General features: G+C 45.6%; 3 protein-coding genes across 3 annotated transcripts in view; 2 read left to right on the forward strand and 1 right to left on the reverse strand.

The window, feature by feature from the left end:
* The window catches only part of CCDC166 (coiled-coil domain containing 166), an 8,981-nt gene extending 8,497 nt beyond the window's left edge, over positions 1-484 (forward strand). Inside the window, exon 2 of the mRNA XM_077808789.1 lies at positions 1-484. This exon is cut by the window's left edge and continues 687 nt beyond it. Within this exon, the coding sequence (XP_077664915.1) occupies positions 1-208 (208 nt within the window). The 3' untranslated portion in view covers positions 209-484.
* Positions 485-33,457: 32,973 nt separating this feature from the next.
* Positions 33,458-95,571, forward strand: MAPK15 (mitogen-activated protein kinase 15). The gene is made up of 15 exons (XM_077810313.1): positions 33,458-33,820; positions 42,781-42,879; positions 44,362-44,391; positions 48,457-48,547; positions 49,165-49,295; positions 49,593-49,756; positions 53,064-53,203; positions 55,151-55,208; positions 76,572-76,709; positions 77,023-77,128; positions 86,065-86,359; positions 92,168-92,233; positions 92,991-93,145; positions 94,144-94,305; positions 94,662-95,571. Exons 1-15 carry the CDS (start codon positions 33,458-33,460, stop codon positions 94,884-94,886), a joined length of 2,223 nt encoding a protein of 740 aa, XP_077666439.1. The 3' UTR covers positions 94,887-95,571.
* Positions 95,572-110,912: 15,341 nt separating this feature from the next.
* Positions 110,913-121,142, reverse strand: FAM83H (family with sequence similarity 83 member H). The gene is made up of 4 exons (XM_077808790.1): positions 120,693-121,142; positions 115,190-115,354; positions 114,736-114,860; positions 110,913-113,553 (listed from the first exon to the last, which is right to left on the reverse strand). Exons 1-4 carry the CDS (start codon positions 121,140-121,142, stop codon positions 110,913-110,915), a joined length of 3,381 nt encoding a protein of 1,126 aa, XP_077664916.1.
* Positions 121,143-144,179: the final 23,037 nt, after the last annotated feature.

Consider the following 144,179-nt stretch of genomic DNA (forward strand, 5'->3'; position numbering starts at 1 on the left):
AGCTGTACGCAGTCTAATCCAGCACACCAAGCAGGTGAAAGCAGAGAATTGGCGACTGCGCCATGAACTGCTCAGCCTCATCCGACGCTCACACATCCTCAAAACCTTCAAGCTTCAACTAAGAGAGCAGCAACAGCAACTCCTCCGGGAGTACCATTATAGCCAAGACCTCACACGCATGCGCCATTGGTTAAATAAAGCAGCATAGGGCTCAAACAATGAGGTCAACAGCTTTGGCAGCTCCCTCAAAAGCATCACATCAGCCAAGATCAGACACATCCCTACTTCCCTCACTAGTGCCAAATCATAAAGTGAAGGTTAAATTCAACTTTCATAGTTAAGTGACATTTGAAAGTGCAATCCCTTTTCTCCACAATATAAGTAACTAAAATTTCCCTCTCTGGAGACAGACTATGATGATCAATAAATTGATGCTTTCCTACCAGCAGATAATATTCTTGATTAAAAAAAGACAGGGGAGGGAATGGAGAGAAGAACAATAAAAAATAAGTAAAAAAAGTAAGAAGTTCTTGAGTGCAGATACTAGTTTCTGAGGGTATGATTGATCTCATGATCAGCTAATATTATGGTCAGGTCTTCAGCCCCACTCTAATTCCTCTGCATTACTTTGGCGGTATAAAGAAGTTGTAAAGATGGACTCTCTGGCCAGATGAGGAATCCTTACATAGCACAGAACAGACATATCTGAAAGAATATTTTGTGGCTACTGCTGGAACATGTAGTCATTCCATGCTGTGTTTGTACACACTGCAGACTTGAACTGTTGAAAGTCTGCTATCCCCATCTACACCAGTTTTCCAAACCCAAGTCACTGAGGTAGAAATCCAGACAGAAACCTTAAATTATGTAATCCCAAAACCAGTGTTCAAAAGAGGGAACACAAAGAAATAAACACATGAGCAGCATGTAGGTGCACTTACGGCAGACAAATCCCTTTCACGTCACACAATGTAAGCAAAAATCAGGCTATTCAGCCTTTGGCCATAAGCTACAAATAACAATAAAAGACAATATTCATTGATTTCCCCATTTGACTGTTCCTGTTAATTGTTATCATCCCTGATCATCTCATCTCCAAAATTGCTGGCAATCAGTCTATTTCTGATAGCTTAAAGTCACCTCCTCATCCAGGTACATCAATACTTACTGATCCTGAGCTTCCTCAGCAGCCCCATTAGCAGGGGCTATGACTGCCATTACTTCTGCATTCTCACAACAAGGGTAGCCTATATCTTACGGCCATTTTGTGGTGCATACAACACATCAGGAGTATCCTGCTAACGTTTTCCATTACGGATAGTAACGTGTCACTAGAGCGAATCATAGAATATCAGGGTTGGAAGGGACCTTAGGAGGTCATCTAGTCCAACTCCCTGCTCAAAGCAGGACCAATCCCCAACTAAATCATCCATGCTGTGGATATAAAAAGAAAAAGCAAGAATTGGCTGGGCTCGGCTGATCCACAACGTCTGATCTATTCGCTAGCCCAGGGGTCTCCAAACTTTATGAGACGAGGGCCATATTAGATTTTTGAAGGAGCTTCGCAGGCCGAAGCAACTGTGAAAGAAATTAAGTATATGCAAAATCATTAAAAAACAACACTATTCTACTCTGTGTCAACATTGCGTTAAATTCTAAATCAGGTATAAAAGTTAATCGATGCAAGTTCTGTGAAATCACACAAAATATTTGTCAATACGTTAAAAATTATTTCACTTTTTTTTAAATTTTATTTCTAAAGACCTCACACATCTGTATCATACAAATACTGCCTGTTTCCTTCTCCCTGTACCTGCTCAGCTGCAGCAACGACTCTCCCCCAAGTTGGCTCCCCTTTTGTGGGGACCCCAGCTCCCAAGGGCACTCACCCCATCGCACAGCTCAGCTGTACTGCCGCCCCTCATAAGCTGCTGCTGGCAGCCCCTCCCCAGCCTGCTTGGCATGCCTACTCAGCTGTTTGCCACTTCTCCCCTGTTGGTTGGGGGGCCGGGCAAATGGAAGCCCCGGGCTGGATCTGGCCCGTGGGCCGTAGTTTGGAGACCCCTGCTCTAGACTGTAAGCAGTCCCTTGGGAGTGACCCCTTTATTGTGCTTGGCCCCAAAGACCCATATAGGTCTGTAGCAAAGTGATGACTCACCGGCACAGTGCCTCCTGCTGGTCATCCAGGAATTAGCTCTTTTCCAGCATATGGAGTATCCTGTGCAGGCCAGTGTCTCGCCTGCCACTGGCCCCGTGTCCCTCCCAGACCCCAGTGCCTTTTACCTCAGTGTTCTGCCCTAGCCATGGGTCCATGCTCTGGGTCTCCCCTCCCAGGGGAACCCCCAACCCTCTAAACCCACCTTGCCTCAGTGGCTACTGCTGGTCATCATCTAGCCCCCCACTCACTGGGGTGAACCGCAGTCTGTCATGTCTACTCATCACTGGCAAGGAGGTTAGGACTGCTGCCTTTGCCTATTCCCAGGCTGTATCTCTGCAGCCCCAGTATCTCTGTAAGCCTTCATCAAGGCCTGCAGCCTGTGGTTTTACCAGGCTGGAGCTCCCCAGCCCCGCTGCAGTTTAGGTACCTTCCTCTCAGGCAGCTAGCCCTTCTCCCTCCAGGGCTGGAGAGAGACTCCCTTGTCACCTAGCCCCACAGCCCTTTTATCAGGGCCAGCTGGGCCCTGATTGGCATGGCCCCAGCTGTGGTTGCATCCCCAATCAGCCTAGCTTGACTGCTTTTAATCCCTGCCTACTGAAGTGATGTTGAAATGCCAATAGTGATCCTGGGAGATCCAGCCTATCCCTTACTCCCATGGTTCTTGAATCTGTTGTGACACTCTATACTTTGGGGGAGCACCCTGTAAATCCCATATTCATAATTTATATATAATTGTGATTGTCATAAATATAAAGGGAAGGGTAAGCCTCTTTGAAATCCCTCCTGGCCAGAGGAAAACTCGTCTCACCTGTAAAGGGTTAAGAAGCTAAAGGTAACCTCGCTGGCACCTGACCAAAATGACCAATGAGGAGACAAGATACTTTCAAAAGCTGGGAGGAGGGAGAGAAACAAAGGGTCTCTGTCTGTCTGTATGCTGCCTTTGCCAGGGATAAACCAGGAATGGAGTCTTAGAACTTTTAGTAAGTAATCTAGCTAGGTACGTGTTAGATTATGATTTCTTTAAATGGCTGAGAAAAGAATTGTGCTGAATAGAATAACTATTTCTGTCTGTGTATCTTTTTTGTAACTTAAGTTTTTGCCTAGAGGGATTCTCTATGTTTTGAATCTAATTATCCTGTAAGGTATCTACTATCCTGATTTTACAGAGGGGATTTCTTTACTTCTATTTACTCCTATTTCTATTAAAAGTCTTCTTGTAAGAAAACTGAATGCTTTTTCATTGTTCTCAGATCCAAGGGTTTGGGTTTGTGGTTACCTATGCAAATTGGTGAGGCTTTTTATCCAACATTTCCCAGGAAAGGGGAGGGGTGCAAGTGTTGGGAGGATTGTTCATTGCCCTTAAGATCCAAGGGTCTGGGTCTGTAGTCACCTAGGCAAATTGGTGAGGCTTTTTACCAAACCTTGTCCAGGAAGTGGGGTGCAAGGTTTTGGGAAGTATTTGGGGGGAAAGACGTTTCCAAACATCTCTTCCCCAGTAACCAGTATTTGTTTGGTGGTGGTAGCGGCCAATCCAAGGACAAAGGGTGGAATATTTTGTACCTTGGGGAACTTTTTGACCTAAACTGGTAAAGATAAGCTTAGGATGTTTTCATGCAGGTCCCCACATCTGTACCCTAGCGTTCAGAGTGGGGGAGGAACCTTGACAGTGATATTTAATATAAAGCATGCCATGTGAGGTATCATGGGAAAGGATCTGCTGAAAGTCATTGTTCTAGCTAAATATGTGTATCATTGGTGCATATGAAGTTATGAGACTGTGTTGTATGGTTGTCACTAAAATATGCTGTGAGTTGGGGAATTGCCCAGATATTAGATCCCCAGAGACAAGTAGAAGAGAGCTAACCAACACCTGGGTGGGTGTTGAACAACCATCAACAGCCATTATCCAGCAAGAGAATTACAATTCAATGACTCACTTGCACAAGGTCACACCAGGGGAATTGCTCAACCTTGCATGGTGACTCAGCAATGCCCACCAGACATGCCTGGACTTATGTTTTCCAAGCACATGGAATTAAGGTATAAAACAGAACACAGTGGTTCCACTCTTCGTCCTTCCTCTTCTCCTCCACCTCTGCTGAAGGCAATGAGAATGCTGGAGCTGAAGATACTGGTCCTGAGGCTAAAAGGGAAAGCCCTGGAAAGACACTGACCAACCTTCAATATCCAATGGAGTGAGAAAAATTGCTTAATCTAGATGTTGCCCAGTCTATAGGTTGAGAGTTTAGACTGCATGCTTATATTTTATTTTATTTTGGTAACCACTCTGATTTTTGGCCTATTCTTTAAATCTATCTTTTTGTAATCAATAAACTTATTTTAATGTGTATCCATACCAATGAGTTTGAAGTGCTTGGTAAATCTGCTCAGGTTACAAAGGGTGGTGTATGTCCACTTTCCATTGATGAAGTGGCAAACCAATTAATGAACTTGCATTGCTCAAGAAAGCATCTTGATCATTGCAAAATGGTATATTCCTACCATACAAGGCTGTGAGCTGGGGACAGATTATTCTGGTGCCTTTCTCTGTGTGATTCATGAGTGGCTGTGGGAGCATTCATGCAATCTAGCTGGGTGTGGGGCTCCACATGCAGTTGAACTGAGTGGTAACAGAACCTGGAGGGGTTTGCTGCTTGCCACCAGTAAGCCATTGTGAGAGACAACCCAGAATAGTGAGTAAAGGGGTCACAGCAGTCCCACAGTTCCAAGTTGCACTCCAGGGATCCTGTCACAGCTGGACACCTGGACAGCAACAAGGACCAGTTCAACAATAGGCTCAGCAAGTGCAGAATGGTGGTTGAATGTGCCTTTGGCCATTTGGATGATCGCTGGTGCAGTTTTCTCACTAGGTAAGACCTCTGTGAAAAAAATATCCCCATCATTATAGCTTCCTATTGTGTGCTTCATAATATCTGTGAAGCAAAGGGAAAGAAGTTTCCACAGGGGTGGGGCATGAAGGTGGATATGCTTTCTGCTAATTTTGAGCAGCCTGATACCAGGGCTATAAGAAGAGCTCAATGTGGAGCAGCGTGTCACAGGGAAGCTTTGAAAATCCATTTTATTAATGACACACAGTAAAGTGTGCTGCTTTTCTGCATTGTGCCTACACGTAGTCTGAACCTTGCTGCGCTTGCTGTCTGTGTAGTAATGTTATTTTGGAAACACACCTCTTGCTTTGCTCTGAATATAACTCTCAGCCCCCACCATCGACCTCCACTAGAGCCGCCTCCCAGCCTAGTGCCAGAGAGACGACCCAATACGCCATTCAACCCTTTGCCTCTCCTAAGGCACAGCCATTGAGGGGACGTGTATTTGGTGCCTGGGGAATGGGCAGCAACCCAGCAACTCATCCCTCTTGGGGGCCAAAACAGTGGCTGCCATGAGTGAAGGGAGTGTGGGCTACTGGTTAGAGCAGTGGTTCCCAACCAGAGCTATGTGTACCCCAGGAGGTCTTCCAGGGATACATCAACTCAGCTAGATATCTAGCCTGTTGTAAAACTAGGCAAATAAAAAGCACTAGCGAAGTCAATACAAACTAAAATTTCACAGACAATGATTTGTTTATACTGCTCTGTATACTATATACTGAAATTTAAGGACAAGATTTATATTCCAAATGATTTATTTTATAATTATAAAAATGAGAAAGTAAGCAATTTTTCAGTAATAGTGTGCTGTGACACTTTTGTATTTTTACGTCTGATTTTGTTAGTTTTTAAGTGAGGTGAAACTTGCGGGTACACAAGACAAATGAGACTATTGAAAGGGGTACAGTAGTCTGGAAAGGTTGAGAGCCACTGGGTTAGAGTATGGAGGGGATGGGAACCAGGACTTCTGAGGTCTATCCACAGCCCCGGCTCTGTGTGAAGTTTTTAAGGTCAGGCTTGACAAAGCCCTGGCTGGGATGATTTAACTGGGAATTGGTCCTGCTTTGAGCAGGGGGTTGGACTAGATGACCTTCAGGGGTCCCTTCCAACCCTGATATTCTATGATTCTATGTGCACATCCCTCAACCCCAGAGCCTCAGTTTCCCTGTAAGACAATTTCATTTTCAAGACATGGACTTTTATTACACACAGAAATAGACACTGAAAGATTTGACAAAGAATTAAACCATGGAAATACAGGGGAATAAAACTGGGCGGGGGGAAACATCTCTTTAAAAACAAAGCGATCTCGCCTGTCATACATCAGTGTACGTGCGGCTGTTATTCTTGGCACCTTACCTTGGGGTTGAGCGGAAGGGACATTGCTTTGGCCCCCATCGACTAGTGGAATGTGTACGAGGGGGGCAGGGAGAATACGGTGATGTAGAATGCCATTCTGTGGGGGCTGAAGAGGGAGTCAAGCCTCAAGGTGTTTCTCCTGAAGGTCAACAAAATGTCTCAACATGTCTGTTTGTCCCTTCTGAATCCCACGCATGACCTGCTGCATGCCACACTCATTCTACTGGGCTGCTTTCCTGCTCATAATGTCCATGTCCAGTTTTTCAGAGAGAGCAATCCTGCACACCCTCTGCTCAGTGTCCACTGTCCCAGAGGTGTTCATTATCTCATTAAACAAGTCTTCACATGTTCTCTTTAGCCTTTGTCTTACCTGGGAGAGCATCTCCGCTGGTGTGGAGGAAGAGCTGAAGGACACACTTTCATGTGTAAAACCTGCAAAACGCAAAGGAACTATTGTCAGTGCAGACCCAAGGTCTAGTGCAGAATTGCTATATAAAAATCACCCCCCTGAATCCACACAAGTGTAAAACAGAACATTTTCATTTCTACAAGGTATTCATTAAACCAATTTGATGTCCCAGCTCTGGTGAGTATGGCTTGGGAACAGGGGCGCCGGACCATCTGCAGGGGCGGGGAGCAACCCATGGCCGAACTGGAGGTGGCCAGGGGGCAATGCCACCTCCCTTTTGTAACATGGATATTGTCTGGAGGTTGGGGACCAGTGTTCTCCTTCCCAAACTGCAAGCCTTGGCAGAGGCAGCACTGGGGGGAGGGAGGGGGTGCTTGCGGTGGCTTATGGCTACCACAACATTTTCCTTACCCTCCTGTCCTGTTGCCACTGCTGCTCTCCAGCATCCAAGGCACGCCCCTCCCTCCCGCACCGCCCCCAGCCCAGTTCAGAAGCTGGGCCCAGGCAGTGTTAAGAGCCTCCGAGAGAGACCCGGATAGTGTGTGGAGGCCCAGACGCTCCACCTGCCCTAGGTGGGGGCAAGGGATGGGGTGCTAGAGAGCAGCCCCGGGCCCATGTCCCCACATCCCACCTGCCCAAGGCTTGCACTTTCTGTGGTCAGCACTGACACCTGCCACTCAAACTATGGCCATGTATTGTAAAGCATGGGGAAAGGAGCGGAAAATCACAAGTGGGGGGCACAGACACTATTGTTTGTGGTTTGAGCAATTTAAATGGAAACTACCTCCGTCTCCCATAAGTGACTCTAGTTGATATCATTCTCCTGAGAGTAACAGAGGCGGCAAGAGAACAGCTGCTGTATGAGTCTGGTTCAGACCAGGTCCTTATGCTGCTATGCTGTGTACTGTGATGATACTAGCTGAATTAATACTGGAGTGGCATGGCAAAGTGTCCTACCATGGTGGAAGAAATAAGGCAATCCTTCCCAGAAACCTTCTACAATAGATTGCAGACTACCTCCAGGAAAGCTATGGAAGATTCCTGGGACATCCCTGTGTATATACACAATCTTTTTCATAGGGCACCCTCTGCCTAGCTGGTGCAGCCACTGGGAAGCAGATAGCCACTCTATCTCAACCTGGTTTTTTTAAATAAAAAATAGCATATAAGAACATATGACCCCAAAATGTTAATTGGAGTTGCATACTCACCAGAGGTTCCTTCCCCAGCATCATGCTTGGCCATGCTGCTGTACTGTCACTGGCTGGACTCCTCATAAGAACATAAAAATGGCCATAGAGGGTCAGACCAAAGGTCCATCTAGCCCAGTATCCTGTCTTCCAACAGTGGCCAATGCCATGTGCCTCAGAGGGAATGAACAGAACAGGTAATCATCAGGTGATTCATTCCCTGTCACCCATTCCCAGCTTTGGGGTTACAAACAGCTCCTGGCTCTCCGGCACAATGGATCTCTCACTCGCCTGTCTCCCATTCTCCTTCGCCTCTGCCTCATCCCAGACCTCCTGCTCAGGATTGCCTGCAGTGGCCCAGGACCTGACTCCTCGGAGGTATCCACGCTGCTCTTGGGGGTTGAGATGGGGTCGTCACTGAGAATCACATGCAGCTCCTTGTTGTTGGGATGGTGCCAAATTGGTGTGGCCATACTGAATTAATGGTGAAAGCATAACTTGACATGACGTAGGGTATGTGTACACTACAAAATTAGGTCGAATTTGTAGAAGTCGGTTTTTTAGAAATCGGTTTTATATATTCGAGTGTGTGTGTCCCCACAGAAAATGCTCTAAGTGCATTAAGTGCATTAACTCGGCGGAGCGCTTCCACAGTACCGAGGCAAGCATCGACTTCCGAAGTGTTGCACTGTGGGTAGCTATCCCACAGTTCCCGCAGTCTCCACTGCCCATTGGAATTCTGGGTTGAAATCCCAATGCCTGATGGGGCTAAAACATTGTCGCGGGTGGTTCTGGGTACATATCGTCAGGCCCCCGTTCCCTCCCTCCCTCCGTGAAAGCAGCAGCAGACAATTGTTTCGCACCTTTTTTCTTGAGTTACCTGTGCAGACACCATACCACAGCAAGCACGGAGCCCACTCAGGTAACCGTCACCGTATGTCTCCTGGGTGCTGGCAGACGTGGTACTGCATTGCTACACAGCAGCAGCAACCCATTGCCTTGTGGCAGCAGACGGTGCAATAGGACTAGTAGCCGTCATCATCATGTCCAAGGTGCTCCTGGCCATGTTGACCAGGAGCACCTGGGCAGACATAGGTGTAGGGACTACATTAGAAGTGACTTGACCAGGTCATTCTCTTTAGTCCTGCAGTCAGTCCTATTGAACCATCTTATGGTGAGCAGGCAGGCGATACAGATTGCTAGCAGTCCTACTGTACCATCTTCTGTCAGGCAGGCAAGAGATGAGAATGGCTAGCACCATCTTCTGCCGAGCAGCCATGAGATGTGGGTGGCTTGTAGTCCTTCTGCACGGTCTGCTGCCAGCCAAAGATGTAAAAGATAGATGGAGTGGATCAAAACAAGAAATAGACCAGATTTGTTTTGTACTCATTTGCTTCCTCCCCACCCCGTCTAGGGGACTCATTCCTCTAGGTCACACTGCAGTCACTCACAGAGAAGGTGCAGCGAGGTAAATCTAGCCATGTATCAATCAGAGGCCAGACCAACCTGCTTGTTCCAATAAGAACAATTACTTAGGTGCACCATTTCTTATTAGAACCCTCCGTGAAGTCCTGCCTGAAATACTTATTGATGTAAAGCCACCCCCTTTGTTGATTTTAATTCCCTGTAAGCCAACCCTGTAAGCCATGTCATCAGTCGCCCCTCCCTCCGTCAGAGCAATGGCAGACAATCGTTCCGCGCCTTTTTTCTGTGCGGATGCCATACCAAGGCAAGCATGGAGGCCGCTCAGTTCACTTTGGCAATTAGGAGCACATTAAACACCACACGCATTATCCAGTAGTATATGCAACACCAGAACCTGGCAGAGCGATACCGGGCGAGGAGGCGACGTCAGCACGGTCACGTGAGTGATCAGGACACGGACACAGATTTCTCTCAAAGCATGGGCCCTGCCAATGCATGCATCATGGTGCTAATGGGGCAGGTTCATGCTGTGGAACGCCAATTCTGGGCTCGGAAAACAAGCACAGACTGGTGGGACCGCTTAGTGTTGCAGGTCTGGGACGATTCCCAGTAGCTGCAAAATTTTCGCATGCGTAAGGGCACTTTCTTGGAACTTTGTGACTTGCTTTCCCCTGCCCTGAAGTGCATGAATACCAAGATGAGAGCAGCCCTCACAGCTGAGAAGCGAGTGGCGATAATCCTGTGGAAGCTTGCAACACCAGACAGCTACCGGTCAGTTGGGAATCAATTTGGAGTGGGCAAATCTACTGTGGGGGCTGCTGTGATCCAAGTAGCCCACGCAATCAAAGATCTGCTGATATCAAGGGTAGTGACCCTGGGAAATGTGCAAGTCATAGTGGATGGCTTTGCTGCAATGGGATTCCCTAACTGTGGTGGGGCCACAGACGGAACCCATATCCCTATCTTGGCACCGGAGCACCAAGCCGGCGAGTACATAAACCGCAAGGGGTACTTTTCAATAGTGCTGCAAGCTCTGGTGGATCACAAGGTGGATCACAACATCAACGTAGGATGGCCGGGAAAGGTCCATGACGCTCGCATCTTCAGGAACTCTGATCTGTTTCAAAAGCTGCAGGAAGGGACTTTATTCCCAGACCAGAAAATAGCTGTTGGGGATGTTGAAATGCCTATAGTTATCCTTGGGGACCCAGCCTACCCCTTAATGCCATGGCTCATGAAACCGTACACAGGCAGCCTGGACAGTAGTCAGGAGCTGTTCAACTACAGGCTGAGCAAGTGCAGAATGGTGGTAGAATGTGCATTTGGACGTTTAAAGGCGCGCTGGTGCAGTTTACTGACTCGCTTAGACCTCAGCAAAACCAATATTCCCACTGTTATTACTGCTTGCTGTGCGCTCCACAATATCTGTGAGAGTAAGGGGGAGACGTTTATGGTGGGGTTGGAGGTTGAGGCAAATCGCCTGGCTGCTGGTTACACGCAGCCCGACACCAGGGCAGTTACAAGAGCACAGGAGGGCGCGGTACGCATCAGAGAAGCTTTGAAAACCAGTTTCATGACTGGACAGGCTACGGTGTGAAAGTTCTGTTTGTTTCTCCTTGATGAAACCCCCCCGCCCCTTGGTTCACTCTACTTCCCTGTAAGCTAACCACCCTCCCCTCCTCCCTTCGATCACTGCTTGCAGAGGCAATAAAGTCATTGTTGCTTCACATTCATGCATTCTTTATTCATTCATCACACAAATAGGGGGATGACTACCAAGGTAGCCCAGGAGGGGTGGTGGAGGAGGGAAGGAAAATGCCACACAGCACTTTAAAAGTTTACAACTTAAAATTTATTGAATGCGAGCCTTCTGTTTTTTGGGCAATCCTCTGTGGTGGAGTGGCTGGTTGGCCGGAGGCCCCCCCACCGCATTCTTGGGCGTCTGGGTGTGGAGGCTATGGAACTTGGGGAGGAGGGCGGTTGGTTACACAGGGGCTGTAGAATCATAGAATATCAGGGTTGGAAGGGACCCCTGAAGGTCATCTAGTCCAACCCCCTGCTCAAAGCAGGACCAATTCCCAGTTAAATCATCTCAGCCAGGGCTTTGTCAAGCCTGACCTTAAAAACCTCCAAGGAAGGAGATTCTACCACCTCCCTAGGTAACGCATTCCAGTGTTTCACCACCTTCTTAGTGAAAAAGTTTTTCCTAATATCCAATCTAAACCTCCCCCACTGCAACTTGAGACCATTACTCCTCGTTCTGTCATCTGCTACCATTGAGAACAGTCTAGAGCCATCCTCTTTGGAACCCCCTTTCAGGTACTTGAAAGCAGCTATCAAATCCCCCCTCATTCTTCTCTTCTGCAGGCTAAACAATCCCAGCTCCCTCAGCCTCTCCTCATAAGTCATGTGTTCTAGACCCCTAATCATTTTTGTTGCCCTTCGTTGGACTCTCTCCAATTTATCCACATCCTTCTTGTAGTGTGGGGCCCAAAACTGGACACACTACTCCAGATGAGGCCTCAACAATGTTGAATAGAGGGGAACAATCACGTCCCTCGATCTGCTCGCTATGCCCCTACTTATACATCCCAAAATGCCGTTGGCCTTCTTGGCAACAAGGACACACTGCTGACTCATATCCAGCTTCTCGTCCACTGTCACCCCTAGGTCCTTTTCCGCAGAACTGCTGCCTAGCCATTCGGTCCCTAGTCTGTAGCGGTGCATTGGATTCTTCCATCCTAAGTGCAGGACCCTGCACTTATCCTTATTGAACCTCATCAGATTTCTTTTGGGCCAATCCTCCAATTTGTCTAGGTCCTTCTGTATCCTATCCCTCCCCTCCAGCATATCTACCACTCCTCCCAGTTTAGTATCATCCGCAAATTTGCTGAGAGTGCAATCCACACCATCCTCCAGATCATTTATGAAGATATTGAACAAAACCGGCCCCAGGACCGACCCTTGGGGCACTCCACTTGATACCGGCTGCCAACTAGACATGGAGCCATTGATCACTACCCGTTGAGCCCGACAATCTAGCCAGCTTTCTACCCACCTTATAGTGCATTCATCCAGCCCATACTTCCTTAACTTGCTGACAAGAATACTGTGGGAGACCGTGTCAAAAGCTTTGCTAAAGTCAAGAAACAATACATCCACTGCTTTCCCTTCATCCACAGAATCAGTAATCTCATCATAAAAGGCGATTAGATTAGTCAGGCATGACCTTCCCTTGGTGAATCCATGCTGGCTGTTCCTGATCCCTTTCCTCTCATGCAAGTGCATCAGGATTGATTCTTTGAGGACCTGCTCCATGATTTTTCCAGGGACTGAGGTGAGGCTGACTGGCCTGTAGTTCCCAGGATCCTCCTTCTTCCCTTTTTTAAAGATTGGCACTACATTAGCCTTTTTCCAGTCATCCGGGACTTCCCCGGTTCGCCACGAGTTTTCAAAGATAATGGCCAATGGCTCTGCAATCACAGCCGCCAATTCCTTCAGCACTCTCGGCTGCAACTCGTCCGGCCCCATGGACTTGTGCACGTCCAGCTTTTCTAAATAGTCCCTAACCACCTCTATCTCCACAGGGGGCTGGCCATCTCTTCCCCATTTTGTGATGCCCAGCGCAGCAGTCTGGGAGCTGACCTTGTTAGTGAAGACAGAGGCAAAAAAAGCATTGAGTACATTAGCTTTTTCCACATCCTCTGTCACTAGGTTGCCTCCCTCATTCAGTAAGGGGCCCACACTTTCCTTGGCTTTCTTCTTGTTGCCAACATACCTGAAGAAACCCTTCTTGTTACTCTTGACATCTCTTGCTAGCTGCAGCTCCAGGTGCGATTTGGCCCTCCTGATATCATTCCTACATGCCCGAGCAATATTTTTATACTCTTCCCTGGTCATATGTCCAACCTTCCACTTCTTGTAAGCTTCTTTTTTATGTTTAAGATCTGCTAGGATTTCACCATTAAGCCAAGCTGGTCGCCTGCCATATTTACTATTCTTTCGACTCATCGGGATGGTTTGTCCCTGTAACCTCAACAGGGATTCCTTGAAATACAGCCAGCTCTCCTGGACTCCTTTCCCCTTCATGTTAGTCCGCCAGGGGATCCTGGCCATCCGTTCCCTGAGGGAGTCGAAGTCTGCTTTCCTGAAGTCCAGGGTCCGTATCCTGCTGCTTACCTTTCTTCCCTGCGTCAGGATCCTGAACTCAACCAACTCATGGTCACTGCCTCCCAGATTCCCATCCACTTTTGCTTCCCCCACTAATTCTACCCGGTTTGTGAGCAGCAGGTCAAGAAAAGCGCCCCATATTGGTTAAGAGGGGAAGCCCATATTGGTTAAGAGGGGAAGTGACAGCAGCAATTAGAAATATAAAAAAATACATCAAATGGAAAAATGGAGAAGTAGTTAGCAATTGATATAAACTGGAACTTATTAAGTGTAGAAAATTGATAAGGGAAGCTAAAGACATCACATGAACATCCATGGCTGGCAGGGCTAAGGACAATAAGGAGGAGTTTTTAAAGTATATTGGGAGCAAAAGAAATCCTAGCAATGGGATAATCCCATTATTAGATGAAGACTGTAAAATTGTTAATAATGTTTCAGGAAAGGCAGAAGTGTTCAATAAATAGTTCTGTTCTGTATTCGGAAAGAAGCAGAATGATGTAATCATATTATATGAGAATGATGAAGTACTTTCCAGTCCATTTGTAATTAAGGAGGATGTTAAACAGCATCTACTGGGGATAAACATTTTCAAATATGGACATTGGGATAATTCGCACACAAGAGTCCTAAAAGAGTTACCTAAACATAAACATTGGTCAGACCAATGTTCCATCTAGCCAAGTGTCCTGTCTTCCTACATGGGCCAATGCCAGGTGCTTCAGAGGGAATGAACAGAACTTGCAATCATTGAGTGTCATTGAGCAATCCACTGTCATCCAAGCCCAGCTTCTAGCAATCAGAGGCTAGGGACAATCAGAGCATGCGGTGGCATCCCTGCTATCTTGGCTAATAGCCATTGATGGACCTCTCTTCCATGAACTTATCTAATTCTTTTTTGAACCCAGTTATACTTTTGGCCTTCACAGCATCTCCTGTCAAAGAGTTCTACAGGTTGACTGTGGATTGTGTGAAGTACTTCTTTTTGTGTGTTTTAAACCTGCTGCCTATTAATTTCATTTGGTGACCCCTGGGTTCTTGTACTTGTGCCACAAGTACTCCTTTTCTTTTTGCGAATACAGACTAACACAGTTGCTACTCTGAAACCTGGGTTCTTGTGTTATGGGAAGGAGCAAATAACACTTCATTATTCACTTTCTCCAAACCATTCACGATTTTATAGACCTCTACCATGTCCCCTCTTAGTTGTCTCTTTTCCAAGCTGAAAAGCCCCAGTCTTTTTCATCTTTCCTAATATGGAAACTGTTCCACACCCTTAATCATTTTTGTTGCCCTTCTCTGTACCTTTTCCAATTCTAATATATCTTCTTTCAGATAGTGTGACCAAAACCGCATGCAACATTCAAGGTGTGGGCATAACATAGATTTATATAGTGGCATTATGATATTTTCTGTCTTATTATCTATTCCTTTCCTAACATTCTTTTCACTCTTTTGACTGCTGCTGTACATTGAGTGGATGCTTTCAGAAAACTATCCACAATGACTCCAAGAGCTCTTTCTTGAGTGGTAGCAGCTAATTTAGATCCCATCAATTTGTATACATAGTTGGGATTGTAAAAAGAAAAGGATTACTTGTGGCACCTTATAGACTAACCAATTTATTTGAGCATAAGCTTTCGTGAGCTACAGCTCACTTCATCGGATGCATACTGTGGAAAGTGTAGAAGATCTTTTTATACACACAAAGCATGAAAAAATACCTCCCCCCACCCCACTCTCCTGCTGGTAATAGCTTATCTAAAGTGATCACTCTCCTTACAACGTGTATGATAATCAAGTTGGGCCATTTCCAGCATAAATCCAGGTTTTCTCACCCCCCCCCCACACAAACCCACTCTCCTGCTGGTAATAGCTTATCTAAAGTGACCGCTCTCCTTACAATGTGTATGATAATCAAGTTGGGCCATTTCCAGCACAAATCCAAGGTTTAACAAGAACTTTTTGGGGTGGGGTGGGGTGGGGTGGGGTGGGGGGGTAGGAAAAAACAAGGGAAAATAGGCTTGAATAGAGACTGGGAGGGGCTAAGTCATTATGCAAGGTAACCTAAGTTAATTGTATCCAATTTGCAAATGAATTCCAATTCAACAGTTTCTCGCTGGAGTCTGGATTTGAAGTTTTTTTGTTGTAATATCACAACTTTCATGTCTGTAATCGCGTGACCAGAGAGATTGAAGTGTTCTCCGACTGGTTTATGAATGTTATAATTCTTGACATCTGATTTGTGTCCATTTATTCTTTTACGTAGAGACTGTCCAGTTTGACCAATGTACATGGCAGAGGGGCATTGCTGGCACATGATGACATATATCACATTGGTGGATGGGCAGGTGAACAAGCCTCTGATAGTGTGGCTGATGTTATTAGGCCCTGTGATGGTGTCCCCTGAATAGATATGTGGGCACAGTTGGCAACGGGCTTTGTTGCAAGGATAGGTTCCTCGGTTAGTGGTTCTGTTGTGTGGTGTGTGGTTGCTGGTGAGTATTTGCTCCAGGTTGGGGGGCTGTCTGTAGGCAAGGACTGGCCTGTCTTCCAAGATTTGTGAGAGTGTTGGGTCATCCTTCAGGATAGGTTGTAGATCCTTAATAATGCGTTGGACGGGTTTTAGTTGGGGACTGAAGGTGATGGCTTGTGGCGTTCTGTTATTTTCTTTGTTATGCCTGTCCTGTAGTAGGTGACTTCTGGGAACTCTTCTGGCTCTATCAATCTGTTTCTTCACTTCCACAGGTGGGTATTGTAGTTCAACAAAGCCCGTTGCCAACTGTGCCCACATATCTATTCAGGGGACACCATCACAGGGCCTAATAACATCAGCCACACTATCAGAGGCTTGTTCACCTGCCCATCCACCAATGTGATATATGCCATCATGTGCCAGCAATGCCCCTCTGCCATGTACATTGGTCAAACTGGACAGTCTCTACGTAAAAGAATAAATGGACACAAATCAGATGTCAAGAATTATAACATTCATAAACCAGTCGGAGAACACTTCAATCTCTCTGGTCACGCGATTACAGACATGAAAGTTGTGATATTACAACAAAAAAACTTCAAATCCAGACTCCAGCGAGAAACTGTTGAATTGGAATTCATTTGCAAATTGGATACAATTAACTTAGGTTACCTTGCATAATGACTTAGCCCCTCCCAGTCTCTATTCAAGCCTATTTCCCCTTGTTTTTTCCTACCCCCCCACCCCACCCCAAAACGTTCTTGTTAAACCCTGGATTTGTGCTGGAAATGGCCCACCTTGATTATCATACACATTGTAAGGAGAGTGATCACTTTAGATAAGCTATTACCAGCAGGAGAGTGGGGTGGGAGGAGGTATTTTTTCATGCTTTGTGTGTATAAAAAGATCTTCTACACTTTCCACAGTATGCATCTGTCATAAATATAAAGGGAAGGGTAAACCCCTTTGAAATCCCTCCTGGCCAGGGGAAAGCTCCTCTCACCTGTAAAGGGTTAAGAAGCTAAAGGTAACCTCGCTGGCACCTGACCAAAATGACCAATGAGGAGACAAGATACTTTCAAAAGCTGGGAGGAGGGAGAGAAAGAAAAGGGTCTGTGTCTGTCTGTATGCTGGTCTTTGCCAGGGATAGACCAGGAATGGAGTCTTAGAACTTTTAGTAAGTAATCTAGCTAGGTATGTGTTAGATTATGATTTCTTTAAATGGCTGAGAAAAGAATTGTGCTGAATAGAATAACTATTTCTGTCTGTATCTCTTTTGTAACTTAAGGTTTTGCCTAGAGGGGTTCTCTATGTTTTTTTATCTAATTACCCTGTAAGATATCTACTATCCTGATTTTACAGGGGGGATTTCTTTATTTCTATTTACTTCTATTTTCTATTAACAGTCTTCTTGTAAAAAACTGAATGCTTTTTCATTGTTCTCAGATCCAAGGGTTTGGGTCTGTGGTCACCTATGCAAATTGGTGAGGCTTTTTATCCAACATTTCCCAGGAAAGGGGGGGTGCAAGTGTTGGGAGGATTGTTCATTGTTCTTAAGATCCAAGGGTCTGGGTCTGTAGTCACCTAGGCAAATTGGTGAGGCTTTTTACCAAACCTTGTCCAGGAAGTGGAGTGCAGGGTTTTGGGAAGTATTTTGGGGGGAAAGACGCGTCCAAACAGCTCTTCCCCAGTAACCAGTATTAGTTTGGTGGTGGTAGCGGCCAGTCCAAGGACAATGGGGGGGAATATTTTGTACCTTGGGGAAGTTTTTGACCTAAGCTGGTAAAGATAAGCTTAGGAGGTTTTTCATGCAGGTCCCCACATCTATACCCTAGAGTTCAGAGTGGGGGAGGAACCTTGACACATCCGATGAAGTGAGCTGTAGCTCACGAAAGCTTATGCTCAAATAAATTGGTTAGTCTCTAAGGTGCCACAAGTACTCCTTTTCTTTTTGCGAATACAGACTAACACGGCTGTTACTCTGAAACCTGTCATTAAGTTGGGATTGTGTTTTCCAATGTGCATTATGTTTTCCAATGTGCATCTCCTTAGCTGGCTGAGGCGATCTCTGTTCTGCTGATATTAATTTTTTAATAAACCTTGGAAAACTGGGGAAATTCCAGAAGAGTGGAGGAGTGCTAATTTTGTGCCTTTATTAAAAAAAGACATTGGTAATTATATCTACCAATCTCTGAAAAAATCATGGAAAATCTGATACAGCATTCAATCAATAAAGTATTAAAAGATGAAAATACAATTAATCCCAATCAACGAGGTTTTATGGAAAATAGGTCTTGCCAAACAAACATTTTTCTGAGTGTCACAGAGGGACACCGGCATGTTAAAAGGAAATAGGCCAGTACACATGACTCATCATCTTACACCTAATTGGATTTAAAAGAGGACATCTGCGCCCTAAAGAGGAGAGAGACCTGATGAGTCAGAGCTGATATAGAAAGCACCCTGAGTGAGAGTCTATGACCAAGGTGCCGGGGCGGCCACGCTGAGCATTGCGGTTACTCAAATTGAGGTTACTCCATTAAGGCAAACTGCAAAGAAAGGGGCAGACAATCCCTAAAACTGGTGGTTATTCAATACTTATATCCACCCAGCTAGCAAAAGAATAGCTTCTACAATACCTTACTGGTTGCACAGAAGTCAAAATACAGTTCCCTTAAAGTAACCCAGGCTTGGGCTTCTTGCCAGACAGTCAAGTCAAATATGAACGTTCTGCAAATCCCAAATGATCTGACACACATTATCACCCAAGTTAATGGATATTTCAGATCTTACCCAAATACATGCTTTTCAGACAATTCTTATTAACTAAACTAAAATTTATTTAAAAAGAAAAGAGAAAGTATTGGTTAAAAGATAATTATACAAGAAAACATGAGTACAGTTCTGATATCAGTTTCATAGTAGAGATGGTGAACTTTGGTGTTGCAAAGAGTTTTTTAGAATTAGTCCATAGCTTCAGTCCCATGTTCCATACCAGGATGATCCAAATAAATGTGGAGACCTCAATCTTGCAGCTCAGTGTCTTCCCTGATAAAGCATAAGCAGATCTGAGATGAAAGGATCAGGTCCCAAGAGTTCTTTAAACAGTTCCTGGGCAGCACAGAGTTCTTGGATGAACAATAGGCCTTTGATGTAACCTTCTGTTTCCCAAACATCATCAGTAATTAACGATATGGATTAACATAAGGTAATTTTTCCATTAAGCAGTTTATCATAAACTTTAAAGAGACATATAGACAAGGGGTCTCAAAGTCCCTTGAGCCATTTGTGCCATGAACCTCCCCACTGTGGCACACAGAGGAGAGACCCATGCAGCCATGCTGCCACCTCCATCTGCTGCAGGCGCCATCCCCCGCAGCTCCCAGTGGCCGGAGGAGAGGGACAGAGATATCATCACTAGTCGCCGGGCAGAGTCAGCCATGGAGACAGCATCATTGGTTGCCAGGCAGAGTCAGCCATGGAGGCAGTGTCACTTTTTTCCACAATGAATATAAACAAGTCAAAATAGCGAACACAACTATCTGATGCCCACCTCGATACAATCCTGAAGGTTTCAGCTGCTCAGTCACTGAGGCCAAATGTCAACGAACTGATAGAACTGAAGCGTTGCCAGGTGTCTGGCAAACACTAAAAACTCTCTGGCAGGCGAAGAATTGTATAAAGTTGTATGACAGTTTTATTATTTCTAAGAAATTCTAAATAAAAAATACAATATAAATGTTTTCTTTTCTGAACACCATCTTCAGTGACATTATTGGCCCGCTGGCAGGATTTGAGGACTGGCACTGGCCCTAAGGTAAATTGAATTTGAGACCCCTGATCTAGACTGACATTATTTCACCGAAGTTTAATCTAAATGTTAATATTTCTTTTTGATCACTGAATTAACAGAATCCCGCGCTGGGCAGGAACCATTTGGTTACATTGTTAACCTCTAACAAGCTATAGTTAAGCATAGACTACTACAATCACTATTTTCTTCCAATTCTTTAACAATACAAGTTTACATTTCAAAGTTCTAGCCTATTAAATATGGAATGGTCCTAATTACCATTTACATTCTTTTTTAACATGTATCTAAATGTAGAATTTGGGTCATTTACCCTGCTAGTTGCTTAACCCTTTCTGGCCCAACGTCAGAGTCATTCAGGAAAAGAGGGCAGGTGAGAGTTGCCTGGATTAGCCAGGAAAATGGGCAGGTGAGAGCTGTCTGGGATCAGGAGACTGAAAGAAGTTCTTGAAGGAAGCTGTAGGAGGTTCCTGGGGGAAGGCTGAAGGCAGAAGAGCAGCAAGAGGGGTTTGCTAGCTGATCTTTCCAAGCCAGTGAGTCATGGCTGAAGACAAGACAGAATAGAGCAGGTGTGGTCAACCTGAGCCTGAGAAGGAGCCAGAATTTACCCATGTACATTGCCAAAGAGCCACAGTAATGTGTCAGCAGCCCCTCATCAGCTTCCCCCGGCCCCACTCCCAGCACCTCCCACCCACCAGCAGACCTGCCAATCAGCACCTCCCTCCCCGCACCTCCCGACCAGCTGTTTCGTGGTGTGCAGGAGGCTGGGGGGGGGGAGGGAAGGAGCAAGGCTCAGGGGAGGGGACGGGAAGAGGTGGAGTAGAGGCAGGGCCTGTGGCAGAGCCAGGGTTGTGCACCCCCTGGCACAGTGGCACAGAGCAGTGAGCACCCCCTGGCACATTGGAAAGTTGGCACCTGTAGCTCCAGCCCCGGAGTCGGTGCCTATACAAGGAGCCCATATTAACTTCTGAAGAGCCGCATGTGGCTCCAGAGCCACAGGTTGGCCACCCTTGCAATAGAGGGACGGAGAGCTTACTTTTAAACCAGAGAGTTGAAATTGAGGGCTGGAGACGGCCGAGCAGGATGGTCTGCTGGTGAAGATAGCCTCCCAGCAGAGAAGCTGTGGCAGTTTCTGCTGGGAAGAGCAGTGTTCCACTCTAGCTGGCAGGGTTGGGGTGGCTGTCCTGGAAGTGGGACAGAAGATGAGTGACAAGGACCCTAGGTGTTACAGAAGATGTTGAAGTGTGGTATAGAATGGGGTAGCCAAAGTTACTGACCCTCTGAGTTGCATATGGTAATCTTCAGAAGTTTGCCAGGGCTTCTACCCTGTGGCATGGTGGGGTAGGGCTTGGGGCCTCTGCCCTGTGGCAGGATAGTGGGGCTAAGAGCTTCTGCCTTGCGGGGAGGTGGGACTAGGGGTTTCAGACCTGCGGGAGGCACCTGCCTGGGCTTCTGTCCTGTGGGAAGCAGGGTCTTGGGTCTTCAGTCCCGTGGGAGATGCCTGCTGGGGATTTAGCCCCCTGGGGCATACCTACTGGGGTTCAGGGCTTTGGTTCTGTCAAAACATCTGTCCATTACCCTGTAATCCTCACCTTATCTTTAGTAGGGGTCACTGTGTCCCTGTATCAGCTTTGGGGAGTGTGTTTACACCATAACTTAGTATCGGGGTGTTCTGGTACCACTTTTCTGGAATGTGTTTACATGAATAACCAATGCCTTGTATTTCTTAGGAGTGCTAGTGTTTTTGCAGCCTCAGCCCTGTTCTTGCCAAGTTCGTGTATTGGATAGTGAACCTGCGAGCAGGCATCTGCTTTGTAACAGGTCCTGACTTTTGCTCATAGTCTGACTCTTACTAATTTTGCCTTATATCAGCAGGGCCTGACTTTTGTTTGGACCTTAGGCCTTACACCAAGGCCCTAATACCAGGCCTCATGTCTCAGGCTCTGTTTCTGCTACATTAAGAACTATATACAGGAGATGATAAATTTTGGGAATTTTGTTAAGGACTGTTTTGCACTATGTTTTTCTAACAAAGGGGCCCCAAGGAGGGATATGACTTAGGCAAGAGAATTACTTGGAGTAGAATTACTGGGGACTCAGAAGGGGACATTGAGGCAGGTGCACCCACTATGCTGTTGGCTGCTACAGGAGGGCACTCAGACAGGGTCCCCCTATGACAATGAGATTATAAATTTTGTTGCAAAAGGTAAGGGCTGTAGCCCACGAAAGCTTATGCTCTAATAAATTTGATAGTCTCTAAGGTGCCACAAGTACTCCTGTTCTTTTTGCGGATATAGACTAACACAGCTGCTACTCTGAAACCTGTGAAGATGTAATAGACTTTTGTAAGGCATTTCACCTAGTACCACGTGACATTCTGATTAAAAAATTAGCACTATACAATATCAATTCACAGACGACAAACTTTTTTAACACAGTTACAGTTGACTGGTGATAAATTGTGCACTTCCAGAATGTTGAGTTCAACAGCACTCAGACATCTGAATACCAGAAAGTGAAGAGTTAAGTTATACATGTTCACTGTCATGATAACTGGGCCTACAAATTTACCCTAATTGTGAGCTCAACTGTAAGAAGTGAATGAATGTTCATAAAATGTCACAATAACCTAAACAACATATAGTGATGGGACAAGGTGCAAAAAGAAGGAAAGACTGAATTAGTCCAAACAAAAAGGCCTAATGACATAACTCAAGGATTGTGTTAAGATCATGCCTGAAAAACAAGGAAAGTATGGAGTTGGAAATTAATGAACCAAACTTGGTGTGTTGGAAATTAGGCCTAATTAATGAAAGGATAGGCTGATTCACCCATAACTTCTTTCTGGGGTTCTGTACAAATTATTATTAATATTAATATAGGGTACCACACCAAACACTAACTTAACCATAAATTCCTTTATTAAATCCAAAGTCCGGATGATATTTATATCAATGCTCTAAACATGTCTGAAAGCCTAACTAATAACCAATTAATACATTCATTTAGTAACACAACATTTATAAGGCTGCAACGTGGTCAGGCAGGTATTAGCAATGAACCCTCTAAAAGTTCACCCTTTTATACCCTTTAACAAACAAAGGATGCTGCTGCTGCCTGTTGCTAACTTAATTAAAAACAAGGTTTTGGCTGGATTGGTGGTCATTGCTGTTTCAATGCTCTATCTTATCAATTACCTTTTAGGTCCAGTTTTTTCAGTTAAGTCCCATTCTTTCAAGGCCTTCCCACAACTGCTAACAGACCTGCACTTTACATGCCCTACAGAAATAAGGTCTCTGAGTTGCTGACAAGACTGCGTGCTGCGCCTGTGTTTTTCCAGAAGTGGGTACAAGTGAGTCTCAACATCAGAGACAGGAGCTGCATATTCTGTCTTTTCTTTTCTTCTCCCTTTTGTGTGTGTGTCTTGTTTTGCCATCTAGGAAATGGGATTGTCAGAAGCTGAGACTGGATGACAGGGGATGGATCACTTGATAAACTGCCCTGTTCTGTTCATTCCCTTTAAAGCATTTGGCACCAGCCACTGTTGGAAGACTTGGTACTGGGCAGATTCTTACATTCTTATGGACTGCACTTTCACAGTAGCAGCAACAACAGATCCAGCCCATCTCAACTAACTTCTCTTTTCCCCAAAAAGCCAATTATTACCATCTTTTAAGACCATCTAAGAGTCTGTCAAATGGGGGTTTCTTTCTAAAAACTCTCTCCAGCTTAAGGGAAACTGAACAAAGGATGTTGTAAAAATTAAAGCCTTACTTAATACTTTACATCTCAAATGTTTTAACTCTTTTCTCTTTTTTCTGTATCTTTAATAAAAGGCTAAAAGGATTTTTAATGGTATGTTTGTCATGGTACTAAGCATGCTGAGGTCTATTACAACTGTTTAATGGCAAACAGTTTCAGGGCCATGTTAACATCTTTGACTCTTTGGGTCCATATATTCCACCTACATTAATACACCACTGTGGAACCTTAAGTTAAACTCCACGCTGGAGTGGGTAATAGCCACTGGGAGCTATCTGCGTGAATTCCAGTTGCATTCACTGTGTGTATTAAATGTTGAAGTAATCTGATGGAACAGCTTGGAAAAGTTGTGACTGAGATATAAGGTGATGTGGAGGGTGTAGTGAGGTCTTATTGGAATCCTGGGAGGTGGGCAGGCCTAAGCCCACCCACATCTAAAGACCCCTCCCCCAGCCTTGCGGGAGGGACCACTGGACCTGGGCACCAACTGAATACGGGGGGTGACTAATGAATAACAGGGTCAGGAGTGAAGGTCACAAGTTCAAAACTAGGGATCCAGACGAGGACTCCAAGCAGAGAAGCCCAGTCAGTGCCCACTGCTCCTCAAAGCTGTCTAGGGAGCCAGCAGATGCTGCCCAGAGGAACTCTGCCCGGATGCGTGAGACCAGGGAGGAGCGGAAATAGGTCCCACAGTCACAGAGCATCCCTTGTCTAGCATCCTCCTCCTGGTGTTGAAGATGACCACTTTGCCAGGGCCAGGAGGAGCTTGATGAGGAGGTGTCACGACTTCGTGATGCCATGGACAGAGTGTGCAAATATGAACAGGTGTGGGGAAAAGTGCAGCCAGAACCTTAACAGGAAGTTCTGGAGGAGCCGGAATAGGGGCTTCAACCTGGCACATTCGAGATAAGTGTGCACCAAGTTCTCCCTCACACCACAAAAGGGGCAGGCGTTGGGAATGGGGGTGAACCATGCCAGGTACACTCCAGTGCTCATGGCTCCATGGAGGAGCTGCCAACCGATATCCCTGGTGGGCCGTGGGACCAGGCCGTGGAACCAGGCTGTGGGACTGGGGTTCCTTACCCTCCACAGATGGTAGATAGTCCCAGCATTTGTTATCAGGGTGGGACACAAGGGCGAGGAAGTGAAACGTGTGTAGCATGAGTGTGTATAGTTATTTCCTTGGTGCGCTTTGGAAGCAAACTGGCTGTAGGGCACGCAGCCAGCTCGTATTGTGGAAGGGAGGGGGCCGGGAGGGCTCACAGGACAGGGGCCCAATTAAAAGGTCCGGAGGTCCTGGGGTGAGTGGGGAGTGCCCTCTTGCAGTACCTGCTGAAGGAAAACCCAAGAGGTGGGCGACAAGACTGCCCCCATCTCCTGCAGCACACGCAGGGGGGTCATGAGGGTGGAAAGCCCCATGCGTTGACTAACCGCTCAGGGATCCACGCAGTCCCCCCTGTCATAGTCCAGGAGGTCTCCGATTATGGTGGTTTCTGCCAGGACCAGCCTCTAGTGCACCGAGGGGGACTCTGCCACCTGCGCACGAAGGTAGGGGTTGTGTAGCAGGGGCTCCAAGAGGAGGTCTGCCCTCTAGGTGGCCACAATGGACCTGGTCTCCAAGAATAGCTTCCAGGTCTGGAGGAGGTCCTAGGGGAAGACCAACAGCTCAGAGAGGTCTTGCAAAAGACCCCTCGAGTAGAGAAAAAAGAGCTTTCAGTCATATCGGAGCCCTCGGAGGCGGCAGAGGAGGGCGTGTGCCAAGGTGCTCCACACCGGACTACCTGCACCATAAAGGAGTCTCTGCAGGGCCTGGAGGCAGAAGACATGGACCTGCCTGTGGAGGCAGACCAGGCCCTGTCCGCCCTCCTCCAGGGAAAAACTCAGGACCCCTGCAGAGACCCAGTGCAGTCCTGGCCAGAAGAACTCCAGAGCTACCCTCTGGAGCCGGGCCAGTATCCCCGGGGCTGGACTCAGGGTGTTGAGCCGGTGCCAGAGCATGGACAGGACTAGTTGATTCAGTATCAGTGCCCTCCCCTGCAAGAAGAGGCATCGGAGGAGGTCTGTCCATTTCCGCAGCCGCTCACCCACCCTGGCCTCCAAATTCTGCCAGTTCTCCAGCGGAGAAGGATGCGTGGCAGAAAGGAAAATGCTGAGATAGAGCAGTGGACCCACACTCCACAGAATGGCTTGAAGTGAGGGTGGGAGGGAGCTCGTCTGCCACCCTTCCCCAACCATCAGGCCAGAGCTCTTGACCCAGTTGACCTGGGCGGAGGAGGCCGCCAAGTAGATCACCTGGCAGGCCTCCACCCACACCAGGTCACCTGGGTCCTGGACCATGAGGAGCATGTAATCGTTGTATGCCAATAGGACCAGCCGCAACTCCAGCTCACGGAGCACGCACTCCGTCAGCCTCCGATGGAGGAGACAGAGGAAGGGCTCGATCACCAGAGTATACAGCTGGCCTGTCAGCAGACACCTCTGATGCACCGCCCATCCAAAGCTGACCGGCTCAGCGAGGGTCCAGTTGAGCCTGACCAAACACTCCACGGAGGCGTATAGCACCTGGAGAAAATTCACAAAGTGGAGCCTGAAGCCAAATGCCTGCAGAGTGCCCAGGAGATACCTGTGGTCAATCCTGTTGAATGCCTTCTCCTGGTCCAGGGACAGGAGGGTGAACGACAGACCATCCCTACACCCGAATTCCAGGAGATACCAGACCAAATATAAGTTATCAAAGATGGTGCAGCCTGGGACAGTGTAGGTCTGGTCGGGATGGACCACATCCGCCAGCACGGACCCCAGCCTCAGCGAGATGGCCTTCTCTATGACTTTGTAGTCCACACTGAGGAGCGAGATGGGATGCCAGTTCTGAAGGTCGCGGAGGTCCCCCTTCTTGGGTAGCAAGGCGAGCGCAGCTTGCCTGCATGACAGAGGAGGACCCTGCTCTCCAAGGACTCGGCCCAGACGGTGACAAGGTCCAGACTGAGGATGTCCCAGAACATGTGGTAGAACTCCATGGTCAGCCCATCTATACCTGGAGATTAATTGGTGGGCATGAGATGGAGAGCTTCTGAGAACTAGGCCAGAGTGAGAGGCAGCTCCAGTCGGTCCCAGGTGCCCACGCTGACCATCGGGAGTTCATTCCAGAGCACCATGCAAGCATCAGAGTCGGTCAGATCCAAGGAGAAGAGGCCGACATAAGATGCCCTGGCCCTTCCATGCATCTCCTCCGAATCCGTGAGGGGGGCGCCATCCTCTGCCTCTCAGTCCCCCTCCCCTCCTTCAAAACGGCCCTCATGGCCTGGAGGACAAGATGGAAGTCCCCCCAGCGCTGAAGAGTGAGCTGCACCTTTCCCTTGAAACCACTGGTTTCCAACAGGAAGCAGTGGAGCTCATCCCGCAGCGCAACAGGGGATGGGGTCACGGACCGGCTGGGCCCCTGCAACAGTCCCGCAGCTCATGGAGATGGGCAAACAGAAGGCGGACCCCTGTGGCGCCGCACAACCCATCTCCATCTCTGGTGGGGGATGGGACAGTGGAGGGAAGAGAGCAGCCCCTAGAGCAGTGGTCTCCAAACCCTTTTTAATCGCGCACCCCTATCAGTAAAAGATTTTTGAGCACGCACCCCCAATATGTATATTTATTTATGATAAATTACATACATATACTACTGTACTAATATATTATGTACATTATAAAACATACACAAAAATAGAAATTAAAAAAGGATGAGATAAAGATGAAATAAACAATATTTTTAAAATATTTTTTATTTATTTATTTATTTATTAACGGTACAAAAAACCTTTTTGATCTCACTAAAATATTATTATTTTTTAGTGCTTTTTTTAGTGGCTCCAACTTCTTTGCTGCAATAGCTTGCCTATGAACGATGCAGTAAATGAATTTCACATGTGGTGCTACCTCTGTAACCTTACCCCGGAATCCTTTCTTTATTCCAGTCAAAGCAGCCACTCCATCAGTGGTTACACTTACACAGTTTTTCCATAAAACATTGTTTTTATTAAATAAGTCATTTACTGTTGAGAATATATATTCTCTGGTACATCTTTCCTTTAGTGGCTCACAAAAAACGTAGTTCTTCGTGTATTTCATTATTGAAACAGAATCTAGCAAACACCATAAGCTGAGACATGTTAAAAACATCCGTATTTTCATCCAACTGTATAGCAAACCTCCCACACTGCGTAATTTGTTCTAATACTTGTTTCTTTAAATCTTCAGCAATGTTTTCTATGCGTCTTCCAACAGTATTTGCTGACAAAGGAATGCATTTTAGTTTGTCGCCATACTGTTTTCCGTGTATTATTTCATTCATTTTTACTGCGGCAGGAAGAACAAGTGTTTCCTCAATGGTATGTGGCTTTTTGTCTTTCGCTATAAAGTAAGAAACCTCAAAAGAGGCTTCTAAACATTTATCACTGAGTTTAGTGAAATTTTGTAAAGCACTGGATTGAGTATTGCATGACTTTAAACATCGCTGAAAAAATAGTAGAGGTTTGTCTTCATGTTCTGGATGCTTAGTTTTTAAATGTCTTGCTAATCGTGATGGCTTCATACTATCATATGAATATCATGAATTGAGCTAATATCTCAAGGCACAATATACACTTAGGGCGAGGTTCATTGTTAACGATAGTGGATGTAAATCCATATTTCAAATAGTCTTCTTGATAATTCAGAATTTTTTTGGCCAACTTCTTGTCAGATCTGATAATATGGCTGACGAAGAGTTCGTACTAGGAGTAGGAGAACTGTCAGCTCTGCCATTTTCTTGTTCGCTTGTGCTTGCATCATTAGTATTATCTTCAATCCGCGGTTTCTTTGCAAGAATCTTTTTAAGCCACTTGTCCATTTTGTGAGGGTTAGTTTAGTTAAAACTAGATAATATAATCTGTAAATCCACTTAACCGGGCACACGTAAACTGCAATACGTCGCAATACACTGAAAGTGAATGAATGAGTGAGGATGCCATTGTCAACCCCTCCGTGTTGTGGAACTCCCACTCTTCCTTCAGGATACCTCGCAGGGCCGGCTCCAGGCACCAGCGTAGGAAGCATGTGCCTGGGGCGTCACACTGTAAGGGGTGGCATTCTGGCCAATCTTAGGGCAGTGCTCCTCTGGCTGCCCCCCCCCTTTTTTTTCATCCGGCGGCACTCCTCCTGCCACGCCACCCTTTTGTTCCGGCGGTGCTCCTCCTGCCGTGCCCCTCAATGGATAGTCTTGGGCACCCCACTTTGGAGACCACTGCCCTAGAGGGTCAGGGATGGGAGACATGAAAACCACCCCCGAGGGTTGTTCAAGGACTAGGGAAACTAAAAAACCTCGGGGGCGGCAGTGATATGGGGGACGGAGGGGAAGGAGGCGGGCAATGCGTCGCCAGGGGCAGGAGCGGGGCTGGTGTCAGGACCAGGAACAGAGGCAGGGGTAGGGGAAAAGGTGGGAGCGGAATCCCCGGCAGCTATGTCACTGGGGTGCAGCACCTCTTGACCAGATTCAGGGGCCGAGGGGGCGGGGATGGGAAGGGGGCCCTCACCAACGCCAGGCCTGGGCGCTTCAATGAGCTCAGTGCCCTCAACCACAGCGTCGGGCATGGTGGCATCAGCGGCAGGGCCCCCAACCGGGTGGGGAAGCAGCTGCCTCGCCTCAAAAAGGGGCGCACCCAAGAGCTCGGGGCCTGGCTGCTTGGCACCGGCCATCGCCACCAGGGTCTCAGCAGCCAAGAGCAAGGTCCAGTCTGTGGCCAGACAGATGGACGAACCCAGGGGTGCCCCAAGGTCGAGAGCAGGGGCAGCTGCCTGGGGCAAGGGGGAAAGAGGAGGAGGGGGTGGCGTGACTAAGCCGCCACCTGGATTGAGGCCCATTGGCAAAGGGTCATCCACCGCCTCAGTGATTGGGATCAGACCCAGGGCCGCGATCTCCTCAAAGATGGAGGTGAAGTTTCCCCACACCACCCCAGAGTCCTCCCTGCCATCAACCAAGACAGCAATTGCCTCATCGCAGACGGGGGGCTCGGGTGACAAAAGGGTTGGGGGGCTCCATCTGAGGTTCCCTTGGGGAGAGATTCTGAGAGGGGGGTAATTCCACCCCCCTCCGCTACCATGGCATTCCCGACTGACTCCACCTGCTGGGCTCTATCAGGGGGTGTGGCGGAAGACTCAGCAGCGGCAACCCCCCTCATGGTCTTGTGGGGGGCCTCCCCCCCTCCACATTGAGGGGGTGGTTCTGAGCCCAAGACTTCCTTTTGCTGCGCTTTCCCTGTACGAATACCCAGCCCTTCGAGGTGGAGGGCCAGCCAGCAGGCGTTGGGCCAGGGCGATAAACTTGGGGGTTTGGGAAGCAAGGATGGGACAACGAGGGGAAGGGAAACCTCCCCCTGGGGAGCGCCCTCTCCTGTGCCCAGCAATGGCCCTGCTGCCCTCTCCTCCATGGGCCCCGCTGGATCATACACGATGGAGGCGGGGCCCACCCCCTCATCTGGGCACACTGGGGGGGGGCTACCCCTGGGGCCCGAGCCAGAGCAATGGAAGAAGGAGGAGGGGCGAGTATGGGAGCTGGGCCACCAAGGTCACTGGCAATGGCAGGGCTGGTGCCCTCCTGGATCTCGGGGATCCGGGAGCCCCTCCATCCTGGGCCAGGGGGCAGTGCCTCCCAAAGCCTGGCCTCCCCTGTGGAGTAGTGCACCTGGTAGCGGGCCCCCTGGTAGGGCACCAGAAAGGATCCCTCGAGCGCCACCCCGCCACGCACCGCTGGCGGCAGTTGGTTGGACCTGCTGGTGGAAGGACAGGACATGATGGAGGGCGGGGTCCTTGCAACCAAGTGGGAGAGGACTGATAATGGAAATGGGCTTCCCCAGCTTGGAGAGGAAAGGTAAAAGGGCAGTGTTAGACAGGGCAGCGCATGGAGCCCCTGTGGCCACCTCTGCACCTAGGAGCCAGAGGGAGATGCCGGATGCTTTCCAGGAGCCGTGCAGAGTCAGGCAGGCAGCCTTCCTGCCCCACTGCGGGTGGCCAAAAGGACTTTTAACGGCCTAATCAGTGGTGCTGGCGGGAGCCCCCAGGGTCCCTTTTTGACTGGATGTTCTGATTGAAAACCGGATGCCTGGCAACCCTAGTGAAGACTTTCTAAACAATTACTCTAGCTCAAACATGTGTTTGGTGCTTAATACTAGGCAATATTCTATAGCCTGTGTTATGCACCAGATCAGACTAGCTTATCCTAATACTCCTTTCTGGCCCTCCAATATTAGGGTTGCCAACCCTCCTGGATTGGCCGGGAGTCTCGCGGAATTGGCCTTGATCTCCTAGTGGCTATTGAAAGCCATTTGGGAGATTTTAATAGGCCAAAAGTCCAGCGGGTGGCACAGCAGGGCTAAGGCAGACTCCCTACCTGCCTTAGCTCCGCATGGCTCCCAGAAGTTACCGGCATATCCCTCTGGCTCCTAGGCACTGGGGCAGCCAGGGGGCTCTCTGTGTGCGGGAACTGCAGCCAATGGATTGCACTGCAGAGCCGCCTGGCCACCCGAGTCTAGGAGCCAGACATGCCAGTTGCTTCTGGGAGCCACCTGAGGTAAGCGCCACTGTTACGAATTATACCTGATAGGACACGCACACAAGGGGACCCCGAATACAGATTATACAAAGGTTATATACTTTTTAGCAAAGCATGTTGCCCTCGTGCATCAGAAACCTTAGCCAATAAACAAACCCTTTTCTTATCTACCACCTATCCCTGCTTGGTGCATTCCTCGTGCTAAACTAGTATGTTAATGACACAGCATGGTCCTAAAGCCATGCATCAGTAACTTTTATTATCAGGATGGGAGGCCTCACGTCAAAGGCCAGGAGATAGGGAGTTAGAGACTGACAAAAAACAGATACTGGGAGTCAAGGCAGGCTGGAGACAAGGAGGAGGATTTTCACAGGGATGCAGTGTCTAAGGAACACTCCTCCTGGTGCATGATGTGCTTGCTTTTAGACAATGGTGGGCCCCAAACCAAAATGGAGTCACATGTGCTAACTTTTCCTTACCACCACCCAGCTGGAGCCTGCATCCCAAACCCCCTCCCACACTCCAACCCACTACCCCAGTTCTGAGCCCCCTCCTGCACCCAAATTCCCTCCCAAAGCCTGCACCCCACACCCCCTCCTGCACCTCAACCCCCTGTCCCAGCCCTGAGCCCCCTCCCATATTCCAGAACCCTCGGCCCCAGTCTGGAGCCCCTTCCTACACCCAAACTCCCTCCCAGAACCCACACCTAGGGCTGCCAACTTTCCATTGGCACAAACCTAACACCCTAGCCCTGACCCTTCCCCGAGGCCCCGCCCCTTCCCTGAGGGCCCACCCACTACACTCCCCCTCCCTCACTGGCTTGCTCTCCCCCACCCTCGCTCACTTTCACTGGGCTTGGGCAGGGGGTTGGGATGTGGGAGAAGGTGAGGGCTCTAAATGGGGGTGTGGCCAGAAATGAGGGGTTCAGGGTGTGGGAGAGGGCTGTGGGTTGAGGCAGGGGGTTGGGGTGGCGGAAGGGTGAGGGCTCTGGGCTGGGGGTGCTGGTTCTGGGGTGGAGCCATGGATGAGGGGTTTGGGGTGTACGAGGGGGTTCCAGGCTGGGGGGCGGGGCTGAGGGATTTGGAATGTGGGAGGGGGCTGCAGGTTGAGGCAGGGGGTTGGGATGTGGGAGGGGTGAGGGCTCTGGGCAGGGGGCGCAGGCTCTGGGGTGGGGCCAGGGATGAGAGGTTTGAGGTGAAGGAGGGGGCTCTGAGTTGGGGTTGAGGGTTGGGGCATGGGCTTACCTTGGGCAGCTCCCCGTCAGTGTTGCAGCAGGAGTGCTAAGGCAGGCTTCCTGCCTGTCCTGGGGCACTGCGCTTGCACCCCAGAAGTGGCCAGCAGGTCTGGCTCCTAGGCAGGGGGTGGGGTAGAAGGCTCCATGGCGTGTACTGCTCACTCCCGGAGGTACTGCCCCCCCCAGCTTGGCCAATGGGAGGGAGAAGCTGGTGCTCGGGGCAGGGGCAGCATGCACCATGAGCCTCCTGCCTTCCCCCCACCCCCCGACTAGGGGCCGGACCTGCTGGCTGCTTCTGATGCCCCAGGACAGGTAGGGACTAGCTTGACTTGGCATCGCAGCACCGGCGACCGGACTTTTAACAGCCTGGTCGCTGGTGCTGACCGGGGCCACCAGGGTCCCTTTTTGAGTGGGTGTTCCCGTCGAAACCCAGACAGCTGGTCACCCTACCACACCCCCTCCCGCACCCCAACCCTCAGCCCCACCCCGATGAGAGGGAGGGGGTGGAGTGAGGTTATGCCCGTTAGACAGCTGGAAATGGCGCGATGGAGTCCCAGGCGAGAGACGCCTGCAGGCAAGGGGGCGCCCGCACGGCGATGTGTGTGGACGCTGCCCCGCGGCAGGGGCTGGGGAGCCGAAGAGCGGCTCGCGGAGCCGCGCGAGGGCGCCCCTGGAGTCGGTCCGCTGACCCAAGAGCCCGCGGTACTGCCCACACTGGGGGCGAGTGAGACGCTCTGCGCGTGCGCGCACGGCACCCCGCCCACTGTTTCTATGGCAACAGAAATCAACAGGCCCGCTTGCGGTTTGGGCCCCGGCCTGCACCTCGGCGGCGGGTCTCGCGCCCATTCCCCACGTTCAGCGTATCCTCCGCGGGCACCGTGAGGGCAGCTGGGCGGCGCGCGCCGCCGGGAGAGTGAGGGCGCCTCGGGCGTCAGCGCCCCGGACCCTCGGCTGTGGGCGACCCCGGGGCCTGGGAGGGCCCCCGCTGGCCAGGGCCGAGGCACCATGAGCGTGGCGGAGGTGGAGGAGCTCGTCTCCCAGAAATACGAGATCAAGAAGCGCCTGGGCAAGGGGGTGAGCGCGGCCGCTGCCCCGCGGGGTAGGACCCCCGGCGCCTTCCGAGCGCCAGCGGCTGGCCCCCGCCCGGAGCCGGAGGGAGGGATGGCACCCAGGCCGCCCGCTGCGGTGCGGCGTTCGCCGGCCGCCCCTCGCCGCGGTAACCGGGGGCCCTGTGGGCAGAAGCGCCCCTTCCCCCGCTGGTGCCTGGGCTCCCGCTGCTCGGGAGACGGGCTGCGGCGTTGCTCACGGGCTGCGCGCCGCGGCCAAAGCCCCACCGCGCTGGAAAATGCCGGACAAGCTAACCCTGAGGCGGGCAGAAAGGGAAACACTAGCCAGTGGAGTGGGAAGCTTGGAATGGCTCTGCCTTCAAATTTGTCAGTGATGTTTCATGTTAGAGCAGCCCAGTCACTCGGAAACAATGACCATGTCAGTCCCTTCGCTGTCAGCCCTGCTCAGACCATTCGTTAACTCACTTATGTTCCCACTGTGCTTTCTAAATGCTAACTCTTAACATTAGGCAAGCAAACTACAGGAAAAAGCAGGTTTCAGAGTAACAGCCGTGTTAGTCTGTATTCACAAAAAGAAAAGGAGGACTTGTGGCACCTTAGAGACTAACCAATTTATTTGAGCATAAGCTTTCCTGAGCTACAGCTCACTTCATCGGATGCATACCCTGGAAACTGCAGCACACATTATATACACACAGAGATCATGAAACAATACCTCCTCCCACCCCACTGTCCTGCTGGTAATAGCTTATCTAAAGTGATCATCAAGTTGGGCCATTTCCAGCACAAATCCAGGTTTTCTCACCCTCCACCCCCCCACACACAAACTCACTCTCCTGCTGGTAATAGCCCATCCAAAATGACAACTCTCTTCACAATGTGCATGATAATCAAGGTGGGCCATTTCCTGCACAAATCCAGGTTCTCTCACCCCCTCACCCCCCCTCCAAAAACCACACACACAAACTCACTCTCCTGCTGATAATAGCTCATCCAAAGTGACCGCTCTCCCTACAATGTACATGGTAAACAAGGTGGGCCATGTCCAGCACAAATCCAGGCTTTCTCACCGCCCCCCTTTTTCCCGGGGACACACACACATACACAAACTCACTCTCCTGCTGGCAATAGCTCATCCAAACTGACCACTCTCCAAGTTTAAATCCAAGTTTAACCAGAACGTCGGGGGGGGGGGGGGGTAGGAAAAAAGAAGGGGAAATAGGCTACCTTGCATAATGACTTAGCCACTCCCAGTCTCTATTTAAGCCTAAATTAATAGTATCCAATTTGCAAATGAATTCCAATTCAGCAGTTTCTCGCTGGAGTCTGGATTTGAAGTTTTTTTGTTTTAAGATAGCGACCTTCATGTCTGTGATTGCGTGACCAGAGAGATTGAGGTGTTCTCCGACTGGTTTATGAATGTTATAATTCTTGACATCTGATTTGTGTCCATTTATTCTTTTACGTAGAGACTGTCCAGTTTGACCAATGTAAATGGCAGAGGGGCATTGCTGGCACATGATGGCATATATCACATTGGTGGATGTGCAGGTGAACGAGCCTCTGATAGTGTGGCTGATGTTATTAGGCCCTGTGATGGTGTCCCCTGAATAGATATGTGGGCACAGTTGGCAACGGGCTTTGTTGCAAGGATAAGTTCCTGGGTTAGTGGTTCTGTTGTGTGGTATGTGGTTGTTGGTGAGTATTTGCTTCAGGTTGGGGGGCTGTCTGTAGGCAAGGACTGGCCTGTCTCCCAAGATTTGTAACAGTGTAGGGTCATCCTTTAGGATAGGTTGTAGATCCTTAATAATGCGTTGGAGGGTTTTAGTTGGGGGCTGAAGGTGACGGCACAAATCCAGGTTTTCTCACCCTCCGCCCGGATTTGTGCTGGAAATGGCCCAACTTGATTATCATATACATTGTAAAGAGAGTGGTCACTTTGGATAGGCTATTACCAGCAGGAGAGTGAGTTCCTGTGTGGGGGGACGGAGGGTGAGAAAACCTGGATTTGTGCTGAAAATGGCCCAACTTGATTATCATACACATTGTAAGGAGAGCGATCACTTTAGATAAGCTATTACCAGCAGGAGAGTGGGGTGGGAGGAGGTATTGTTTCATGGTCTCTGTGTATATAATGTCTTCTGCAGTTTCCACAGTATGCATCCGATGAAGTGAGCTGTAGCTCACGAAAGCTTATGCTCAAATAAATTGGTTAGTCTCTAAGGTGCCACAAGTACTCATTTTCTTTTTAGGAAAAAGCAGGTTTTTCCTACTGATCTAGCCTGAGGGATGCAGGACTTGCTGGGGTGCTTTACACTTTAATGCTTTTTAAAGGGTAAACCCAACCAGTTCAGGCCTCCCAATTAATTTTCTTAATTAAAACAAAGCTTTAAATGACCCAAGTTGCTGATAAAGTGGAGGAATAGAGGGTTTAAGGAAAAGAGGTCGTTTTAATCCCTCCTCCTTCTACAATGCACAATTTACTTTTAAGTAGCACTTTATGACTCTTCAGTCATATTTTCTATTACAATTAGACTGGGAGCTATTTTTTTCAGGGTTTTGTTTTTCTTTTTCAGTAAAAAGACAGTTGAAAACATTCCTGAAAGGGCAACTAGACTTATTAGGAGGAATGTGGTCTGACAAGGCCAAGAACCTATAGAAGAGAAAAGTGAAATACTTCTTAAAACTCATGCAAAACCCTGTAGGAACCTAAACTCACTTGGTTCCTAAGTTTTTTGTTTTTTTTTTTCTTCAGGGTAAAAATTCCCTACATTTCTGCCTCTGGGCATGATCACTGCTATCTCACTCTAGGCATCTGGATGTCTGTCTCCCACTTAAGCCCCAGAGCATTTCGCAAACCAGGGGAAGCCTAACTTCATGCAGGGCTCAAATCGGTAGGCATGCTTATAGGCAGTGGTGAGCTGGAGCCGGTTCGCTAGAACTGGTTGTTAAATTTAGAAGGGCAAAAGTGGTGCTTTAGGCGCCGACTCTGTGGGTGATCTGGGGCTGGAGCACCCACAGGGAAAATTTGGGGGGTGCAGAGCACCCACCGGCAGCTCCGCACCTGGCCCCAGCTCACCTCCGCTCCGCCTCCTCCCCTGAACGCGCCGCCCCGCTCTGCTTCTCCACCTCCCCACCCTCAGCTTCCCACAAATCAGCTGTTCGCGCGGGAAGCATTGGAGGGCTGAGAAGCAAGCGGCAGCTTCGTGCTCAGGCCCAGGGAGGCGGAGGCAGAGCGGAGGTGAGCTGGGGCGGGGGGGCATGAGGTGGGCCGTCCGCACTGCAGCAGGTAACCTGGGGGGCGCAGGGGAACTGCTCCCTGCCCCAGTTCGCCTCCACCTCCCTGGGCCTGAGGGCGAAGCCGCCGCTTGCTTTTCAGCCCTCCCAGGCTTCCTGCGGGAATAGTTGATTCGCGGGGAGCCAGGGGGGTGCGGAGAAGCAGAGCGGGGAGGAGGCGGAGGTGGAGTGGAGGTGAGCTGGGGCCAGAGGAGGGGCAGGTGGGCCCCCTGGTAGGGCACCAGAAAGGATCCTGGAGCTGCTGGTGGGGGCTCTGCACCCACCAAATTTTCCCCGTGGGTGCTCCAGCCCCGGAGCACCCACGGAGTCAGTGCCTAAGGCTCCACTTTTGATGTGATCAGTGGGGGGAGCGGCCACTCCCCCTGCTTCCCCCCCCCCCCCGCTATGCTACCCCTCCCCTGGGAGCCAGAGGGACCTGCTAGGTGCTTCCTGGGAGCCGCCCCAGGTAAGCAACGCCAGGACTCCCTACCTCGCTCCCTGGCAGGTCCCTCTGGCTCTTAGGGGCAGGGTGGGCACGCACTACGGTGGCCCATGAGATCCTGCTGCCCGGTTCTGGGGGCAGTCAGGGGACGGGGGAGGGGGATGGATGGGGCAGGAGTCCCGGGGGGTGGGAGTGGGCCACGACCCCCTCGTGGGGTGAGGAGGGAACTGGTTGTTAAGATTTTGGCAGCTCATCACTGCTTATAGGTGCCTGTTGGATTTGGTCCCATTCAGAATCAAAGAGGAGAAGCTGCTTCCAACCTTATAACTTGTAGCCCAGTGCTTAGGTCACTCACTTTGTATATGGGAGATCCAGATACAATTCCCTCGTTTGCCAGCGATGGGATTAAGATTTGGCCAGGGGTCTTCCACCTCTCAGATGGGTGCTCTAACTACTGTGCTATGGGATATTCTTATTTGGAGCTCCCTCAATCTGTCCTGTTGAAGCTATTCCACTGTGGATAGATACTAAAATAGCCATTGGGTGAGAGAGAATGAGTGTGTGGGAATGACTCTGTAATGCAATTATTAGGATTTTGGTGAGGTGGGAAAGCCCAGGTCCAGTCCTCCTGCTTAAACCATTCTTTCATTATTGATCCCCAATGAGACAGCTTCAACAGGAGAGACTTAGGGAGATCCGCATCAGAATATCTCGTAGCTCAGTGGTTTGTGAATGCTCTTGAGATGTGGGAGACCCCTGTTCAACTGCCCCCGGACAGCCATGGGGAGTTGAACCTGAGTCTTCCACATCCCAGGTAAGTGCTCTAACTAGTGGGCTACAAGTTATAACATGGGTACCACTGCCACCTCCTCTGGCCATTTTGTTTGGCATGAATTCATTCATTTGAATTCATTCAAAGAATTCCTTAGGCACCTAAGCCAGGTGGAAGATGCTTGTTCATGGATTTTTTGAAGCAGAGCTAGGCACCTCTCTACAGCCCAGACTTTTAAGTTGCCTGTCTTCAAAAGGGGGACCGGGCTTAGCACACCCACCTCTTGTTGGCATTTCCCATTAGCTAGCTTAGACCGCTCCCTGCCTAGTGTCTTGGCTTTTGAGGATCTCAATCTAAGAGTATGTCTACATTGCAATAAAACACCCACCACTGGCCCATGTCAGCTGACTTGGGTTCCTGGGGCTCAGGCAGTGGGGCTGTAAATTTGCAGTGTAGATGTTTAGGCTTGGGCTGGAGCCTGGGCTCTGGGACCTTGTGAGGGTGGAGGATCCCAGAGCCCAGGCTCCAAGCCTGGATGTCCGCACTGCAATTTTATAGCCCCCAGATCCCAAGTCAGCTAACGCAGGCCAGCCATGGGTGTCTTATTGCAGTGTAGACATACCCGTTCATTGTATACAGAAAATGTGGAAATCGCAGAGGTGCTTAATAGCTTCTTTGTTTTGGTTTTCACCAAGAACCTTGATAGTGATTGGATGTCTAACATAGTGAATGCCAGTGAAAATGAAGTAGGATCAGAAGAGGCTAAAATAGGGAAAAAGAACAAGTTAAATATTACTTGGACAAGTTAGATCTCTTCAAGTCACCAGGGCTTGATGAAATACATCCTAGAATGCTCAAGGAGCTGACTGAGGAGACATCTGAGCCATTAGCAATTATCTTTGAAAAAGTGGCAGAGTGTCCTGTGGCACCTTATAGACTAACAGACATATTGGAGCATAAGCTTTTGTGGGTGAATACCCACTTCATCAGATGCATGTAGTGGAAATTTCCAGAGGCAGGTATAAATATGCTTCAATTCATTTGCAAATTTGACACCATCAGCTCAGGATTAAACAAAGACTGTGAATGGCTAGTCAACTACAAAAGCAGTTTCTCCTCCCTTGGTGTTCACATCTCAGCTGCTGGAAGAGGGCCTCATCCTCCCTGATTGAACTAACCTCATTATCCCTAGCCTGATTCTTGCTTGCATATTTATACCTGCCTCTGGAAATTTCCACTACATGCATCCGATGAAGTGGGTATTCACCCACGAAAGCTTATGCTCCAATATGTCTGTTAGTCTATAAGGTGCCACAGGGCTCTTTGCCGCTTTTACAGATCCCGACTAACACAGCTACCCCTCTGATACTATCTTTGAAAAGTCATGGAAGACGGGAGAGATTCCAGAAGACTGGAAAAGGGCAAATATAGTGCCCATCTATAACAAGGGAAATAAGAACAGACCAGTCATCTTAACTTCTGTGCCTGGAAAGATAATGGAGCAAATAATTAAGCAATCAATTTGCAAACATCTAGAGGATATTTTGATAAGTAACTGTCATCATGGATTTGTCAAGAACAAATCATGTCAAACCAACCTGACAGCTTTCTTTGAGGGGGTAACAAACTTCATGGATGGGTGAGGGGAGTGGTAGATGTGGTATATCTTGACTTTAGTAAGGCTTTTGATACTGTCTCGCATGACCGTCTCTTAAACAAACTAGGGAAATCCACTACTATAGTAGGGAGCTATTATAAGGTGGGTGCATAACTAGTCGGAAAACCATTCCCAGAGAATAGTTATCAGTAGTTCACAGTCACGCTGGAAGGGCATAAAGAGTGGAATCCAGCAGGGATCAGTTCTGGGTCCAATTCTGTTCCATATCTTCATCAGTGATTTAGATAATGGCATAGACTGTATGCTTATAAAGTTTGTGGATGATAGCAAGCTGGGAGGAGTTGCCAGTGCTTTGGAGGATAGCATTATAATTCAAAATGATCTGGACAAACTGGAGAAATGGTCTGAAGTAAATAGGATGAAATTCAGTAAGGACAAATGCAAAGTACTCCATATAGGAAGGAACAATCTGTTGCACACATACAAAATGGGAAATGACTGCCTAGGAAGGAGTACTGTGGAAGGGATATTGGGGTCATAGTGGACCACATCTAAATATGAGTCAACAGTGTAACACTGTTGCAAAAAAAGCAAATATCATTCTGGGATGTATTAGCAGGAGTGTTGTAAGCAAGATGTAAGAAGTAATTCTTCTGCTCTACGCCGTACTGATTAGGCCTCAACTGAAGTATCGTGTCCGGTTCTGGGCGCCACATTTCAGGAAAGATGTGGACAAATTTGGAAAAAAATCCAGAGAAGAGCAACAAAAATGATTAAAGGGCTAGAAAACATGACCTATGGGGGAAGATTGAAAAAACTGAGTTTGTTTAGTCTGGAAAAAAGAAGACTGAGAGGGGACATAATAACAGTTTTCAAGTATATAAAAGGTTACAAGGAGGTGGGAGAAAAATTGTTGTTCTTAACTTCTGAGGATAGGACAAGAAGCAATGGGCTTAAATTGCAGCAAGGGAGATTTAGGTTGGATGTTAGAAAAAACTTCCTAACCGTCAGGGTGTTTAGCCAATTTATTCCAGTGCTTAGGGAGGTTGATGGAAATTCCACATTGGAGATTTTTAAGAGCAGATTAGACAAATACCTGTCAAGGATGGCCTAGATCACGGGTGAGCAAACTTTTTGGCCTGAGGGCCACATCAGGGAACAGAAATTGTATGGCAGGCCATGAATGCTCAAAAAATTGGTGAAGGGGTGCTGGGGTGGGGCTGGGGATGAGTTAGGGGTGCAGGGCGGTGCTCCAGGCTGGGATCGAGGGGTTTGGAGAGCAGGAGGGGGATCAGAGCTGGGGCAGGGGGTGGGGATTGGGGAGAGGCTCAGGGGGTGCAGTCTCTGAGCAGCGCTTACCTCAAGTGGCTCACAGAAGCAGTGGCTTGTTTCTTCTCTGGCTGTTACACAGAGGCACAGCTAGGTGGCTTTGCACGCTGCCCCTTCCACAGGCACCGCCTCTGAAGCTTCCATTGGAGTGTGTAGGAGCTGGAGCGGGGCCATGCCGCGGCTTCCAGGAGCCGTGTGGTGCATCCCCCAACCCTGCGCCCCAGCCAAAGTGGGGATGAGACGTGGTATGGCTCGTGGGCTGGCTTAAAACGGCTTGTGGGCCAGATCCAGCCTGCAGGCCGGCCATAGTTTGCCCACCCCAGTCTAGATAATACTTAATCCTGCCATGAGTGCAGGGGACTGGACTAGATGACCTCTTGAAGTCCCTTCCACTCCTATGATTCTATGACTGTATAGAGAGCCTAGGCACCTAACTCAGCATTATGGATCTCAGTTTTGTTTTTGGATTTTCTAGGCACCTAAAAGTTAAGCACCTTCACGCTCAGCATTGCAATGCTTGAGTCCCTTTGTGCATTCCACTTCTCATGCCTACTGCAGTTCAGTATTTTGCCCGTATCAGTACCCTTTATTTAATCTCTTAGCCAGTTTTCAATCCACAGGACAGTGACCTATTTAAGATCATTTGAATTCCTTTTTCTGTTAAGATTTTGTGAGAAACTGTATCACATGCTTTACTAAAATCCAAGATATATAACATCTTCTGTAGGCCCATCATCAGCTGCTAATGTAATTCTATCAAACATATTGATAGGACAAATTCACAATGCATAACTTTATTCACTCCAATATCTCTAGATACTCATAGTCCTAAGAGTCCCTCAAAAACATTAATATATAATAGTCATAAAATATAATTGAGATCAAGTGCTGGGAGTTTAAAAATGACTGAATATTTAGGGGAAGGATTGTCTTTTGGTTAAGGTACTGAAATGAGGTTTAGGCGATATGAGTGCAATTCCCAGCTGTGTCACAACTTTCTGTGTTACCTTGCTGGGCAAATCATTTAATATTTCTGTGCTTCAGTTCATAATATGTAAAATGGGGATAATACTTCCTTTCTCCTACTGTTTGTCTTGTGTATGTATATATTGTAAGCTCTTTGAGACAGAGACTGTCTGATAGTATGTAAACACGTAGGCCCAGTTCCACAGATATTTAGGCTTCTTAGGAGCATATATAGCATAGAGTACACATAGCATATAGTATAATTGCATCCCATTCTCAGTTGGGGTCACTAGGTGCTAATGTAATAAAATAATAACTATATGGGTAATGAGACTGTCCAGAATTACATTGGATAGGATAACTTTTTTTTATAAGAGGTATAAAGTATAACGCTTCAGTGTCTAAGCTGATCTCTGACAGGGTTAGGAAAAAACTTCTCTTATGGACACGATTTTCGGTAACTGTCTACTGTGGGGTTTCTTGCACCTTCTTCTTAAGCATCTGATGCTGGCAACTGTCAAAGACAGGATACTGTACTAGAAGGACCCCACTAGTTTGATCCAGTGTGAGTGTTCTTATGTGACAAAAGTATTGCTATTTTTATTTATTTATTTATTTATTTATTTATGTTTTAAATCTAGCAAGATTTATTTTTTACAGCCCTCAATCCTAACAGTGCTTCTTATTGATCCTGGTTTCTTTACCCTTTAGATGTTTAGTGATTGATTTTTTTTTTTCTGTTAATACCTTCTACTAAGAACATTTCCCCCCTAATCTGGTCCTAACTGAATCTAGGGACTGAAAGGAAATTTGGTGTGGGTGATATAACTGGTGAATCCATCTATCCTTTTTCCCTAGGCCTATGGAATTGTGTGGAAAGCAATTGATCGCAGGACAGGAGAAATAGTTGCTGTCAAGAAGATCTTTGATGCTTTTAGGAACAGAACAGATGCTCAGGTAAGGAACTGTTTTACCAATGTGTGATCAATGGCTCCATGTCTAGTTGGCAGCTGGTGTCAAGTAGAGTGCCCCAGGGGTCGGTCCTGGGGCCGGTTTTGTTCAATATCTTCATAAATGATCTGGAGGATGGTGTGGATTGCACTCTCAGCAAATTTGCGGATGATACTAAACTGGGAGGAGTGGTTGATACGCTGGAGGGCAGGGATAGGATACAGAGGGACCTAGACAAATTGGAGGATTGGGCCAAAAGAAATCTGATGAGGTTCAATAAGGATAAGTGCAGGGTCCTGCACTTAGGACGGAAGAACCCAATGCACAGCTACAGACTAGGGACCGAATGGGTAGGCAGCAGTTCTGCGGAAAAGGACCTAGGGGTGACAGTGGACGAGAAGCTGGATATGAGTCAGCAGTGTGCCCTTGTTGCCAAGGAGGCCAATGGCATTTTGGGATGTATAAGTAGGGGCATAGCGAGCAGATCGAGGGATGTGATCGTCCCCCTCTATTCGACATTGGTGAGGCCTCATCTGGAGTAGTGTGTCCAGTTTTGGGCCCCACACTACAAGAAGGATGTGGATAAATTGGAAAGAGTCCAGCGAAGGGCAACAAAAATGATTAGGGGTCTGGAACACATGACTTATGAGGAAAGGCTGAGGGAACTGGGATTGTTTAGTCTGCAGAAGAGAAGAATGAGGGGGGATTTGATAGCTGCTTTCAACTACCTGAGAGGTGGTTCCAGAGAGGATGGTTCTAGACTATTCTCAGTGGTAGAAGAGGACAGGACAAGGAGTAATGGTCTCAAGTTGCAGTGGGGGAGGTTTAGGTTGGATATTAGGAAAAACTTTTTCACTAGGAGGGTGGTGAAACACTAGAATGCGTTGCCTAGGGAGGTGGTGGAATCTCCTTCCTTAGAAGTTTTTAAGGTCAGGCTTGACAAAGCCCTGGCTGGGATGATTTAATTGGGGATTGGTCCTGCTTTTGAGCAGGGGGTTGGACTAGATGATCTCCTGAGGTCCCTTCCAACCCTGATATTCTATGATTCTATGATTCTGAAAGACCTGCATGGTGAGTTCAGGGGTACTTCAAAGAGTCACACATTGACCTAGATGGGTAGATCTCTGGAACTTGTTGCCACAAGATATTAAGGACAAGAGTGTAGTAAGTGATTTGACATTTATATGGGCAATAAGAATATCACCCTCTACAGCTTACACTAGTTTGGCTACCTCTTACACATTTTTATCCTAACTTCATGTGTCATGATGTAACTAACCACTGACTGGCTGATGTTGAGAAGAAACTTCATCCATAGACATGTAAATATTTTCATGTTACCAAGCAATTAGATTTTCCCTAGTCTGACCCCCACACATGGTACTCTGCTCCTTAATAAATGGGGTTTAACCATCGCACTGGGCAGTTACTTCCTCTTCCATCTATTATCTTATTGCTATGACAGTAAATATTTTTGTTTCTTTCTAGAGAACATTCCGGGAAATTATGCTCCTGCAGGTAAGTAAGACCTGTCTTCTGCCCTCTGATGTATTCTTTAGCTCTCCTTTGTATCTCTTCCAGCCAGCATTCGCTTCTTTCCTTCTCATCCTTTAGTTACAGTGCAGTGACTACTGCCACTACCTCTTGTCATATCTCAATCATTCTTTTCTGTGTTGTCAGTCTCAGCAGTAGCAAGCAGTCTTTCCATGCCTTTTATTTATTTATTTTTAAACTAATCTGGTGGTGTTCCTCCCAGAGTGTGTCCGTCTGACTTGTTTGTGGCTTCACTACTCTTTTATCTTCTTAACTATGCGCCTGTCATTGTTTCTGATCTATAATCGGTCTCACTCCCCCTGCCTTCTTTCTTCCCTTTTCTAAATGATATATCCTGCACACAGCCAATCCTTGGTTTTAGCTCTTGTGCATTTTATTAGATGTTCTGGTAGGGAGGTCATGCTGTCAGGTTTGGAAGTCCTTGTGTGGGGAAGGAGGGCATGTGGTGCTCAAAACCAGAGGCCCTGGTTGGGTAGGGAAGAAGGTGAAAGATGTTCCTTACTTCACCTGTGAGGGAGAGAGCCTGATCATCTGAAATAACCAAAACTTGACAGACTCCTGTAAAATGTATTGTAAGGAGCAATTCTATACATAGATTCGAAGGTCAGAAGGGATCATTGTGATCATCTAGTCTCACCTCCTGTATTATACGGGCCACAGAACCTCTCCAAAATAATTCCTAGAACATATTTTTTACTAAAACATTTCAACTTGATTTAAAAATTGTCAGTGATGGACCATCCACCACAACCTGTGGTAAATAGTTCCAATGGTTAATTACTGTGACTGTCAAAAATGTATGCCTTATTTCCAGTCTGAATTTGTCTACTTTCAACTTCCAGCCACTGGATCATGTTATATCTTTCTCTGCCAGATTGAAGAGCCCACTATTAAATATTTTGTTCCCCCTGGAGGTGCTTACACACTGTAATCAAGTCACCCCTTAGCCTTCTCTGTATTAGACTCAAAGAGCTCAGTTGATTTAGCTTACCCCACTATAGGGCAAGTTTTCTAATCCTTTCATCATTCTCGTGGCACCCTAGCATAATAAATCGTACAATAAATTTAAGTCTCAGCAGTATTAAAATCAATTCCACAGGAACTCAGCCAGCCAGCCACCTTGCTACTGCCTTCATCATTTATGAAGCATACCTTCTCCAGAGACGCTATCAAACAGAACTGATATTATTAGGCAGATGATTTTATCTTTGTATGTAGCATTGCTGCGACTGATACTGCAATACTATATCCAGTTCTGGTGTCCACATTTGAAAAAGGTTATGTAATAATTTGAGAGGGAGCAGAGAAGAGCCAAAAAATGACTTAGTGAGAGAGTTAGGAGGCTCAATCTGTTTAGTTTATAAAAAGGCAACTTGATTACAGTGTACAAGTACCTTCACTGGGAGAAAATACTAGGAGGGATAGCTCAGTGTTTGGGGGGAAGGTTAGCTCAGTGGTTTGAGCATTGGGGAAGGTTAGCTCAGTGGTTTGAGCATTGGCCTGCTAAACCCAGGGTTGTGAGTTCAATCCTTGAAGGGGCCATTTAGGGATCTGGGGCAAAAATTGGGGATTGGTCCTGCTTTGAGCAGGGGGTTGGACTAGATGACCTCCTGAGGTCCCTTCCAACCCTGAGAGTCTATGATTCTATGAATTAAGAGGTTCCTTAATCTAGCAGAGAAAGACATAACTTCCAGCCATTTGCTCTTGTTAAGACAGACAAATCCAAATTAGAAATAAGGCACACACATTTAATAGTGAGGATGATTAACCATTGGAAGAAACTCCCAAGGGAAGTGGTGTATTCTCCGTCTTGTGAAGTCCAAATCAATTCTAGATGCCTTTCCTGAAGATATACTTTAGTCAAACAGAAGGTTTGGGACTCAATACAGGAGTAACTTGGTGAGATTCTATGGCCTATGTTATACAGGCGGTCAGACTAGATAGTGTGATGATTCCTTCTGGCCTTAAAAATCTATGAATCTGAAAAACTAATTATAGATGATGCAAGTAGTGACCACTATACTAAGCTTGCTTAATTCTTCCTTTGATAACCCCTTATTTGCAGTTGTTTATATCTTTGCTAAATTTAAACTATTTGGGTTGCAGTTTTCCATGCTTGGGCTCTGCCTCAGGTTGGATTTTTAAAAAAGCTTTCAGTACAAATGATGTAGCCATTTTTAAGACTAAGCTGGTAGTCGGGGGTGGGGAGGATAGGAAGATTTTCCAGTATAAGCCACTTTCTCTGACCAGTTTTTGGAGAGCTCAGGCATTTCAAAACTTTAAAACAGGAACTTGAAATTTGGTCAGGGGGTAGTTGTTGGGTCAGAGGTGTGCTTTTTGCTATTCCTGAAAAAATGTGTTTAGATCTTGCCATATAATAAGAGCAATTGCTTTTCACACATGTACAGTAGAACTTCTTGAATGTTTTGTGCTTAATTTTCTGAACATTTTATCTGAACTGTGCATGCTCCACTGCATCATTGAGCTTCTGACATCATTCTGAAGTGAGCATACAGAGCTGACTCTCTGGATGAGAAAAAGACACAAAGGTGGTGCTAATATTACAGAATTTGGAATATGTATAATGAATGAGTCAGAGGACTGTTGGAAGAGAAAGGATGGTCTTGTAGTTAAGGCAGTTAGTTGATTGTGCACCATGAAAACTGAATTCTGCCTTGATTCTGCCTCAGACGTCCTATGTGATGGTGGGCAAGTCACTTAAACCAAAACTTTCACTACCACTGCTATTCTGGGTGGTCAGTTTGAAACACCTACAGCCTAATTTTCACAAGTGCAGCACACTCACAAATGCAGTTAAAAGCAATGGGTACTGCCATGGCTTAGCACCTCTGAAAAACCAGGTCCTGGGTCTCTTCAGTAAGGCATCCAGTCATCGAGGAACCCAAAATTAGTGGTCACTTCTGAAAATTTTGGCCTTAACCTTGGTATGCCTCAGTTCAACCTCAGTAAAACAGGAATAATCGTATCACTCACTTCATAGGGATGTTGTGCAGATAAATTCACTGTTTCTGAGGCACTCAAACTGTAATGATGAGCACTATAGAAAAGGTTTCAGAGTAGCAGCCGTGTTAGTCTGTATTCGCAAAAAGAAAAGGAGTACTTGTGGTACCTCAGAGACTAACAAATTTATAGACTATACTATACTATAGAAAAGGAAATTACTAATTCTGTCTTTATTTCAGAGTTTGGGTTGTGAGCAGTAAATAAGGAATGGGGCCATTTATTGAATAATCAGAATAAAGGAGACTAATGCAAACCTTTAACAGTGACATCCATAGTGTTATAGCAAATTAACTTCACAGATTCATGGAAAGTATGACAATGAGCCATGCTGATGTGTTTATGTAGTTGATACAAAAGCATAAGAAGTTACTGTTAAGGCTTTCCATTAGAGTGTGAGTTTAATGAAGTTGGAGTGTGAATTACTTTTGGGTGTCTGTTGACATGGAAGTGAAAGCCTTGTGGAGCATTGTACTGTATTATCAACAGTGTTGTAGACAGTATGAAGGTGGAAAGGAATGCACAAGTTCCACTTAACCTTAAATGCATGGAAATAAGTTTTTGGTGGATGTGGTGTATCCTGCTTCAACTTTAACTGTCACTAAACATAGGGTTTTTGTGATAACAATAATGATGGTAATGCTTAACATTTATATATGTTTCACCATTATTATCACACTTCTATAATCAAATACTTCTTTGCTTTAAATACTAAGTGCGTGGATTGATGTGGATATTCGGGTTTTGCAGTTATTTTGTGTATAATGCTTTTTGGTACTAAAGTGTGAAGAGGAGTAACCTGAGAGCCAAGTGGGAGGGTTGTGTAGCTTAAGTGGCAGCTCATACTACAGAGCAAGGTAGGCTTTTTATTTATTCCCTAAAAAAAGTCTGTATTTTAGTAGAGACACAATGAAGGGAATAACCTCCTGGTCTTTATTTTGGAGTGTAATCTTTCGTATAATAGGTTCAGTCACTTGACTCTGACAAGTGGGTCTTATTTCCCTGCAGGAATTTGGAGAACATCCAAATATCATCAAGCTGCTTAATGTCATCCGAGCTCAGAATGACAGGGATATTTACCTGGTTTTCGAATCTATGGGTGAGACCCACCACTGCTTCAGCTGTTTACATTCTTTCTCTCTAAAGAGTGAATTTCATTCACTGCCTTGAAAGTAGCAAAATAGAAAGATTCATGTAATGAGATAAATGTGAATGTTGGTGGAGCTAGATGGAAAAGTGAACCAATGAATGTGGTGAAGTTAGTGGGGAAGCAATTGCATAGGAATTGATTTGGAAGTGGGACAATGGCAGGCAGATTGGGAGGGATAAAGTGAATGGGTGTCTAGGTGCAATTTTGGGGTAATGAGGAGAGTGGGACAGTAAAACAATTTAAGAGGATAAATGAATGAGTGACTATAGATGGGTGGATGTAATGTAGGATGTGAGTGGAACAATAAGTCCCATTGTAATTTTTCAGTTACTGTCTAGTCTTTGCTTTCAGTGAAGTATTTTTCCCTGCCCTAAGTGAAGTTCAGGAAAAGAGCTGCAGTAGTTCAAGAAATAGGGCTATAGCAGATACAACTTTTTCAACGGCTGTCTTGCTGAGCTTCTGTTTAAAAATGAGCTAGAGAGCTTAGAGTTTGGAGAACAGACTTGATGCCCTAGCTTTGGGTTCCTTTCACTCCCAAACAATAATTCTCTAATGTTCTATGTTAGAGACAGATTTACATGCTGTGATCAAGAAGGGGAATTTGCTGAAAGACATCCACAAGTGTTACATCCTCTACCAACTCCTGAAGGCAACCAAATTCATCCACTCAGGGAATGTCATTCACAGAGACCAGAAGGTACATTTGCACTCACTAGGCCTTACCTAAATGGAAAGATTTGTCCTCCATTCAAGACTGGAGTTAAATGATATATGTAGGGGGGTGAAGGGAGTGAAGAGAAAAGAAAATGACCATAGTATCACATGACCTTTAGTAGGTCATGTATACCTTTTGTTTCGGTTTCCTTCTAACGCCCCTAAAAGCACTCTGTCCCTGGGAGGGGGAAGTGCAGCCTGACATGGGTTTTTATTTCCTCCCTTTCTGCCCTATACAGAGAATAAAGAAATTCTTATAAATGTTTGTGTTCAACTACAGCCCTCAAATATCCTGCTGGATGCGGACTGCTTTGTTAAGCTTTGTGATTTTGGACTGGCTCGCTCCCTTTGTCAGATCCATGAGGACCAAGGCAGCCCTGCACTGACAGAGTATGTGGCAACACGCTGGTACCGAGCCCCTGAGATCCTGCTTTCCTCTCATAGGTAATTGAAAGACTGGGAAACAATCTGCCTGATGTCTCTGAGATGGGCTATTTTGAGATGGTTTGGGAACCCAATTTTGGTTTTATTATACACCCTTGAAACACCGTCAAGAAAACTTAACAGTTGAGGTAAAAATCTTATAGTCCACCCTTACCACAAACACCAACACATGCAATCCCTTGTCCCCAACTCTCTTTACACATACAACCATGCACACCTGAACTCCTCTCTCTACATTGGTCTCTTGCACACCAGACAGCCCTGCATTCATCTGCTACTCAGCCCCCACCATTCGCTTGACTTTCACCCAGTTCTTCCTCACATATACCAAATTAATCTTTTCAAAATCTGGAAAATGCCTCAGCCTTTCTTTTCAAGTCTGGCCTTAAGTGTTCCCCAATGGCAATCTTTTCTCCTTATCTCCTGGCTGCTCCACTTGAAAAACTGCTTCCCTAGTCCCTGTGGAGGGGCTCTGGGGGGACTTTGCTCTGTCAATTCTCTTGGTCAAGGAGAAGCCACTGGAGCTGATAAGACTTTTTTTTTTTTTTTTTAAATCCCACCTAGGATGTCATCTGTTCCCTTCACTAGGCCTAGGAATAGGATTGCTAGAGCTGGATGAAAGCTTCTTTTCACCCCTAGACACTGGCTGTTGGCAGGAGACTTTTGAGCCTAGCCTCAGCCAATTTTAAGTGAGGAGGAAACAAACCTAGCCCAAGGAGGAGGAGCCTAGAGGAGCTGCTGATCTTTACTCCCATTCATGGGCCATAACAATTTAACTAGGGCTGTTACAGTTACTCTTCCACTTGCTATGCTGCTGACGGAAGGCAGAGTAATTAGAGTTCCTGTTCCATGATGTGATGCTTTTGCACAGTCGAACATTTATAGCAGCCTTTCTTTGCAAACTCATATCTAATACGCTGCTCAATTTAAGTATCACACCGCATGGTGATGGACTCAGTACAAAAACCTAGATAGATAAGATTTCACTCTTCAGTATCTCAATTAGCTATTTTTGCTTCCAGGGTTTCTCATTTCCACTAAGGTTCAGTGTGTTTTAGCTGCCTTTGGTCCATATTAAATCTAATTTTGCTATTTTCTGCACATATTTCTTTCCACTGGTGTTTGGTGCTCCTCCTAGTTTAGTATGCTGTGTACATTTTTTAATAACCTGTTGTAAACACCCTCTTCCATGGGATTAATTCACAGTCATAGATTCCAATGCCAGAAAGGATGATGTGGATCATCTAGTCTGACTTCCTGTATTGGTCCTGCTTCGAGCAGGGGGTTGGACTAGATGACCTTCAGGGGTCCCTTCCAACCCTGATATTCTATGATTCTATGATTCTGATATTCTATGATAACACAGACAAAAGTTAGTTGGTTGGTTAGTCTCTAAGGTGCCACAAGTACTCCTTTTCTTTTTACAGACAAAAGAACTTCCTAAAATAACTCCTGTTTGAGCTAGAGCATATCTTTAAAAAAAAAATCCAATCTTGATGTAAAAAGCACTAGTGATGGAGAATTCACCGCAACCTTTGGTAAATTTTCCAATTGTTGATTACCCTCACTGTTAAAAATTGACACCTTATTTCCAGTCTGAATTCGTTTAGCTTCAACTTCCTACCATTGGATCTTGTTACATCTTTGTTTGCTAGATTCAGTAGTCCATCATCAAATATTTGTTCCCCATGTAGGTATTTACAGACTGTGATCAACTCACACCTTAACCTTCTCTTAGTTAAACTAAATAGATTGAACTCCTTGATTCTATTGCTATAAGCCATGTTTTCCAACCCTTTAATCATTATTGTGGCTCTCCTCTGAACCTCTCCAAATCATCATCATCCTTCTTGAATTTTGGACACCAGAACTGGACCCAGTATTCCAGCAGTGGTTGTACCAGTGCCAAATACATAGGAGAAATAACCTTTCTATTCCTACTCAAGAGTCCCCTGTGTCCAAGGATTGTATAAGCCCTTTAAATCATACAGTCACATAGAATCATAGAATATCAGGGTTGGAAGGGACCTCAGGAGGTCATCTAGTCCAACCCCCTGCTCAAAGCAGGACTGATCCCCAATTAAATCATCCCAGCCAGGGCTTTGTCGAGTCTGACCTTAAAAACTTCTAAGGAAGGAGATTCCACCCCTTCCCTAGGTAACGCATTCCAGTGTTTCACCATGTTCCTAATGAAAATGTTTTTCCTAATATCCAACCTAAATCTCCCCCACTGCAACTTGAGACCATTACTCCTTGTTCTGTCACATTGGGGGCTTATGTTCAGTTGATTATCCACCATGACCCCCAAGCCCTTTTCAGAGTCTGCTTCCCATGATAGAGTCCCTCGTCTTGTTCTTAGATGTATACATTTACACTTGGCCATATTAAAATGCAAATAGTTTGCTTGCGTTCCGCTTACAAAGCGATCTGGATCACTTGATGTCAGTGATCTATGTATGTAATTTAAATTTGCACTAGACTTACCACCAACCCATGTGAGTCCCCAAAACTTGATATGTTGTCATACATAATAACACTTCTGCAAGCCAACTTTTAATCTGTGTGGAGGCATGATATCCCTGCCAATTTGAATTAATTATTGCAGTTAGATTTCATGAGACATAGTTTTAGATTTTAATACAGTATTTGATACTATCACATCCACTGCATTCCCTTTATCCACTATTTTTTTAATTATAGCAACAACCTAAAAAGGCTATTATATTTGACTGGAAAGATTTGTTTAGCCACTCTTCAAGTGGTTTGTTCTTTTAATATTTGGTTTACTTTTTATTAGTAGTTTAATTATTTAAACATATATATTGGGTTAAAGAGTTTGAATGTTGACAAACTTTTATATCATTCTCTGCATTGTTTCCCACTGACTCTGCTTAAGTAATTTTAACTGATTTCTGGATATCTAAGATCCCAAGGGGTTTCGTCATTGACCACACCATGTCAGTTCCCAGAAATCAGCTTGTGTCTTGATTTTTAGTCATATGAGTACCCCAGATTTTTATTATCTAATTACCATCTTCATCTTTAATTGTGTAATGAACTTCCTCTGACTGCTTATTTCAAATAGGCCTTGACAAGAAATCCCTCAGGTGATTGCCACCTCCATATTTTCTTTGGCTTCCCTGATAGCAACAACCCATCAACACATCTCCTGTGGGGCTATTAGACATGTTTGTTTTTTCCTTGCAGGATGGTCAGAAATAGAAGGGGGTCTCACGGTTACAGAAGCATATTGTTAGCGTTACAAAAGCATATTGGTGTGTCCTGATAAGTCTGTTCTTTCTTGTAGCTACACAAAGGGCGTGGACATGTGGAGTATTGGCTGTATTCTGGGGGAGATGCTGCTTGGAAAACCTCTTTTTCCTGGAACATCCACAGTGAATCAGATAGAGCAGATCTTGAGTGTCATTCCTGCCCCATCCCAGGAAGGTGAGACTTTTCCATGAAGGGAAGTATTAGCAGCCCAATTGCTAAGAGAATGACTCATAATTGGCATTCTTGCTCTCTCCCAGGAACTCAGAAGACTGAGTGGTGGAATGTTGGGAACAGCATGGAAAATAAAACCTTAAGTGATGTGATACAGCAGGGCCAGGGAGCAGTGGGAGAGGGGACATATATAAGCCTTGGGGTAATTAAAGCATGGTTCCCTGTAGACTAGGGAAGGCTACTACAGGTTAATTGGAGCACCTGTAGTCAATTAAGGCCCGGTCAGGAACCTAATAAAAAAACCCCTGCTTCAGGCAGAGAGGGTGGTGTGAAGAAGGAGAGAGGACTGGAGTTTGGAGTTGTGTTGCTGAGAATTGAAAGACCAGAGGAAGGGAGACCCTGCCCCAGCACGGCAGGGAGACTCCCTCCCCCAGTGTCTTGGATAGAGGGTAAACCTACCCAAGGGGGAAGAAGGTAAGAAGCCTGCAGGGGTTGAGAGGGGCTGGGGCTCAGAGTGAGGAACAAACCCAGACACTTCCCTCCTCTACCACCTTCCTGGGCCACTAACGGGGCCCTCGACGCTTCAAGAGCAGGGGCAAAGAGTGGTGTCCTAGGTACCCACCAAGAAAAGCACAGGACCCACAATACCAACATTGGCCATTTTGTCACCGTGATCAGATGACATAGATAACATACTGCTTCTAGCATGCATGGAGGTGGTTGATGACAGTAACATATATTAAGGTGATTGATGTAATAAGTCAGTCAGGCTTCCTGACCTGGTCACCTGAACACAAACTTGGAGCCTGAAATTCATAGATGGCTTTTTTTTTTTTTTTTAAGGCCAGAATGAATTATTATGATCATCTAAGCCAGTGGTTCTCAACTTATTACCATTGTGGGCTGCATCCATGCGCGCGCACACTCGCGCGCTCTCTCTCTCCACACACACAGACACACGCACACAACCTGTATGGCCCTGAGGATGTCACATGAGCCACAGCTGTGTGCTGATTGGGCCGCTGGTTGAGAACCACTCATCTAAGCTGACTGTTTGCATAACACAGGCTATAGAATTTCACCCAAGAATTCTTGCATCAAGCCCATATGTTATGGTTGAGCTAGAGCATGGTTTTCTAGAGAGAGATCCAGTCTTGATTTAAAGATTTCCAAGTGATGGTGACTTGACCTCATCTTTTGGCAAATTGTTCCAGTGGTTAATTACACTCACTGGGGATTGTCTATATGAACATTAGTAAATTTATAGCACAATAGTGTGCCATGTATTAACTGGCTGTGTGGATCCTGCTACAACACATTAAAAGTTCCATGGTGCACTTTGAACTACTTCCGTTTCAAAGTGAAATAAATCAAAGTGGACTATGGCACTTCTAGTGCAAAGCAGTTGGGTCCATACAGCGAGTTAGCACAGTAGCCTGCCGGGCACTATAGACTTACACCCCAGCTAGCCATGCACTAACTGTTCATATAGACAAGCCGCTGTTAAAAATCAGTCTGAATTAGTCTTATTTCTAATCTGAATTAATCTAGCTTCAATTTGCAATCTTATTATGTCTTTAATCCATCAGACAAACAGTCCTCTACTATCAGAAATATTCTCCCGCATGCAGAAATTCCAGGATTATAAACCCTGCTCTTCCATTTACTATCTCTAGAGTACCTGCTATGGTGTACAGGAATCTCTGTCTCTCAATTGCCATCTGTTAAATGGGACTCTTGCTTATAATACCTCATAAGGTGCTGTGTTCATTTAATGTATGTAAAGCAATTGAGATTCTCTCTTGGAAAACCTTAGAGATGGGTAAAATATTATTGAATCTTCTCTACCAAAATTAACTCCTTAGGTTCAAATTCAAAGTTTTGAGTCACAAACTGCATGGCTCTTGAAATCCTGCCCATGGCGTTCATGAAATCTGTTTTCTGTTGCAGATATTTTAGCTATCCATTCGGACTACAGAGCCTCTGTTATTAACCGCATAAGTTCCAGGTAAGCCTTTTACGTTGTGTCACTAGCAGAAACCAACAGATATTGATATAATGTGGGAATAAGCTCAGCAACCAGCTGGCAGGGATCTCTGTCTACAGACTCACTTATTCATCCTCAAGGCAGTGACATTAGATAGAAACAACTGAAACAAAAACCAGTGACCGCTCATCATTCAGGACCAATATTAAAGTTGACCTGACAGCTTTTTACTTTCCATGCCCCAAATTCCAGGCTTTTATGTTGTGATGTTGTCAAAAGTAGAACATTCCCTTTTATTCTTTGTGCTGGTTATACTCTTGAGATTATGAAGTCGAGGATAGCTGGTTCTCTCTACTATGTTGTTGTTTTTTTATTTCAAATTTATGAAAAGTTTCTTTATGTATTTTTATTAGAAACCTGATTTTTCTTAGAGCCCACGTTAAAAATTCTGTATAGCTTAAGACAGAGGATTCAGGACTCCACCCCTGTAGTAAGCAAAATTCCACTTTTATTACTACTTATTAAAAACAATCAATAAAAATGCAGGTCACATTACAACACCACAGTGCACTTCTGTTAGCTCATACATTGCACTGTAAAACCAACCAAAGTGCACATTATGGGGAGTTTTACCTTGCATTCATTTTAGTTACAGGAACAGGTTTACCTTAGGCAAACATTTATTATTATTGTATTTGTTTTAAGAAAGGTGCTAAAACTTTAAAGTTTCTTATTAGAAATTGTTTTTTCTTCAAACTGCAGGGGTTTTCAGATAACTTAGTCTACCTTAAATCTGGCTAAAAATCATGTAACATATACAATCTTAGATGTTGTTCCATTTAGGCTTTTAATACTAGTGTGGAGTAATGCTTAATTTCTGTCTGGGTGTAGTTACATCTCCAGATGGGTAAGATGGGATCTTACAATTCTTTAGTTTGCCTTGACACAGTTCTTCTCCCATGGACTAGTTTTGGGTACTAGGTGCCTGGCTAGTCTACTTTGGATTCAATTCTCTGCAGGAGCTGGTGAACAGCTTTTTATGTCCTAAACAATTCTCTTTTAGGTAGAGATGTTCTTTGACCTGGGGGTAATTCTGCCTCGCACTAAAATATTGAATTGTCAGTCCTCAGCTTCTGCTGACCAATGTCTCAGAAGAACTTTTTAACTTCCATCTTGGTGCTTTCCCTGAATATTTTTTGTAACTACATACTGGCTAGTCCCGTATCTGGATTTAAACCTGTTAATCTTAACCTCACACTTACATTCCATTTTCCTTCTCTTTCTCCTTTTTTGAGAGAGGTGCAAATGGCTTCCTCTTATTTAAGAATATTTTGGTGGCTACACTTTTTATAGGATGAGTTGATACACTTTTGTTTTTGTTATAATGTGACACTGTTTAGTTTTATCTGACAAAAGTGTAATTTTAGCTTTAACTTTTTGTTTCAACACTTTTTCCTCAACACTATGTATTTGTACCAACAGCCCATCATATGTTACTTAGTCTAAAACAAGTGACTACAAGTATCCCTTCCTTGGTCTTTGGGCTTTTCCCCTTCTGTTCACAGCCCTTTGCGATACCTTAATGGGAGGAAAAAAAACTAGGAGTACTTGTGGCACCTTAGAGACTAACAAATTTATTCGGGCATAAGCTTTCATGGGCTAAAACCCACTTCATCGGTTGCATGCAGTGGAAAATACAGTAGGAAGATATATATGGAAAAAATGGGTGTTGCCATACCAACTGTAACGAGACTAATCAATTAAGGTGGGCTATTATCAGCAGGAGGAAAAAAAATGTTAGTAGTGATAATCAGGATGGCCCATTTCAAACAGTTGACAAGAAGGTGTGAGTAACAGTAGGGGAAAAATTAGCATGGGGAAATAGTTTTTACTTTGTGTAATGACCCATCCACTCCCAGTCTTTATTCAAGCCTAATTTAATGGTGTCCAGTTTGCAAATTAATTCCAATTCTGCAGTTTCTCGTTGGAGTCAGTTTTCTGAATTTTTGTTGTTGGAGAATTGCAACTTTTTAGGTCTGTCCTTGCCCTTCCTGACTGATTCTTTGGGTGGGGGTTGAAGCTTCAGAACCTCCTTAACACAACAAGTGCTGATGGATAATAATGGGGTGTGATTGGTTGTCACCCCGGGGTGCAGTCTCGGAGTTGTGGGCACTGCGGGGCCCCTCTAATCACTCAGTTGGGTTGGCCCTACTCACTCTGGTTGGGGACACAGCCAGCCTAACCCAGGCTGTGTTATCACCCAACACGACAGCAGGTGGCACCACACACCCAAACTGAGCTACCTGAGAGAGCAGCTTCAGGGAAGCTACTCAAATACATGCAGCAGACAGCAGCCAATTTCCCAGCTTTCCAGACTCATCTCCTTCTTCTCTACCCCCCTCCTCGCCCCCACACTGGAGTATATACCCAAAATTATACCGTCTTGTGCTGCACAGGGAACTGTACAGCATAAGCTCATAAAATTCACCCCTTCCCCCAACGTGGAGAGGAATATACAACAGCCTTTGCCCCTTGAACTAAGATTCCCATACACGTCACTCCAACTCACTGGTTTAGATCAGGGGTGGGAAAACTTTTTGGGCTGAGGGCCGCATCTGGGTGGGGAAATTGTATGTGGGGCAGGGGGTTGGGGTGTGGGAGGGAGTGCGGTGTGCAGGAATGGACTCAGGGCCAGAGATTGGGGGAGAGGAGAGGTGCAGGGTGTATAAGGGGGCTCAGGGAAGGGGGTTGGGGTGCAGGAAGGGTGTGGGGTATGGCAGGGAGTTGGGGTGCAGCTGGGGGCTCAGGGCAGAGGGTTGGGGTGCGGCAGGGGGGTTGGGGTGCAGGAGGGGTGCTGGGGGCTTAGGGCAGGGAGTTTGGGGGGTGGGGTGCAGGAGGGGTTCGGGCTCCGGCCCAGCACCACTTACCTAAAGCAGCTCCGGGGTGGCAGTGTTGCACACCGGGGACAGGGCAGGCTCCATGCCTGCCCTGGCCCCGCACTGCTCCGGGAACCGGACGGAACCACGTCCCTGTGCAGCCCCTGCGGGAGCGGAGACACAGGGCTCCATGCGCTGCCCTTGCCACGCCTCCAGATACCTCCCCCAAAGCTCCCATTGGCCGCAGTTCCCCCTTCCCAGCCAATGGGAGCTGCAGGGGGCGGTGCCTGGAGGCAAGGGCAATGCACGGAGGCCTCTGGCACGCCCCCCCCCGCCCCTATCCCCCAGGGATGTGGTGCCAGCCACTTCTGAGAGCGGTGCAGGGCCTGCAGCATCACGGGGTGCAATCCCACGGGCTGGATCTGGCCTGCAGGCCGTAGTTTGCCCACCCCTGGTTTAGATAAACAAAAACAAGTGTATTAGATAAACACAAGGTAGATTATAAGTGATAGTAAACAGATCAAAGCAGATTACTTAGCAAATAAACACAAACTAAGCTTAATATATTAAATAGACTGGCTATGAATAGCAGATTCTCACCCTAAGAGATGATACAAGCAGGCTGTAGATTCTTAAGGGGCAAGCTGCACTTACTTTACAGCTTGGAATCCCCAGGTGTCTCATTCACAGGCTAGAAATCCCTTTAGCCTGGATCCAGCACTTCCCCCAGTTCAGTCTTTGTTCCTCAGGTGTTTAAGAACATTAGAAACATAAGAACAGCCATACTGGGTCAGACCAAAGGTCCATCCAGCCACGTATCCTGTCTACCGACAGTGGCCAATGCCGGGTGCCCCAGAGGGAGTGAACCTAACAGGTAATGATCAAGTGATCTCTCTCCTGCCATCCATCTCCACCCTCTGACAAACAGAGGCTAGGGACACCATTCCTTACCCATCCTGGCTAATAGCCATTAATGGACTTAACTGGATAAATTCATGGAGGCTCTCTTTTAAACCCAATTATAGTCCTTGCCGTCACAACCTCCTCAGGCAAGGAGTTCCATAGGTTGACTGTGTGCTGAGTGAAGAAGAACTTCCTTTTATTTGTTTTAAACCTGCTACCCATTAATTTCACTTGGTGGCCCCTAGTTCTTATATTATGGGAACAAGTAAATAATTTTCCCTTATTCACTTTCTCCACACCACTCATGATTTTATAGACCTCTATTATATCCCCCCCTTAGTCCTCTCTTTTCCAAGCTGAAAAGTTCTAGCCTCTTTAATCTCTCCTCATATGGGACCTGTTCCAAACCCCTAATCATTTTAGTTGCCCTTTTCTGAAACTTTTCTAATGCCAGTATATCTCTTTTGAGATGAGGGGACCACATCTGTACGCAGTATTCAAGATGTAGGCATACCATGGATTTATATAAGGGCAATAATATATTCTCCGTCTTATTCTCTATCCCTTTTTTAATGATTCCTAACATCCCATTTGCTTTTTTGACTGCCACTGCACACTGCGTGGATGTCTTCAGAGAACTATCCACGATGACTCCAAGATCTTTCTCCTGATTAGTTGTAGCTAAATTAGCCCCCATCATATTGTATGTATAATTGGGGTGGTTTTTTCCAATGTGCATTACTCTACATTTATCCACATTAAATTTCATTTGCCATTTTGTTTGCCCAATCACTTAGTTTTGTGAGATCTTTTTGAAGTTCTTCATAGTCTGCTTTGGTCGTAACTATCTTGAGCAGTTTAGTATCATCTGCAAACTTTTCCACCTCACTGTTTACCCCTTCTCCAGATCATTTATGAATAAGTTGAATAGAATTGGTCCTAGGACTGACCCTTGGGGAACCACCACTAGTTACCCCTCTCCATTCTGAAAATTTACCATTTATTCCTACCCTTTGTTCCCTGTCTTTTAACCAGTTCTCAATCCATGAAAGGATCTTCCCTCTTATCCCAAGAGCCTTTGGTGAGGGACCTTGTCAAAGGCTTTCTGGAAATCTAAGTACACTATGTCCACAGGATCCCCTTGTCCACATGTTTGTTGACTCCCTCAAAGAACTGTAATAGATTAGTAAGACATGATCTCCCTTTACAGAAACCATGTTGACTTTTGCGCAACAATTTATGTTCTTCTATGTGTCTGACCATTTTATTCTTTACTATTGTTTCAACTGATTTGCCCGGTACTGACATTAGACTTACTGGTCTGTAATTGCCAGGATCACCTCTAGAGCCCTTCTTAAAATATTGGCGTTACATTAGCTATCTTCCAGTCATTGGGTACAGTAGCTGATTTAAAGGACAGGATACAAACCATAGTTAATAGTTCTGCAATTTCACATTTGAGTTCTTTCAGAACTCTTGGGTGAATGCCATCTGGTCCTGGTGACTTGTTACTGTTAAGTTTCTCAATTAATTCCAAAACCTCCTCTAATGGCACTTCAATCTGTGAGAATTCCTCAGATCTGTCACCGACAAAGGATGACTCAGGTTTGGGAATCTCCCTAACATCCTCAGCCGTGAAGACTGAAGCAAAGAATTAATTTAGTTTCTCCTCAATGACTTTATTGTCTTTAAGTGCTCCTTTTGTATCTCGATCGTCTAGGGGCCCCACTGGTTGGTTAGCAGGCTTCCTGCTTCTGGTGTACTTAAAAAACATTTTATTATTACCTTCTGAATTTTTGGCTAGCTGTTCTTCAAACTCCTTTTTGGCTTTTCTTATTACATTTTTACATTTAATTTGGCAGTGTTTATGCTCCTTTCTATTTACTTCACTAGGATTTGACTTCCACTTTTAAAAGATGCCTTTTAATCTCTCACTGCTTCTTTTACATGGTTGTTAAGCCACGGTGGCTCTTTTTTAGTTCATTTACTGTGTTTTTTAATTTGGGGTATACATTTAAGTTAGGCCTCTATTATGGTGTCTTTGAAAAGTGTCCATGCAGCTTGCAGGGATTTCACTCTAGTCACTGTATCTTTTAATTTCTGTTTAACTAACCTCCTCACTTCTGCATAGTTCCTCTTTCTGAAATTAAATGCCACAGTGTTGGGCTGTTGAAGTGTTCTTCCCACCACAGGAATGTTAAATGTTGTTATATTATGGTCACTATTTCCAAGCGGTCCTGTTATAGTTACCTCTTTGACCAGATTCTGCGCCCCACTCAGGCCTAGATCGAGAGTTGCCTCTCCCCTTGTGGGTTCCTGTACCAGCTGCTCCAAGAAGCAGTCATTTAAAGTATCGAGAAATTTTGTCTCTGCATTTTGTCCTGAGGTGACATGTACCCAGTCACTATGGGGATAATTGAAATCCCCCACTATTATTGAGTTCTTTATTTTGATAACCTCTCTAATCTCCCTTAGCATTTCATCGTCACTTTCACTGTCCTGGTCAGGTGGTCCTTAAGAATAGAACAGTAGGGATCTATTAGAGCATGGAATTACTATCCATAGAGATTCTATAGAACATGTGGATTCACTTAAGATTTTTATTTCACTTGAGTCTACATTTTCTTTCACATATAGTGCCACTTTTCTGCCCCAAGCATGACCTGTTCTGTCCTTCTGATATATCTTGTACCCTGGAATGATTGTGTCCCATTGATTGATTGTCCTCACTCCACCAGGTTTCTGTGATGCCTATTATATCAATATCCTCCTTGAACTAGAGTGCCTCATGTTAACCCATCTTATTATTTAGACTTCTAGCATTTGTGTACAAGCACTTTAAAAAACTTATCACTGTTTGTCTGCCCTTTTCTGATGTGTCAGATTCTTTATGTGAATGTTTCTTGTCTGATCTGGCCCATACTTTGTCCTCTTTCATCCCCCTCCTTCTTCCTAAAACCTAGAGAATCTCTATCAATATACTCTCCTCTAACTATAACTTCTCCTCTCAGAGAAGTCTCTGTCCGATCCACATGCTCCTCTGCAACAATCAGCTTTCCCCCATCTCTTAGTTTAAAATCTGCTCTGCAACTTTTTTAATGTGAAGTGCCAGCAGTCTGGATCCACTTTGGTTTAGGTGGAGCCCATCCTTCCTGTATAGGCTCCCCCATTCCAAAAGTTTCCCCAGTTCCTAATAAATCTAAACTTTTCCTGTCTACACCATCGTCTCATCCACGCATAGAGACTCCGAAGCTCTGCCTGCCTACCTGGCCCTGTACGTAGAACTGGTAGCATTTCTAAGAATGCCACTATAGAGCTCCTGGATTTCAGTCTCTTTCCTAGCAGCCTAAATTTGGCCTCCAGGATGTCTCTCCTACCCTTCCCTATGCTGGAGGGTAGGGATAGAATACAGAGGGTCCTAGACAAATTAGAGGACTGGGCCAAAAGAAATCTGATGAGGTTCAACAAGGACAAGTAAAGAGTCCTGCACTTAGGACAGAAGAATCGCAAGCACCGCTACAGACTAGGGACCGAATGGCTCTGCAGCAGTTCTGCAGAAAAGGACCTAGGGGTTACAGTGGACGAGAAGCTGGATATCAGTCAACCGTGTGCCCTTGTTCCCAAAATGCCATTGGCCTTCTTGGCATGTATAGGTAGGGGCATTGCCAGGAGATCGAGGGACGTGATCGTTCCCCTCTATTCGACATTGGTGAGGCCTCATCTGGAGTACTGTGTCCAGTTTTGGGCCCCACACTACATGAAGGATGTGGAAGAATTGGAAAACATCCAGCGGAGTGCAACAAAAATGATTAGGGGACTGGAACACATGAGTTATGAGGAGAGGCTGAGGGAACTGGGATTGTTTAGTCTGCGGAAGAGAAGAATGAGGCGGGATTTGATAGCTGCTTTCAACTACCTGAAAGGGGGTTCCAAAGAGGATGGCTCTAGACTGTTCTCAGGGTAGCTGATGACAGAACAAGGAGTAATGGTCTCAAGTTGCAGTGGGGGAGGTTTAGGTTGGATATTAGGAAAAACTTTTTCACTAGGAGGGTGGTGAAACACTGAAATGCGTTACCTTGGGAGGTGGTGGAATCTCCTTCCTTAGATATTTTTAAGGTCAGGCTTGACAAAGCGTTGGCTGGGATGATTTAGATGGGGATTGGTCCTGCTTTGAGCAGGGGGTTGGACTAGATGACCTCCTGCGGTCCCTTCCAACCCTGATATTCTATGATTCTATGTCATGTACCACGACCACCAGCTCCTCCCCAGCACTAGACATAAGTCTATCTATATGCCTTGAGAGATCCGTAACCTTCACACCAGGCTGGCAAGTCACCATAAGGTTCTCCTGGTCATCACAAACCCAGCTATCTGTTTCTAATGATCGAATCTCCCATTATTAACACCTGCCTTTTCCTAATGAGTGGAGTTCCTTCCCCCCAAGAGGTAACCTCAGTGCGAGAGGTACCCCAACATCATCTGGAAGGAGGGTCCCAACTATGGCAAGGTTTCCTTCTGTTCCTGTTGCCTGCTCTCCTCTGGGCCTTTCATCCTCCTTAACAGCGTAGGGGCTGTCTGATCGGAGGTGGGACAAATCTACAGTGTCCTGGAAAGCCTCATCAACATACCTCTCTGCCTCCCTTAGCTCCTCCAGCTCCACCATCCTAGCCTCCAGAGCCTGTAAACGGTCTCTGAGGGGCAGGAGCTCCTTGCACCGAATGCAAACGTATGCTACTCACCCACAGGGCAGGTAATCATACATGCTATACTGAGTGCAATAAACAGGATAGCCCTTACTCTGCTGCTGGGCTTCTGCCTGCATTTTCTCCTACACTTACCGAGCTTAATGATAGGGTTTGTTTAAATCAAGAAGTTTTGATTATAGCTTAGTGTAAAGGTTTTAAGAATGGCAAATGTACCTTGCCCCCTTCCTACTCCCCTCTCGAAACTCCCTGTTAGCGGCCCTTGTTCACAAAGCTCCCTGGTTTCAGGAGTAGTCTTTTGTGTGGGGAGTGAAGAACATGAGATGATGTCACTGATGGGTTCAGCCACAGAGACACCCCCTCCCACCTCCCCGGGACTGTCACCTGATGTGCTGAAATTACCTCTGAGCCCATTTTCCACTGCCAGCTTGGGCCTCCAGACCCCTGCCTTGTTGAGCCAGACATACTAGTTTGCTACAACACAGACCTAGGTCTGATCCATGTCCCTAAAGCTGCACATTTTAACCAAAAACTGTTCAGCAAGTCACCTATCTCCAGCACCCAGCTCCCAATGGGATCCAAACCCAAATAAATCCTTTTTACTCTGTATAAAGCTTATACAGGGTAAACTCATTAATTGTCCGCCCTCTATAATACTGATAGAAAGAGAGATGTACAGCTGTTTGCTCCCCCAGGTATTAATCACTTTGGGTTAATTAATAAACAAGTGATTTTATTAAGTATAAAAAGTAGGATTTAAGTTGTTTCAAGTAATAACAGACCAAACAAAGTAAGTTACCAAGCAAAATAAAACAAAACACGCAAGTCTAAGCCTAATACATTTAAGAAACTGCTTACAGGTAAATCTCACCCTCAGAGATGTTCCAATAAGCTTTTTTCACAGACTAGACTTCTTCCTAGTCTGGGTCCAATCCTTTCCCCAGTACAGTTCTTGTTAGTTCCAACTCAGGTGGTAACTTGGGGATTTCTCATGACCAGCAACCCCCTTTGTTTTGTACTTCCGCCCCCCCCCCCATTATATGTTTGGCACAAGGCGGGAATCCTTTCTCTCTGGGTTCCCAGCCTTCCTTCTAAATGGAAAAGCACCAGGTTTAAGATGGATTCCAGGATCATGTGTCATGCTCACATGTACTGTGAGACTTCATTACTCACTGGCTGGCACCCACGTATACAGGAAGGCTTACAAGTAAAGAGAGCCATTTACAACCAATTGTCCTAGTTAATGGGAGCCATCAAGATTCCAAGGCATCATTAATGGCCCACTCTTTGCATAATTAAAATAGAACTTCAGAGTAATACTTTATATTTCTAGCTTCAGATACAAGAATGATACATTCATACAAATAGGATGAACACACTCAGTAGATTTCAGAGTAACAGCCGTGTTAGTCTGTATTCGCAAAAAGAAAAGGAGTACTTGTGGCACCTTAGAGACTAACCAATTTATTTGACCATGAGCTTTCGTGAGCTACAGCTCACTTCATCGGATGCATACCGTGGAAACTGCAGCAGACTTTATATACACACAGAGAATATGAAACAATACCTCCTCCCACCCCACTGTCCTGCTGGTAATAGCTTATCTAAAGTGATCATCAAGTTGGGCCATTTCCAGCACAAATCCAGGTTTTCTCACCCTCCACCCCCCCACACACAAATTCACTCTCCTGCTGGTAATAGCCCATCCAAAGTGACAACTCTCTACACAATGTGCATGATAATCAAGTTGGGCCATGTCCAGCACAAATCCAGGTTCTCTCACCCCCCCCCTTTTTTTTCCCAGGGACACACACACACACACAAACTCCCTCTCCTGCTGTGTGTGTGTGTCCCTGGAAAAAAAAAGGGGGGGGTGAGAAAGCCTGTATTTGTGCTGGACATGGCCCACCTTGATTACCATGCACATTGTAGGGAGAGTGGTCACTTTGGATGAGCTATTACCAGCAGGATAGTGAGTTTGTGTGTGTGTTTTTTGGAGGGGGGTGAGGGGGTGAGAGAACCTGGATTTGTGCAGGAAATGGCCCAACTTGATTATCATGCACATTGTGTAGAGAGTTGTCACTTTGGATGGGCTATTACCAGCAGGAGAGTGAATTTGTGTGTGGGGGGGTGGAGGGTGAGAAAACCTGGATTTGTGCTGGAAATGGCTCAACTTGATGATCACTTTAGATAAGCTATTACCAGCAGGACAGTGGGGTGGGAGGAGGTATTGTTTCATATTCTCTGTGTGTATATAAAGTCTGCTGCAGTTTCCACGGTATGCATCCGATGAAGTGAGCTGTAGCTCACGAAAGCTCATGCTCAAATAAATTGGTTAGTCTCTAAGGTGCCACAAGTACTCCTTTTCTTTTTACTCAGTAGATTATAAGCTTTGTAATGATACCTTTTGCATAAAGTATATTCAAGTTACATTATATTTACACTCATAAGTATATTTCCATAAACATATGGAGTGCAACGTCACAGTCACTCCCTGCTTTATAGGGCTTTTGCATATGGTGAGAACCCTTTGTTTCAAAGCTTGGTTCCCAGACCAGTCTGTGGAAAAATACTGACATCTCAAGATGGAGTCCAGCATCATGTGGTCTGACCATGTGTCCTTGTAGAGTCATGGTAGCTATTACTCACAGGCTGTTTGGAGTGTTCCCAGGAAGGCTCCTCACCAGGTGGGCGATAAACTTCTCCTAAGACCTATTGCTTTTTCTTAATGGCCAATTGCCCTGAATAGGCCCTTCCCCACCCACGATCTTGACTAAAAGCATCTTGTCTAGTGGGCATTACCCAGGTGTAACTACATTTGAAATACAGATACATAGTAAATATTCATAACTTCAGATAAAAAATGATATATGCATACAAATAGGATAACCATGTTCTGCAAATCATTACTTTTCCAATGACACCTCACATGACTTATCTTGCATAAAATACATCATAATTGTCATCTTCATAGTGATATTATTATGATAAAAATGGGGTGCACTGCCACAGGGGGTACTTGGGGCCCAACAAGGGATAAGCTGTTAATAAAATCCTTGCTTAGTGATGAAACATTAAGCATGTTTTGTGGTTTGTGTCAAGTTATTGTTGGTTTACTCCAGTTGTAACAACCACCATTGAAAACATTTTAACATCTTGTTGAACACATGGGAAAAGAGGTGTGGGGGGGGGAGTTAAAGACTTAAGTAAGACTTTTATTTAAAGAATTTTCCTTATTTCCTTTCCCTTTTGCTGTATATGTGATGGGTTCGATCACAGAAACCCCCTTGGGACTGTTACCTGATGTGTTGAGACTACCTCTGAGCCCGTTTTCTCTGCCAGTTTGGGCCTCAAGAACCCTGCCTTGTCGAGCCAGACACGCCAGTCTGCTCTAATACAGACACAGGGTCTCAACCATGCGCCCCAAAGCTGCAGACTTAACTGAAAACACCGAAGACTTAACTCCTGTCTCTAGCAACCAGACACCCAGCTCCCAATGGAATCCAAACCCCAAATAAATCTGTTTTACTCTGTATAAAGCTTATACAGGGTAAACTCATAAATTGTCCACCCCTCTCTAACACTGTTAGAGAGATATGCACAGCTGTTTGCTCCCTCAGGTATTAATTACTTACTCTGGGTCAATTAATAAGCAAAAGTGATTTTATTAAATATAGAAGGTAGGATTTAAGTGGTTCCAAGTAATAACAGACAGAACAAAATAAGTTACCAAGAAAAATAAAACAAAACACGCAAGTCTAAATCTAGTGCATTAAGAAACTGATTACAGATGAAATCTCACCCCCAGAGATGTTCCATAAGCTTCTTTCACAGACCGGACTCCTTCCTAGTCCGGGTCCAGCAATCAGTCACACTCCCTGTAGTTACTGTCCTTTGTTCCAGTTTCTTTCAGGCATCTCTTGGGGGTGGAGAGGCCATCTCTTTAGCCAGCTGAAGACAAAATGGAGAGGCTTCCAGGGCCTTTTATAGTCTCTCTCTTGTGGGCGGAAACCCCTTTGTTCTTCTGTGCGAAGTCACAGCAACGGGATGGAGTTTGTAGCCACCTGGGCAAGTCACATGTCCATGAATGATTCAGCTTTTTGCAGTCCAATGCCATTGTTTACATGTTAGTTTGAACGTTCCCAGGAAAGCCCAGATGTGGATTGGTGTCTCCCAAAGTCCAGTGTCAGTTAAGTGTTTGGTTACTGTAACGATGCTGCCTTTGGTGGGACTCTTCTGAGAGTATCAATTCAGGACAAATTGCTTGGAGCAGGGCAGTTACAGCCTAAGGCTGGGGTTTTTCCACTTCTAAGGCACGCCAAATCAGCCAGACAGGGAGGACTTTGGTTTTACCCCACTGGGTAACCATAAGTCATACAAGCAATGCCCTTAGACAGTCCAGTTTCCTAGTATCACACCAGTGCCACTTGTTATGGGGATGAATGGTTATGAAAAGCAATACCCCAGTGAAAGGAAAAAAAGGTTCTCCTGATCCCAAAGGACCAAGCCCCAGACCCAGGTCAATATACAAGTCGGAGCTTACCCACAAATCATGCTGTTGCCAATCTTTTAGAATCTAAAGGTTTATTCATAAAAGAAAGAAATATAGATGAGAGCTAAAAATTGGTTAAATGGAATCAGTTCCATACAGTAATGGCAAAGTTCTTGGTTCAGGTTTGTAGCAGTGATGGAATAAACTGCAGGCTCAAATCAAATCTCTGGAGTACATCCACAGCTGGGATGGGTCATTCAGTCCTTTGTTTAAAGCTTCCATTTGTAGTAAGGTTCCTACAGAGGTAAGAAGCAGCACTGAAGACAAGATGAAGGAGATAGAGCAGCCTTTTATAATCTCTTGGCATGTGGCCTCTGCTTTCTTTGTTTCAAAGACAAGCTCTCCAGCACATGGCATTGAAAAAACTTAGCATGTCCCTGCCTGCCTTGCTGAGTCACAAGGTGTATATACCTTCTCTCAGTGGGTCAGTTGTATAGCTGATGGTGCTTAATGGGCTATCAAGCAGGCTACGCAGTGCTGATACCAAATTGTCTGGGGTGTCACCCAGAAGCATAGCACAAGTTTGAAATACAGACAGTATAGAGCCAATACTTGTAACTTTAAATGCATAAATGAAACATGCATACAGATAGCATAATCATAACCAGAAAACTACAACCTTTCCATAGACACCCCACTTGACCTCCTCTAAAGCTAAAAGACCTGGTGCAACCATAGGACCCTGGTTGAAACAATGATCTATACGGTCACAGTTCATGTCAATAATAAGAAAAGGAGTACTTGTGGCACCTTAGAGACTAACCAATTTATTTGAGCATGAGCTTTCGTGAGCTACAGCTCACTTCATCAGATGCATACCGTGGAAACTGCAGCAGACTTTATATATACACAGAGAATATGAAACAATACCTCCTCCCACCCCACTGTCCTGCTGGTAATAGCTTATCTAAAGTAATCGTCAGGTTAGGCCATTTCCAGCAGAAATCCAGGTTTTCTCACCCTCCACCCCCCCACACAAATTCACTCTCCTGCTGGTGATAGTCCATCCAAAGTGACAACTCTTTACACAATGTGCATGATAATGAAGTTAGGCCATTTCCTGCACAAATCCAGGTTCTCTCACTCCCTCACCCCCCTCCAAAAACCCACCCCCATACACACACAGACTCACTCTCCTGCTGGTAATAGCTCATCCAAACTGACCACTCTCCAAGTTTAAATCCAAGTTAAACCAGAACATCTGGGGGCGGGGGGTAGGAAAAAACAAGAGGAAATAGGCTACCTTGCATAATGACTTAGCCACTCCCAGTCTCTATTTAAGCCTAAATTAATAGTATCCAATTTGCAAATGAATTCCAATTCAGCAGTTTCTCGCTGGAGTCTGGATTTGAAGTTTTTTTGTTTTAAGATAGCGACCTTCATGTCTGTGATTGCGTGACCAGAGAGATTGAAGTGTTCTCCGACTGGTTTATGAATGTTATAATTCTTGACATCTGATTTGTGTCCATTTATTCTTTTACGTAGAGACTGTCCAGTTTGACCAATGTACATAGCAGAGGGGCATTGCTGGCACATGATGGCATAAATCACATTGGCGGATGTGCAGGTGAACGAGCCTCTGATAGTGTGGCTGATGTTATTAGGCCCTGTGATAGTGTCCCCTGAATAGATATGTGGGCACAATTGGCAACGGGCTTTGTTGCAAGGATAAGTTCCTGGGTTAGTGGTTCTGTTGTGTGGTATGTGGTTGTTGGTGAGTATTTGCTTCAGGTTGCGGGGCTGTCTGTAGGCAAGGATTGGCCTGTCTCCCAAGATTTGTGAGAGTGTTGGGTCATCCTTTAGGATAGGTTGTAGATCCTTAATAATGCGTTGGAGGGGTTTTAGTTGGGGGCTGAAGGTGACGGCTAGTGGCGTTCTGTTATTTTCTTTGTTAGGCCTTTCCTGTAGTAGGTAACTTCTGGGAATTCTTCTGGCTCTATCAATCTGTTTCTTTACTTCCGCAGGTGGGTACTGTAGTTGTAAGAAAGCTTGACAGAGATCTTGTAGGTGTTTGTCTCTGTCTGAGGGGTTGGAGCAAAGGCGGTTGTATTGCAGAGCTTGGCTGTAGACGATGGATCATGTGGTGTGGTCAGGGTGAAAGCTGGAGGCATGCAGGTAGGAATAGCGGTCAGTAGGTTTCCGGTATAGGGTGGTGTTTATGTGACCATCGTTTATTAGCACTGTAGTGTCCAGGAATTGGATCTCTTGTGTGGACTGGACCAGGCTGAGGTTGATGGTGGGATGGAAATTGTTGAAATCATGGTGGAATTCCTCAAGGGCTTCTTTTCCATGGGTCCAGATGATGAAGATGTCATCAATATAGCGCAAGTAGAGTAGGGGCTTTAGGGGACGAGAGCTGAGGAAGCGTTGTTCTAAATCAGCCATAAAAATGTTGGCATACTGTGGGGCCATGCGGGTACCCATAGCAGTGCCGCTGATCTGAAGGTATACATTGTCCCCAAATGTGAAATAGTTATGGGTAAGGACAAAGTCACAAAGTTCAGCCACCAGGTTAGCCGTGACATTATCGGGGATAGTGTTCCTGACGGCTTGTAGTCCATCTTTGTGTGGAATGTTGGTGTAGAGGGCTTCTACATCCATAGTGGCCAGGATGGTGTTATCAGGAAGATCACCGATGGATTGAAGTTTCCTCAGGAAGTCAGTGGTGTCTCGAAGGTAGCTGGGAGTGCTAGTAGCATAGGGCCTGAGGAGGGAGTCTACATAGCCAGACAATCCTGCTGTCAGGGTGCCAATGCCTGAAATGATGGGGCGCCCAGGAGTTCCAGGTTTATGGATCTTGGGTAGTAGATAGAATATCCCAGGTCGGGGTTCCAGGGGTGTGTCTGTGCGGATTTGATCTTGTGCTTTTTCAGGAAGTTTCTTGAGCATATGCTGTAGTTGCTTTTGATAACTCTCAGTGGGATCATAGGGTAATGGCTTGTAGAAACTCGTGTTGGAGAGCTGCCGAGCAGCCTCTTGTTCATATTCCGACCTATTCATGATGACAACAGCACCTCCTTTGTCAGCCTTTTTGATTATGATGTCAGAGTTGTTTCTGAGGCTGTGGATGGCATTGCGTTCCGCATGGCTGAGGTTATGGGGCAAGTGATGCTGCTTTTCATACAGCATATGCTCAAGAAACTTCCTGAAAAAGCACAAGATCAAATCCGCACAGACACACCCTTGGAACCCCGACCTGGGATATTCTATCTACTACCCAAGATCCATAAACCTGGAACTCCTGGGCGCCCCATCATTTCAGGCATTGGCACCCTGACAGCAGGATTGTCTGGCTATGTAGACTCCCTCCTCAGGCCCTACGCTACTAGCACTCCCAGCTACCTTCGAGACACCACTGACTTCCTGAGGAAACTTCAATCCATCGGTGATCTTCCTGATAACACCATCCTGGCCACTATGGATGTAGAAGCCCTCTACACCAACATTCCACACAAAGATGGACTACAAGCCGTCAGGAACACTATCCCCGATAATGTCACGGCTAACCTGGTGGCTGAACTTTGTGACTTTGTCCTTACCCATAACTATTTCACATTTGGGGACAATGTATACCTTCAGATCAGCGGCACTGCTATGGGTACCCGCATGGCCCCACAGTATGCCAACATTTTTATGGCTGATTTAGAACAACGCTTCCTCAGCTCTCGTCCCCTAAAGCCCCTACTCTACTTGCGCTATATTGATGACATCTTCATCATCTGGACCCATGGAAAAGAAGCCCTTGAGGAATTCCACCATGATTTCAACAATTTCCATCCCACCATCAACCTCAGCCTGGTCCAGTCCACACAAGAGATCCAATTCCTGGACACTACAGTGCTAATAAACGATGGTCACATAAACACCACCCTATACCGGAAACCTACTGACCGCTATTCCTACCTGCATGCCTCCAGCTTTCACCCTGACCACACCACACGATCCATCGTCTACAGCCAAGCTCTGCGATACAACCGCATTTGCTCCAACCCCTCAGACAGAGACAAATACCTACAAGATCTCTGTCAAGCTTTCTTACAACTACAATACCCACCTGCGGAAGTAAAGAAACAGATTGATAGAGCCAGAAGAATTCCCAGAAGTTACCTACTACAGGACAGGCCTAACAAAGAAAATAACAGAACGCCACTAGCCGTCACCTTCAGCCCCCAACTAAAACCCCTCCAACGCATTATTAAGGATCTACAACCTATCCTAAAGGATGACCCAACACTCTCACAAATCTTGGGAGACAGGCCAGTCCTTGCCTACAGACAGCCCCGCAACCTGAAGCAAATACTCACCAACAACCACATACCACACAACAGAACCACTAACCCAGGAACTTATCCTTGCAACAAAGCCCGTTGCCAATTGTGCCCACATATCTATTCAGGGGACACTATCACAGGGCCTAATAACATCAGCCACACTATCAGAGGCTCGTTCACCTGCACATCCGCCAATGTGATTTATGCCATCATGTGCCAGCAATGCCCCTCTGCCATGTACATTGGTCAAACTGGACAGTCTCTACGTAAAAGAATAAATGGACACAAATCAGATGTCAAGAATTATAACATTCATAAACCAGTCGGAGAACACTTCAATCTCTCTGGTCACGCAATCACAGACATGAAGGTCGCTATCTTAAAACAAAAAAACTTCAAATCCAGACTCCAGCGAGAAACTGCTGAATTGGAATTCATTTGCAAATTGGATACTATTAATTTAGGCTTAAATAGAGACTGGGAGTGGCTAAGTCATTATGCAAGGTAGCCTATTTCCTCTTGTTTTTTCCTACCCCCCCCCCCAGATGTTCTGGTTTAACTTGGATTTAAACTTGGAGGGTGGTCAGTTTGGATGAGCTATTACCAGCAGGAGAGTGAGTCTGTGTGTGTATGGGGGTGGGTTTTTGGAGGGGGGTGAGGGAGTGAGAGAACCTGGATTTGTGCAGGAAATGGCCTAACTTCATTATCATGCACATTGTGTAAAGAGTTGTCACTTTGGATGGACTATCACCAGCAGGAGAGTGAATTTGTGTGGGGGGGTGGAGGGTGAGAAAACCTGGATTTCTGCTGGAAATGGCCTAACCTGACGATTAATTTAGATAAGCTATTACCAGCAGGACAGTGGGGTGGGAGGAGGTATTGTTTCATATTCTCTGTGTATATATAAAGTCTGCTGCAGTTTCCACGGTATGCATCTGATGAAGTGAGCTGTAGCTCACGAAAGCTCATGCTCAAATAAATTGGTTCGTCTCTAAGGTGCCACAAGTACTCCTTTTCTTTTTGCGAATACAGACTAACACGGCTGTTACTCTGAAACATGTCAATAATGTCACAGTATAGTCTTTTATAGCAGAAGATCTCTGCTTGAAAGTCTTAGATCATATTAAAGATGGTATTAACTATCCCTTTTGGGGGAAAGAGAGAGAGAGAGTTAAGATGGTCTTTGGTAGTTGTTGTTGAAGTCCAATCATCTTTTCTTTAAGACAAAGCTAGACAACTTGCTGAAAAAGGGAGAGAAAAGATCAGCAAAGATAGAAAATGCAGCTTCTGTCTCTAACACTTTATTTCCCTTGCAGTCCAGGTGCTGGAAAATGATAGGCCCAGCACATGGTCTTATCAGCCCTCTTAAGAATTGGCAAACTTTTACCAGCATTGGGCTATTTAGGACATTACTTTTAGTTACTTCCCTGGTCACATCAATATTACAAAAGGTGGAGGCTAAATCAGACTCTTATCAGACAAAAAAAAGATAGGAAAGAGGAGGAAAAAGGGTGGGGAAGGAAAATGACACTGGGACGGGGTGACAGCTGGAACCTGGGGTGCCAATTCTAGGTGGTGTTCAAGATTTAGTTGAAGCTGGTGGATGGGGTAATGTCCTGACCAGATCAAGCCGGAGACACCTTTCAAGATCAGGATGATAAAGTCTCAGTGGTGTCTTAGAGGATCCCAGGACACTGGGAGACTGGTAGCAGCCATGATGGTGAAACTTCCTCCTAATTCACTGTCCTGTTGTCTGTCACAGTGGCCCCTATATAAATGATGTCCAAGGAGAGATGACAACCATATTCTGCTGAAATTAACCAATTTAAACAAAAGTTATTTGAACTATAAATATTTCCTCCCATTTTTAAAATCTTTTATCTAATTGTCATGGCAACCCATGACACTTCCAGGAACTTGAGGACCTCTTGTTCCACTTCTTTAACTTAAGCAATCCAGTGTGTCTCCAAATTTTGCTTGCTTTCATAAACAATTTTGTATAATTCACTGAATTGGCTTCAGTTCCTCCTACTACTAATTGGATATTGCTAACTAGTCACCTTGAGTGGGATCCATGTATACAAGGACTCAAAGAGGAAGGAACAGTTACTTACCTTATAGTAATTTGGTTCGTAGAGATATTTTGTTCATGAGATCCCATGATCCACAACCCATCCCTATTTCTGAGTCTTATCCTAATAGGGTTTCTGAATTAGGGAATTGAAGGGTAGTGGAGACGCAGAAAGATATGCAGGGTGCAGGCACGCCCCGATAGACACTGCTGGTCAAAAATTCTGATCTCTCATTCGTGAGGTGCATGTGTACCTTGGAAGGGATCCACACAGATAAATCATCTCAAACCACAGTTATTGTAAGGTAAGTAGCTGTTCTTTTCCTTTGCAACTTTAACTCTGACTACTATATGTGTGTGTCAACATCAAAGTATCACATTCATTATATAATATGAATCATTATGTTCAAAGAACACCATAACCACTAACTATCCCTTTCACACAACAAAAACAGATAAATACAAATAAGCAGAAGGACTTGTGACAAATGGAGAGATGATACTGTTCAGTATCCAGTCTAGAGGTGATGGATTCTTCCTAGAAGAGGGGGGCACGACGCCCCGCCCCTGCCATGGCTCTGCCCTTGCCCCTCCTCTTTCCCACAAGGCCCTGCTCCACCTGCCTGGGGTGGGGGCAGCTGAGAGCATCCCCCTGCCCATGTCCCCACCCCCTGTACCCCCCACCCAGGGCAGGTGGAGGGTCTGCAGCTCCCCACAAGTGCCTGCACAGCTCTTACCCCGGCCTAGCTCCGGCTTCCAGGCTGGCTTAGAGGAGGGGGCCCGGGGACTAAAGAGCAGCGGCTAGGCCATGGTAAGAGTTGCTCGGAGAGCTGTGGACACTCCATCTGCCTGGGCAGGGGTGCCAGGCCACGGGGACATGGATCGGGGGCCGCTCGTGGGAACCCCTTACCCTGGCTGGTGGAGGGTCCATGGCTCCCCACAGCTGCCCGGGCTCCAGCTTCCGGCCTGGCCAGGGGGTGGGCCCATGGGAGGAAGAAGAAGGGCAGGGGGCTGAGCCAGGCCTGTGGCAAAAAGCAGACTGGCCAGACCTGTCCACTTTCAAAAGCAAGAGGGCCAACATGGCCTCTTCACCTCCCCTACTCTGGCACCCCCAATCCAGTCACCCAGAAGGTCACTAGCATGATATTGCAACATAGTTAAAAATAGTGATTTTTTTTTTTGTAATGAAGGTTTTTTAATTTGAACTGACTTAAAAAAATTTATATCAGTTTTTATGTATGTGTTCCTAGCAGTTTACTTCTATCATAAATTCCTAACAAAGATATTTTGCTCGTGTTTCTTTGCTTAGTTTTCTAACTCTTAGTAACACAGAAAAATGTTTCCATGTCATTACCTAGCTAGGTTTGAGACCTCACAATAATCTAGTTATTTGAGCACGACAGTGTATGGCTGGGTCATGACAAAAGCTAAGATTAGGTTGCAGAAGTCACAGACTCTGACTTCCAGCAACCTCTGTGGCATTGAGGACCCCGCAGCCACCCGGCCTCCATGGGCAGCGGGACCCCCCGCAGCTCCCAGCCAGCAGTGGCCCCCTGGAGATCCTCAGACTCCACTGCTGGCAGGGGCCTCCCTGCAGGTACCCTGCCTCCGCAGGCAGTGCGGGACCCCCCTCCTGCAGCTCCCAGTCCCACAAGGCAGCGGCAGGGACTCCTCCCAGCCACTGGGTAATCGGGTCTCTGCAGCTCCCAGCCACTGTGGTGGGGAGGGGCAGGGTGCTGGACCCTCCTCCTTCCCTTTGTCAGGGATGTTTTTAGTAAAAGTCAGGGACAGGTCACGGCTTCTGTGATTTTTTTGTTTATTGCCCGTGACCTGTCCCTGACTTTTACTAAAAATATCCATGACAAAACCGTAGTATTAGTCATGAACCACTCCTTGGGAGTGAAATCTGGGGTTAGGAGTTACCTCCATGAGATTCCCAGGATTGAGATACAGGGTTTTGCAGTGAAATTGGGCACTGGGAGCTACAACTTTGATTCTTGCCTTTCAGACGGCGAGTGACAATTGAGGAAATTTTACCCTCCTCTATCCCCCCTCATGCCTTGGACCTTCTAAAGAGGCTCTTAGTATTTAACCCTGACAAACGGCTGACTGCAGAAGAGGCCCTGCAACATCCCTATGTGAAAAGGTGAGGGCATTACCAGTGTGACATTTCCCAGCCCCCCTCCAAGCCTGTTGTGTGACTGCTACCAGCACAAGTTTCCCTTCTGCCATGTGAAATGGTGAAGGTAAAGGTAGTTTTCAATCCGCTTTCTCCTCCTCTTCATGTGAAAAGGTGAGGGTGCCTTTAGTATGTGATATTTCAGATCTCTCACACTCTGTCTTTGTTTTAGCTTTCATTGTAGCCTTAAAATCTATTAATATCTAGTGCCTCTCCTGTTGTGTTTTTGTGTGTGTGTTCACTCTCAGATTTCATCACATATTTGATATCTTCTTGGTAGGTTCCACTGCCCCGCCAAGGAGCCCTCTCTGGACTACGATGTGATTCTTCCTTTAGATGATGATATCCAGTTGTCTGTCGCAGAATATCGCAATAAACTGTATGAGGTAGCTCCTCTTATTCTGCTTCCCATAACACTACTTCTCCAGATTACCTGCCACCCTTTCCACAGACATTCAATCCTACCTATCTCCTCCTTCAATTCACCTTCCACTCACCCCTAGTCCTGCACTTATACCTGACCTTGCTCATCATACTGTCCCATGCTGCTCTATCTTGGGGGGTGGGAGGGAGAATAACTTGAAAGCCACATTCTCAGTTAGAGGGAGATATATGTGGAGAAGGAATGTCTGAGAGAGACTGAGGTTTGATGGTGGAAAGTAAATTAGACTTGAATTTGCAGTTCAAGAGGATAGTAAAAATGCCAATGAAATTCTTGGCTGCATACAAAGAAGTATATCACAAAGCAATGAGATAAGCGGAAGGACAGTCAGTGGAGGGATTCAAAGAGTGGCTGATAAGATCAGAACAGTGTCCAAAGATGATCTTAGCAGAATTATTTTGTATGGCCTAGAATGGGTTGATGTGGATGTTGGGAAGAGCAGAGAGAAGGATGACATCATAATCAAGACAAGAACATAAGAACGGCCATACTGGGTCAGACCAATGGTCCATCTAGCCCAGTATACCGTTTTGTGACAATGGCCAATACCAGGTGCTTCAGAGGGAATGAAAGAACAGGGCAATCATCAAGTGATTCATCCCATCACCCAATCCCAACTTCTGGCAAACAGAGGCTAGAGACACTTCAGAGCATGGTTTTGCATCCCTGCCCATCCTGGCTAATAGCCATTGATGGACCTATCCTCCATGAACTTATCTAGTTCTTTTCTGAACCCTGCTATAGTCTTGGCCTTCATAACATCCTCTGACAAGGAGTTCTGCTGGTTGACTGTGCATTGTGTGAAGAAGTACTTCCTTTTATTTGTTTTAAACCTCCTGTGTATTAATTTCATTGGTGACCCCTAGTTCTTGTGTTATGAGAAGGGCTAAATCAGTGGTTCTCAGCCTGGGGAACATGTATCCCTGGGGGTATGCAGAGGTCTTCCAGGGGGTACATCAACTTATCTAGATATTTGCCTAGTTTTACAACAGGTTATATTAAAAGCACTAGTGAAGTCAGTCCAAACTAAAATTGCATATAGATAATGACTTGTTTATACTGCTCTATATACTATACACTGAAATGTAAGTACGGTAATTATATTCCAATTGATTTATTTTATAGTGATATGGTAAAAATGAGAAAGTAAGCAATTTTTCAGTAATAGTGTGCTGTGACACTTTTGTAAGCAAGTAGTTTAAGTGAGGTGAAATTGCCGGTACGCAAGACAAATCAGACTCTGGAAGGGAGTACAGTAGCCTGGAAAGGGAAAGGTTGAGAACCACTAGGCTAAATAACACTTCCTTGTTTACTTTCTCCACACTGGTCATGATTTTATAGATATCTATCATATCCCTCCTTAGTAGTCTCTTTTCCAAGCAGAAAAGGCCCAGTCTTATTAATCTGTCCTCATATGGAAGCTGTTCCATACTCCTAATTATTTTTGTTGCCCTTTCTGTACTAAATTCCAATATATCTTTTTTTGAGATGTGGCAACCAGCTCTACACACAGTATTCAAGATTAAACAGCTATCTGAGTAGTTTTGTATCCTCGGCAAAGTTTGCCATCTCACTGTTTACCCCTTTTTCCAGATCATTTATGGATGAAGAAATTATGAGAGGCTGAATGAGACCTTTAGTTGCACAGATAAAAGAAAAAAGATCGACTTTAGACACAGTTTGGATGATCAGGGTAAGGGAAGCATCTAAGAAAAACCTGCGTTACAACCTGGAGTGATAGGGAAGATAGTGGTTTTATCAATGGTGATGGAGAATGGGGAAAATAAGGAATTTGACTTTGGCCGTGTTAAGTTTAAGTTCATAGTGAAACAGCCATGAAGAGACATTCAAAACAGGCTGAGGCCCAGGCTAGGGTGGAAGAAGACTAGTCAGGAGTGGAGAAAAAGATTTGAGTAATCAATGCAGAGATGATACTTGAAATAGTGTGAGTGAATTAAATTATCCAAAGGCAGGGTCTATTGTATTAAAGAGGAGAGGGTCCTGAGAAACTCTCATGCGTAGTAGGAGAAGAAGCAAACAAGAGAGACATTGAAGTAGTGGTTAGAGAAGTAGGAGGAGAACCAGGGTAGGAAGGTCAGTAAGGGTACAGGGTAAAAAAGGAGAGTGTGTGACGGGTTGGATCACAGAAACCCCCTGGGGGTTGCCAACTGATGTGCCAAGACTACTTCTGCCCCTGCTTTCCCTGCAAGCTTGAGACTCCAGCACCCTGTCGTGCTGAGCCAGACACGCCAGTCTGCTCCAACACAGACCTAAGGTCTGAACCATGGGCCCTAAAGCTGCAGACTTAACTGAAAGCAATTTAAGAAGTGTTCCTGTCCTTGACACTCAGGTGCCCAACTCCCAATGGGGTCCAAACCCTAAATATATCCATTTTATCCTGTATAAACCTTATACAGGGTAAACTCAAATTGTTCACCCTCTATAACACTGATAGAGAGATGCACAGCTTCCCCCTTGAGGTATTAATACATACTCTGGGTTAATAAGTAAAAAGTGATTTTATTAAATATAGAAAGTAGGATTTAAATAAAAAGGAAAGGAGTACTTGTGGCACCTTAGAGACTAACCAATTTATTTGAGCATAAGCTTTCGTGAGCTACAGCTCACTTCATCGGTATGAATGATCAGCATCCGATGAAGTGAGCTGTAGCTCACGAAAGTTTATGCTCAAATAAATTGGCTAGTCTCTAAGGTGCCACAAGTACTCCTTTCCTTTTTGCGGATACAGACTAACACGGCTGCTACTCTGAAACCTAGGATTTAAGTGGTTCCAAGTAGTAACAGACAGAACAAAATGAATTGCCAAGCAAAATAAAACACGCAACTCTAAGCCTAATGCAGTAATAAAACTGAATACAGATTAAAATCTCACCCTCAGAGATGGTTTCAACAAGTTTCTTTCGCAGTCTGGATGCCTTCCTAGTCTGGGCACAGTCCTTTCCCCGGTACAGCCCTTGTTCCAGCTCAGGTGGTAGCTAGGGGATTTCTCATGATGGCTGCCTCTTTGTTCTGTTCCACCCACTTATATATCTTTTGCATAAGGCAGGAATCCTTTGTCCCTCTCTGGGTTCCCATTCCTTCCTTCACAATGGAAAAGGACCAGGTTAAAGATGGATTCCAATTCAGGTGACATGATCACATGTCACTGTAAGACTTCATTACCCACTTGCCAGCACACATGTATACAGGAAGACTTACAAGTGAAACAGAGCCATCTACAGACCATTGTCCTGGTTAATAGGAGCCATCAAGATTCCAAGCCACCATTAATGGCCCACTTTGCATAATTACAATAGGCCCTCAGAGTTATATTCTAGTTTCAGATACTAGAGTGATACATTTATACAACTAGGATGACCACACTCAGTATATTATAAGCTTTGTAATGATACCTTACAAGAGACCTTTTGCATGAAGCATAGTCCAGTTACATTATATTCACACTCATTAGCATACTTTTATAAAATCGTATAGAGTGTGTCACAGTATGATTATCAGCATCGAATACAGCAGAGAGGTCTAGGAGGATGAGTACGTGCCTTGAGTCTCAGCTGGGAAGAGGTCATTAGAGATGTTAATGAGAGGAGTTTCAGTGGAGCAGAGAGGTCAGTAGCTGGATTGGAGGGGATCTGGGATGAGCAGGAGAAGACAAATGTGTGAGGTCGCACTTGTAGGTGGGACATTCATTGAGTTTAGAAGTGAGAGGGAGATGAGGGCAGTAACTAGAGAGGCAAGGAGGGTTTTTTTAAGAATGAAGACGATAAATCTTAAATAAAGCAAAGGATTAGGCAGATGGTGAGAAGTAGTGGAGGAAAGTAGGCAGGGAGTGTAAGCGTGATGGAGGTTTAGGGGATGGGTTCACAGGAATGGCTGGAGGGGTTAAAGGTGAACAAGCAAGTGACCTAAATAGGTAGTTACATGGGAGAAGGGGATCATGACAAAGTTTGTTGATTTCCCTCTTCATCTCTCCCCTGCCCATCGGAAAGATTCTGCATGATCAAGAGGAGGAATGGAAGGAGGGTTGGGAATTAATGAGAGAGTCAGACGTTGGAAGGAGTGGATTGTTACCCACACAGTTTAGGGCTCTCACCCCCCCTCACCCCACTCTCTCTTGGGCACTCAGAAAGTAAGGGACCCAAACTTTACATCCCTTCCTGGTGGACTCAGGGCTCTGTGTGTCTGCGGGACCTTTACCTAAGGAAAGGTCCTGACACAGTAATATCCTTTGTTTGTTAATTTACTACTTTTCTCAAAATTGCTTTTTAGGCAGTTGCAAAGTATCAGTAGCAAAGTACAAAATCAGTCAAGCTGTTCCCCAACATAATTTTTAACTGTTCTTACTTTCCTTTGGACATAATTCCCCACTCAAAACAGGCTGACAGGTTGAGCTCTAAGTCCCAGTAACAGAATTTATCCATAAATTAACTCGAACTACGACACAGGCACTTGTGGAGAGGTACCCCACCACACCATCTTTTACCTCCTATTGCAATAGATAAACTGTTTGTACCATTCGTCTCCTTCCTCTCCACCAATCCTCGCTGGGGCCTCCAATTCTGTTACTGTGGTTCTAAAAACCCCAAAGCTTTTGGTAACTATTACTCTTGGTGAGGCAGTGGCAGGAAATAAATCAAGGGAAACATGGCCCTCCGACCAATAGATGTCTGGCGCACACAGTACAATACAAGACTGCTTTCACTTAAAGCTGCACTTTATTTTAGTCTTAAGCACTTAAACATGTCTGCAACAGGTTAATAAAACACCCCAAAAATCAGTAATTACCGAAGTCTGGAGTGGTCTTTGAGTGGTACAATGACAGCTGTCCAATTGGCCCATCTTTCAGCTGCCATTGGGGATCCTAAGCTGTGTCCATGAAGTTTCCTTATTTATTCAGGTTAGTGTAACAATATCAAAAAACTTGTTAAGCAAACAATTTCAAAGGTTAAGCAACGAGTTTTCCTTAAACCATCTATTAGACAGATTGTGGTTTTTTTCCAGAGTCCGCATGTTTTGGGGACCCTGACAAACACATCCCAAAGGGCAGATCTAGGTAAGCATCCTGTTTTTTCTAAAACACATACCTCAGCAGTTTCAACAGAGATCTTATCAGGAAGGACACAGGGTCAGATTCCCCCTCAACCCCTGCCCCCCCGGCTGCTTGCTTAATTATAGTAAGGTCATTGCAGAGGCCTGTTAAGGCCTACTGATTTAGCTGCTTTTGGCAATGAGCATGATAATCAATATTCTAATTATCAGTAGTAGTCCAGGCATTTTGCTGGTGTGCCAAGATCTCTCCATACAGAATGATTTGGTAAAGTGGGGTGAAGATTGAGACAAGAGTGGTGTGGCTGAGAAATCATGGATGGTGATCAATTAGCGGTCACAGATGGCCTGATCAGGGGACAAATGGGTGACGTTGAATAAAATGACAGTTGATAGAGAGGAAACTCTGGTATTGAAGGAGCAATGGTTGGTGAAGATATGGTCAAATGAGGGATCAATTTTGTGAGTGGGAGAGCTGGTCTCTTGTTGGAAATAAAATGAGAGGCGTTAGGCCTCTAAGGGATTGGATGGAACATCAGCATGGAAATTAGTCACCGTGTATGAGGGTAGGGAAGATTTTGATGAAATAAAAGTGAAAGCCAGGTATCAAAACCAGATAAGGGAGGTGATTGGCAAGGAGTTGAGGTTGCAGATGACAATTACATGGACTGGGAGAGGAGAGGAGTTTCTGGAGTGCTGCTTAAAAGAATGCAGAGGGACTGGAAGATACATCACTTTGGCCAATTAAAATTAGACTGGAAAAAATCCCAGGAGAATGACTAAGAAATAACTTTGTGGTAGCCCTTCAGAGAATGGAGAAGATAACTAACAGTTGAGCCCTGTGGATTTGCAAATGCAAAACAGAGGAAAACAATAGTTAAAACAAACATACTCGGGAGTGACAGCTCCTGTGGATCCTGTCCTGCAGGGTTGGGGCTGGCTCCCAAATCATGTCCAGATGAACGAGTTCACAGTTCCCCTCAGGTCTGGCCCAGCTTCCACTCAGTACTCCAGATGAGGCCTCACCAATGTCGAATAGAGGGGAACAATTACGTCCCTCGATCTGCTGGCAATGCCCCTACCTATACATCCCAAAATGCCATTGGCTTTCTTGGGAAGAAGGGCACACTGACTCATATCCAGCTTCTCGTCCACTGTAATCCCTAGGTCCTTTTCTGCAGAACTGCTGCCGAGCCATTCGGTCCCTAGTCTGTAGCGGTGCATGAGATTCTTCCGTCCTAAGTGCAGGACTCTACACTTGTCCTTGTTGAACCTCAGATTTCTTTTGGCCCAATCCTCTAATTTGTCTAGGTCCCCCTGTATCCTATCCCTACCCTCCAGTGTATCTACCTCTCCTCCCAGTTTAGGGTCATCTGCAAACTTGCTGAGGGTGCAATCCACACCATCCTCCAGATCATTTATGAAGATTTTGAACAAAACCGGCCCCAGGACCGACCCTTGGGACACTCCACTTGATACCGGCTGCCAACTAGACATGGAGCCATTGATCACTACCCGTTGAGCCCGACAATCTAGCCAACTTTCTACCCACCTTATAGTCCATTCATCCAGCCCATACTTCTTTAACTTGCTGGCAAGAATACTGTGGGAGACGGTGTCAAAAGCTTTGCTAAAGTCAAGGAACAACACGTCCACCGCTTTCCCCTCATCCACAGAGGGAGTTCTCATCATAGAAGGCAATTAGATTAGTCAGGCATGACTTGCCCTTAGTGAATCCATGCTGACTGTTCCTGATCACTTTCCTCTCCTTTAAGTGCTTCAGAATTGATTCCTTGAGGACCTGCTCCATGATTTTTCCAGGGACTGAGGTGAGGCTGACTGGCCTGTAGTTCCCAGGATCCTCCTCCTTCCCTTTTTTAAAGATGAGCACTACATTAGGCTTTTTCCAGTCGTCCGGGACTTCCCCTGATCGCCATGAGTTTTCAAAGATAATAGCCAATGGCTCTGCAATCACATCCGCCAACTCCTTTAGCACTCTCGGATGCAGCGCATCCAGCCCCATGGACTTGTGCTTGTCCAGCTTTTCTAAATATTCCTGAACCACTTCTTTCTCCACAGAGGGCTGGTCACCTCCTCCACATGCTATGCTGCCCAGTGCAGCAGTCTGGGAGCTGACCTTGTTCATGAAGACAGAGGCAAAAAAAAGCATTGAGTACATTAGCTTTTTCCACATCCTCTGTCACTAGGTTGCCTCCCTCATTCAAGGGAGCCCACACTTTCCTTGACTTTCTTGTTGCTAACATACCTGAAGAAACCCTTATTACTCTTAACAGCTCTTGCTAGCTGCAACTCCAGGTGTGATCTGGCCTTCCCGATTTCACTCCTGCATCCCCAAGCAATTTTTATACTCATCCCTGGTCATTTGTCCAATCTTCCACTTCTTGTGAGCTTCTTTTTTGCGCTCAAGATCAGCAAGGATTTCACTGTTAAGCCAAGCTGGTCGCCTGCCATAGTTACTATTCTTTCTACACATCAGGATGGTTTGTCCCTGTAACCTCAATAAGGATTCTTTAAAATACAGCCAGCTCTCCTGGACTCCTTTCCCCCTCATGTTATTCTCCCAGGGGATCCTGCCCATCAGTTCCCTGGGGTAGTCAAAGTCTGCTTTTCTGAAGTCCAGGGTCTGTATTCTGCTGCTCTCCTTTCTTCCCTGTGTCAGGATCGCGAACTCGACCATCTCATGGTCACTGCCTCCCAGGTTCTCATCCACTTTAGCGTCCCCTACTAATTCTTCCCGGTTTGTGAGCAGCAGGTCAATAAGAGCTCTGCCCCTTGTTGGTTGCTCCAACACTTGCACCAGAAAATTGTCCCCTATGCTTTCCAAAAACTTCCTGGATTGTCTGTGCACCGCTGTATTGCTCTTCCAGCAGATATCGGGGTGTTTGAAGTCTCCCATGAGAACCAGGGCCTGCGATCTAGTAACTTCCGTGAGTTGCCGGAAGAAAGCCTCGTCCACCTCATCCCCCTGGTCCGGTGGTCTATAGCAGACTTCCACCACGACATCACCCTTGTTGCTCACATTTCTAAACTTAATCCAGAGACACTCAGGTTTTTCTGCAGTTTCATACTTGAGCTCTGAGCAGTCATACTGCTCCCTTACATACAGTGCAATTCCCCCCACCTTTTGTGCCCTGCCTGTCCTTCCTGAACAGCTTATATCTATCCATGACCGTACTCCAGTCATGTGAGTTATCCCACCAAGTCTGTTATTCCATCACATCAAAATTCCTTGACTGTGCCAGGACTTCCAGTTCTCCCCGCTTGTTTCCCAGGCTTCTTGCATTTGTGTATAGGCACTTGAGATAACCCGCTGATCTGCCCTCTTTCTCAGTATGAGGCAGGAGCCCTGCCCTCTTGTGCGCTCCTGCTTGTGCTTTCTCCTGGTATCCCACTTACCTCAGGGCTTTGGTCTCCTTCCCCCGGTGAACCTAGTTTAAAGCCCTCCTCACTAGGTTAGCCAGCCTGCTTGCGAACATGCTCTTCCCTCTCTTCGTTAGGTGGAGCCCATCTCTACCTAGCACTCCTTCTTGGAACACCATCCCATGGTCAAATAATCCAAAGCCTTCTCTCCAACACCACCTGCATAGCCATTCGACTTCCAGAACCAGGAACTGAATGATGGGATGGATCAATCGATAAAGTGCCCTGTTCTGTTCAGTCCCTCTGAAGTATGTGGCACCAGCCACTTGGGAAGATGGGGTAGCTGGACCATTGGGTCAGACCAATGTGGCCATCTTTATGTTCTTAATCACGTTTATATGTTTTAAAAACGTAACCAGCTTCTTGTTCCTGCAGATGATTCTGGAAAGGAAGGCAAATAACCGTCAACAGAAACAAATCCAAAGAGAGAACCTTCAACCAAGTCCATCTCAGTTCAAACCATCTCTTCCAAACACCAGCTTTGTGCCTTTATCTACCATCGGGGATCAGAGAGAGCCAAGACCCACTCTTATGAAAAGTTCACATGTGCCTGCAGGGCCTACAGTGCTTTGTGAAGTTTCCAGCCAGAGAGAGGGTTTAGCAGGAACTCTCTGCCAGAGACCTAAAATCAACATGCTTTACAACCCCATAACGCACACCACTGTTCAGAGTATGTACCAACCTCCTGAATTAGAATGTGTTGCACATAATAGCTAAGGACAGGGAGAGCGAAGCAGGAAGGAGATAGAAACCAATGAAATGTACAGGGGCAATATGAGATGGTGAGTGTAAAAGGGGAAGGGAAGTTGCACCAGGAAGACAGTGCAGAGAGAATATCAAGACAAATGAATTTCCAGTTGGGGGGCGGGGAATTTTCCTTTCTCAGAATGATTTGTACTGACACTTTTGTGGAGAGGTGCTGGGTGTTGAAATTCCCTACTCAAATATTTGGAACACCAAATACTCATTCAAGAATCACAAACTTACCAGTAAAGACTCAGATGATAAGTCTTTTGCCTGTTAACCAATATCTTTCCTTCCCAAAGTCCTTTCTACTATTTCCACTCTCAAATCACATACCAGTAGAATGTGCCACCAAACTGGCCTGGGACCTATGTGAGAGACTTCCTCTCTCCCTGTGACATACTGCCACAATTACAGTCAAAGCCCCATCAGTATAAGAGAAGGAACAGCTGGGAGGGCATTCTTTTTAGGGTTCCTGGGTCTTTGGAACTCCTTCCTTTGGGCTGTAAGAGCTCATATTTGTTCGCTTTCAGGGGATGATGCAAGGCCTGCCTTTTTGCCATTGCTCATGAGGAGTTGGGTAGACCTGGTAGTGGTAATAGAGGACTCTAGTGAGGATTGTGAACAGACCAAATAATTTTTATTACTTATGTTGTCTCTGGGTTATTTGATCTGGGATAACTAATAGGTCTGTTAATATTTTTTTAAAGATTATCAAATGCACCTGGAATATTGAATGATCCTGCTTTGAGCAGGGGGGTTGGACTAGATGACCTCCTGAGGTCCCTTCCAACCCTGATATTCTATGATTTAATGGGCACTCTTTTATTATAGTTTAGTAAAAGGCTAGTTACTGGTTTTTTTTATTAAGGATATACAGAATTTTTCAGTACAAATTATCTTTTTACAGAAGAATTAAAAGAGAGGGTGACAAATACAAAATAAAAGGGAATACAGCAGAGTTAATTGAAGGCATTTCAAGCTAATGTTACATACATATATAATAGATCTAAGCCAGGGGTAGGCAAACTACATCCTGAGGGCCAGATCCAGCCCTTCAGACGTTTTAATCTGGCCCTCAAGCTCCTGCCAGGGAGAGGGATCCAGGGCTTACCCACTCTGCCTATGCTGTGGCTCTGCGCAGCTCCCGGAATCAGCGGCATGTTCCCCCTCTGGCTCCTATGCCTAGGGTCAGCCAAGGGGCTCCACAACTCCCATTGGCTGGGAGCCATGGCCAATGGGAGCTGCAGGGGTGGCACCTGTGGATGGGGCAGCATGCTGAGCTGCCTGGCTGCACCTCTGCGTAGGAGCCGGAGGGGGACATGCTGCTGCTTCCAGGAGCTGCTTGAGGTAAGCGCCGCCGGGAGCAGCACCCTTGGCCCCCTCCCACACCCCAACCCTCTGCCTCAGCCCTGATCCCCTTCCCGCCCTCCAAACCCCTTGGTCCCACCCTGGAGCACCCTCCTGCACCCCCAAACCCCTCATCCCCAGCCTCATCCCAGAGCCTGCACCCCCAGCTGGAGCCCTCACCCCCCTCTGCACCCCTGCCCCAGCCTGGAGCCCTCTCCCACACCCTGAACTCCTCATTTCTGGTCCCATCCTAGACCCTGCACCCCCAGCCAGAGACCTTAGTCCCTCCCACAACCCAACCCCCAATTTCATGAGCATTCATGGCCTGCCATACAATTTTCATACCCAGATGTGGCCCTCAGGTCAAAGAGCGTGCCCACCCCGATCTAAGCTATCACTAAGCCGAAGCACAATAATGGTAGCCAGTGATTCTTGTGCGGCCAATTTGTCTATTAAGGCTGGTCTACACTAACTCTGTAAGTGTATACCAGCCCTATCTAAGTTATGCTAGTTCAGTTATTTAAGTTACGTAACTGAAGTCGACGCAACTTAGGTTGCCTTACAGCAGTGTCTATATCGCACTGTGTTGACGGGAGACGCTCTGTCAACATAGCTTTTGCTTGTTGGGGAGGTGGAGTACAGACAGACATCGCCGGGAGAGTGCTCTGCCATTGACTTAGTGTATCTTCACCAGATTTGCTAAATCTGCACTGATGCATTGATCGCAGCAGTGCTGGTTTAGCCAGTAGTGTAGACATGGCCTCAGACCCAACCTGCCAAAGCCTGTTATAGAAGAACAAGCTATCTTCAGCCCAGCATGGAGACCATATCTTATTAAAAACTTTAAAACAAAGAGACTCCCACCCTTCCTCTTTGAGGAGTGTCCCTGTGGGTGCTCCACTTTAGGTGAGTCTGCACCCCAGCGCTTGTAGTTGGACATTTTTAGTAGCAGTGCCTGGTTGGGTTGCACATGCGCTCTCCCCATCTTGCGCTGCATCTGGCGGTGAATAGCCCTGTGCAGCCAACACCCCCTCAGTTCTTTCTCTACCGCCCTCTGCTTGAGATGAAGCCCTTAGCAATGCCTCTGTTTTTATCTCTCTAGTTTTAACTAGAGAATACTAGTTAGTTTTGTTTACTTCCTCTTGAACAGATGCTCTTGGTACCACAGCAATTTCTCCACCACAAGGATCTTCTGATCTCCTCGGCACTGGAATCTCCACTCCTTAGTACTGACCTCACTCCAGCACGCTTGGTACGGAATTAACTTACCACACCAGCCAGATCAGCTGCTTCTTTATCCAGTGGCAAGGATGAAGATGATGAAATCCACTCCTCCCATCACTCCTTGCCTGTCCACACAGCTACCAGACCAGGTCCACCAGAGCACTATGGGTACCACACAAGACTCAAGGCTGGTATAGACATCTATGCTTTTTCCACTACAGTGGCCTTACTGGGGCCTATGAACAGCATAGCGCCAACACTATGCTAAGGTTCCCAGTCTGCCTAGGGCAAGGCATTCTGCTTCCCCCTCTGAACCTGGGCCCTCTGAACCTCCAGAAGAGGCAGTGAAGGAATTAGAGGTCACTTTGGATCAGGAAGTTGCACCAACTGCCAATTTTTCATCCTCTTCCTCAGATGAAGCTATCATGCCCCCACCACCCTCATAGATGACTTTAAACATTTCCACAAAATGTTTAAGAGGATTGCAGATTTCCAGGAGATACCGATAGAAGAAGTGGTGGAACATAAGTTGCTGGACATCTTCCAGCCTCCTCCAAGATTGTCGTCCCTGTAAATTAGGCTGTCATGGACCCAGTCAAGACTGTCTGGCAAACCCCAGCAACAATTCAGCACACCTGCAAAAGAGCAGATAAAAATTATGTCCTTTCCAACAGGATGGAATTCCTATTTTCACACCCCACACCAAACTCTGTAGTGGTAGAGGCCGGGAACAAGCAGGGTAGACAACACCATTTCAGATCCACCCCATATAAACAGACTGGAAGAGGTTGGATCTTTTTGGGTGCAAAGCGTACTCTTCATCGATTCTACAGTTTAGGATCGCAAACTATGAAGCAGTAATGGCCAAATGCAACCACTCAAATTACTCAAAGCTATCTTGTGGCACCTTAGAGACTAACATTTATTTGAGCATAAGCTTTCGTGAGCTACAGCTCACTTCATCAGACGCATTCAGTGGAAAATACAGTGGGAAGGTTTTATATACACAGAGAACATGAAACAATGGGTGTTACCATACACACTGTAACAAGAGTGATCAGGAAAGGTGAGCTATTACCAGCAGGAGAGTGCGGGGGATAGGGGGGCGCGGGGAGAAAACCTTCTGTAGTGATAATCAAGGTGGGCCATTTCCAGCAGTTGACAAGAATGTCTGAGGAACAGTGGGGGGGGGGGGTAATAAACATGGGAAAATAGTTTCACTTTGTGTAATGACCTATCCACTCTCAGTCTTTATTCAAGCCAAAGTTAATTGTATCCAGCTTGCAAATTAATTCCAATTCAGCAGTCTCTCATTGGAGTCTGTTTTTGAAGTTTTTTTGTTGAAAAATTGCCACTTTTAGGTCTGTAATCGAGTGACCAAAGAGAGATTGATGTGTTCGCTGACTGGTTTTTGAATGTTAGAATTCTTGACATCTGATTTGTGTCCATTTATTCTTTTACGTAGAGACTGTCCAGTTTGGCCAATGTACATGGCAGAGGGGCATTGCTGGCACATGATGGCATATATCACATTGCTAGATGTGCACGTGAACAAGCCTCTGATAGGGCCTAATCACATCAGCCACACTATCAGAGGCTTGTTCACGTGCACATCTAGCAATGTGATATATGCCATCATGAACATCATACCAAACAGACTCCAATGAGAGACTGCTGAATTGGAATTAATCTGCAAGCTGGATACAATTAACTTTGGCTTGAATAAAGACTGAGAGTGGATAGGTCATTACACAAAGTGAAACTATTTCCCCATGTTTATTACCCACCCCACCCCCCCTCCCCGTTCCTCAGACATTCTTGTCAACTGCTGGAAATGGCCCACCTTGATTATCACAACAGAAGGTTCTCCCCGCGCCCCCCCACTCTCCTTCTGGTAATAGCTCACCTTTCCTGATCACTCCTGTTACAGTGTCTATGGTAACACCCATTGTTTCATGTTCTCTGTGTATATAAAACCTCCCCACTGTATTTTCCACTGAATGCATCCAATGAAGTGAGCTGTAGCTCACGAAAGCTTATGCTCAAATAAATTTGTTAGTCTAAGGTGCCACAAGTACTCCTTTTCTTTTTGCGGATACAGATTAACACCGCTGCTACTCTGAAACCTGACCACTAAACACTTTCTCAAGGGTTTTTGTAACCTCTACCCCGAAATACGAGCCCCTACTCCACCATGGGACCTCAATCTGGTGCTGCAAGTCCTTACTGTGCCCCCTTTTGAACCATTAATGATGTGTTCACTTCTCTCTCTCACAGGTGGCCTCTCTCATCACTATCACATCTGCCTGACGAGTCGGAGAACTGGGGGCCCTCATGGCACACACCCCCATACACAACATTTTTCAAAAATAAAGTTACCCTAAAACCACATCCCAAATTCTTACCTGAAGTAGCTTCCTCATTCCACTTGAATCAGCCCATGCATTTCCCATCGTTCTTCCCAAAACTTCACAAAGCAATGCTCCACACTCTGGATGTTTGGAGAGCACTAGCATTTTACATTGAAAGGACAAAGACTTTCAGAAGATCAGTTATTTCTTTCCATTATGGATTGATCTAAGGGAGATGCCATATCTAAACAGATGCTATCAAAATGGATCTCCAGCTGCATTGACTTGTTATCGTCATCAACAGCTACAATCCGCACACACTTCAGAGCAGTCTCTACATCGATAGCCTTCCTCAGCAAATGTGCCCATTATGGACATCTGCAATTCAGTAACCTGGCTGTCCGCCCATACGGTCACACAGCATTATGCCATAGAGCAGCAATCAGACATTCTATTCGGACTTGCGGTTTTATCATCTGCCATGACTGCAACTCTGAAGCCCCTCCCTTCCACCGAGGGGCACTGCTCTACAGTTATCTCAAGTAGAGCACCCACAGAGACATGCCTTGAAGAAGAAAAGGTTTACTAACCCTGTGCAGTAACTGAGTTTCTTTGAGATGGTTGTCATTGTGGGTGCTCCACTACCCTCCCTCTACTTCAGAATTGTCACGTTAGAGACTCTGCAGTAGAGAAGGAACTGAGGGAAAGTTGGTTGCAAAGTGGTATGTAACCACCAGAAGTGGTGTGAGATGGGGACAGCACATGTGCAACCCAACTAGGCACTGATACTAAAAAATCTCCGATTACAGGCGCAGGCTTACCTAAAGGGGAGCACCCACAGGAACAAAAATCTCGAAGAACTTCAGTTACTGAAGGTGAGTAACAGTCTTTCCCATGCAATCCCTTTCTTGATTCCTTGGTTTCTCTCTGTATTCACTCACTTTGTCTCTGTTTGCTTCTTCACTATTCTTGTTCTGGCTCTGTGTGTTCCTTTTTCTTCCCATCCCTTTGTTTCTTCCACCTTTGCTCTTTCCCTCCCTGTAAGAGAGAAGGTATGAGATGCACCTCTTCCACCTCCCTCCCCCACTTACTATCTTCTCTTCTGTTTCTCTATGAGGTTCTTTTTCTTTGTCCATTTCATCCTTTCTAACCTTGCTCTAACTTTACCATCTGTGTTTCATCCTTCATTCTTCTCACTCTAATTCTCCCTCCTTTCTATGTATCACATTGTGACTGGGGTCCTAGTGCGGAGCTAAGTATGGTCACTCAGTTAGGGTGCACTGCAAAAAAAATGGAGCAGACAAACCCCAAAAATTATACATGACAAAAAGCTGGTGGATATTCCAATACTCAGATTTACCAAGCCAGCATAAAACAGCTTCTTTATTACTTTACTGGTTACTCAATTAGTTTACAATTCATTTAAATGATAGGATGTTCTTTTGACCTCTGAAATACCAGAATGCAGCATAGACAGGGACTGTTGATTACATTGTCAACCCTACTCATACATATGTAAATACACAAAAACACAAACATTATCTCCCCACATGTCTTTTGAGGGTTATTTATTTTGCAGGATGTTTAACCCTTTTTAGCCATGCATCACACATGTGTTCTTTCTTCCTGCAGATAGCCTGGGTTCTGTTGTAATGGCCAGGAACCATTCAGCACCACTCCCTCAGCATCAGAGAGCATCCTCCATCAATAGGAAACTTGGGAGACAGATCACATGGGTGAATATGAGTGCTCAGCCACCTGCAACAGGCATACAGAATCCCTATAACGTGAGTAGCATCACACAAAACCAGTCTTACTGTTTGCAGGGATCTAAGTTGCTGTGGGGGGAAATGAGCTTTTACTTGCCTTCCACTGTGGTGCCATTTCCAAGGGGAAGTCAAGTTGGTCTGTGATTTGCTCAGTTAGAAAGGCTGAAAGGCTTCTTGTGACTGAGGTAAGTACTGCAAGACATATGGAGAGTCTTTCATCTGAGAAAGAGTTCCCACAGTCTGCACAGTGTGAGTAATAATCCCACTGTGTCCACACAGAAGATTGATGTTTCCTTTACCAGGGACATTGAAGAGAAGGCTGGCTATAGAGTTTTTGCTAGCATGAGTAAGAACTGGATGCCCACAAAGGATTTTTCATCCTTAAGATCCAATGTTTTTACATCAGATTTTGAAGCAGTGACTAATAGTGACATCACAAGAATTAGATGTGAAGTAACAGCAGTTCTTCTAGTGTCCATGAACGTATTCCTCTTGAGGAGGAGGAGAATAGTCGTTGTGTCACACCTTTAGAAGGCAGCTTTGTGATTTTCCGTCCTTTTGTGCATGTAGAGTCCTGTTGGTGACTAAAATGATCTGCCACAAGGTAGGCAGAGGTGATGTTTCTGCTGGTGAATTAGATACCAAGTGCTAGTTAACACGATGTGTGTTTGGAACATGTATGTGTCCAACACCTGTGCATGTGCTCATTGTCAAAGCTAGGAGAGAGTTTGAACAGAAGCAACCGTTTCTGAAGGGTTAACCCCTGCATATTCCCTTGCACTGGTACAGAAAGGGTTATCCATCCTGAGAAAGAAATGTAAATGGAGGTGATCACCCCAGATGTAAAAACCACAGATGTACTCTCTTAATAAATCCTACCTGGCAAGAAATTCCACTTGTTCCATGATGGTAGCAAGAGAAGAGCTTCTTTTTCAGAATACTGATCCTCCTCTCCAAGCCCCAGGGGCTGCCAGACACTGCTGCTCAGCCCTGTCACTGATATCTTTCTCCTTCAGAATCAGCAAGTGCCAAAAGGTCCTGACTCTCAAGGTCAGTCCGTATCCAACCTGAGATCATTTTCACTATCCAGTCAGGCACAGGAAGCTGCTATCCACAGTCACCTGACCAGGAAGGACTCTCCCATGATGGTTGTGGTGACAGCAACCAGTACCAGACTAGTAAGTATGGGCATTTTCCTTTCCCCATTTCAAGTGACTGATTGGAGCTGCACAGAGTATCTACAGCTGTATGCCTTTCCCGTCAAACTCTTTTCTGGTGGGATCATAGTCTGTGTCTTTTCATATCTTGACTGATCCCCACTGTCTTCTCCCTCTCAGTGTGCAGGCTGAGCCCACGTCTCCTTTACAACCTTCTCTCCTTCACCTTCTGGACAGTCCTGCCCTATGCCCCTTCTCATTCTGGGATTTGCTCTACTCCTTCTCTGCATAGCCAGAATCTGTGCCACACCCCTTGTTTCTGTATGAGGAGTTGATTTAGGGTGCCTGAGCTGTTTTGACTTTTCTTTCTCACACAGAATCCAAGGAACCCACAGTTTCCCAGCAGGGATGCTCACCCTCTTCTGAAGTCCAGTAAAAAGATGTTCCAGGTCACAGCAAATATGGGAGCTGCTGGAGATCCCAAGGCATCGATGGGCAGTTACTCCCAGTCCTATGGGACCATCTGTAAATCTGCACTCCAGAATCTTCCAATATCAAATTCCTGCCAACAGGCACCAGCATTGAATATGCACCAGCACTGACCAAGTGGAGTACAGCCCAATCCACCCAGTGACAGGCCCTGTAGGGAACAAACAGCTGGGGTACAACTCCACTCCCAGGCATTTGGCAGGACCCCAAATGCTAGAGAAGTACTGCCTGCACTCACCATATCGGGCACAGTGCCACTTTCTCTGAGCAAGATAGCAAGAATGGTCTGGCATTCTGATCCATTTAACTTCAAGCCTGTGCAAAGACACAAGGTAGGCAGGGGATGCAGCACCATTTGTTTCCATACAATGCTGTAGGCACAGTTTATCTTTACATACTATTTCTCATATTCAGTATCACTGATAGCTACAGAAAGCTGCTTTATTCTGCTGCTGGCTTGTGTTGTTAGATATATCCAGGCTGATTTGTCCATTTCTATTGGCCTCAATCGGTTTGTGTTCACTGAATCCAAACTTTGGAGAGGAGCAGGTAACTAAGACTAGATCATTCTCTGAAGCCCAGGAAGACGAAATTTACCATGGATATCTTGAACTCCCTTCTCTTTATGTTCCCAGTAGTTCCCATATCCTTTTGGGGTACAAAATCAGTTATTAACATTCTCTCATTCCAGTAAAGTAGTTCCCTTTCTTTTATGTATTTTTCTCTGGTGTATTTAATACTATAACTACTGTGTGTTGATATACTCTTTATGTATTGTAATAAACTGCTTATATTTCACTGAGGGAAGTACCTTCTTTTCACAGCATGTTATCCGCTATGTAAGCTATTGAATGAGAGAGAATCACCAGGGAAGTGCTTCTTTGTCTAATGGCCTGACACTGATTATACATTCACCTGTCTCTCCCAGAATTCAGCACTCCGTGACATGCCTTTGCTGAATCATAAAGTTGTTATGGAACAACAGTTGCCCTACCATAGTTAAGGCTAAAGCTAGCTTCCCACTTTAACAGCAGTCTTTCCAATGCTTTCCCCTCTCAACTTTCCCCAAAAGAAGCCACTGTCCCTGAAGTTTCACAAACCACATCTAATTGCAGGGTAGTGTTTTTCCAATCAGAAAACCAATATTCAAATTATTGTGTTTTAAATATATTCCCGTTACCAACTCTGAAAATTTTCCAAGCTCTTGTTAGCCCATCGTATCTCCAGCTTTGTCTATAAATTCAAAATATGGTTTATTTATCTGGCTTTTCTCAGAAGTGACTTATTGTTTCTGGGGGAATTACAGTGATACGTAGTTTAAGGAGCTGGTGATGGGGTGTACATATCCCACACTAAGGTAGGAAAGGAATGGGTTAACTAAGGACTTAGGTTAGGGTTATAAAGAGAAGATAAAGGATGGCTGGGGAGGGCCTCAAGAGGGAAAGGAAATGCTGACTGATGCTCTGCCTGCAGCTCAAGGCAGTCTTTGCACAGTTACATGGGGGCTGCCTCTTACCAAAGCCCATGGCCTCCTGCAGCCCTCTAGCCACTCCTGGCTCACCAGGGGCGCCATTTCAGATTTTGGGGGCTGGGGGAAACTTTAACCATGTTCCAGAGACTATTTAGGCACCTGAAAACTAGGGATTTTTTTTGTTTGGTTGGGTTTTTTTTTTTTTTGGGGGGGTGAGGGGGGAGGAGGTGTTTGCAGGTAACTTGAGAATTAGCTGACAGGAACACAGTATCCAATTCCTATATAAAGAAAGAAAAAATACATACAATTAAAACCATATTTTAAATTTATATATAAATTTAGAACAATCAGGAGATAATACAGCAAGATATTCCCAATCCCAAGCCTTGAGGTATCAGTTCTAGAACTTTAACAGAGATATCAGAAACACAAGTTTGATACTTTGTACACTATCTTCAGTAAAGATAAATAAAATCTGCTTACTTTCTCTAACAGATGCATTCTATGTTACTGCCATTATCTACTCTATTTTAGTCAATTGTTTTTCACTCCACTAAAAATGTATTTGCTTAATTTTAATATACGTGATGGGGGAGTGTGAGAGACAGCACGCTGTCACTTTAAGCACAGCACTCACTAGTCTGAAGGCTTGTTCAGACAGCAGCAGCTGCTACCAGCTCCCACTCCTGACCTAGAAGCAGCAGCAGCAGCAGACTCCTGTTCCCCCACCCCAGTTCAGCAGAGACTGGGTACACAGGCAGGGGGGAGGGGGATACCCTGACAGCCCTCCTCTCCCGCACTGCACAGTAGACAGGAGGTTCCCAGGACCAGCTTGACCAGAGGCAGCTCCGAAGCAGAGGGCAATAGCTGCAGACAGCAGCAGAGCGGAAAGGAGGAATACCCTGCTTCAGAGGCACCCCACCCTTTGAACAGCACCTCTGGGAAGTCGCCCAGCCTGCCCACCCCTCAGCCTGGTCCTGTTCTCTTTTCCTTTAGATATTGGAATATTTTACTGGGAATAAATTCCCTGCTTTTGATAGTGCTTCCAGTAATGTTAAAATATGTTCAAATCTTTTTTTGGTGGAAAAGAAAAATAGGTGTAGTTCAAAGGCCCTTTGAAAGAAAGAGAGCTTCTACAGTCATTTGTACTTCTTTGGGTGTCCCTGAGGACTGTAACCAGGATGCCCTTTGCATGGTAACAGCCATGGCCCTGGAATGGGCTGCTGTGTCAGAGTCACGGGCTGGTTGGAGTAAAGTTCTGGCTACCAATTGTTCCTCTGAAATGACAGATTTTTAGTCAACTATTATTTCCTGGGGGGGCTTTTCATTGAAGGGTAATACTCTGCCACAGATCAGGTAGTCATATTTAGCGAGAAGATAAGAATGGCCATATTGGGTCAGACCAAAGGTCCATCTATCCCAGTATTCTGTCTTCTGACAGTGACCAATGCCAGGTGCCCCAGAGGGAATGAACAGAACAGGTAATCAAGTCATCCATCCCGTGTTGCCCATTCCCAGCTTCTGGCAAACAGAGGCTAGGGACACCATCCCTGTCCATCCTGGCTAATAGCCATTGATGGACCTATCCTCCATGAACTTATTAGTTCTTTTTTGAACCCTGTTATAGTCCTGGCCTTCACAACATCCTCTGGCAAGGAGTTCCACAGGTTGACTGTGTGTTGTGTGAAAAAATATTTCCTTTTGTTTGTTTTAAACCTGCTGCCTATTCATTTCATTGGGTGACCCCTAGTTCTTGTGTTATGAGAAGGAGTAAATAACACTTTCTTATTTACTTTCTCCACACCAGTCATTATTTTAATAGACCTCTATCATATCCCCCCTTAGTCTTCTCTTTTCCAAGCTGAAAAGGCCCAGTCTTACTAATATTTCCCCATATGGCAGCCGTTCCATACCCCTAATCATTTTTGTTGCCCCTTTTCTGAACCTTTTCCAATATATCTTTTTTGAGATGGGGCAACCACATCTGCACACAGTATTTGAGATGTGGGTGTACCATGGATTTATATAGAGGTAATATGATATTTTCTGTCTTATTATCTATCCCTTTCTTAATGATTCCTAACATTCTGTTCACTTTTTTGGCTGCCCCTGCACATTGAATGGATGTTTTCAGAGAACCATCCACAATGACTCCAAGATCTCTTTCTTCAGTAGAGACAGTTGATTTAGATCCCATCATTTTATATGTATAGATGGGTGCAATAGAGCCTGATTCACCCAGCAGCGCCTCCTGTTGGTTGTCCTTGGGAATTAGCTCATCAGCCTCTGGAGTGCCCTCTGCCATCTGGTGATCCGCCTTACCGCCAGCCCCAGTCCCTCCCAGGACCCAGTGCCTCCTCCCACGGGGGTGCTGCCCCCTGGCAGTAAACCCCAACAATCCCTGAGGATCTCCCCTCCCTGGGGAACCCCACCCACTACCCCCACCTCACCTCAGTCTTGGCTACTGCCAGTCATCGCTTAGCCCTGCTTCCCGGGGCAGACTGCAGTGTATCAGCCACTCATCACAGGCGAGGGGGTTTGGACCCACTGCCTCTGTCTACCTGTGGGCTGCCCCCTTGCAACCCCATTACCTAATAGTCCCTAATCTACACCTCGCAGCCTTGGGGGTTCCAGGCCGGAGTTCCCCTGCTCCCAAGGCCTTTCCCCCTCTGCCCTGCCCTGCCCCAAGCTAGGTATTCCCTCAGGTCCCCACAGCCAGGTCCTTCCCTCTCTGAACACAAAGAGAGACTAGCTAAGCTTCAGCCTAGCAGCCCCTTTATAGGCCCAGCTGTGGTCTGATTGGGGCAGGGCCCAGCTGCGGCCATTTCCCCAATCAGCCTAGCTTCTCTTGCCCTCAGCCCTGGCTCTCTCCCAGGGCTGGCTTTTAAGCCCCACAGGGCAAGAGTGGGTAACCACCCCGCTACAGTGGGATTACGCTTTCCAATGTGCATTACTTTGCATTTATCAACATTGAATTTCATCTGCCATTTTGTTGCCCAGTCATCCAGTTTTGAGAGATACTTTTGTAGCTCTTTGCAGTCTGCCTGGGACTTAACTATCTTGAGTAGTTTTGTATCATCTGCAAATGTTGCCACCTCACTGTTTACCCCTTTTTCCAGATCATTTATGAATATATTGAATAGGCCTGGTCCCAGTACAGATCCCTGGGGGACACCACTATTTACCACTCTCCATTCTGAAAACTGACCATTTATTCCTACCCTTTGTTTCCTATCTTTTGACCAGTTACCAATCCATGAGAAGACCTTCCCTCTTATCCCATGACAGCTTACTTTGCTTAAGAGCCTTTGGTGAGGGACCTTGTCAAAGGCCTTCTGAAAATCTAAGTATACTATATCCACTGGATCCCCCTTGTCCACATACTTGTTGACCTCCCTCAAAGAATTCTAGTAGATTGGTGAGGCATGATTTCCCTTAACAAAAACCATGTTGACTTTTCCCTAACAAATTGTGTTCATCTATGTGTCTGGCAATTTTGTTCTTTACTATAGTTTCAACCAGTTTGCCTGGTACTGAAGTCAGGTTTACTGACGTGTAATTGCCGGGATCACCTCTGGAGCCTTTTTTAAAAATTGGCGTCACATTAGCTATCCTCCACTCATCTGGTACAGAAGCTGATTTAAATGATAGGTTACAGACTACAGTTAGTAGTTCTGCAATTTCACATTTAAGTTCCTTCAGAACTCTTGGGTGAATACCATCTGGTCCTGGTGACCTATTACTGTTTAGTTTGTCAATTTGTTCCAAAACCTCCTCTAATGACTACCTCATTCTGGGACAGTGCCTCAGATTTGCCACCTAAAAAGAATGGTTCAGGTTTGGGAATCTCGCTCACATCCTCAGCCATGAAGACCGATGCAAAGAATTCATTTAGTTTCTCCGCAACGGCCTTATCATCCTTGAGTGCTCCTTTAGCATCTCAATCAGCCAGTGGCCCCACTGGTTGTTTAGCAAACTTCTCGCTTCTCATGTACTTAAAAGGAATTTTGCTATTACTTTTTGAGTCTTTAGCTAGCTGTTCTTCAGATTCTTTTTTGGCCTTCCTAATTATATTTTTACACTTTATTTGCCAGTGTTTAGGCTCCTTTCTGTTTTCCTCACTAGGATTTAGCTTCCACTTTCTAAAGGATGCCTTTTTGCCTCTCACTGCTTCTTTTACTTTGTTGTTGAGCCACGGTGGCACATTTTTGTTCTCTTACTATGTTTTTTTAATTTGGGGTATATATGTAAGTTGAGCCTCTATTATGGTATCTTTAAACATTTTCCATGCAGCTTGCAGGGATTTCACTTTTTGCGCTGTACCTTTTAATTTCTGTTTCACTAACTTCCTCATTTTTATGTAGTCCCCCTTTCTGAACTTAAATGCTATGGTGTTGGGCTGCTGTGGTGTTTCCACCGCCACAAGGATGTTAAATTTAATTTTATTATGGTCACTATTACCAAGTGGTCCAGCTATATTCACCTCTTGGACCAGATCCTGCTCCACTTGGGACTAAATCAAGAATTGCCTCTCCTCTTGTGGGTTCCAGGGCTAGCTACTCCAAGAAGCAGTCATTTAAGGTGTCAAGAAACTTTATCTCTGCATCCTGTCCTGTAGTGACATATACCCAGTAAATATGGGGATAGTTGAAATCCCCCATTATTATTGAGTTTTTTATTTTAATAACCTCTCTAATCTCCCTGAGCATTTCACAGGTGGTCAGTAATATATCCCTACTGCTACATTCTTATTATTAGAGCATGGAATTACCATCCATAGAGATTCTATGGTACAGTTTAGTTCGTTTAAGATTTTTACTTCATTTGATCAGGGAGCTGGAGCACATGACTTGTGAGGAGAGGCTGAGGGAACTGGCATTATTTAGTCTGCAGAAGAGAAGAATGAGGGGGGATTTGATAGCTGCTTTCAACTACCTGAAAGGGGATTCCAAAGAGGATGGATCTAGACTGTTTTCAGTGGTACCAGATGACAGAACAAGGAGTAATGGTCTCAAGTTGCCGTGGGGGAGGTTTAGGTTGGATATTAGGAAAAACGTTTTCACTGAGAGGGTGGTGAGGCATGGACTGGGTTACCTAAGGAGGTGGTGGAATCTCCTTCCTTAGAGGTTTTTAAGGTCAGGCTTGACAAAGCCCTGGCTGGGATGATTTAGTTGGGGATTGGTCCTGCTCTGAGGAGGGGGTTGGACTAGTTGACTTCCTGAGGTCCCTTCCAACCCTGATACTCTATGATTCTATGCTTTCTTTCACATACAGTGTCACTCCCCCACCAGCATGACCTGTTCTGTCCTTCCAATACATTTTGTACCCTGGTATTATTGTGTCCCATTGATTATCCTCATTCCACCAAGTTTCTGTGATGCCTATTATATCAATATCCTCATTTCATACCAGGCAGTCTAGTTCACCCATCTTATTATTTAGCCTTCTAGCATTGGCATATAAGCACTTTAAAAACTTGTCACTTTTTAGCTGTCTGCCATTATATGATATAATTGAATGGGACTTTTTTTCATTTGACTGTTTTTCATCAGATCCTACCTGTTGCTGGCACAGAGTGCCTGAGGCAAGCAACAGCAGGGGTTCGTTGCCCGGTATGCATCACCCAATAATCACAACAGGGTGGAAAAGTAGAAAAGTTTATTTGGAATTCCAAAGAAAGGTATAGGGAGAGAAATCTCAAATCCTGCACACCAGAGCAGGTCATTACTCACACTTTTATATTCTTTAATGCTACTGCACTACACATCAGCCAATCAAAGCTTTGCACATATACTTTGCCTTCCTTATATGGGTTACAACAATGTTTATTTCCTGCAACCTCTAACAAGCATTCCTAGCAACTTAAACAACCAGCACATCCCGCCTGGCCTTGCAGCTGTCTCCTCCTGTTATCTTAACTTGGCATCAGCCAACCCTACACTATGGAACATTATCTGCGGCTGCAACATTATTTTAAAAGAAAAAGAGCTTATTCAGGCCAGCCAGGCCTGAGTTCCATTAAGGGGAGTTTGAAAAGAAGCCCCTGAGCAGGGAGACTTCCTCGACCCTCATGGTATTCCATCCCATTGACTTAACTAGTGGCCATGCCCTGGGGCCCCAACATACCTGTATTTTATCTTCCATCCTCTCCTCCTTACTAGGACATAGAGAATCTCCATTCATAGATCCTCCCCTAAGGGATGTCTCTGTCCAAACCACGTGCTCCTCCGCACCTGTCTGCTTTCCCCCAGCCCTTAGTTTAAAAACTGCTCAACGTCCTTTTTCATTTTAAATGCCCGCAATCTGGTTCCGTTTTGGTTTAGGTGGAGCCCATCCTTCCTGTATAGGCGCCTCCTTTCCCAAAAGTTTCCCCAGTTCCTAATAAATCTAAATCCCTCCTCCCTATACCATTATTTTATCCAGGCATTGAGACCCTGCAGCTCTGCCTAACTGTCCCCGCGCGTGGAACTGGAATCATCTCAGAGAATGCTACCATGAAGGTCCTGGACTTCAATCTCTTATCTAGCAGCCTAAATTTGGCCTCCAGGACCTCTCTCCTATCCTTCCCTATGTCACTGGTACCTACATGTACCACCGGCTCCTCCCCAGCACTACACATAAGTCTATCTAGATGTCTCAAGCGATCCACAACCTTCGCACCAGGCAAGCAAGTCACCATGCGGTTCTCCCAGTCATCGCAAACCCAGTTATCTATGTTTCTAATGATCAAATCGCCCATTACTAATACCTGTCTCTTCCTAATAACTGGAGTTCCCTCCACTGGAGAGGTATTCTCAGGGTGAGAGGATACCACATCATCTGGAAGGAGGGTCCCAACTATGGGATCATTTCCCCCCATCCACAAGCCTTGTTACCCTGTCAAAGGACCCCTCCTATGTACCTCTCTGCCTTCCTTAGTTCCTCCAGTTCAGCCACTCTGGTCTCCAAAGCCCGTACATGGCCTCTTGAGGGCCAGGAGCTCCTTGCACCGAATACACACATATGCCACCTGCCCGTAGGGCAGGTAATCATACATGCTGCATTGGGTGCAATAAACTGGATAGACCCTACTCTGTTGCTGGACTTCTGCTTGCATTATCTTTTTACTCCTGAAGCTTGTACCTTTGTTGTTGTTTTGTTTTCATCAGGTTTTCTTAAGTTAAAAGAAGTTTAAGGAATGTTAAGTGTATCTAGCCCCCCCCCACACACACAAACTCCCCCTGTAAACTCCCTCACAAAACTCCCGTTAGCCTCTCCTGTTCACTCCCTTCCCACCAAACCTTTTTTGTGGGTTGTTAATTGGTATTTAATAAAAACATACTCTCTGAAAGATAACCAATCTTTATTTGTCTCCTACACATGTTGATTGCTGCTGGAATTAATTCAAAGTGGCAATTTGATCATTTGCTGAGTACAAATCACAGTCAGTAACCATCAAAATTTTCATGCAAGGCAGCCAGTTAACAAAGCCTGGCAGAGTGCTGGATAGAAAGACACATTACTGGAGCTCATTGTCAAAATGGTGCTTCAAAGCCTCCCCGATTCAAATAGCCCCCCATTGTGCCCCTCTAGTAGCCCTGGTATCTGGCTGCTCCAAATCAGCTGTCAGGCAATCCTCTTCCATGCTCTACCCCAGGGGAAACTTTTCACCCTTAGCATTGCAAATATTATGGAGTGCAGAGCAGGCTGCTATGACCAGGGGAATATTTTGCTCATTTAGGTCTAACTTGCCAGAAAGGTAGTGCCAATGTGCTTTTAATCAGCCAAAGGCACATTCTACACCTGCTCAGCCTGTTGTTGAAGTGCTCCTTGCTACTGTGCAGGTTTGTCATGTGAGGCTTCGTGAGCCATGGGAATAAAGCGTACGCTGGGTCTCCAAGGATCACTGAGCATTTCAACATCCCCCACTGGAATCTTCTGATCTGGAAAGAAAGTCCCTGCTTGCAGCTTTCTGTACAGGCTAATGTTCCTGAAGATGCGTGCATTGTGCACCTTTCCGGATCACCCTGTGTTGATGTCAATGAAACTGCCATGGTGCTCCACAAGCGCCTGCAACACCAAAAAGAAATACCCCTTTCTATTGATGTACTCCATCGCAAGATGGTCCATGGCCAAAATGGGGATATGTGTGCCATCTATCGCCCTGCCTCAGTTAGGGAATCCGATCGCCACAAAGCCATCCACTACTTCACGCACATTTCTAAAAGTCACAGTCCTTCATGGCAGGATATGATTAATGGCTCTGCACAGTTGCGTTAACACAGATCCAGCAGTGGACTTCCCAACACCAAACTGATTCACAACTGACCAGTAGCAGTTTGGAGTTGCTAGCTTCCACACAGTGATCGCCACACACTTCTCCACCGAGAGGGCAGCTCATTTTGGTGTCCTTTTGCTGCAGTGCTAGGGTGAGTGCCACATAGAGTTCCAGGAAGGTGGCTTTCCACATCCAAAAGTTCTGCAGCCACCGCTCGTTATCCCAGACCTACATAATGATGCAATCCCAGCACTCAGTGCTTGTTTCCCAAGTCCAAAAGCAATGGTATACCTTGTGCAGCTGCTCTGTTAATGCCCAAAGTAATCTGGTGTTGTTTCTTTCCATGGCACACAGCAGGGCAGGCACCTCTGATGCCTTTTCAAATTGGGTGCTCATGATATACTGCATGACCAGCCGTAATGTGTTCGTAACCGTGACCACAAAAGTAGAGAGCAGTGCAGGATCCATCCTTTCAGACAGCGATGGTGAGCACACATAAACAGGGGTAGTTGAAAAATGCCTCAAAATGCAATTGGAAGCCTGAGGAATGATGGGACAGGAAAAATGCATCATGGGACATTGAGCCCACACCCATGATGCACTGTGATCCATTCCGCCTTCCCACAACTTCTAGCTGCAGAAGGTGGCAAGTAGCACAGTAAGATAGCGACCCACAGTGAACTGCTCTTTCTGTCAGTGCTAGAACACCGACTGTGGATGTGTTCTGCGACAGAAGGAACCTTGTGTGAACATGCACAAGTGACATAATTATACCAGTTTTTGATCGTCGGTGTAACTTGCATCAACAAAACTCTGTAGCGTAGACAAGGCCTTAGAGTGTCACAGCTAAATACAAAGTGGAGTGAATTGTTTAACATAAGGAATTACCATGTAAGATACCATTCAAGGTGAAGTGGACGGTTAACACCTCTGCAGGCATAGGACAATGGAGGGTTAGTAGGTTATAGATTGTTGTAATGAACTATAAATTCAGTGTCTTTATTGAGTCCATGATTTTTAGTGTCTAACAAAGTTATGAATTTAAGCTCTCAGGTTTGTCTTTTGAAGGTGTTGCGCAGGTTTCCTTTGAGGATGCAGACTGAGAGGTCAGATATAGCGGGATCATTTTGTGAAGTCTTCTTTCCTGGGTGATATGGTGTTTTTGTCTTTTATCATTTGAGAGCATAGTAGCATATTAGCATACTGCGCACCAACTGTCCATGTGGACCCTGTTGCCACACCCTAAAATTTCCCTGGTGCACTTTGGATCTTCTCAACTTTCAAATGGGAGTAACTCAAAGTCCTCTAGGGAATTTTTGATGCATGGCAGCAGGGTCCACACAGATTGTGTGTGGTTTGCTAGTCCTCTCCAAATTTATACCCCAGGTTGCTGCATAGTAACTGTTCATTTGTTCAGTGGTTCTTAACCTTTACTGTGGCCTGCACCCCTTTGGTTCTCAAAATATGTTCTCACACCCCTTATCAAAAATCATTGAAGTAGGTCAGTTCTTTAAACCTAGATATATTTTTTGTTTGTATATTACAGTAATTGTTAAAAAATGTATAATGTTAATACATACAGAGGGCTTATGAAACAAAGTAGTTGTACTTACGTGCCTGTGCTTAATTTGTGTTTTCGATGATTTACCTTCTAAAAATATCCGGCATGTCTCACACCCCCAGAAAGGGCATCTCGCAGCCCCAGGGGGTTCGTGCACCCCAGGTTAAGAACCACTGATCTAGACAAGCCCCCAGAAATAATATATAAAATCCGTAGTATACCTCCAACAACACATTTCAGTCGCAGAGCGAGGAGGGCACAGTTAGGGTTGTAGCTTGATGGAGTGATGAAAAGCAGTATGAACATGGCAGTGGAGAAGGGGCTGGGTCACTTTACGATTCATTTTTAGACTTTCAAATAATTTGATTTAATTCATACAGTACTGCTGTTTGTAATAACAAATGGATTATCCAAATGCTCTTCTGTGTATATAAAAATTGTGGGTTAGATCCTTAGATGGTGCAAGTCGGTGTGGTACTGTTGAAGTCAATGGACGGACACAGATTTTAAACCACCCAAGGCTCTAGCCCTGCATATATTTGGGTGGATCTCTATCCCCTCACCTTCACAGTGCAGCTGACTGTGTTTTGTACAGCACCTTGAACAATATGGCCATGATCTTGACTAGGGCTTCTGGGTGTTACTGATTTCATATATAAAGTTATTAGAGGTGTAGAACTTGGTGTAGAATGTGTCATGCTGTTTTTATTTTTTTCTCTTGATATTAGCCACACTTCACTGAGGCTCTTTTCTTTTTAACAATCTCTTTTTATTTGGGGAAAGAAAGTGCAGATGGAAAATATTTACAGGTCAGGTAATCTGTGACTCTCCAGCTCACTGCCTGCCTGGCTTTGACATCCTTGCCTCCCTCATCCCACCTACAGCATTTAGCTCACCATCATGTGCTACACTAAACAATTCTGTGTGTGAAATCTGACTCCAACACAGTGTTTTAGTAAAAATTAATTTGTTTATTTTATGCACCACAATATACAGAATGGCTTAGATAGCATCCTCTTAATATATAACAGTAGCAAGAAACTGAATAAGAAAAGAGATGAGGCTCTGTACAGGAACAAGACTGTTCTGTTCTACTGTATGAACTCTTGTGCCATCTTCCTCCTAGTGTTATTTGCAACATGGAGTAAATTTAAAATGCCCTTTAGGCTCCTTATTGTGTTTTTGGCCCACTCCTCTGCACTTCTCTGCTCATTTCTTTGTGCTAATATATTTACGTCTAATTGAACTGTTCATGTTAGAAATGATATATAATCTTGATCACTGGAGATTTCAATCATCACTTGTGGGGCTTCCTGAACAGCCCATTCTTCAAATTGGGAAATCCAGCCAACCGGGCTTCATTTGACACTGCTTCCAGCAACCAATAAAATAACCACCATTTGTCACAGAAAATTTAATTAATTTATATAGTGCTGTTAGCATGACAGCTAGGCATCTTGAAACCTTTAATTCTTTAAGACATAAATAAAGCTACTGTCAACTGTTGGCACTCAATCGGCCCTTCCCGCACCTGTCATCCACATACCTGTAGCAGGGTTGCTGAGCTTGCAGCTCCAGCCCCGGTACTTGTTCATTAGGTCTGCAGGTTTATTTCAGCATTTTTTTCATCAAAAATTTTAAAAATGTTTTCTTTTTTATTTAAAAAAATGCCCTCCTTGCCTCACCAAGGGGGCACCAACCACCTGCAGCAGGACCCTCCACTCCAGCACTGCAACCCTAATCCTAGCTGAGTGCAGAGGGGAAGCTGGTGGGAGCTGCTGCGGAGAGAACCCACCCCACAATCACCCCGCAACTGGCTTCTTTGTCCCAGAGGACTGGACCTGGCACCCTGCACTCGCCCTGCAGCGGCAGCTCCTGTGTCCCCTGGTTCTGGGCCCAGTGCCCTGCACTCACCCCAAAGTGGCAGTTCCTGTGGCTCCTGTGTCCCATGATGCTGGGCTCAGCACCTTGCTCCTGGCATTGCAACCGGGCACACTGGTTCGCAGCACTGCTTAGGTTTGCCTGACTGCTCTGTCATGATAGAATGTCAGGCAGGCCAAACCTGAGTGGTTCTGTGGCCCAGTCCACCCGGGCACAATGCCATTCATTGAAGTCTTCTCCCTCACCCTTCTCTCACCCAGTCATGATGGAGGGTCTGGCAGGTCAAACTTGAGCAGGTATGCAACCCAGGGCATGCAGAGCAGAGAGCCAAGCTCAAACCATGGGACAGGAATTGCATGAGCTGCCACTTCAGGATGAGTTGTGGACACAGAAAAAAAGTCATGGACAAATAGGAAAAGCACAATACGTGACATTTTTTTCCTGCTATGACAAACCTGCAATCCTAGTGATCATGGAAGGGGCATCAGCTGTTTCTCAATCTCACTGGCGCTGGCAGGAAAACTCAGAAGGATAGTTCAAAGTAAGGGCACTTACTTCCTACCCACAACATATGCACCAGGTGAAACATGAGCTGGGCTGGGAAGTTGGGAGATTCTTCAGATAGGGATGGAAAATACTCTTCAGTGTAGGCCACAGGAGAGGAAGAGATGGTCTGCCCAGTCCTTTAGGATCATTTGATCACTGTCTTGTAGATAGAAAAGGAGTACTTGTGGCACCTTAGAGACTAACACATTTATTTGAGCATAAGCTTTTGTGAGCTACAGCTCACTTCATCGGATGCATTCAGTGGAAAATACAGTGGGGAGATTTTTTATACATAGAGAACATGAAACAATGGGTGTTACCATACACACTGTAACCAGAGTGATCAGGTAAGGTGAGCTACTACCAGCAGGAGAGAAAATGGAAATGGCCCACCTTGATTATCACTACAAAAGGTTTTTTTTCTCTCCTGCTGGTAGTAGCTCACCTTACCTGATCACTCTGGTTACAGTGTGTATGGTAACCCCCATTGTTTCATGTTCTCTGTGTATAAAAAAATCTCCCCACTGTATTTTCCACTGCATGCATCCGATCAAGTGAGCTGTAGCTCACGAAAGCTTATGCTCAAATAAATGTGTTAGTCTCTAAGGTGCCACAAGTACTCCCGTTCTTTTTGTGGATACAGACTAACACGGCTGCTACTCTGAAACCTGTCTTGTAGATGTGGCTCTAATAGAGTTCTAAAACATAGTTCTCTGCTACATTCCTCTTTTGTTTTTGCTTGACTTTCCACCTTGCTTGTTGTTGCAGGAACTAAGGAGCACCTGACATGCATGAGTTAGGCCTCAGCCCTTATATCTTTTGCCTCCCGTTGTTAGAAACACAGTCCAAAGGAGTAAGGCAGCCACTTCCAATAAGAGGTATGGGCCTCTTTCCCCAGTTACAGTTGTCACATAATGGCCTAGACTGCAGGTAAACTCCCAACCTGTGAGGCTGGGTGGGAACCACAGTTGTAATGGGGAACTGAGCTTCTGGCAGTAATGTGGAGTAAAGAAAGGTGGCCAGAACTGATTCTCAAAAGTCTTATTGCCTATTTTCAAAGGAATTATTTCTCCCTTCCCACAGCCCAGGTACTATAAGATGTTCTTCTAGGCTGCCTTGCCAGCAGAGGACTTGAGCTTGCTGTGACTTTTTATGCATTTATTTTTTAATTTACCAAATGTGTTTGTTTGTACCTGTAGGCACCCAGATAAAAATATAAAATCAGATATAACTTCCAGCATTCAGACCCATTGCCACTGCTGCTGTGTTGCCTAAAAGAGAAAGTCTCAGGCTGAAGAACAACAGACCCAAGGCAGAAAACTTTATGTACAATGCTCTTCTTTCTTTTTGACACCCACCCTCCGCCCACTGTCCTGCCAGACAATCCAATACCACAGTATGAACCATACAGGCTGGTCTGGGCCAGGCCTGGTACCAAACACCTGAAAGAAATCTATGTAAGAAAAAAACATTGCTGAGCTTTAAGAAAAGATAAGTTACAGTAAAGCTCAGTTATTTCCTCCTTTTGTTTGAATCCCTCCTCCCTCTCTTGTCGTCACAAAGAGGGAACCTGCTAACACTTGAAATGGCTTATCCTCTGCTACAAATCCCTCCCTGAGAGAAAACACCTCTTCTTGGCGGTACACCCTCAAGGAAGATTCTGCTTGATGAAGGCTGCATTGTACAGGCTTGATTCAGTGCCCTACTAGCTTGGCTAATTTAAACTAGAGACACCTCTTTATCCCAGCATGGCATGTAAATTCCCTCTGCTGCTGCCTTCCAGCTGCCTGCTCATGCCTCCCCCTCTAAAGCAATAATATTTTCAACTATATTTAAAAACACCCATAAGGTTATACAATGCTAAGTATAAAAGCTGGACATGTGCCGATGGACAAGGTCATAAACTACAGGTAAGGGCAAAGAATTTACTGCAAGATCTTGCTCCTGGAAACTGTCAAAGATCCTCCTGGTACCACATATGTGGAAAAAACGGACCACAACCTGAGAAATATCCAAAAATCAGCATTGTTCTTGTAAATGAGAAGTACGGACTTCCCTGGCTCAGGGCAGAGCTTTGCATTATAGTTTCACCCCTCCCCGAATAATAGCAAGCTTTTTCTGTCTGCTGAGGAGCTTCCCTCTGCAGATGATAAATAGACTCCACTTTATTTTTGTTTTAAACAATCTGTTGATTTAATTTTTTTATAATTTGGATCCTATTGCAGTAAAATTGCCTTTCACCATGTAACTATATGAGGAAATCATGCTGTAGGAGGCCAGTGTTGCACAACTGCACACTCAACAACATGAAGGAGTATTCAGTATGTTACTAGTGTCCATCACTGAAGCATAACCTCCCATTTCTCCATTGACAGACCATAATTACAGCCCCTGGAGTTGGGATTTAGGCAGCATTTCTAAGGTCACTTTTTGGTTTTGAAGGTCCCCAGGAGTTTGGGCATGAATTTTCCCATTTTCTTGTCTTTGGCATCTGTGTCATATTCCCCATCACTCTGAACTGGTTGTTCATCCTTCTTGCAGAAGACCTCAAACCTACTATAGACCCGTTTCTCCTTCCGCATATTCTCCATCTTTTTCAGAAGGGTATCTCTGTCCTCTGATGGTTGCCTCTGAGGATTCCTCTTATGGCTCCCAAAACTTTCTGACCTGCTAATGTTGCAGCTTTTCTCCTTCTCGCCTTTACATTCCAAGCTGCTGGTAGACTTGGTAAGATCAGGATTACTTGTGGAAGGTAGTTGCTTGGCCAACTCAGCTCTGTTCTTCTGACTGTTGGCAGAAATTTGCTCCAGAATCACCTTTGTGTCATCACGGAGGTTGCTGCTGTATAGGATGTTTGCCGTGGAAGAAGCAAACCTGGTCTGAGATGGCTGGTTGCTTTTGAAAGCAGGTGCTGTTGTGATCCTTTGGGATTTCTCTTCCTCCATCACTTCCTGAAAATCCCCTTTCGAAGATCGTTTAAGGCTCATGGTCTGCTTGTCAAATTTTCCACTCTCAAGAATGGTTTCTTCCTCTGATTTCTTTTCACCTTTTGGATTCAGCAACTGTTTCAACCTTAGCGACCCTTTCCTAAAAAATTCCAATGGACTCTGTTCCTGTTTGGCACCCTCTTCCTCAGATTTATTGAGAGAGCTGTCAGACCCTTGATTCTTGGATAAACTTTCAGGAATTGATGTGGTGCTTATCCTAGCCTGTGGTTTCTTGAATTCTGTGTCAGCTAGTTCCTGTGTGTCTCTTCTGAATGTCAGTTTCTCCCTCTTCTCTGGCAGAGCAAGCTTCTGAGTGTCTCCTACAAACATCAGGTTCTCCTTCATTGGAAGAGTAGGTTTGCTGTCTATGGGATAGAACCGAGAAGATAATTTTTCCATTTTGCTGCTAATATTTGTTATAGGATCTTTACTTAGTGTGTCAAGGAGCTGGGTGGCTGAGGGAGACATACCAAGCTGTTTCTCAGACTCAATGTGCATCTTGTAACTACTGAAGGATTCTTTTGAGTCTAGCACCCTACTCTCCAGGATCTTGTATTGCACAGCTTTGGTACATTTTTTCTCTGCATTCTGAGATTCTTCCTGTAGAAAACTGGAAACAGCTTTGGTGTGACTAACTGTAGCACTCTCTCTGTCTTTGCCCACAGTTTTGTACTTCTCTAAAAGCTCTGCCACTTTAGAAGAGGTGGCTGCCTTTATAGTTTCATTGTCTTTTATAATATCACTGGACATTTGCTCCTTTTGGATCATCTGAATCTTCTCCATTGTTGTATTCTGCTGATCTAAATTGGCAGCATTAAAAATCAAAGAAGATCTGAGCCTTGAGCTCCTCTGGATCAAAGGATTTATCCTGGACCTAAAGGAATCCTGTTTCACAAGGGAGGTCTCCTCGCCTGCTCTCTCAGTACCTGCCGACTCTTTGGCACTTTCAATTCCCAATGATTTATTATTAAATGACATAGGAGACTTGAAAGAAGGGATCAGGTCACTGGGGTGCTTTGTGAGGGGCTCCCCAAGGCTCAAAACATCATTATATGACTCTGATTCCATGGGCATTGGGATGCCTTCGTCTCCTGGTTCTGACTGGTATGCACTCAGGTATGAAGAAATCCTCCAGTTACGCAAACCTGTTCTATTTTCCTGGGTCTTCTTGTCCTGATCTGGGTCCTGGTCTTGTAAAAACAGTCGTTGTTCCAGGCTCTGCTTCTGTGTGGGGGATGTCTGGCACATGAATTTCTGCCCTATGTTTTGCCTCCTTAGTGACATCAGCCCTGCAGGGTTTACCTGGTCAGAACCATGCCTCACTTCCCTGGAAGAATTTGAATGCTCATAATTTAGCCTTAAGGGGAAACCCTCTTGTGGGAAGTGGGATTCAAGTTCAGGGTATCTGGGGTCCTGTGCATAGTCCTCCATTTCATTGAATCCTGGCCTACCTCCTCGGATTCGCTCAAAGAACCCCTGAGGCCTGCTGGAACCATAGGGATGTTCAAATTGATACTGGTAGAACTGGTCCTTTTGAAAGTGACTGGACTGCATTTTAAAGTCATCCAGATTGTTCATGAACATCTGCCTAGAACACTGCTTTGAAGAAGAAAAGTTTTCAAAGGTTCCTTCAGCAAAGCTGTGCCTCTTAAAGGAATCCAGCTCTAACTGTCTGGAGCGAAATAAACCTCTCACAGGATCAATCTGAGAATTCTCCATTTCTGCGTTCTTAGAATACATGCGCATTGCTGACCCCTCCATACTGTGGCGCATCAGTTCATCCCGTCTAAAGGCTGACAAGAAGTATCTGTCTGGATCAACTCTGTCCATGAAGGGCGGAAAGATATTGTCATCCCTCTGGAATAGCAGGTGTGGTTTCTTTGGAAAGAAGGGCATATTGTTGCCAAAAGGGGCCATGGTAAATGGGTTCTCTGCCTTCACCAAGACATTGGCTGGAGGAATGAGAGGGTCCGACTGAGCAAAAAGAATTCGGAATTCTTCATCAAAGCTGGACACCAGCTCCCCTTGGAAAATGTGAGCGATGCTTCGATGAATCTTCTCAAAGGACCACATAAAACTGTACCAAGATACAGAAAAGATGAGATGTGGTTAGCATCTGATGTGTCAAATCAGTGGCACCACTTCACATCCACCATGCACTAGGTCTAGCCTTCTACTAGCACCAAGTACTACTCTGGCAGCTTTCTACAGCCCACAAGAGTCCCCCATTAACAATTATTGATCATTGGGCATCAGTCAGTCCCAAGACTAATAGGCTCATGTTCTAAACTGAGAGATCTAACATATCAAGTGGTAACCACAGAGAAGAGGAGATGGGGGAAAGGAGGATGAGGGTTATGGTAAAATATGCTAATATGATTGTCCTGTCTGAATTTTTTTTAATTAAATATTTTAAAGTTATTTTAATACATTCTTTTTATTTGTAAATAAAGTACCCACCTGTACAGCACTGAGACAAGGACTCCCCTGCAAGGAAGAGCACCCCATTCCTCACAAGTACTATCTCACTCTCTCAGCAAGATCCATACAGCATGCTCCCTGCCTCAATGAGGTAATAATTTTCCTTATCTGGGTTTTTAATGTGGGGCCACTCACTTTAGTACCAAAAGTACTTAGTATGCTGTTTTCATTAGACTGACCTATCTAAACTCAGAAGTATAACACAGGCATTGACATAGTAACTTCTATATATTAATATTATGCAGTAGTCACTCCCATACTTGTAACTAGATGCTGATTTTAATAACCCACCCATCTTTTTAGCAACTTTAATTATTCTATGATAACACTTAGGTTTGGTGCTGAGTTGAAATAAAAAAATATTTCAAAAACCTGACTATGTTTTCTCAGGACACAATCACTTACATGACTCAGTCTGGGCGGATTATGTTGTGGCTTCAGCCAGGTGGTATTTGGACTTAGCGTCCCTCGCACTGCTGGTGTCTGCAGTGATTTTGAGTGTTTAAATTAGTTGTAATAATTACTAATTCTTTGTACAGATATTTTATGTCCTGGATATGAAACAAGCTTGGCTTTAGATTTCTGTAGTTTCCTTAGCTACAGAATTATATATTATCCCTTGGAATAATCGTGCATTGTGCGCCAATGTCGAGTTTAAGGGATACAACCTTGCCACTGACATTTAGTTGTCATAGTTAGAGCGCCCTCTTCCACCAGCATCTCTTCCTAATGGAGACAGGGCCATGCCATTCTGCAGTCCCTCCCTACACCCCCTCACCTGTAGTTGCCACTTAGCACCACCATGCAGTCCACCAACAGGAACTTCTCTTTCACATGCCCTTTGAAGGACATCCCCGTGCGGCAGTAATAGGTGGGGCCAGAAACTGTCCGGACCCTCAGGAACTGCAAACCAGCAGAGAGATGAGGCAGTGACTTCCAAAGGCAGCAGCTGCTCTTGCCCTCCCCTTGTCCCCCATTAGCTCATTTTTTCATACCCATCTCTCCCATAACATCAGCACTAGCTTCTCTATTTGCCTTTCTGTCCAGCTACAGTGTCTCATCATGACACTACCCAGGCTTCCTCCCGCCTTTATCTCCCCCTCATTACTGAGATAACTCCTTTCTCTCCTGGCCCCTTACACCCATTGGCCTTGTAAACCCCTCCCTCCCCCCTCCCCCCAGCTCCTCAGGACCAGACCATAGGGTCCCAGCGATGAACCCGCCCAGGTCACCTCCACATAGTTGAGGTTGACTTTGCACTTTGCAGCTGTGTCTAGGAAGAGCTGGGAGTTCATTTCATCCAGGAGGATATACACAGGGACCCTGCGGGCAGCAGCATCCAGCACTTCACTCAGCAGATCCACATCTGTGAAAACGTCCATCACTATAGCTACTACCTGTGGGAGAGAGAGTGAGGTAAGGACAGTCCAGTTTCAGGCCTGCCTTCGTCATCCCTATATATGAGCATTCACTGGCAGCTGCTTACAACACAGTCCCTCCCACCCCAGCATCTGCCTCTGTTGTACTTGCTGCATTCCTTCCCCCTACCCTGACAGCACATGTCCTGCTGGACCTGTTCTGTGCCCCACTCTGGCACCTGCCCCTTCTGGACTCACTTCATGTCCCGAGAGTAAGAATTCTTACACTTTAAGGCTGGAAGGAATCATTAGATCATCTAGGTCTGATTTACACCTAAAACTTAGGTTGAACTAGCTACATCACTCAGGGCTATGAAAAAATTCATGCCCTGCATGACAGGTAGGTTGACCTCACCCCACTGTAGATGCAGCTAGGTCAGTGGAAGAATTCATCCATTGCCCTAACTACTCCCTGCTGAGGGGGTGGGTGGGTTTACTACTGTGATGAAAAAACCCTCACGTCACTGTAGTTAGTGTCTATGCTACAGCGGCATGGCCTGTAGTACTTGTAGCATAGATATATCCCTAGTCTGATTTCCTGCCTAACACAGGCCTGAGAATTTCACCATTACCCCCTACTGTCCATGATAATTTGGGTTTGAATAAGCATATCTTCCAACAAAGCATCCTGTCTTGATCTGAAACCATCAAGAGATGAAGAACCCAACACTTCCCTTGGTAACTTGTTCCAATGGCTAACCACCATCACTATTAAAAATGTGTGCTTTATTTCTAATTTTAATTTGTCTTCAGCTTGTAGCCTATCTGCTAAATTAAAGGTTTCAGAGTAGCTGCCGTGTTAGTCTGTATCCACAAAAAGAACAGGGGTACTTGTGGCACCTTAGAGACTAACACATTTATTTGAGCATAAGCTTTCGTGAGCTACAGCTCACTTCATCAGATGCATTCAGTGGAAAATACAGTGGGAAGATTTATATACACAGTGAACATGAAACAATGGGTGTTACCATACACACTGTAACCAGAGTGATCAGGTAAGGTGTGCTATTACCAGCAGGAGAGTGGGGGGGTGGGAGGGGAGGTGGGCCGGAAAAACCTTTTGTAGTGATAATCAAGGTGGGCCATTTCCAGCAGTTGACAAGAACGTGTGAGGAACAGGGGGGGAGGAGGGGAGGAACATGGGGAAATAGTTTTACTTTGTGTAATGACACATCCACGCCCAGTCTTTATTCAAGCCTAAGTTAATTGTATCCAGTTTGCAAATTAATTCCAATTCAGCAGTCTCTCGTTGGAGTCTGTTTCTGAAGTTTTTTTTTGTTGAAGAATTGCCACTTTTAGGTCTGTAATCGAGTGACCAAAGAGATTGAAGTGTTCTCCGACTGGTTTTTGAATGTTATAATTCTTGACATCTGATTTGTGTCCATTTATTCTTTTACATAGAGACTGTCCAGTTTAGCCAATGTACATGGCAGAGGGGGCATTGCTGGCACATGATGGCATATATCACATTGGTAGATGTGCAGGTGAACGAGCCTCTGATAGTGTGGCTGATGTGATTAGGCCCTATGATGGTGGCCCCTGAATAGATATGTGGACACAGTTGGCAACGGGCTTTGTTGCAAGGATAGGTTCCTGGGTTAGTGGTTCTGTTGTGTGGTATGTGGTTGCTTCAGGTTCGGGGGCTGTCTGTAAGAAAGGACTGGCCTGTCTCCCAAGATCTGTGAGAGTGATGGGTCATCCTTCAGGATAGGTTGTAGATCCTTGATGATGCGTTGGAGAGGTTTTAGTTGGGGGCTGAAGGTGATGGCTAGTGGCGTTCTGTTATTTTCTTTGTTGGGCCTGTCCTGTAGTCGGTAACTTCTGGGTACTCTTCTGGCTCTGTCAATCTGTTTCTTCACTTCAGCAGGTGGATACTGTAGTTGTAAGAATGCTTGATAGAGATCTTGTAGGTGTTTGTCTCTGTCTGAGGGGTTGGAACAAATGCGGTTCTATCGTAAAGATAGGCTGTAGACAATGGGTAGTCTGGTGTGATCTGGATGAAAGCTGGAGGCATGTAGGTAGGCATAGCGGTCAGTAGGTTTCTGGTATAGGGTGGTGTTCATGTGTTTATCCTTGAAAACTCATGGCGAACGGGGGAAGTCCCAGATGACTGGAAAAAGGCTAATGTAGTGCCAATCTTTAAAAAAGGGAAGAAGGAGGATCTTGAGAACTACAGGCCAGTCAGTCTCACCTCAGTCCCCAGAAAAATCATGGAGCAGGTCCTCAAAGAATCAATCCTGAAGCACTTAGATGAGAGGAAAGTGATCAGGAACAGTCAGCATGGATTCACCAAGGGAAGGTCATGCCTGACTAATCTAATCGCCTTCTATGATGAGATTACTGGTTCTGCGGATGAAGGGAAAGCAGTGGATGTATTGTATCTTGACTTTAGCAAAGCTTTTGACACGGTCTCCCACAGTATTCTTGTCAGCAAGTTAAAGAAGTATGGGCTGGATGAATGGACTATAAGGTGGGTAGAAAGTTGGCTAGATTGTCGGGCTCAACGGGTAGTGATCAATGGCTCCATGTCTAGTTGGCAGCCGGTGTCAAGTGGAGTGCCCCAGGGGTCGGTCCTGGGGCCGGTTTTGTTCAATATCTTCATAAATGATCTGGAGGATGGTGTGGATTGCACTCTCAGCAAATTTGCGGATGATACTAAACTAGGAGGAGTGGTAGATATGCTGGAGGGCAGGGATAGGATACAGAGGGACCTAGACAAATTGGAGGATTGGGCCAAAAGAAATCTGATGAGGTTCAATAAGGATAAGTGCAGGATCCTGCACTTAGGACAGAAGAACCCAATGCACTGCTACAGACTAGGGACCGAATGGCTAGGCAGCAGTTCTGCGGAAAAGGACCTAGGGGTGACAGTGGACGAGAAGCTGGATATGAGTCAGCAGTGTGCCCTTGTTGCCAAGACTGGGAGTGGATGTGTCATTACACAAAGTAAAACTATTTCCCACTCTCAGTCTTTATTCAAGCCTTTATTCCCATTCCCATCCCAAGAAGGATGTGGATAAATTAGAGAGAGTCCAGCGAAGGGCAACAAAAATGATTAGGGGTCTGGAACACATGACTTATGAGGAGAGGCTGAGGGAACTGGGATTGTTTAGTCTGCAGAAGAGAAGAATGAGAGGGGATTTGATAGCTGCTTTCAACTACCTGAGAGGTGGTTCCAGAGAGGATGGTTCTAGACTATTCTCAGTGGTAGAAGAGGACAGGACAAGGAGTAATGGTCTCAAGTTGCAGTGGGGGAGGTTTAGGTTGGATATTAGGAAAAACTTTTTCACTAGGAGGGTGGTGAAACACTGGAATGCGTTACCTAGGGAGGTGGTAGAATCTCCTTCCTCAGAAGTTTTTAAGGTCAGGCTTGACAAAACCCTGGCTGGGATGATTTAGTTGACTGATTGGTCCTGCTTTGAGCAGGGGGTTGGACTAGATGACCTCCTGAGGTCCCTTCCAACCCTGATATTCTATGATTCTATGACCATTGCGTATTAGCACCGTAGTGTCCAGGAATTGGATCTCTTGTGTGGACTGGTCCAGGCTGAGGTTGATGGTGGGATGGAAATTGTTGAAATCATGGTGGAATTCCTCAAGGGCTTCTTTTCCATGGGACCAGATGATGAAGATGTCATCAGTGTAGCGCAAGTAGAGTAGGGGCATAAGGGGACGAAAGCTGAGGGAGCGTTGTTCTAAGTCAGCCATGAAAATGTTGGCTTACTGTGGGGCCCTGCGGGTAACCATAGCAGTGCCGCTGATTTGAAGGTCCCCAAATGTGAAATAGTTACCGGTGAGGACAAAGTCACAAAGTTCAGCCACCAGGTTTGCCGTGACATTATCGGAGATACTGTTTCTGACAGCTTGTAGTCCATTTTTGTGTGGAATGTTGGTGCAGAGGGCTTCTACATCCATAGTGGCCAGGATGGTGTTATCAGGAAGATCACCAATGGATTGTAGTTTCCTCAGGAAGTCAGTGGTGTCTCAAAGGTAGCTGGGAGTGCTGGTAGCGTAGGGCCTGAGGAGGGAGTCTACATAGCCAGACAATCCTGCTGTCAGGGTGCCAATGAACTTAGGCTTGAATAAAGACTGGGAGTGGATGTGTCATTACACAAAGTAAAACTATTTCCCATTCTTTCCCCCCCCACCCCCCGCCATTCTTGTCAACTGCTGGAAATGGCCCACCTTGATTATCACTACAAAAGGTACCCCCCCGCCCCCCGCTCTCCTGCTGGTAATAGCTCACCTTACCTGATCACTCTCATTACAGTGTGTATGGTAACACCCATTGTTTCACGTTCTCTATGTCTATAAATCTCCGCACTGTATTTTCCACTGCATGCATCCGATGAAGTGAGCTGTAGCTTACAAAAGCTTATGCTCAAATAAATTTGTTAGTCTCTAAGGTGCCACAACTCCTCCTTTTCTTTTTGCTAAATTAAAGAGACCTTTAATAGCTGTTTTTTTCTCCCCATTAAGATACTTCTACATCATAATCAATTCACCTCTTAAACATCTTTTTGATAAGCTGAACAGACTGAGTCCTTTCTCTTACTGTAAAGCATTTTTTTTTCCAGCCTTGGAATCATTTTTGTGGTTCTTCTTTATATCTTCTCCACTTTTTCAACATGCTTTTTAAAATGTCGACACTAAACCTGGACGCAGTATTCCAGTATCGGACTCACCAATGTAAAAATCGCTTCCCTACATGCATTCACTCTCTCTGTTTTATACATCTACCATGTCTCAGTGGGAGCTCCTGTTCAGTAGCCTGTCCACTGTGACCCCCTAAATCCTTTTCAGGATTTACAGCTTTGCAAGATACAATTCCCCCATTCTGTAGGTATTGCCTATATTCTTTAAAGTTGGCAGTGGGGGTGGTGTCTTTAAGCCATCTTTGGGCTCCTCGTGTTCTGAGACCATGCAGAGTCCTGTGTAACCTCTGGTGTAGCATAGCCTCAGGGCTGCTCTAACTTATGCAGTTTCCTATGGCCTCTTGGCAGCAGAGAATAACTGTAGTACAGTGAATGCTGGCCGTGCATCCAACACCCTCCCTTTCCCTCCCCATGCCAGGGACTGGGAGGAATGTCAATGCAGAGCCTTTACACTGCTCTACACAAACTAGGGAGGCCCCTGTATGAGGGGAGTCTCAGGGAGCTGCTTCCAGTCCAGTAAAACCCCTTTCAATTGTCAGAGTGACCTAAGGGGTCCTGAGTGTAATTTTGCACAGGGAATAGAAGAGGGACTCAGTGCAGAGCTGCCGCATCCTGCCCCATCCCCTTCAGCTCTGTTGGTTCTGGCCTTTGTTCAATCTCACCTGTTGTGCAGCTCGGATCATCCTACGGGCTTCTTCCTTGATGCTGGGATTGTCTGGGGGTGGTGGCTGCACCAGAGTTGTTACCTCAGTACCCTTGAATCCAAAGACCATTGGCCAGCCCAGATCAAGCTCAGGGACAGCAAGGTCAGAATTCAGAGGCCAATAAGTCCCAGAGGATCCATCCATGTCATTGTCATGCATGGCATCCATGCAGCTGCCCTCCTGGTTGGCATACTGGGGCTTCTGGAGATGCTGAGTGATGTGCTCTACCTCTGTGCTGCAGAGAAAGTCAGGGGCGCCTTCTTCATCCAGGAAATGATGATAACTCTCTTGCCCCTCTTCAGCTAGCACATCCAGAGCCAGCCGGTAATACTCCTTGTAATGGGGTGGCAGGTAGTTAGGGTCCAGGGGGTTGTCCCCCTGTGAGGAGCTCTGGGACCGGCGAGCCATGAGGGGCAGGGGAGCTGCAGGAAAGGAATAAAGAGCAGGGAGCTAATAGCCAACATTAACCATCACCCTCATCCCCATTGTCACCTTCCTCCTCCCAAATGGCTATGTGTAGGGATCATGCATGGTAAAATAGTGGGAGACAGTGAACAGACGTCAAGTGCACTGGATAGTAATTACCATAGATACAGCTTTTATTGCGGTATGTGAGGCATTATATATCAGTGATATAGTGGCTTGGAAATTGATCTCTTGGCAAGGAAATGGGATTGTATGGTCACCTACTAATGTGTTACTTTGACATATTAGCATATATTTGTTCAAAGTTATGGTTGGGAGGATGGTGTAAATTGGGAAGGTGTGATGGTGAGTGATAAGGGATTATAAAGCAGGATGCCTTAGCTGTTCATTTTCAGGCTTTCTAAAGTTAGATTTTTTATTTTTTTGTAACAATCTAGACTTTTTGTTAAAGCAAGTATAATTTGTCTGGATATTAGCTGGACGTCAGTGAAACAAACTATTAGTCTCTCTTTTAAATTAATTATTCTGTGAAACAGGGCACTGGATGAAGCAGTACACTCATACATCCCTCAGGTTTCAGAGTAACAGCCGTGTTAGTCTGTATTCGCAAAAAGAAAAGGAGTACTTGTGGCACCTTAGAGACTAAATTGGTTAATCTCTAAGGTGCCACAAGTACTCCTTTTCTTCATACATCCCTGTGCACCTCTTCAAGCCCTTGGATCCTTTAAAACTGGGAACTATAGCCACCAGGGCATATGATTAGGAGCCTACAGGAAGCTAGAAACACCTCTGTGGGTAGGTGTAGCTGGCAAGAAGAACTTGGGTATGTCCTAGTAGCTAGGAAGGGCTACTAAAGAGAAAGGTGAGGTCTCTTCTCTCCCATCTGATGGGAGCTGGGAAAGTTTAGGTTAGTACCCAGCCTTCACACTTTATTTACTCTTGTTCTGAAACTCTTATTTGAGAATAAAGACAGACCTGAGGGCAGGGTCTTGGATTATGGTTGTTGGAAACTTTTTTTCCTACCTTCCTGACTGGTTAGTTGCCCATTAGCTTAGGTTCTCTTTAGGAATTTTCCTGTTGTGTTTTTTTTTCTACTGTGCTCCTGAAATTGAAATCAGGTTTCTGTTTTTTGCAGGCCCGCTTTGCCCTCTCAGCTCTAGTCTAGCTATAGGGAGGTGGTGGTTTGTTGATCTTGTGAGTTAGATTAGGACTTTACTTGATGTTGGAGTCTGTGTAATTTGCATACACTTGTGTCTGTCTGGGTCACAATTTCTGCTGATGGATTAGAGGATCCTAAATTTAAGTCTCTTGTTTATCTTGATGGTACCCTAATCATAGTATAGACTAGTTTAGTGTGTAGTCGTGTGTGGGTGCATTGTCTCTATCTCTTGGTATGTGGGTGTATGGAATGTTGTCTTGCTGTCTGCCTTGTATATTTGAGTCTGAGAGTGGTGATGTGTGTGTGTGCGCACTTCGGGTTGGACTCTCTGTAATAAGAGAAGAGTAAAGAGGGCCTGGGCCACCCACCCAATCAGAGACACCTCTGTAGCTGAGGTAAGTACTGTGGGAGTTTTGGCTGCCCTTCCTTTCTCCTAAGGGAGAGGGATCCCATGCTGCTTATAAAGGGTAGAGTAGGGTGGGGTGTGGTGGGGGGTTTCAGATCTGCTGCTCCTGGAGGAAGAGGAGATTGGGGACCCAGAGTATAACCCTTGCCAAGCTGGGAAAGGGGAGGGGACCCTTATGTGAGAGTGGGGCTACAGTGCTGCAGGTATGAAGCCACAGGGAACTCTGTTGAGGTGTTTCTAGGCCTCACGATTGCCTAATCCAGTGCTGGATGCAAGGTGTCTCCCTTGTGTTTTGTGTATGCTGGGGGATGTCCTCTTACTGTCAGGTGTGCAGATGGCAATGGCTGGATGAATGTGGCTCAGAATGTTATATGTCCTAGACAGATTTTTTTTGGCGGGGGGTGGGGCGGAACAGAAAAAACTATTCTGATCATCTAGGCTGAACTTCAGTTTAATACAGGCCAGAGAACCTCACCCAGGGATTCCTGCTTCAAGCCAAATAACTCCTGGCAGAGGCAGAGCAGCTCTTCTAGAAAGATCCAGACTTGATTTACAGACTCCAGGTGATGGAGAATTCCCCACAGCCTTTGGTAAATTGTTCTGATGGTTAATTACCCTCACTGTTGTTACCTATCATCTCTGTGTTCTTGGGGAACCTGGGCGCAACACCCAGCCTGTCTGACTCACAAAAGACCTCCCCCACCCCCACAGCCTCTGCTTGAACCAAATCTGCATCAGAAGAAAGACTTACAAAAAGCAATGAAAAGGCAGTGGGAAACACACCTAAACCCCTGGGACAAAGGTGACAGGATTAAGGAAACACCCCTAGGCTAAGTTGCATTGAAGATGGGACAGGGAGGCATCTCCATTAGCACACAGAATGGAGAACAGAGATTCCAAGGCAAGAATCGCACAGAACTCTGGAACTAGAAAAGCAGGGACGCACTGTATGGTGGGGGATCTCTGCACCAGATGTTGACGAACCCACGCCTGCACGCACGCAGCTCTGTAGTTATCAGACCAATTCTAGTAATAAATCCTTTATTGGTATCCAAAATAGTGAAGCTTCCTAATTGTACTGCGAGCTCCCTCCAAGGAACACCGCCCAAAGACAGGAATGATCAGTTCCTGTTGTCTAGCCTGAACAAAACAACTTTGGGATACTCCATTGAGCCATCAGTTTACCCATAAACAAATCTAGTGTTCTCCCTTGAACCATTGTTCTTTCCCTACAAAAACCCTAATAAATGAGCATACCCCAAAGTAATGGGCAAATGTGGTAACACTGTTAAAAATCTGCACCTTATATCTAGTCTTAATTTGTCCGGCTTTAGAATAATAGAATCATAGAATATCAGGGTTGGAAGGGACCTCAGGAGGTCATCTAGTCCAACCCCCTACTCAAAGCAGGACCGATCCCCAACTAAATCATCCCAGCCAGGGCTTTGTCAAGGCTGACCTTAAAAATATCTAAGGAAGGAGATTCCACCACCTCCCTAGGTAACACATTCCAGTGCTTCACCACCCTCCTTGTGAAAAAGTTTTTCCTAATACCCAACCTAAACCTCCCCCACTGCAACTTGAGACCATTACTCCTTGTTCTGTCATCTGCTACCACTGAGAACAGTCTAGATCCATCCTCTTTGGGACCCCCTTTCAGGTAGTTGAAAGCAGCTATCAAATCCCCCCATATTCTTCTCTTCTGCAGACTAAATAATCCCAGTTCCCTCAGCCTCTCCTCATAAATCATATGCTCCAGCCCCCTAAACATTTTTGTTGCCCTCCACTGGACCCTTTCCAATTTTTCCACATCCTTCTTGTAGTGTGGGGCCTAAAACTGGACACAGTACTCCAGATGAGGCCTCACCAATGCCAAATAGAGGGGAATGATCACGCCCCTCTATCTGCTGGCAATGCTCCTACTTATATAGCCCAAAATGCTGATAGACTTCTTGGCAACAAGGGCACACTGTTGACTCATATCCAGCTTCTCATCCACTGTAACCCCCAGGTCCTTTTCTGCAGAAATGCTGCCTAGCCACTCAGTGCTTTGACCTCAGGCCTTTGGGTGTGAGAGGTCTGTCTCTCTTTTGCACTTTGGCAACTCTCATGTAGCAAGTCATGCTAATAAAGTCCTGCAACAGAACTGGATGGTCAGCCTCAGTGACAGTGGTGGTGATCTATGGTGTGCCAGATACTCAGAGATCAGTTGACTACTTCACTCCCCAGGGAACTGAGTTAAGATGAGCTGCTGGTGGTGCATCAGATGCCAAGGTATAGAAAATGTTCTCAACAACCCTGTGTGCTAGACTGCTGCTGTATTCTGGGAACGGACAATGCTAGAGAAGCCTAGAGTAGTGCAAAGCGGGGGTGCAAATGGGAGGCTAACATTATACTCCCCCTCCATTTACTTGCTCCAAGCAACCCATGTCCTGATGCAGTGCTGGGACCTGGCAGAATGGCAAGGGAATTGGAGAGACCAAGATACTGCTTCATGGGTCACAAATTAAAAACTTCCGGACCCACGAGATTTAGCTGCTAAACTGGTTCCTAGAGGTGAGGGAGGGACCCAGGCTCTGCTTCCTCTTGAGACAGTGGAGATCCTCTAGCTGTTGGAGGCATCTCATTGATGGAGGGAGGTTTTATATAGACACAGTATGTATTTTAAGAGCTATAGCAATTGCAGTTTCGCTCATTTGATGACTGTGTCCTACTGTCTCTGCTGCTGGGAAGAAGGAGGAAAGAAGTGATGCTACAGAGCCTGTTAAGTTCTCCTCTGTCTGCAGTAGCTGGACTAGGCAGCTCTGTGCACTGCCCCATCTGCAGATACTGCCCCTGCAGCTTCCATTGGCCATGGTTCCCAGGCAATGGTTGCTGCGGGGGTTAGTGCTTAGGGCGGGAGCAGCATACGGAGCCCCCTAGCTGCCCCTATGCGTAGGAGCCAGAGGGATGACATGCTGCTGCTTCCAAGAGCCGTGCGGAGCCACGGCATGCGCAGAGCGGGGCAAGCCCCCAAGTTCACTCCCCGGCTGGAGCGCCGGAGCGGGGCAAGCCCCCAGTGCTGCTCCCTGGTGGGAGCTCAAGGGCCGGATTAAAAGGTCTGATGGGCCGGACACGGCCTGTGGGCCGTAGTTTGCCCACGCCTACTCTAGATCATTGATACTGAATAGCATTGGGCCTGGAACAGATTCCTGCGAGACCCCCTCTAGAAACAAATCCTCATTGGATAATAATTCCCCATTTACAATTTTTTCAATTTATCAATTTACTCATTTTTAATCCTGTCGTGTCATCCAGCTGTCACTCTCATGTCATGGGAGCACCATCTTCACTTTGTCACAAATGGCTCAGGTATGCATGTAGTCTAGTTGGTGTGTGAAGTGTTTTACTGTCAGGTTTCGCAAAAAGAAAAGGAGTCCTTGTGGCACCTTAGAGACTAACCAATTTATTTGAGCATGAGCTTTCGTGAGCTACAGCTCACTTCATCAGATGCATACCGTGGAAACTGCAGCAGACTTTATATATACACAGAGAATATGAAACAATACCTCCTCCCACCCCACTGTCCTGCTGGTAATAGCTTATCTAAAGTGAGCATCAGGTTAGGCCATTTCCAGCACAAATCCAGGTTTTCTCACCCTCCACCCCCCCACAGAAATTCACTCTCCTGCTGGTGAGAGCCCATCCAAGTGACAACTCTTTACACAATGTGCATGATAATGCTCAAATAAATTGGTTAGTCTCTAAGGTGCCACAAGGACTCCTTTTCTTTTTGCGAATACAGACTAACACGGCTGTTACTCTGAAAACTGTCAGGTTTGTGTGTGAGAGGAGGGTATCTTCTTGCTCTGCGTTTCTTCCAGCCTGACTCAGAGTAGCAAGCAGTATGGCAGGTTGGCTGGGGCCTCTTGTCAGCGATGGGGCATTGGTTTGTGAGGGGAGATAGAACTAACTCTCTACTTGTGACATGTTGTATAAGTGTTGCCTGGCTATTACTTCTGGTCTATTTCTGTCAGTCTCGTCTCTAGGACAGGGGATGGTCTTTCTTCTGTGCCGCACACAACATACCGGGGCCTTGACTGGGACCTCTGGAGTAAAAATAGCTGTAGAATGGCACTGTCCCTCACTGTATTTCTATGCAATAGGATTCAGAGTAACAGCCGTGTTAGAAGTGAGCTGTAGCTCACGAAAGCTCATGCTCAAATAAATTGGTTAGTCTCTAAGGTGCCACAAGTACTCCTTTTCTTTATGGAATAGGAGTGTGTCCTCTTGCTGCAAGTACACTGGATACTCTGTCTTCTGTACTGCTGGCCTCAGCTGTGATTAATGCAGGATGACTGTTCTGTCCTGTGGGGTTGGTGGAGGCTGAATGCAGGGTGTGATGCTGGAGATCCTGGGGGAAGCTGCAAGCAGGAATGTGTCCCTGAGGCTGACAGAAAGTGGGTGTGTCAGCAAGAGAGTCAGCACTGGGACGAGCTGGTGCTGCAGTGACTTGGGGATGGCAGAAGGAGCCTGATTTCCAGATGTAACACACACCTCCTGGGTGTGGTGTTCCGTCCCATCTAGTAGCACCAAGACCACTTAGAGAGAGATAAAATGAGTCTGATCTACAGCCAGAGCTAACAGTCAGTTGGCTTTTCACTCATGCGGTAGAGGCTCATGCTCTAAGTTCCAGAGGTCCCAGGTTCGACCCTGTCCACTGAAGACTGGGGTTTGTTGGTGTTACACCGGACAGATTTTTTTAATCAGAATGACATGTACAAAATCTGGACTTTGTTCCATTGCACTTTTGTCAAATGCTCTAGAGAATGCATCTGCAACCATCAAATGTCTCCCAGGTTTGTATTCAATTTACAAATCATACATTTGTAACTGAAAAAATAATCTATGTATTCTGGGGCAGAGGTGGGGGTTGCCTGACCCCTTTTGGCACTGGTAATAAGTGGGATATGGTTTGTTTCACATAACACAGACCTCCCATAAATAAATATGTTAAACTTTTACGCCCATGGAATAAGGCCAAAGCTTCCTTCTCTATTTGAGCATATTAACACTCAGTTTTTGTTAATCCCCACGGTGCATAAGCCACTGGTCTCCAATTCTGACCATACTGTCATGTGCCAATACCTTCCTTGGCAACATCTAGGGACAACTTAGTTTTGTGCTTACTGTCACGGTACCTCAGAACTGGGTCCTCTAATTCAGGGGTGAGCAAGCTACGGCCCATGGGCCACGTCCAGGCCATCGGACCTTTTAATCTGGCCCTTGAGCTCCTGCTGGGGAATGGTGTTGGGGCTCGCCTCACTCCGTGCATGCCATGGCTCCATGCAGCTCCCGGAAGCAGTGGCATGTCCCCCCGCCAGCTCCTACGCGTAGGCGTAGCTAGGGGGCTCCGCCCGCTGCCCCCGCCCCAAGTGCCACCTCTTGCAGCTCCCATTGACTGGGAACCGCAGACACCACTGCAGAGCCTGCGGATGGGACACCACGCAGAGCCACCTGGCCGCACCTCCACATAGGAGCTGGAGAGGGGACATGTTGCTGCTTCCATGAGCTGCTTGAGGTAAGTGCTGCCCAGAGCCTGCACTCTGACCTCCTCCCGTTCCCCAACCGCCAAATCCCTTGGTCCCAACCTGGAGCACCCTCCTGCACCCCAAACCCCTTATCCCCAGCCCACCCCAGAGCCCGCATCCCCAGCCAGAGCTCTCACCTGCCCACCCTGCACCCCAACCCCCTGCCCCAGCCTGGAGCCCCCTCCTGCACCCTGAACTCATTTCTGGCCTCACCCCAGAGCCCGCACCCCTAGATGGAGCCCTTACCCCCTCCCACACCCCAACCCCCAATTTTGTGAGCATTCATGGCCTGCAATACAATTTCCATATCCAGATGTGTCCCTCAGGCCAAAAAGTTTGCCCACCCCTGCTCTAATTCCTTCAGTTTCTCTTTATTAAGATTTGCACACCATGTTCATTGGACAGCTTTGCATAATAGAGCTCAGGTTGCTGGTTCGGGCAGCTAAAGTAGGCACAAATTTCCCTACATAGTTCATGATTCCGAGGAATCTCTGTATTTCTTCCTTGTCTACTGGGGCAGGCATGTTGTTGATGGCCTCAACCTTGCTGTGTTAACTTCTCTCCCAAGTTTATTATTTCTGGTGTACAGAATTTACATTTTTGTTCAGCCCATCAGCTCCAGACAAAGATGTGTGGAGCCTCTGGTCATGCTCTTCTATTGTTTTGCATCCCCTACTTCACCCCCCTCCCTGATGAAAATGTAATCTATGTAAACCTTAGTACCCTCCATAGGATCAAAAAAAAATTGTATTTTCTGGTGATACATGCTGGGTGTTGAACAGAATCCAAATGGCAATCTACAGCAACAGTGTCTCCCAAAGGGGGCACTGAATGTGCACAAACGTGCTTTGTTTTCCCAATAGGCCTTGCCAGAAGCCTGCTGATGCATACCTTAAAAGTTTAACAACAAAAAATATTTAACATCAGCCATCTTCTACAAAATTTCTCCCCTTGCAGGTAGTGGAAAATGTTCCCTTTTTAACATGTTAGGGGTGTTAATTGTGGGATGGTTGGGCTCTTCCCCTCCCCACCCTTTTTTTTTTGTACTTTGAGATCTTCCCTATTTCCTGAGAAACATTTTTTCAAACTCTTCCTCAATTGTTTTGGTTCCCTGATCCTCCCTGAATGCATCTTCTTGATGAGACCAATGGTTTGACATACTTTTAATCCAATAATAGGTACACTTTTCCCAGGTACTATTACAAATCGGAAAAGAGAGACAAGGAGGGTGAGGTAATATCTTTTATTGGACCAACTTCTGTTGGTGGGAGAGACAAGTCCAATAAAAAATATTACCACGCCAACCTTATCTCTCTAATATCCTGGGACGGACACGGCTACAACTATACTACATACAAAGTTGCAAGATACAGTTTGTTATTTATCTATACATTTAGTTCATGTACCCATGTAGTGGGAATGAGCACACCCCTATAAGCCCTGAGGTTTACCTGCTACCCGTAGCTTTATCTTCCAGTTACTAACAGTGTTTCTGGCAAGACATTGGCTTGTGTATCAATGTCCAACTTAAAAGTAATAAATGACCCATTTGCTTCCAGGTTGACAGTCCAATTATCTGCTGCAGTGGTCTCCATTGCTCCTATGAAGAATCCTCTGAGCTAATGGTGCTGTTTTTTACTCATGCTGTGTGCTCTCTGCTAGTGCTTGCAAGCTCTTGCAAAGTGATATAAACCATTCACTTTTTGCCTTTGTTCCCACATTCCAGGAACAGTCTTAACTTGTACTTATTGCCACAGGGTATGCAGCTCCATGTGCTGTTTTTGCTAGATTTAGACTTTGAGTTCTGTGTGCTTTGATTCCTCCTCTCTCTCTTCCCCCAACTCCACTCCCAACATGGTATTTTGGATTCTCAATCATAGCTGCTGTGTCAGAGCACTGTGTGGTGTTTAGATGTTGCTTGTAATTATTGTAAATCATCCCAGCCAAAGCCCTGGCTAGGATGATTTAATTGGGGATTGGTCCTGCTTTTGAGCAGGGGGTTGGACTAGATGACCTCCTGAGGTCCCTTCCAATCCTGATATTCTATGATTAGAATTGGGAGCACTGGCTGTTGGGAGTCTGAAAGGACAGGAAACAGGAAGGAGGGGGGAGGAGTTGAAGAGGCCGAGGCAGAGCTACTGAGGGTGCAGCAGCAGCTTGGAAAAGAGGTTCCCACTTTAAAAATAAAGTCCTGGTGAAGTTTGTTAGTACTTTGCCTGGCTACTACAACATTTTGGCAACAAGGATGGATCTTCTGCCTCTGAACCCACCTGCACCCTTTCTACAAAGCCCAGGTGAGCCTCCAATTGGTTTTACTGCCTGGATCCATATGTTTGAGACTTATCCGCTTGCAATCAGTGCTACAGAGATTTCTGAAGAAAGAAAGTGTGCTCTGCTAATCGACTGTCTTGGAGCAGAAAGGCAGCATATATTTTACACTTTTCCCCTTGCAGACGATAAATAGGAGACTGCACTCACTGCATTAAAGAACTTTTTGATACCACAAGTTAATGTAGTAGCTAATCGCTACAGATTTTGCCAGCATGAGCAGAAACCAAGAGAGACTATAATGCAGTATATTGCTTCCCTGGGGAGTCTGATTGTAACTTGTGACTTTGGGAATACAGCAGAAGAGATCATTAGAGACCAGCTCATTGAGAAAACAACCATGCTTCGTGTAAGAGAACACTTACTTCTAGAACCACAACTTACACTAGAAAAAGCAATAACCATTGCTAACCAGATTGAGTCAGCTACAGCTGAAGCCAAAATAATGAGCATGGATACAGGAGGCACAGTCCACTCTGTGACTCCTTTGCAGAAAAGTTCACTATCACTGCAGACAAACAATTACAAGAGGAAAACTAATGAAAAACCACCAAATCAGCAAATTCAAAATACAGTAAAAGCATGGTTTTGCTGTGGATCCCCACAACACCTTGCAAGCTACACAGGATGTCTGGCAAAAGTAGCTCAGTGCAATCATTGCAAAAAGATTGGGCATTTTGCTAAAGTATGTCGCAGCAGCCAGTTCAATCAACAGGTGCATGCAGTTACAATACCAGATGTTACTGTGCTGAGCATGGACAAAATCGCTACTGCACATATTCCAGAACAAATAAAGTGCATGGTAAACATTTCTGCCATACCCTCAGGCAAATCACACTCTATTCAACTAATGTTGGACACTGGCTCAGCAGTATCTATATTACCTGATTCCATCTATCTGCATTACTTTAAAGATGTGCCTCTTACTGAACCCAAGCTTCAGCTGGTGTGCTATTTGAAAAACCATATTCCAGTACGTGGCTGCCTGCCAGCAATAGTTACTTCTGGTGATTACTGTGTAACTGCAGAGTTCTACATTGTCCACAAAGGCAATCTTCCTCAGCAAAGCACTCTTGCGGTACACACACCAGTTTCAGCTGGGTTGAGGAGAAACTCGGCTGTGCTTATGGGTTTCTGCATAAAGTTAAAATGCGGAATAATGTGATGCCTGTATGATAGAAATTACGGCACTTACCATTTTCAGTCAGGGAAGCTGTTTCAGCGGAACTTAGAAAACTTGTTCAAGAGGACATTATTGAAGAGATTAACTCCTCAGAATGGGTTTCACTTATAGTAGTGACGCAGAAGAAGGGTGGAGGCATTCGCCTTTGTGTGGACTTAGGGAGCCAAATAAAGCTATTGTGATTGACAGCCATCCTCTTCCTCACATAGAAGAAGTATTTGCAGAACTCTGTGGGGCAAAGATGTTTTCTACTCTTGATTTGCAGAGCACATACCACCAGGTTATGTTGCACGAAGATAGCAGAGACCTCACAGCATTTATTACACATGAGGGACTATTCCATTTTAAACATGTTCCATACGGTCTTGCATCAGCCCCAAGTGCCTTCCAAAAAATGATGTCATTGATTTTGAAGAATCAACATGGAGTTCAGTGCTATTTGGATTATATTATCGTGTTTGGAAATACTTCGGAGGAGCATGACAATAACCTGCAGTCTGTATCAGCAAAGCAGGCCTCCAGCTCAATAGGTCCAAATGCAAATTTAGACAAACTGAACTCTCCTTTCTGGGGCATACAGTTTCACAGCCTGGACTAAAACCTGATCCAGCTTATATCCTGGCAATTTCAAATGCTCCTCCTCCAACAGATTTGCAAACCTTATGTTCCTTCTTGGGTCTTACCTCCTGGTATGCAAAATTCATTCCCAATTATGCTTCTGTCATTGAACCATAATGAGAATTACTATGGGGAAGTTCAACCTTAGTGTGGACAATGGATGCACAAGCTAGTTTTGAAATGGTGAAAGACTTGATTGTACATAGTCCAGTACTTGCCCTATTCAGTCCTGCATTGCCCACAATTGTAACTGCTGATGCTTCTGATTGTGGACTTGGGGCTGTCCTCACACAACTTCATGAGGACAACGCAGAGAGGACTGTTGCATTTGCTTCGAAGACACTAAGTAATGCTGAGAGAAAATATTCTACAGTCGAAAAAGAAGCACTTGCTTGTGCCTGAGCTACTGAAAAATGGAGAACTTACCTGTGGGGCCCCACGTTCAAGTTGCGCACAGACCACAGCCCTTTGACAATGTTGATCACCACAAAAAGACTGAAAAGAGCAGGATATCGTATTGCTAGATGGTCTGCAAGACTACTCTCCTTCAATTATGAACTGGAATATAAGCCTGGAAACCAAAATGTGGTCGCTGATTGCCTTTCTTGCCTGCCTTTGCCTTCACCAGATGGTCCATCGGAGGATAAGGATGTCGTGGTTGTGCTTATTACAAGCACTCTCACTGTAGTTACAAGAGAACAATTTCAAGCTGCTTGTTCAGCATGTCCAATTCAACAAAAACTACAGGAATTTCTGAAAAAGAGATGGCCCAGTAACCCTAAAAACCTTGACCCAGTTTTGCTGCCTTATTTTAGAGTTTGGGATAAACTTTCTTTGCTTGATGGCTGTGTGCTACAAGGTACACACCAGCTCCTTATGCCAGAAGAATTACAGTCAAAACTCATACACCTGGCACACGATACTCATCAAGGAATTGTTCGAACCAAACAACAACTATGGGATCCGTATTGGTGGCCAGGGTTGGACTCTCAAACTGAAGCACTCATAAAATCCTGTGTCACTTGCCAAATCATAGAATCATAGAATATCAGGGTTGGAAGGGACCTCAGGAGGTCATCTAGTGCAACCCCCTGCTCAAAGCAGGACCGATCCCCAATTAAATCATCCCAACCAAGGCTTTGTGAAGCCTGACCTTAAAAACTTCTAAGGAAGGAGATTCCACCACCTCCCTAGGTAACGCATTCCAGTGTTTCACCACCCTCCTAGTGAAAAAGTTTTTCCTAATATCCAACCTAAATCTCCCCCACTGCAACTTGAGACCATTACTCCTTGTTCTGTCATCTGCTACCACACAGAACAGTCTGGAGCCATCCTCTTTGGAACCCCCTTTCAGGTAGTCGAAAGCAGCTATCAAATCTCCCCTCATTTTTCTCTTCCGTAGACTAAGCATCCCCAGTTCCCTCAGCCTCTCCTCATAACTCATGTGTTCCAGTCCCCTAATCATTTTTGTTGCCCTCCACTAGACGTTTTCAAATTGTTCCACATCCTTCTTGTAGTGTGGGGCCCAAAACTGGACACAGTACTCCAGATGAGGTCTCACCAGTGTCGAACAGAGGGGAACAATCATGTCCCTCGATCTGCTGGCAATGCCCCTACTTATACATCCCAAAATGCCATTGGCCTTCTTGGCAACAAGGGCACACTGTTGACTCATATCCAGCTTCTCATCCACTGTAACCCCTAGATCCTTTTCTGCAGAACTGCTGCCTAGCCATTCGGTCCCTAGTCTGTAGCAGTGCATTGGATTCTTCCGTCCTAAGTGCAGGACTCTGCACTTGTCCTTGTTGAACTTCATCAGATTTCTTTTGGCCCAATCCTCCAACTTGTCTAGGTCCCTCTGTACCCTATCCCTACCCTCCAGCATATTTACCTCTCCTCCCAGTTTAGTGTCATCTGCAAACTTGCTGAGAGTGCAATCCACACCATCCTCCAGATCATTTATGAAGATATTGAACAAAACCGGCCCCAGGACCAACCCTTGGGGCACTCCACTTGATACCGGCTGCCAACTAGACATGGAACCATTGATCACTACCCGTTAAGCCCGACCATCTAGCCAGCTTTCTATCAATCTTATAGTCCATTCATCCAGCCCATACTTCTTTAACTTGCTGGCAAGAATACTGTGGGAGACCGTGTCAAAAGCTTTGCTAAAGTCAAGGAACAACATGTCCACCACTTTCCCTTCATCCACAGAGCCAGTTATCTCATCATAGAAAGCAATTAGATTAGTCAGGCATGACTTGCCGTTGGTGAATCCATGCTGACTGTTCCTGATCACTTTCCTCTCCGCTAAGTGCTTCAGAATTGATTCCTTGAGGACCTGCTCCATGATTTTTCCAGGGACTGAGGTAAGGCTGACTGGCCTGTAGTTCCCAGGATCCTCCTTCTTCCCTTTTTTAAAGATGGGCACTACATTAGCCTTTTTCCAGTCGTCCAGGACCTCCCCCGATCGCCATGAGTTTTTAAAGATAATAGTCAATGGCTCTGCAATCACATCCGCCAATTCCTTTAGCACTCTCGGATGCAATGCATCTGGCCCCATGGACCTGTGTACGTCCAGCTTTTCTAAATAGTCCCGAACCACTTCTTTCTCCACAGAGGGCTGGTCACCTCCTCCCCATGCTGTGCTGCCCAGTGCAGTAGTCTGGGAGCTGACCTTGTTCGTGAAGACAGAGGCAAAAAAAGCATTGAGTACATTAGCTTTTTCCACATCCTCTGTTACTAGGTTGCCTCCCTCATTCAGTAAGGGGCCCACACTTTCCTTGACTTTCTTCTTGTTGCTAACATACCTGAAGAAACCCTTCTTGTTCAGAGTGCTGAAGGAATTGGCGGCTGTGATTGCAGAGCCATTGGCCATTATCTTTGAAAACTCATGGCGAGCGGGGGAAGTCCCAGATGACTGGAAAAAGGCTAATGTAGTGCCAATCTTTAAAAAAGGGAAGAAGGAGGATCCAGGGAACTACAGGCCAGTCAGCCTCACCTCAGTCCCTGGAAAAATCATGGAGCAGGTCGTCAAAGAATCAATCCTGAAGCACTTGCATGAGAGGAAAGTGATCAGGAACAGCCAGCATGGATTCACCAAGGGAAGGTCATGCCTGACTAATCTAATCGCCTTTTATGATGAGATTACTGGTTCTGTGGATGAAGGGAAAGCAGTGGATGTATTGTTTCTTGACTTTAGCAAAGCTTTTGACACGGTCTCCCACAGTATTCTTGTCAGCAAGTTAAGGAAGTATGGGCTGGATGAATGCACTATAAGGTGGGTAGAAAGCTGGCTAGATTGTCGGGCTCAACGGGTAGTGATCAATGGCTCCATGTCTAGTTGGCAGCCGGTATCAAGTGGAGTGCCCCAAGGGTCGGTCCTGGGGCCGGTTTTGTTCAATATCTTCATAAATGATCTGGAGGATGGTGTGGATTGCACTCTCAGCAAATTTGCGGATGATACTAAACTGGGAGGAGTGGTAGATACGCTGGAGGGGAGGGATAGGATACAGAAGGACCTAGACAAATTGGAGGATTGGGCCAAAAGAAATCTGATGAGGTTCAATAAGGATAAGTGCAGGGTCCTGCACTTAGGATGGAAGAATCCAATGCACCACTACAGACTAGGGACCGAATGGCTAGGCAGCAGTTCTGCGGAAAAGGACCTAGGGGTGACAGTGGACAAGAAGCTGGATATGAGTCAGCAGTGTGCCCTTGTTGCCAAGAAGGCCAATGGCATTTTGGGATGTATAAGTAGGGGCATAGCGAGCAGATCGAAGGACGTGATCGTTCCCCTCTATTCGACATTGGTGAGGCCTCATCTGGAGTAGTGTGTCCAGTTTTGGGCCCCACACTACAAGAAGGATGTGGATAAATTGGAGAGAGTCCAGCGAAGGGCAACAAAAATGATTAGGGGTCTAGAACACATGACTTATGAGGAGAGGCTGAGGGAGCTGGGATTGTTTAGCCTGCAGAAGAGAAGAATGAGGGGGGATTTGATAGCTGCTTTCAACTACCTGAAAGGGGGTTCCAAAGAGGATGGCTCTAGACTGTTCTCAATGGTAGCAGATGACAGAACGAGGAGTAATGGTCTCAAGTTGCAGTGGGGGAGGTTTAGATTGGATATTAGGAAAAACTTTTTCACTAAGAGGGTGGTGAAACACTGGAATGCATTACCTAGGGAGGTGGTAGAATCTCCTTCCTTGGAGGTTTTTAAGGTCAGGCTTGACAAAGCCCTGGCTGGGATGATTTAACTGGGAATAGGTCCTGCTTCGAGCAGGGGGTTGGACTAGATGACCTTCAGGGGTCCCTTCTAACCCTGATAGTCTATGATTCTATGATTTAACATCTCTTGCTAGCTGCAACTCCAGGTGTGATTTGGCCTTCCTGATTTCACTCCTGCATGCCCGAGCAATATTTTTATACTCATCCCTGGTCATCTGTCCAATCTTCCACTTCTTGTAAGCTTCTTTTTTGTATTTAAGATCAGCAAGGATTTCACTGTTAAGTGAAGCTGGTCGCCTGCCATATTTACTATTCTTTCTACATATCGGGATGGTTTGTCCCTGTAACCTCAATAAGGATTCTTTAAAATGCATGATAAGACAGCAGTGACATGTACCCCTCCATTACAGCCTGTTTCTCTTTCTGAATCTGCATGGGAAAAAGTGGTGATTGACATTGTAGGACTCTTTGATACTGCTCCAATTGACTGCCGTTATGCCATCACCTTAATAGACTATTTCAGTAAATGGCCTGAGGTTGCATTTACATCGCAAATCTCTTCTGCTACAGTAATTAAGTTCCTTTCTTCAGTTTTTAGCAGGGAAGGTAATCCCAAAGAACTGGTTTCAGATAATGGTAGTCAATTTACTTCCCTGGAGTTTGAAACTTTTCTAGCAGAGAGGAACATTTTACACAGAAGGTCATCCCTATACTACCCTCAAGCCAATGGGGAAATCGAACGGTTTAACAGAAGTTTGAAAGAGAGTTTGCAAATGGCTAAACTGGAAGGGCGATTGTGGATAACCTGCACTACTGATTTCTTGCAAGCATACCGGGCTACACGACATGCCACAATGCAAAGATCACCCGCAGAGTTACTGCATGGGAAACAGATTAATACTAAACTGAACATTGCTGGATTGTTAAAGGCAAGACCTGAGGCCCAACCGAGGATGATGTGAGGAAAACAGTTGAACAGAACCAAGCAAAGTATAAGGCTTTCACAGACAAGCGGCAGGGTGTTTGAGTGTGGTTCCTTCATTAAAATACGAAAACCTGGAATTTTACGCAAAGGGGACCATACATTCACAGCTCCTCTTAAAATCATAGAGAAGAAGGGACATTACACCTATCGACTTTCTGATGGGCGGGTACGGAATGCTTCTTCTCTTGCACCTGCTTATGCACCAAGAGGAGATTATGCCAACACCCAGTCTGCATTGGATGACTTCACCGTAGTATCAACACAACAAGACTTTGCACTGGAACCGGGGCTTGAGAGAGGGCCTGTCAGACCCAGACGACCACCTGTCTGGACTAGAGACTATGTTATGTAGCATCTATAGTGTTTTTAGTGTAATAATTCTGTCAACAGTATAGTGCCTTGTTTTCTATTTGTTCCTGTAGTTAGAACAACAATGGTTATTGTAACTGGGAGAGTTTCTTAAGAGAGGAGGGAATGTGGTGTTTAGATGTTGCTTGTAATTATTTGAATTGGGAGCACTGGCTGTTGGGAGTCTGAAAGCACAGGAAACAAGAAGGAGGAGGGAGGAGTTGAAGAGGCTGAGGGAGAGCTACTGAGGGTGCAGCAGCAGCTTGGAAAAGAGGTTTCCACTTTAAAAAATAAAGTCCTGTTGAAGTTTGTTAGTACCTTGCCTGGCTACTACAACACACTGTCCACCCTCCATAAGCGTCATTCTGAACTGGGCAACTTCTGAGGGTTGGCAAATTCTAAATGCCCTGTCAAGGTTCTTCTATTAATACCTGAGGTTACATCTACACTGTACTAAAAAAAAACCCAGCAGCACTGAGTCTCAGAGCCCAGATCAGCTGACTAGGGCTCAAAGTCTCAGGCTGCAGGGCTATAAAACTGCAGTGTAGACGTTTGGGTTGGCACCTGGACTCTGGGACCCCCTCCCCTTATGGGAGCCTGGGTGCCAGCCCAACCTCGAAAGCCTATGCTGCACTTTTATTGTCCTGCAGCCCAAGCCCTGGGAGCCTGAGTCAGCCTGTGTGGCTGTGCCGTGGGTCTCTTATCACACTGTAGATGTACCTTGAGTATGTGTGTGTGGAAGAGGTTGTTTTGGTTTTTTAGTTCCAGCATCAATCATAATCTGCTCTCTTATCAGGCACTCAGCCCCCCCCAAAATTGCAAGATTATCTCATCTGAAGACGAAGAGCCAAATTCTTCTATAGTTTTACCTTCCTTTGGACCCTGTGATTGAAAACATGTATTTCAAATGTCTGTTACATGGAGTGCAGTACTTAAAATTCTGTACTAGAGTTTCATACTTAGACTCCTCTGCCTGAGTTAACAGAAAACTATTAAATACATCAAGTGCTTCAGAACCAGCCAGTGTCAAGAATAAGGCTACCTTCTGACTGTCTTCCTCTTTGTTGGAACCCGTTGCTTGCAGACACAGAGTGAAGCACTGCCTGAACTTCCTCCAGTTTTCTGTCACATTTTCAGAGTTTCAGCTCTGGTGGAACTTCTGACAGGTCCATTTTTCCCTCAGGGTATTTTCTTGATTTCTTTTTAGTCCTGGTACCATGTGATGTTCAGTGATCACTCAGTGCTTAAGGTGCTTGCAAGAGATCTCATTTATTCTGTCTGGTTCCAACTGACTGTGCTCTGTTGGAACTTCACATATATAACTTCACGGTGCTCAGCCCTTAGAAGCACGGAGCAAGAGTCTATGCATCACACTTGTCCAAGAGGGGAACCTGATATTTTGCTGCCATGGAATCTGGGAAATAAGATGGAATTACAGGGGCTATAAACACCTTCAGGAGCATACTGTTGTGCTCCTGCAGTGAAACTATCCTAGCCCTTGAATTCAATCAAAAACTCATGCTTGGGGATGTCAAAGTTGAAGGGACAAATGTTTCTAGGTCTTTGTAGGAAAAGCTCCCGAAAAATCAGATCAACATGCTCGGAGCTTCTGTTAAACCAAAGGATGCCAGATTTGTCAGGCCAAAGGAGGCTCTGCACTGCAGGGGGTGTATTTCTGGAAGGTGAGGGTTGTCATGTATCTACAAAATCTTTGCACAGGTACCTAGACATGGAAGAGATATCTGACAGTGGGGTGCTTTTTAGACTTGCTGACAAAGCCATAACAAGAGTCAATGGGTGGAAGTTGAGGTTAGAAAAATTCAATCTTGAAATGACAATTTCCTAGCAGTGTCATTAAACATTAGAACTACTTGTTGAGAAAGTGGTCAACTCACCATCACTTGGAGTCTTTAAACAAAATTAGATATCTTTCTAAAAGATAAGCTTTAATCCAGCTTCTTGGAGAAATTCTATAGTTGGGGAAGTGGGAGGAAGGTCAGGCTTGATGGTTGCGTTGGTTCCTTCAAGGGCTGTGGGAAGAATTGGAAACTCTGCATTTCCTCAACCTGCTCATAACTCTTGCAACACTGCATTAAGACAATGACTAATAAAATCTCCAGCTTCAGTGCTTTTTCTGGTCCACAGGAGTCAGGAGGGAAATCCCTCCCACCATGATGTACAACTGGCCAGGTGTGTTTTGGGTTTTTTCACCCTCCTCTGAAGCATTAGATTGGCCACAGGTGGAGCCAGGATGCTGGATGAGGTGCACCAGTCCTCTAAGGTGGTTCAGAGAAACCTCTTCTTAGGTGCCTGGCTGGTGTGTCTTGCTTACATGCTCAGGGTCAATTTTATTGCCAGATTTGGAGTTGGGGAGGATTTCCCCCGATGTCAGATTGGCATGGACCCTTTAGCATCTCTTTTTTCTGCTTCCTCTGCAGCCGGGGGACTCTTGAGGACTAAAATATTTTGGTGTAACTGAAGTAACTGGGTTCAACACAGGGGTACTTGGATTACCTCTAATAGCCTGTGATGCATAGGAGGTCAGTCTAGGTGAGCCAATAGCCTTAAATGCCATGAGAAACTATCATCATCCTTTTCACATCATCAGGTACATAAGGTAGATGTCAAAGAACACCAGTTGTCCCTATCCTGGGCTAATTTTTTCATGTCTTCTGTATTCAGATGTAGTAATGCCACTTCAGCCATTATTATGCTACAGAGTGTGGCTGTAGGTCAGTCTCTCATCAGTTGCCTAGGATTGCCAAAGAAATGCTTTTTTAGTAGCCTATTAACAGACATTCCTAAAAGTTGTCTCAAATATGTCCATCTCTTCGTCTTCTGTACTACTTGTAGTGTTATAGGTAGTTGGACCTCTTGGTTAATAATTCTATCTATACATTTTCTGTTGAATATTCTATGGATGGACTCATTCATTTTTCCAGGACTCTGCTCCATATAAGAGGACATTTAGGACTTTGCAGCTACAAAGTTTTTGTGTTTTCTAATCACATTGAACTTCCATACTGTATGAAATTTTTGAAATACAACACTTGCTTTGCATATTCTGGACTCTACAGCAAATGTGCAATCACCAGTATTGTGATTGATGCTACTCACAAGTAAATGTATTAATAGGTCTTCAAGGCACCTTCTTCCGAGTAGATAAAAGCATTGGTAGATAAACTCATTTTATAATTCTGGCTTTGATTTATTGATATGACCTATTTGCAAGATCATTTATCTGACTGTATTATCATCAACTGACTTATCTATAAGACAGATGTCATCTGAAAAATTTTAGTCTCCAAGCTTGTGATCTATCCATGCAATGCCAGTTTCCATAATGACATCAGTTCCTTGACAAAGTTAATAGCTGGAAACTATGCCATATAATGAAATGCACCTCTATTCTGTGTAGCATCTTTCCTTGAAGCTGCCCATCCCCAGGTACTTTAGAGAGTTGTAGCTATTACTATTTACCAAGTCAGCAAGAAAATTGCTAAGGGAGATTAGAGAGACTATCAAAATAAAAAACTTAGTAATAGTGGGCGATTTCAATTATCCCCATATTGACTGGGTACATGTCACCTCAGGATGAAATGCAGAGACAAAATTTCTCGATACTTTAAATGACTGCTTCTTGGAGCAGCTGGTACAGGAACCCACAAGGGGAGAGGCATCTCTTGATCTAGTCCTGAGTGGAGCGCAGGATCGTCCAAGAGGTAACTATAACAGGACCGCTTGGAAATAGTGACCATAATATAACAACATTTAACATTCCTGTGGCGGGAAGAACACTTCAACAGCCCAACACTGTGGCATTTAATTTCAGAAAGGGGAACTATGCAAAAATGAGGAGGTTAGTTAAACAGAAATTAAAAGGTACAGTGACTAGAGTGAAATCCCTGCAAGCTGCATGGACACTTTTCAAAGACACCATAATAGAGGCTCAACTTAAATGTATACCCCAAATTAAAAAACACAGTAAATGAACTAAAAAAGAGCCACCATGGCTAAACAACCATGTAAAAGAAGCAGTGACAGATAAAAAGGCATCTTTTAAAAAGTGGAAGTCAAATCCTAGTGTGGTAAATAGAAAGGAGCATAAACACTGCCAAATTAAATATAAAAATGAAAGAGGAAAGTGAAACAGAAGTTTCAAGAACGGCTAACCAAAAATTCAAGAGGTAACAACAACATGTTTTTTAAATACACCAGAAGCAGGAAGCCTGCTAAACAACCAGTGGGGCCCCTGGACGATCGAGATACAAAAGGAGCACTTAAAGTCATTGCAGAGAAACTAAATGAATTCTTTGCTTCAGTCTTCATGGCTGAGGATGTTAGGGAGATTCCCAAACCTGAGCTGTCTTTTGTAGGTGACAAGTCTGAGGAATCGTCACAGACTGAAGTGCAACTAGAGGAGGTTTTGGAATTAATTGAGAAACTGAACAGTAACAAGTCACCAGGACCAGATAGCATTCACCCAAGAGTTCTGAAAGAACTCAAATGAGCAATTGTGGAACTATTAACTATGGTTTGTAACCTGTCCTTTAAATCAGCTACTGTACCCAATGACTGGAAGATAGCTAATATAATGCCAATATTTAAGAAAGGCTCTAGAGGTGATCCTGGCAATTACAGACCAGTAAGTCTAATGTCAGTACTGGGCAAATTAGTTGAAACAATAGTAAAGAATAAAATGGTCAGACACATAGAAGAACATAAACTGTTGCGCAAAAGTCAACATGGTTTCTGTAAAGGGAGATCATGTCTTACTAATCTATCAGAGTTCTTTGAGGGGGTCAACAAATATGTGGACAAGGGGGATCCAGTGGACATAGTTTACTTAGATTTCCAGAAAGCCTTTGACAAGGTCTCTCACCAAAGGCTCTTATGTAAATTAAGCTGTCATGGGATAAGAGGGAAGATCCTTTCATGGATTGAGAACTGGTTAAAAGACAGGGAACAAAGGGTAGGAATAAATGGTAAATTTTCAGAATGGAGAGGGGTAACTAGTGGTGTTCCCCAAGGGTCAGTCCTAGGACCAATCATATTCAACTTATTCATAAATGATCTGGAGAAAGGGGTAAACAGCAACGTGGAAGAGTTTGCAGATGATACGAAACTGCTCAAGATAGTTAAGACCAAAGCAGACTGTGAAGAACTTCAAAAATATCTCACAAAACTAAGTGATGGGGCAACAAAATGGCAAATGAAATTTAATGTGGATAAATGTAAAGTAAGGCACATAAGAAAAAATAACCCCAATTACACATACAATATGATGGGGGCTAATTTAGCTACAACTAATCAGGAGAAAGATCTTGGAGTCATCGTGGATAGTTCTCTGAAGATGTCCACGCAGTGTGCAGCAGCAGTCAAAAAAGCAAACGGGATGTTAGGAATCATTTAAAAAGGGATAGAGAATAAGACGGAGAATATCTTATTGCCCTTATATAAATCCATGGTATGCCCACATCTTGAATACTGCGCACAGATGTGGTCCCCTCATCTCAAAAAAGATATACTGGCATTAGAAAAGGTTCAGAAAAGGGCAACTAAAATGATTAGGGGTTTGGAACGGTTCCCATATGAGGAGAGATTAAAGAGGCTAGGACTTTTCAGCTTGGAAAAGAGAAGACTAAGGGGGGATATAACAGAGGTCTATAAAATCATGAGTGGTGTGGAGAAAGTGAATAAGGAAAAGTTATTTACTTGTTCTCATAATACAAGAACAAGGGGCCACCAAGTGAAATTAATGGGTAGCAGATTTAAAACAAATAAAAGGAAGTTCTTCTTCACTCAGAGCACAGTCAACCTGTGGAACTCCTTACCTGAGGAGGTTGTGAAGGTGAGGACTATAACAGGGTTTAAAAGAGAACTGGATAAATTCATGGAGGTTAAGTCCATTAATGGCTATTGGCCAGGATGGGTAAGGAATGGTGTCCCTAGCCTCTGTTTGTCAGTGGGTGGAGATGGATGGCAGGAGAGAGATCACTAGATCATTACCTGTTAGGTTCACTCCCTCAGGGGCACATGGCATTGGCCATTGTCAGTGGACAGGATACTGGGATGGATGGACCTTTGGTCTGACCCAGTATGGCCGTTCTTATGTTCTTAAACTTACATAACAAAGAGGGTAGTGGGAGTCTCTTTTTGTGTGTAGCTCTGTCTGCTACGGAATTGGTTGGC

This window comes from Eretmochelys imbricata, chromosome 2, assembly GCF_965152235.1.
Source record: "Eretmochelys imbricata isolate rEreImb1 chromosome 2, rEreImb1.hap1, whole genome shotgun sequence".
Taxonomy (NCBI): Eukaryota; Metazoa; Chordata; order Testudines; family Cheloniidae; genus Eretmochelys; species Eretmochelys imbricata.

What these genes read in the sequence shown, in the direction of transcription:
- MAPK15 (XM_077810313.1), top strand. Translation starts at nt 33,458, where the DNA reads ATGAGCGTGGCGGAGGTGGAGGAGCTCGTCTCCCAGAAATACGAGATC. An exon ending in CAACATCCCTATGTGAAAAG is followed by an intron (nt 76,710 to 77,022) that starts GTGAGGGCATTA and finishes TCTTCTTGGTAG; the next exon opens with GTTCCACTGCCCCGCCAAGG. An exon ending in AAGAACTTCAGTTACTGAAG is followed by an intron (nt 92,234 to 92,990) that starts GTGAGTAACAGT and finishes TTCTTCCTGCAG; the next exon opens with ATAGCCTGGGTTCTGTTGTA.
- FAM83H (XM_077808790.1), bottom strand. Translation starts at nt 121,142, where the DNA reads ATGGCTCGCCGGTCCCAGAGCTCCTCACAGGGGGACAACCCCCTGGAC. An exon ending in TCAACCTCAACTATGTGGAG is followed by an intron (nt 114,861 to 115,189) that starts GTGACCTGGGCG and finishes GCTGGTTTGCAG; the next exon opens with TTCCTGAGGGTCCGGACAGT. An exon ending in GTGCTAAGTGGCAACTACAG is followed by an intron (nt 113,554 to 114,735) that starts GTGAGGGGGTGT and finishes ATCTTGGTACAG; the next exon opens with TTTTATGTGGTCCTTTGAGA.